The sequence below is a fragment of the Canis lupus genome, chromosome 11 (assembly GCF_003254725.2).
Source record: "Canis lupus dingo isolate Sandy chromosome 11, ASM325472v2, whole genome shotgun sequence".
Classification (NCBI taxonomy): Eukaryota; Metazoa; Chordata; class Mammalia; order Carnivora; family Canidae; genus Canis; species Canis lupus.
Genome location: NC_064253.1, coordinates 25,444,777 through 25,560,360, shown reverse-complemented (window position 1 = coordinate 25,560,360; position 115,584 = coordinate 25,444,777). Strand labels below are relative to the sequence as shown.

At 43.0% G+C, this 115,584-nt stretch overlaps 2 protein-coding genes, 1 long non-coding RNA gene and 2 other non-coding genes across 7 annotated transcripts; 4 read left to right on the top strand and 1 right to left on the bottom strand.

The window, feature by feature from the left end:
* The first annotated feature begins 49,593 nt into the window (after positions 1-49,593).
* HSPA9 (heat shock protein family A (Hsp70) member 9) lies at positions 49,594-71,231 on the top strand. The gene is made up of 17 exons (XM_025432165.3): positions 49,594-49,792; positions 51,225-51,283; positions 51,530-51,617; positions 52,642-52,823; positions 54,203-54,327; positions 54,882-54,955; positions 55,038-55,144; positions 55,868-56,030; positions 56,510-56,602; positions 60,243-60,452; positions 62,412-62,639; positions 63,559-63,663; positions 64,286-64,403; positions 64,839-64,933; positions 65,271-65,363; positions 66,092-66,232; positions 66,556-71,231. Exons 1-17 carry the CDS (start codon positions 49,712-49,714, stop codon positions 66,631-66,633), a joined length of 2,040 nt encoding a protein of 679 aa, XP_025287950.1. The 5' UTR covers positions 49,594-49,711; the 3' UTR covers positions 66,634-71,231.
* LOC112650606 (small nucleolar RNA SNORD63) lies at positions 60,856-60,930 on the top strand. The gene has a single exon (XR_003130313.1). It is a non-coding gene; the product is annotated as a small nucleolar RNA SNORD63 (small nucleolar RNA).
* LOC112650607 (small nucleolar RNA SNORD63) lies at positions 63,162-63,227 on the top strand. The gene has a single exon (XR_003130314.1). It is a non-coding gene; the product is annotated as a small nucleolar RNA SNORD63 (small nucleolar RNA).
* LOC125752156 (uncharacterized) lies at positions 67,252-80,700 on the bottom strand. The gene is made up of 2 exons (XR_007400984.1): positions 80,401-80,700; positions 67,252-74,269 (listed from the first exon to the last, which is right to left on the bottom strand). It is a non-coding gene; the product is annotated as an uncharacterized LOC125752156 (long non-coding RNA).
* A 157-nt stretch (positions 80,701-80,857) lies between these two features.
* ETF1 (eukaryotic translation termination factor 1) lies at positions 80,858-113,348 on the top strand. 3 transcript variants are annotated; one of them, XM_025432042.3, is made up of 12 exons: positions 80,865-81,022; positions 81,183-81,286; positions 90,174-90,242; positions 101,278-101,453; positions 101,972-102,111; positions 105,129-105,267; positions 106,037-106,227; positions 107,351-107,480; positions 108,246-108,401; positions 108,761-108,825; positions 110,403-110,550; positions 111,060-113,348. In XM_025432042.3, the coding sequence occupies exons 2-12, from the start codon at positions 81,201-81,203 to the stop codon at positions 111,140-111,142; spliced, it is 1,383 nt and encodes a 460-aa protein (XP_025287827.1). In that variant the 5' UTR covers positions 80,865-81,022; positions 81,183-81,200; the 3' UTR covers positions 111,143-113,348. The 3 variants fall into 3 exon arrangements, with proteins under 3 accessions (XP_025287829.1, XP_025287827.1, XP_025287830.1); XM_025432044.3 differs by lacking the exon at positions 90,174-90,242 and having other exon boundaries at positions 80,858-81,022; XM_025432045.3 differs by lacking the exons at positions 80,865-81,022; positions 81,183-81,286; positions 90,174-90,242 and adding an exon at positions 94,092-94,113.
* Positions 113,349-115,584: the final 2,236 nt, after the last annotated feature.

The following is a 115,584-nucleotide window of genomic DNA, read 5'->3' as shown; positions in this document are numbered from 1 at the left end:
AATGGGGAGAAACAAATATAAAGTAAGTAAACCTATAGTATTTCAGGTGGTATTAACTACCTTGGGAAAAACAAAGTAGTGTTAGGGGGCTACAGACAGTGAGAATAGGGGTCAAGAGAAGCCACTGTGAGGAGGTGGTATTTGAGCAGAGATACCTGAAGGGAGTGAAGGAACTGGACTGGCAGCTATCTGAGGGAAGAGTGCTCCAGGCAGAGGGAACACCAACTGCAAAGCCCTGAGGTGGGGGCATTTGGCAAGGAGTCAGCATGGCTGGAATGGAGTGAGCAAGGCAGGGAGAGGCAGAAGATGAGATCAGAAAGAAATTGGTGCTCAAGGGGCACCTGGGTGGCTCAGCGGTTGAGCTTCTGCCTTTGGCTCAGGGCATGACCCTGGAGTCCTGGGATTGAGTCCCATTTCAGGCTCCCTGCATAGAACCTGCTTCTCCTCCCTCTGCCTGTGTCTCTGTCTCTCTCTCTGTATCTCTCATGAATAAATAAATTAAAAAAAAAAAAAAAAAAACAGAAAAAAAAACCAAACTTGGGATGCCTGGCTGGCTCAGTGGTTGAGCGTCTGCCTTTGGCACAAGGTGTGATCCCAGGGTCTGGGATTGAGTTCTACATCGGGATCCCTGCATTGAGCCTGCTTCTCCCTCTGCCTGTGTCTCTGCCTCTCTCTGTGTCTCTCTCATGAATAAATAAAATATTTTAAAAATTAAAAAAAATACTTAAAAGAAAAAAATTCATGCTTAAGATACATAGGGCCTTGTAGACCATAAGATTTTAGATTTTTAAAAATTATTTATTTATTCATGAGAGACACAGAGAGGCAGAGACACAGGCAGAGGGAGGAGAAGCAGGCTCTATGAGAGAGCCCGATGTGGGACTCGATCCCAAGACCCTGGGGTCACGCCCTGAGCCAAAGGCAGAAGCTCAACCGCTGAGCCACCCAGGCGTCTCTGAGAGAGAATCCTAAGCAGGCTCCAGGCCCAGTGCAGAGCCCAACACAGGGATTCATCTCACAACCTGGAGGTCATGACCTGACCCTAAATCAAGAGTTGGATACTTTACCAACTGAGCCACCTGGGGCCCCTTGGCTGCCATTTTGAGAACAACCTCCCAGGGGGTAGAGCAGAAACAGGGAAACCACTTAGGAACCTATGGCAGAGTCGATTCATTTTCCCCCCAAATTCATTCACTCTTTCCGCATCTTAGCTGAGCATAAGGCTGCTCAGAAAGAGGACTCCAAAAAAAAAAAAGAAGGAAGGAAGGAAGGAAGGAAGGAAGGAAGGAAGGAAGGAAGGAAGAAGAAAGAAAGAAAGAAAGAAAGAAAGAAGAAAGAAAGAAGAAAGAAAGAAAAGAGAGAAGAGAAGAGAAGAGAAGAGAAGAGAAGAGAAGAGAAGAGAAGAGAAGAGAAGAGAAGAGAAGAGGACTTCATTTCCCAACCCCTCATGAAGCTAAGTGTGGCTACCTTAGGCCATAAGGCAGAAGTCACATGAAGATGACAGAGCCCCAAGCCCTGAGAAGCTAGGGTCCCTGACAATGTGGAATGACTGTTATCAGCCCGACTACTCATGCACAGGTTCACATTCAAGAAGACGCAATCTTCTGTCTTGTATAAAACCCTGTGTTTTGGAGAATCTGATACAGCAGCCTAATCCAGATTGTAACCAATTCAGAGGTAATCGAAATGGCCTAGGCAAATAATGCTGGTGGCTCTGATGAGGGCAGTAGTGGTATAACTAGATATTAGTGACCAGATTTTGGAGATAATTTAAATGTAGAACTTACAGCAACTCCTGAGGAATTGGATAAGGAGGTGCTAAGGAAAGAGAAGAGCCAGGAATGACTGAAGTCTGGGGACTGCTGGAATAGATTTGCATTTATCACAAGAGAGAAGACTGGGGGGTCCAGTGAGTTTGAGAGGCACATCGGTGACATTTATATGGAGAGGTCAAATAGTAGCCAGATATACGTGTGAAGTTCAGGAAAGTTGTAGGGGCTGAGGATGTCCATGTGGGATTCATAAACATGGCGCTAGCTTTAACGGCTGGAGATAGATGTGATTACTTAGGGAAGTGACTAAAGAAGCAGGAGTATGATGACGCCCCAGGCCATCCCAGAGATGAAGACAATGAGGCGGAGCCAGGATCAGAGACTATGGAGGTGGGAGAACACAGAAAGGGGTGTCTTGGAAGCCAAGTGAAAAGGATGTTTTAGCAAAGAACAAGCAACCATCCGTGTGGATGTGGCTCCAGAATGACTAAGACATGTTCATGGCTGCTGAAATCAGCAACGAGGAAGTCATGGGTGGCACAGACAAGAGAATTTTCGGGGAAGCACCAAAGATGAGACAGAAGAAGAGCTGAAGTGAAGACACCTCTGAATACCTGGCAGGCAGAAATCATCCTAGTGACCTAACTTCCACTCTTCTTATGGCAGTTGCAAGGATGCTGAAGGACATGGGGCCCCAGCAACTGAACCTTATCCAGCTCCCCCTCCTCACACATCTCATCTCCCAGAGTCCCCAAGCCCTGGAGCCTATACCTCCCTGCAGCTGTGCCTATGCCCTGCTGCCTCCCAAGGCCATTCTCAAGGACTGCCGGGGCAGGCTAGGCAGCCAGGCCTGACTCTCCTGGATCCTAATTAGTGTTGCTGCTAAAGATGTTTGGCCCCTATGAAATAGCAACCTGGGAAATCCTGATACTTCCAATTTTCCCCCTCAGTGCTTTCCTGGATGCAATTTCCCAGCCAGCACCTGTACTCCAGCCCTGGGCCCTGGATGCCTGCTCACCAGGGAGAATTAAGACAGTGCCCTGGGTACCATTCCAGAGGGCCTACTCAGTTAGCTGAAGTCATCTCCTGGCCATTATGACAGCATCATCATATTAACACAGGCACTGACTTCGGGGCAGGTAGCAGGGGTGCTGTAAGGAAGGGGGGGTGGCAGCCCAGCTCCAGAGAGCACACAATGAACATTGTAGTGATGTGATCAGAAAACTGGTGGCTAGGAGAAAGAAGACCTCCCAGGAGAGCTCTGGAATTTCCCACAGAGATACAACTCAACTATCCACTCTTTCCCGACAAGGAGTCTTCCTGGTGCTCTTCTCTCTCGGGGAGAGAGACTCCACCCACAGGACTCTGGATACTGCCCCATGTACTGGCATCCCCAGACCCTGGGGACCTGGTCAAATCTCAGACCCAGCAACCTCAAGTCCTGGCCTCTTGCCTTGCAAAGTGCCCAGCACATAACGGTCCTATCTCCCAGGCCTGGAGACTTTACTTCATTGCCCTGTGGTTCTCCGGCTCTCTAGAGCAGGGAGCTGTGGTGCCTCAGGGTCTGGAAGGAGAGCCAGGTAGTTGCCTTGAGGTAAGGGCGCTGGGATGAAGACAGAAACCAGCATTTATAGGGCCCTGCTACATGGGAAATCAATGTAAAGTCTTTTTTTTTTCAATGTAAAATATACATAGAATTTACCATTCTTAAGTGTGCAGTTCTATGGCACTAAGTGCATCCGTACAATCATCACTACCATCCCTCTCCAGAACTTTTCCATCTTACCCAACTAAAATTCCAAACCCCCTAGGGGCGCCTGGGTGGATCAGTTGGTTAAGCATCTGCCTTAGGCTCAGCTCATAATCCCAGCATGGGATCAAGCTCCATATTGGGCTCTCTGCTCAGCTGGGAGCCTGCTTCTTCCTCTCCCTCTGCTGCTCCCCCTGCTTGTGCTCTCTCTCTCTCTCAAATAAATAGATAACTAAGGGATGCCTGGGTGACTCAGTGGTTGACCGTCTGCCTTCAACTCAGGGTGTGATCCCAGGATTCCAGATAGAGTCCCACATCAGGTTCCCTGTGTCCTATGTTGCTGCTTCTCTCTGTCTCTCTCATGATTAAATAAATAGAGTCTTAAAAATAAATAAAATCTTAAAAAACAAACAAACAAAAAAACTTGGGGGCAGAGAGGTCCTGTATACATAATAATGGCATGCAGCCAAGTTGTGGCCAGTCTCTTAAAGGGGCTGTCTACAGCATAGGTAAACAGGTCTAATATGGTATGTTAAGTATATAAGTTACTTAAACTCTCTGGGTCTCAGTTATTTTCTCATCTATACAAATGGAACAATAATTCCTACTTCATATTGTTGTTATAAAGGCTAAGTAGGAGGACAAAAGTCAAAGTGCCTGGCACGTGCTGTGCAGGAAGGGTCACTTCCAGTGCTATATTGACCTCCGCTGAAAAAAAAATTCCAAAAGCGGGTTCTGTCTCCTGCGGCTGACTGAATTCTCCCTGAGGACAAACATCATGACTCATTCTCTTTTTGTTTTCCTCTTGACACCTCCACTTGATATATTTTATTCTCTCTTGCTGAAATGGGCCTCCCAGCCAATCACCTAGTGGGAGAGAGAGATGAGGCACCTTCCTTTGTATCCCTGAAGGGCCAGCATTGCTAGCTAACCCTCTCTAAGAACCATTGGGCAGCATGAGTGATGGAGAGCAAAAAGGGCTCCTATGTCAGAAGGAAGATAAATGTGCCCCTGTGATTAGAAGGACATTTTGATGGAAAGCCTGGGACAAGGCAACATTTTTCTTCGAAATGCTATGAAACAATAAAAATAAAAACAGGTCTTCCCCCAATGCAGGGGAAAATACTTGATTTTTCAGTGGTTAATCTATATTCAGAGAAATTGTCCTAGGCCTCATGTGCTCATTGACTCAGAAAATATTCACAAAATGTCTGCTCTCATGGAACTTACAATCTCATCAGGGAGAGACACTAATCAAACAATCCCACATGAATATGTAAGTACAAACCAGGGGCAGCCGGGTGGCTCAGTTGGTTAAGCATCTGTCTTCGGCTCAGTTCATAATACTAGAGTCCTGGGATTGAGCCCCACATCAGGCTCCATGCTCAATAGGGAGTCTGCTTCTCCCTCTGCCTCTGCCCCTCCCCCACCTTATGCTCATGCACACTCTCTAAAATAAATAAATAAAATCTTGAAAAAAAAAATTACAAACCAAACCATAGTGAGCCTTTTGAAAGAAAGGAACATTTTCTAGGAGGGCATACACCAAAGAACCTGATGTAAATTGAGGAGTCAGACATGTGTGAGATGTTAATCTTCAACTGGAGAGCGGTGGGAGGTCACTGAAGGATTTAAGCAGTTTTGCATGGTTAGATTTGTGTTTTAAAAAGATCACTCCACTACAATAAAGGAGACTGCTGTGGTAATTCCAGCAAGAGATAATGATGTCTTTGACTTTGGTAATGGTGGCAATGGTGGAGACAGAGAGAAGTTATGACTAAAAAGATACTTAGAAAAAATAAAAATTAAAAAATAAATAAAAATAAATAAAAAGATACTTAGGAGGTAAAACTAATAGAACCTGATGATTGACTAGATGTGGCGGGGAAAGGGAATATGGTTAGGACAAGGATTCCAGCTTGTATAACTGTGTGGAAGACAACATGGGAGAAGACCACAAGTGCAGTCTTAGAGAGGCTGCCCTGGGGGAACTTTTGAGACATCCAATATCAATGTTGAATTGGCAGCTGGATACGTGGGTCTGGAGCTCCAAGGAGAGGTTAGAGCTAGAAAAACAAGTATATGGGTCATTTGCTCAGAGGTAGTTCAAAGGCACTAGAGCAGTTCACATAAGAAGAGAGTAAAGAGTGAGAAGAAAAGAGGACTAGGGTCAAACACTAAGGAACTCAGTCTTTTAGGGCAGTATTTCTCAAGAGTGTGATCCAAGGACCCTTGGGAGTTTTCCAAGACCCTAGGGGTCCACGAGGTCAAAACTATTTTCATAATACCATTAAGACATTTATTCACCTTTTTCATTGTGTTAACATTTGTACTGATAGTACAAAAGCAATGGGTGGTAAAATAGTTTTGCACCCAAGCAGAAATCAAAGCGTAGAACAAAAATGTGCTAGCAGTCCTTGTATTGTTCACTGTCACACACATGCAGTCAAAAAACAAAATCACTTTCACTTAGGAATGTCCTTGATAAAACAGTAAATATTATTAATTTTTACTAAATATCAACTTTTTTTTTTCTTTTTTTTAAGTAGGCTCCATGGCCAACACGGGGCTTGAACTCATGACCTTGAGATCAAGAGTCATATCTCTACAGACTGAGCCAGCCATGTGCCTCTAAATCTCAACTCTTGGGATCCCTGGGTGGCTGAACAGTTCAGTGCCTGCTTTCAGCTCAGGTCATGATCCTGGAGTTCCGGGATCGAGTCCTGCATCGGGCTCCCTGCATGGAGCCTGCTTCTCCCTCTGCTTGTATCTCTGCTTTTCTCTCTGTGTGTCTCTCATGAATAAATAAAATCTTTAAATCAATCAATCAATCTATCTATCTATCTGAACTCTTGAGTACATCTTTTTTTTTTTTTAATTTTTATTTATTTATGATAGTCACAGAGAGAGAGAGAGAGGCGCAGAGACACAGGCAGAGGGAGAAGCAGGCTCCATGCAGGGAGCCCGACATGGGATTCGATCCCGGGTCTCCAGGATCGCGCCCTGGGCCAAAGGCAGGCGCCAAACCGCTGCGCCACCCAGGGATCCCTTGAGTACATCTTTTTAATATTATGTCTGAGGAAATACAAAATACACGTAAAGCACTTCTGCTATATCCCAAATATAATGGTTGTTCCCAGGGGAAGCACTTCTGCAACTGTTTGAGTTTCAAGCTGAGTTAGCCTCTTTTTCTATGGGACTTTTTTTTTTTTTTTAAGATTTTATTTATTTATTCATGACAGACACAGAGAGAGAGAGGTAGAGACACAGGCAGAGGGAGAAGCAGGCTCCATGCAGGGAGCCTGACGTAGGCCCGGGTCTCCAGGATCATACCCCAGGCTGAAGGTGGCACCAAGCCGCTGGGCCATCAGGGCTGCCCCATGGGACATATTTTCACTTGAAAGAATGATTGAAAGACAAATTAAGATTATTCAGATTTGGTGTTTGGCAGACCACTTCCCCAAAATGAACAAAGTAAGCCTGTCACTCCACGGAAAACAACTGACAGCATTTGTTGCCAATGATAAAATGTAAGCTTTCAAGCAAAAATTAGAATTTTGGAACACTTGTATCTGCCACAATGAGCTTGACAGCTTCCCAATGCTTAAAGATTTTTCTGATGAGATTTGATGGTACTAGAATGAATATGATTTTTAAAATATTATATAATGAAATGTATCAACATTTGGAAGATCTACGTAACTCAAAGGATCTATATTTTCCAAATGACCAATATGTGATGTTAAAAAATCTGCTTAAAGTGCAAGAGAAGCCAATGGATGTAATATAATACAGTAGGAATTATTTGATATGGTCTCAGATTCCACATTGTACTTAACCTTTAAGAAATTACCATATGTTGAGTTTTAGTGTAGTATCAAAGGAAAAGATCTACAGTTATTTAAAAGCTAAAATATTCTTTTTCAACTATATGAGTTTTCAACTCTTCATATACTTCAACCAAAACAACAGATTGAAACTGAACGCGTGCAGCAGCAGAAATAAGAATCTAGGTGTCTTCTACTAAGCCAGATATTAAAGAGATTTGCAAAAACGCAAAACATGCCAATCTATCACCAATGTTCTGTTTTTTTTTTTTAAGATTTTATTTATTTATTCATGAGAGACACACAGAGAGAGGCAGAGACATAGGCAGAGAAAGAAGCAGGCTCCCGGCAGGGATCCCAATGTGGGACTCAATCCCAGGACCCCAGGATCACACCCTGAGCCAAAGGCAGATGCTCAACCACTGAGCAACCCAGGCATCCCACACATATTTTGTTTTAAAAAATATGGTTCTCAGGGCACCTGGGTTGCTCAGTCAGTTGAGTGCCTGCCTCTTGATTTCAGCTGAGGTCATGATCTCAGGGTGAGATTGAGCCCTGCATGGGGCTCCCCACTCACTGCAGGATTGGCTTGAGATCCTCTCCCTCTCTCTGCTTGTGCACTCTCTCAAATAAATAAACAAAATCTTTTCTTAAAAAATATTTTATGTATTTATTCATGAGAGACACACACACAGAGAGAGGCAGAGACACAGGCAGAGGGAGAAGCAGGCTCCATGCAGGGAGCCCGACATGGAACTCGATCCTGGGTCTCCAGGATCACACCCTGGGCTAAAGGCAGCGCTAAACCGCTAATCCACCAGGGCTGCCCACAAACAAACAAAATCTTTAAAAAAATTAAAAATATAGTTCTGTTTTTGTTTGTTTGTTTTTTTATTTATGATAGTCACACAGAGAGAGAGAGAGAGAGAGAGGCAGAGACATAGGCAGAGGGAGAAACAGGCTCCATGCACTGAGAGCCCAACATGGGATTCGATCTCGGGTCTCCAGGATCGTGCCCTGGGCTAAAGGCAGGTGCTAAAACGCTGCGCCACCCAGGGATCTCTATAGTTCTGTTTTCAGAAAGTATATAGCTCCCTTTTCAGCAAAATTTGTTATTTATGTTAACATATAATGGATATTGTTTTTAAATGGATTAATAAATATTATTTTAATTTCTGGGTTTTAATTTTTAATACAGTAAAGTCAATAAATCTAATCTACCTAAAAGCTCTAGGAGACCCTCAATAATTTTTAAGAGTATAAAGGAACATTAAGACCAAAAAGATTGAGACCTGCTAACTTACAAACTGCAATCCCCTCATTTTAAGAGGTCATTCTACACAACTCCATAAACAAACAACTGGGAATAAGGTATCTCTCCTAATTCATAAAGATCTCTAGAGAAGAGGAAACACTACAACTCATATATAGACACGATGTTCTGGAGCTGAAGACATGGGCCCCAGTTCTCAAAAGGGACCAGGAAAAGCCCCCATCAGGAAGCCCCCATCCTGTCCCTGTCCCCTCCCCCAGAAAATAATGGCTGAGGCAGTCAAATCTAACACCTTACTCTGTAAGTTCACCACCTCTCTGGGTCAGCACATCTTACCCTTGATTTTTCAGTCCGAGGTGTGTGGATGTCAGAGGAAGGGAATGTGAAGGGGCAGATCAGGTCAGATGTGTCTCTGAAGTGCCAGCACATTCAATTTGTGGGGTATTTTGTGTGAATTTCCTCTTGAGTTCACAGGCTCCTAACTCAGCAGAATTAAAATGGAATGAAGTAATTAGAGCGGCAGACTGAGAGGATGTTCTGGGCCCGGCACACACAGGAAATGTGGGGCAGAAGAAGATGAAGGAGGGAAGAGGGCCTTATGGCAGGGGGCTAGGCAACAGAACCACCCTGGGAGCTAGCTCCTCAGGAAAGCCTCCCCCATCCTCCCTCTCTCTGGCTCAGCAGCTCTTTCCATAGCTCTGCTCCACAGGATCTACTCCTGGTCTGGCCGGGCTCAATCAGCCTCCAGCCTCCCTTTCTAGCCCACCTTTCAGACATGCCAACCAGATGCACCTTACTTCTTTTTTTTTTTTTTTTTTAATTTTTTTTTTATTTATTTATGATAGTCACACACACAGAGAGAGAGAGAGGCAGAGACACAGGCAGAGGGAGAAGCAGGCTCCATGCACCAGGAGCCTGATGTGGGATTCGATCCCGGGTCTCCAGGATCACGCCCTGGGCCAAAGGCAGGCGCCAAACCGCTGCGCCACCCAGGGATCCCAAGATGCACCTTACTTCTATATCTACTATACTCACCGTTCTCCCCCGACACCATGCTTCTCTGTGCCTTTGGATTTGTATTTACTACCTGTATGGAAATCATTGCTTACATGTCTGACTTTACCATGAGAGCAGCAGCTCCCAACCTCTGGATTTCAAGCACGCATTGCATCCTATTTACTAGACCAACTGCCACTTCATAACAAAACTTTCTCCACTGATTCCTAAATTAGTCTAAACCTACAAGCCTTAAGTCATAAACAGGATGATTGCAGCTTTGCTGCAGGACATGTGAGCTGAGCTTAGGGGCTAATGCTTTATTGCTAGCAGGAGTGTGATTGGCTCGGCGATTTGACTGCAGGGACTGATGTGTGGGTTATTTATGCCTTGGCCATGGAAACCCCGAACGCCCAGCTAATTGTGATAAAAGCTGGTAACCACATTCCACTACACTGTAAGGCAAGGCCAGAGGCTCCTCACTTCGCAGCATCCCATTTCGATTTCAACAGCTTTTCCTGTTGGACCTGTCTGCATAAGTGCTATCCTTTCCCCAGCCAGATTTGATGACTTCAAAGCTCCCGGGCCTGTAAGCTCCTAGAACATCAGCCATCCTCTCTATGCTCTCAGGAAGAGCGACTGCTCTCTAGAGAGGAAATTCCTAAATCCTGACTCTCCAAACCAGGGACTCTCCCCTTCCCCCATATCTGACTCTAAAGAGGGTGGGAAATGCCGTGAGAGCCTGCTTTTTTTTTTACCTCAGTCATGTCTGGTAAATCAATGTTCCCTGCACAGGTCCATTCTTTTGCATGAAAAAGGCCTCCTCTCCCACCATTGTAATGAGGAAATTAAGCTTTAACCAGCAAATTTCTCTCACACGTACAGTTTTTGAGATCTGACAAAATATTGCTGACTTTTCATTTTGTCAAGTAAACATAAAACAAAACACAACAAAGCCTTCCATCTACTATCTCTTTTCAAGGAAATACGCACATACAAATATAACCTCCCATTATAGAAGATTTTGTACAGAATATATTTAGATTTCTTTGAAGACTCACTACATTGTCCTCATTTTTTTCCCCCAATTCACCATGGTAGTGAAATGCGCTAGTGAATACTCTAGTATGGGATTTGGGAAAAACTAAACCAGACTGTGAGCTCGTCTGAGTAAGGAGTGGTTCTTCTTCGTTTGTGTTTCCCCAGGACCTGACTCAGAGCCTGGCTTCTGTTAAGTGCTCACCACACAGATGAGAGGAACAGTGGGAGGAAAAAATTCCCCTGCTGGCACATCCTGACAGGAGATGGCAGTCAGGAGCTATTGCCCATAGGGCCCTGGGGCAAACTGTCTGTACCGGCCTCTACTCTGGGACCTCTTTATAGAGCGAACAGCTGATTATCCTGCTCCCTTAACCGTCTTTGGTGGTTCCCCACTGCTGTGTGATCAAGTCCAAGCCAAGCAGAGTACACGAGTCACTTCCTAATTGGTCGCTGACTTCTCTTTCTAGTCTTCTTTTCAGACACTCCCACAGAACATCCCTTATCTCCACCCAATACTAAACTCCCCATTCTCCCCTGTGTTCCTTTGTGCCTCTGTAATCCCTGTTCCCTCGCCTGGAATCTGCTTTCTCCTTCCTTTCAGTTTAGCCAACTCCTACTTCATTCTTTGAAAAAATGTGGTTTAAGTGCCTCTTTCCCTTCCTCTTTCAAGTTCTCTGTTCCCTCCTCCCAGGTCCTGTGGAATAGCAATTAGCAACCTGGAATATGATTATTTCTATGCTCATCTCCCCCACAAGACTGCCTCTTGGAGGACAAGGACCATGATTTTTCCATTCTTACATCTCCTGTGTTTCACACTCTTTGTGAATAAATGAGTGAATGGGGGGAAAAAAAACAGTGAACTAACCAGCTAACCTTTTTTTGCTGGGCAGTTCAGAGTTCAGGCAACTGTGGATTAGGGGAGTAAATTCAGGTCCCTTTTTCCATAGAGAATGAAAAGCCACTTGAGCCATTCTGAAGCCATTCCCTGACCAAAACCCCAAAGCATCTTTCCCTGAGAAAATGCAGTGCAAGAGAAATTTAGGTATAATTTCCCCATAAAGTCACTTAAGCATACACATTCAACTCTCCCCTGAAGTTACCAGTACCAAGAGCAACCATCATGGGATTTGGTGCTCCGTGATGGAACAAAGTCTGGGTTGAGGGCTTCAAATTTAGGTTTTGTTGAAATTGGAGTTATAGACAGAGAGTGAATAAAGTCTCAGTATGTGATTACTCTCAAATACGCTTGTCAAAAGATAAAATGTGAGAAACATCTCACCCACAACACTATCCTTTCCTATGGTCTTTCTTGCTTGTTCCTAATATAAATTTAATGATTCACACAATAATTCACAATAATTTGCTCCAGGTCTTTTAGCCATTATACTCAAAACATGGGGTCAGGATGTGCTTCTTGACTCATTCTTTTTTTAAAGATTTTATTTATTTATTTGAGAGAAAGAGAATGAGTAGTGGGGAGTCGCACAGGGAAGGGGAGGAGGAGACTCCCCACTGAGCAGGGAGCCCTATGGGGTTCAATCCCAGAACCCTGGGATCATGATGTGAGCTGAAAGGAGATCTTAACTGACTGAGCCACCTAGGAGCCCCTTGACTCGTATATTTAATATAACCTGGGCACAGCTCAGACTCCTCTGGCCCAGGCTCCATCTGCCTCTAACAGATTAGTTCATTCATACAATTTCTAAATTCGGGGAAATCAGGGATACCTGTGCCTGTGCAGGTACAGGTGCAGATACACTTGCAAGATGACAGAATTTTAACCTCCCCTAGAGCCATAGAGTGATCTGAAGCCAACAGAGCGATCTGATTTGCAGCACTCCAGGGCAGGAGGGGAGTGCAGAAGACCAGGAGATGAGCTTAGGGGGTTAGGAATGACCAAGTGGGAGAAGGAGATATTCAGAGAGGAAAATGACCAAAGAGGGCAGGAAAGGGCCAAAAAACAAAGAGAAGGGAGGTTATAGAGGTAGAAGGATCACAAGGGTGAAAATAATGAAGAGGGGAAGGGCTGAAGGAGAAATGGCCATCTGCTCATTTCCTCAAGAGGAGGGGCAGCCTCATCCCCTATATCACCCCCAAAGTGTTCAATAAGTATTTATTGACTCCAGCACTGTGTACAGACAAACCTTTCAATATTAGAATCTAAGGGTCTAGCTGGGCATGATCCTGGGACTGGGGTTCTGGCATTCATGGCACCCTTTAATTTTTTTCCATCCTAGGCTCTCAATCTCGTCTATTAGAGCAGGATTTCAGGCTCTGGTAGATTTTGAGTTAGCAGGATCTACACAGGGGCAAAGCCATTCCCTGTGCTGGGCCCAGTCATCCCAAAGGAGGTCACAGACCATGGTTAACACTCATCAAGTTGTGATATATGCCCACTTCTCCTAACTGAAAATAAATCAAGTGGCTGGATTCAGAAGAGATTCAAATGAAGAATTTTTGATGAGGATGCCTGGTCTTTAGTGCACACTCTGCCCGTCTCCCTTTGCAGGGAATGAGTCTTCCCTAGAACTCATTAATTTCAGCACAAGAGCTATATCCCTTACAGTCCTTGCACCAGCTTCACATCTATCCCCTTTAAGTAGCTATTGGCTTAATGGTCTCTCCCTTCTACTCTGGCATACCTCTTTCTTTCTTTCTTTTTTTTTTTTTTTAAAGATTTGATTTTTTTTTTTTTTTTTTTACTTGAGAGAGAGGGTACATGAGCAGGGGAGAGGGATAAGCAGATTCCCCACTGAGCAGGGAGCCCGATGTGGGGCTCAATCCCAGGACCCCAGGATTATGACCTGACTGAGTGACCCTTGGCCTAGCGTCTTCTAAGGGAAGGCCTGCAGGCAAGGACTGCTCCAAATATTCTCTGCTCTGCTAGGCTTCTCAATGGCTTGGTGAAGTTTCCAATTCTTTCCTTTCTAGATTCTCCCCCCTCCCCAATCTACCCCTAGAGCCATCTTGGTAGAGAACTTGCCATGTTATAACTTCCTTTTTCATAAATTCTTACTTGATCTCTCTTAAGTTTTATAGTTAAATCCAGTGCTAATAGTGAAATAACACATTGAAATAACAACAACAACAAAAAATCCTTTGGAGTCTAAATGACTAGTCCTCTTTTCTCATACTAAAATATTCTAGAGCCTCTGAGTTTTCTTCTTTTTTTTTTTTTTAATTTTTATTTATTTATGATAGTCACACAGAGAGAAAGAGAGAGGCAGAGACACAGGCAGAGGGAGAAGCAGGCTCCATGCACCGGGAGCCCGACGTGGGATTCGATCCTGGGTCTCCAGGATCGCGCCCTGGGCCAAAGGCAGGCGCTAAACCACTGCGCCACCCAGGGATCCCTGAGCCTCTGAGTTTTCAATGTAGTCCCCACTGTAACCTTCTGGAGCTATACCATTTATCTCTGGAAAAGCACTGAATTCAGCATGAGACCCTGGACATGCTGATATCTGGCCATCAGCAAGCCAGAAACGATGGCTTCAATTTCTTTTCTCATTCCATTTATTCCCAGGCTACTCCCACCCCACCTTCACAGGCCAGTTCTTATTCCATATAGTTAGAGTAATACAGCTCTTCTCCATTATTGAAAGGGTTGCAGGCTTCCTCTCTGTCACTCATGCCCTCACGTCCTGCCCTCTCTTCCACTTCTGCCATCACTCTCCCTCTGTATCCTCTCCCTCATCCCTTCCAGAGGGAATTCAGGGCTGTTGGCCTTCCTCAATATTCTACACTCTTCCCAGGGCCTTCTGACAGCCTTCTCAGCTAGGTTGGTGATCACAGTGCTAAATATGTTCTTTATCATATGCTTTGCATTTACCGATTTCCTCATGCCAATGTCTCAGGCCAAAAATCTATGGACACTACAAAACTTGGTCTCCCAGGGAGAATTGAAAAATTCTCCAAGGAGATTCATGGGCTACAACCTAGCTGAGTTTATCCTCCCCTATTCCAACAAAAGGAATTGTTATTTCTGAGCTGGGCTAACCCCAAATGCCAAGGCACTGACCCTACAGACTGGGTCTGGATCAAAAACCAAGAATTCTGTGAGGACAGATCTTGTGTAGGCACCTGTGTAATCACTTCTTTTGCCAGCAATGCTTGACACCCTTGGGCAGTAAATATAAAGAAATACAATTCAGCATGTGGGGTAAGGCATGGTACTTTGGGGCCAAAACCCAAATTTAAGTTCTGCCCTGACATTTATTACATGTATGAACTTGGTTAAGCTACTCAAGTTCTCTATGCCTTGTTATAAAGTGTAATACCACCCTATTTGGTTGTGTACCAAATAGTGCCTGGTACATGATGACCATTCAATAAATGTTAGAAATTATTGTGATCATACATGAATGGACCTAGGTCAGATAAACTGTTCAAACCCATCACAGGCCTTTTTTTTTTTTTTTTTTTTTTTTAAGACTTTCATTTATGCATAAAAGGGAGGGGGGCTGAGACACAGGCAGAGGGAGAAGCAGGCTCCATGCAGGGAGCCTGACGTGGGACTAGATCCTGGGTCTCTAGGATCAGGCCCTGAGCTGAAGGAGGCACTAAACCGCTGAGCCACCGGGCCTACCCTGCATCACAGGCTTTTAAATAAAGAAACAGGGCAAATAAATAAATAAAATTAAAAAAAAAATAATAAGAAAGAAAGAAACAAACAAACACAGCCTTACTTTCTTCTTTAACTATTGTCTCTAGGAGTTGCTTTATTTATTTATTTTTTATTTATTTTTATTTATTTATGATAGTCACACAGAGAGAGAGAGAGAGAGAGGCAGAGAAACAGGCAGAGGGAGAAGCAGGCTCCATGCACCGGGAGCCCGAGGTGGGATTCAATCCCGGGTCTCTAGGAGTTGCTTTAATGAATTGCTGGAAAGAAGTGATTTATAAGTATGGTATTGTTGGAATGCAAATAGATACTTCAAAGAGGCGAAAAGTAACTTGTTTTCTTGAGTGGGACAAACATTCCCCTTGGGATCTTGTTTACAAACTCAAATATATATTTTGTAAAGATTTTATTTATTTATTTATTCATGAGAGACACAGAGAGGGACAGAGAGAGGCAGAGCCACAGGCAGAGGGAGAAGCAGGCTCCATGTGGGGAGCCTGACATGGGACTCGATTCCAGGACTCCAGGATCACGCCCCGGGCTGAAGGTGACACTAAAACACTGAGCCACCCAGGTTGCCCTCAAACTCAAATATTTTGTAAGCAAATAGCACTAAGATGAACTCCAGCTCTTATTTAGGTGAAATGATCACAAAATTATATTCCAAAACTTTTGACTAAATGAGGGTTTTACCCTATAAACAAGGAGCCATTATTGCTCACATGAAATGCCCTGATTTCAAAAGCACAAGGAAAAATATCTAACTTGAGGTTTTTCCTTTTATATATCTTTATTGTAATCTTGCAAAATATTGGATAATGGCCCAACTATTGCACAAATGCAGTAAATTTTCATTTATTCATGTGTAGGTTATCCAAGGTCAACATCTCACCAACCTATATTTGCTTTTGTTTTATCTGCTCTTTATCTTTACTGCCCTGCCCCAACACACACACACACACACACACACACACACACACACTCACACACTTGCATACTGATATACTACTCTCTCACACACACTCATACACACATACATTCACACATACTCACGTACTAATATACTCACACACTCAAATTCTCTTTCCCTCCCTCTCTCTCTCTCTCTCTCTCACACACACACACACACACACACATGCACACAAACCCACTTGGCCTAGAGCAAGCGAAGCACAGAACTGCCTATTCTGATGGTTAGAGAAGATGTTGATCCCAGGGAAAAGCATCTATGTTCCTTTTTTCCCTTCTCTGCAGTTCTCCATTTCCTGAATATGACATGGGAAGGAAGAGAAAGCAAGAGGAAGGAAGGAAAGGAAATCATGGTATATGTACCCCAGCCCAGCAGTGCAGGCTGTGAGAAACAGAAGGCTCCTTCTCCCTGTGTGCTGGCATCTCTCTTGCCATTTTACTGAAACTTTGGGGTGTTTTTCTCTCTGCAGCACCCACGCTGCCTCTCTTTCTGCCAAACCTCCTTGTTGTGACAGAATGAGAGGCTGGTGGGTTGGGGGAAGGGGAACGCAGTAGGTAGCCTGAGGACTGAGTTACAGCTCCCCCTCCAGGAATGGGGGGTGGGATAAGCTACAGACAAATCCTAGAAGCCCCACATAGAACCTCATACATACCCAGAGCATCTGCACATACACAATGCTGTGAGCCAGCCCCCCAAGCCCACTCCCACCCCCCACAGGACTAGAACTCAGCCAGCACGGCCACGCATTCAGTAACACTTGCTCAACCTTCTCCTCCGGAGTCTCCACTCAGGGCACCCATGGGCTCCTTCCCAGGGCTCTAGAAGGACACCCTGGAAACACAGACACACATCCCAGGTGGGGAGGGATGAAGTGTGAGCTACAGCCCACATGCTGGGCCTCCTCACCTTCCCTCAGGTTCAGCTCCAGTCCAGAGCCTGTCTGAGGGAGAGGCCCCTCTATATGAACAAAGGACAGAGGATTTAAGTACCTCTCAAAGCTGCAGAAGAACCAGACAATGAAAGCCAGCGGATACATCTGAACTTGAGGCTGAAACAAAGAGGATCCGACACTACCAGGCTAGATCCTGATCAGGAAAGTCCAAAGGACGTTCTCAACTGTTTGAAATGAGGCTTTATGAGCTCTGCTGCTAGTAGTCAGTCTAAAACGGTCAGTCCTCCTTCCTAGACACTGCTGGGCAAGCACACTGCCTTTCTGCCTCCCTAAAACCTCTTTAATAGGCATCTATGCAATTCCTTGTACTTTATGCTTATTATTCTTTTAAGTAATTTCTATGCCCAATGTGGGGCCTGAACTCATAACCTGAGATCAAGAGCCGGGATGCTCTACTGACTCAGCCAGCCTGGCACCCTATTATTTTATTTTAATTTAAATAACTCTACAAAGTACTATTGTAGAGAAAGGTGAGAAAGCTTATGGCTAAAAAAAAGAAAAGAAAAAAAAAAGAAAAAAAGAAAGCTTATGGCTCAGGGATTTTACACGACTCACTGGAGATTCAATGACTAGCAAGTGAAGGAGCCAGTATTTACCCCCACACCTGGGCAACTCCAAAACCTTCACCCTTTTTTTTTTTTTTAATTTATTTATGATAGTCACAGAGAGAGAGAGAGAGAGGCAGAGACACAGGCAGAGGGAGAAGCAGGCTCCATGCACCGGGAGCCCGACGTGGGATTCGATCCCGGGTCTCCAGGATCGCGTCCTGGGCCAAAGGCAGGCGCCAAAACGCTGCGCCACCCAGGGATCCCCCTTCACCCTTTTTATTGCTTCTCCAGAGTACTCTACTGGGAGCCTTCTCATCTGCCTCTGAGTAAGCATGAAGCCATGTCTGGTGGTGAAGATAGTGTTGGGAGAGGTAAAAGATGAACCTGCCTGTGGACCTTTTTCCAAGGAAGAAAAAAAGTAGTACAGCCTGGATCTACTGCCCCTCTACTTGACCTCTAAGCATTGTAGGATGGGCCCAGCTCCTCTGGATCAGGGTGCTACCCTGGTAGGCAGTAGTATCCTGTGGCATGGGTGATTCATCTAGAGCTATTTCTTCTTCCGGACCCCACACTTTCTTGGCCAGTGTGCTGCATGGCTGCAAAAAGCCCAGCTCCGCACATGCAAGGAATGTGTTGATTCAGAAACATTTAAAAAATTAATCAGCACATGGTGATGCAGGCTGTTTGTTCAGGGCAATGCACCGCCTAAGTTACAATGTGCCAAACTCCCTCCGCCCCTTCCTCTTTCCCCAGCTCCTCCTCCTCCCCAGGTCCTGGCTGTGACCCAGGTTCTGGCAGTGGGAGTCCTGTTCCCTCAACTCCCTCAGGGGCAGAGGTGGAGGGGTGTGTGCATGAGAGAGAGAGAGATTGAGAGAGAGAGAGAGAGACTGAGAGAGAGAGATTGAGAAAGTTTCTTCTTCCTGAACCGTCAAGTGGTGAATCCATTTGTTTCACAAGCTACGGAACAGGTCCTCAGAGGTACTCAGCTTCCATCTGCTTTCAGGAAGCAGGCATGAGCAGCAATCCTTGAGGCAAGAACGACAGATTTGGCTTTGTTGAGGATGACCAAACTAGAGATTATTCCTCCTGGAGATGCAGCCTTATCTATCTTCCTTCCTACCTACCTTCCTACCTTCCTTCCTTCCTTCCTTCCTTCCTTCCTTCCTTCCTTCCTTCCTTCCTCCTCCCTCCCTCCCTCCCTCCCTTCCTTCCTTCCTTCCTTCCTAGTGCCTGGGTGGCTCAGTTGGTTAAGTGTCTGCCTTCAGCACAGGTCATGACCTGGGGTCCTGGGATTGAGCCCTGCAGCAGCAACTGCAGCAGCGACAGGCGACCTGCCCAATGGGGAGTCTGCTTCTCCCTCTCCCTCTGCCTGCTGCTCCCCATGCTTGTGCTTGCACTCTTGCTCTGTCAAATAAATAAAACCCTTAAAAAAAAAAAGGTAATTTCTACACTCAACATGGGGCTTGAACTCACAATCTCAAGATTGAGAGTTATGCACCCCACGGACTAAGCCAGCCAGGTACCCAAAAAGTTTATCTCTCTCTCTTTTTTTTAAGGACGGAGAGGGGCAGAGGGAAAGAAAGAGAGAATCTTAAGCAGGCTTCGTGCCCAGCACAGAGCCCCATACAGGACTGGATCTGAGATCTCATGACTGAGATCATGACCTGAGCAGAAATCAAGAATGGAACGCCTAACCAACTGAGCCATCAGTAAATGGGTTGGCAAGGTCAAGTTACTAAAAGTCATCCCAGGAGGGGTGCTTCTCCCTTCAGCCTGACAAACATAATTCATTAACTACTCAGTTATTTGGCAAGTATTTATTGAGTACCTACTATGAGCCAGAAACCATTCCCAGTGCAGGAATATGCTGGTAAAAGACAGAAAAGCATTGTGCTTTCATTCTAGTGGGAGAAGGCAGATAAGACACAAGCAACCAATAATCAGGCTAGGATGAATATCAAATAAGAAGATATTATAGAGCAGGGATTGGATCAGCAAACTATCGCCCACTTCCAGTTTGGTAAATAAAATTTATAAAGTAAATAAAGAACACTCAGCAGGGGCCTACTTTATTTTCTCTTTGTATTTTTAAATTAATTTTTGAATAGATAATATATTCAATGAGTCTAAATTTAAACGAAAAAATAGAAAAGGATATGCAGAGAAGCCTCCCTACCAGCTCTGGTTCCTAGCTCTCCAGTTTCTTTCCCTATAAACAACAAATGTTAATTTCTTGTGCACCCTTCCAGAGAAATTTATCGTATAAAAAGCAAATACATGTGTATAGTCTATATTTTCACCCCAAGGAAGCGATTTTAAATTGGGAGATCAGGAAAGACTTATAATTTAGGCTAAGACTCAAACGATATAAAGGTGGCAGCCAGGCGAAGATCTCAGAGCAGCAGCTTCCAAGATTTTGGAATAGCTAATACAAAGGCCCCGATGCTGGAATAAACCTGGTGGGTCCAATGCTGAGAAAGGAGGCTAATGTGTTTGGGGCCCACTGGGCAAGAGGGCAGTGACTGGAGAGAAGTTGGAGAGAATTAAGAAGCAGGAAGAGTCTCCTTTTAAGGACTCTTTAGTGTCCTTATATCCCTGCTCCTGAGTTTCCACCATGGGGGGTGAGAGGGAAGTCCATCCTGATATCTCACTCTAGTCTTCTTTGCATCCTCCTGAGTCTTACAAGGGGGCTACTCTTTTATTAATAGAATTCATCTGCATCTGCTGCATACATTTGTATAAGCATGGAGAAAGGTGTGGAGCAGGACCAAAGTATGGAAGGAGATGTGGGGGCTAACATGATTAGTGTCTCTAGAAGCAGTTCATGTATCAGAGTTCTCAGTCTAGGAGTTTGGAAGGCTTTGTAAAGACGATGATTATCAATCTGAATTGAGCAGATGGGTCCTTTCCTGGTGACAAAGACAGAGATGAATAACTTTCCATCCAAAGCTTTGCTTTGCAAAATGTATGGAATTCTCGACTTATGCAATAGTTACATGGCCATAAAGTTTCAATCTCAGGTTTTCTAGAGTACCTGCCATTCGTTTGATATCTTAGGAAAAGCAAATGAGGTAGAGTCTGTAGTACCTATGCTGAAGGAGTTTATAATCCAGCTGGGAAAAGAGAACTTAAACATAAGAAATAATGGGAGGTTAACATAGATGGTGCTTACTAGTTTAAAGAAGCCAGAAACCAACGTGAGCAAGAGCTGACAAGGAAGTTCTCATGGGAGAGTGAAGGACAGAGAGAATATGGGGTGCCTGGCTGGCTCAGTTGGAAGAGCATGTGACTCTTGATCTTGGGGTCATGAGTTTTGAGCCCCACATTGGGTATGGAGACCAAGGGGTCCTGGATCGAGTCCCACATAGGGCTCCCTGCATGGAGCCTGCTTCTCCCTCTGCCTGTGTCTCTGCCTCTCTCTCTCTCATGAATAAATAAATAAAATCTTAAATAAAATCTTAAAAGAGAGAGAAGATATGAATAAAAATAATGGTATCTTGATTAAAAGGAGATAAAGGGGCACCTGTATAGCTCAGTCAGTTAAGCATCTGCCTTCAGCTCAGGTCATGATCTCGGGATCCTAGGATGGAGCCCCACATGGGGCTCTCTGCTCAAAGCCTGCTTCTCCCTCTCCCTCTGCCTGCTGATCTGCCTACTTGTGCTCTCTTTTTCCCTCTCCCTGTCTCTGAGAAAGAAAGAAAAAGAAAAAGAAAAAGAAAAAAAAAGAAAAAGGAAGGAAAAGAAAAGTCTTTTAAAAAATAAAAGGAGATAATTTGAATAAAGAGCCAGCAATTAGTACAGTAATGCTCAATAACTAGCAGGTGCTGCCTTCTCTTCCTCTTCTTATTCTTACCATTGCTATTTACAGTTTACAAAACACTTTCTAATAAGTCACTTCATTGAACATAAGAACCCTGTGACTGGGTAGGGCAGGTGTTACCATTTCCGTTTTACAGGTGAAGAAACTGAGGCTCAGGATGATTACCCAAGTCACAGAACAGAATCTGAAACCCAGGTGCTTTGAGTTTAGTAGTCCCAGCTTGCTTTACTGTGGAGAAATTCAAGCAGGAAGGACACCAGGATGCAGGGAAAGCAGCCAGGCCGAGCTACACTGAATCACTGTTGGTTGCACCAGGCCTCTCACTCTCTGTCTTCAGAGGAGCCTCTGTGCTCTGCCTTCTCCCCTAGATTGGCCATGTATTTCCGGGTCGCCAGTCCTAGCTCAGGAACAGGAGAGACTTGTGGGAGCAGAGGAGGAACACCAAGCAAGAGAAATCCACCCCTCCCACAATCTCAGCGCTGTATGCAGGCGCATCAGAACTGCGGGTTGGCAAGGTCAAGTTACTAAGCCCGAGGCCCCAAATAAATTAGGCCATGTCTCAGAAAAACAGGTTATGTTACTCATATTAAGTATCTGTGGGGATTAAATGCCACGTATGGTTTTGTGAGTCTTCTCTCAGGATCCTGAAGAGGGGCTGCGAGGGCTACCTTCCCCGCCCTTCCCTCCCCCCCCCCCCACCTGAGTGTATTAGCCTATTCCCGCCACTCCCAGAGGGCAATGGCTGAGAGGAGCTACCCACCTGCTGTCTATCAGAGTCAGCCTATGAGGCCTGGGGCAGGGGCTTCAGTGACTGCCAGTGGGATGAGGCTGCCTTCGGGGCTGTCCCTGGCAACCCAACTGCTCCAGTGGCATTCGTGTCTTAGAGGAGACTCGGGAGCTGGAGGAGGTCACTAACCCACAGGGCGCAGAGAACCTTCTTTGTCCTCTTTTCCTCCTTCCAGGCCCAGATCCCACTCTCACATGAGTACAAGTGCTTCCCATCACCTGTCTTCCCCAGGTCAACAGGATCAGCCTGAGATTCTCCCTGAGGGTAGGGAGGTTCAGGAGAACATGTCTAGTTTGCCCTGGAACAGAGAGCCCAGTACCCAACACATTCTTGGCCAGTTCTTGCCACCCACATGTCCTCACATGACCAACGCCTTTTCATTGCTTCACCTTTTCTCCAGAAAGCCTACTTTGACTTGCCTCAGGTGCCCCAGGCAGGAATAGGTGGGCCTGCCCATGAAAGCCAGAGCATCACCCTACCACAGCACATATCACCCTGCATGTATTTACCTGTTTGTATTAGCTGAGATCAAGGACTGTGTCTTACACTAGCATAGGGGCTGGCATAAAGGAGGCACAAAATAAATGCTTTTTGAATGGAAAAATGAATGAATGAGAACACAAGATTCTGACAGAAGGGAACAGAGGAGGTGGGCAAATGCTTTTTTAAGGTTTAAAAATTATTTATTATTATTTTTAAAGATTTTATTTATCTGAGAGACCACAAGCCAGGGGGGTGGGCAGAGGGAGAAAAAGGAGTAGGATCCCAACTGAGCACAGAGCCCGATGGGGGACTTGATCCCAGGATCCTAGGATCATGACCTGTGCTGAAGGCAGACGCTTAATCAACTGAGCCACCCAGGTGTCCTAAGATTTTATTTATTTATTTGAGAGAGAGAGAAAGAGATAGAGATAGATAGAGAGGGATCCCTGGGTGGCGCAGAGGTTTGGTGCCTGCCTTTGGCCCAGGGCGCGATCCTGGAGACCCGGGATCGAATCCCACGTCAGGCTCCCGGTGCATGGAGCCTGCTTCTCCCTCTGCCTGTGTCTCTGCCTCTCTCTCTCTCTCTCTCACTGCGTGCCTATCATAAAAAAAAAAAAAAAAAGAGATAGATAGAGATAGAGATAGAATAAATGAAGGGAGGAGCAGAAGGAGAAGCAGACTCTAGGGAGCAGGGATCCTGAGTCAGGACTCAACCCTAGGACCCTGGGATCATGACCCAAGCCCAAGGCAGACACTTAACCGACTGAGCTACCGAGGCGCCAGGTGGATGCTTCTTAAGCACTGGCTGGAGGAAGCAGCACATACAGAGCACAGAGGGGCTCCAGACTGATTCAGCTTCATTTAGAATGTAGGGCATAAGGAAAGAATAAGGAAGGTAGGCTGGGGCCATGCAGGACAGTCTTGAAAACTGAATTAAACATTTGGGAAAGGGACACTTGGGTGGTTCAGCAGTTGAGCGTCTGCCTTCAGCTCAGGGCATGATCCCCGAATCTGGGATCGAGTCCCACATCGGGCTCCCTGAGAGGAGCCTGCTCTCTCTCTGCCTCTCTCTCTCTGTGTCTCTCATGAATAAATAAATAAAATATTTTTTAAAAAAATAAATAAAATAAAAAATAAACATTTGGTAAAGGAGAGTGGCAAACTCAAAGCAGCTAGTTTTAGGAAGACACATGTGGCCAGTTGTACAGGATGGACCTTAGGGGAGAGCCAGCTGGCCAGGAGGCCAGCCAGGAGGCTGTTTTGACAGTCCAGACTTCACATGTAAAGAGTCTAGACCAGGGCCATGACAGGGGACATGAAACCAAGAAATAAAACACCTAGCCCTGTTGGATGGCTTCCTCGTGTGGCCTAGGAACATCAGCAGCTGCCTGGCCTTGGTTCGGTAGCATCGTGTGGTTGCCGTCTGAACAGACTGGCCATGGAGTACTTCATTCTCTGCAGAAATCCTAGCCCCCATCCTAAGTGCTACTGTTACTTCCAGGAGGCTCAGTGGTTGGGGGGAGAGAGAAAGTCTAGGAGAGCATTTTGTAAACTAGCAGCCCTAGAACAGTGGTCCACTGTTTGTTACAGGCATCTTGCAAAGAAAACAACTGAGTTCTCTGCTCAGATAATGTCGGGAGACTCCAGATTCAACAAGGACAGAGCTGTTCCTTTACTGTAGTATCTCAAGGGGGCCACATGCCTCTCCTCCCACCCGTGTTTGTCAACTTAATTAGCAGTAGACCCTTTTCATGTCATAGCCATTTGCAGCTCCTAATGGAGCACTCACAAAATAGCTAGAAGACGCTACAGTCAAATTTGTTTGCCTTGCCTCCAGCGTGATGTTTCTGGAATGCATGTGTGGAGCACACTGCCTGCCTGCCCACCACCCTTGCTTAGAGAAGTAACTTCACCTGCCCCACCCCAGAAGCAGCATAGAAGCTGCTTATAAACTGTGGCTCTGAAGCCAGTAGGCCTGGATTCAAATACTAGCACTTAATAGTTATCCAATCTCTCTGTGCTTCAGTTTCCTTATCTACACAATGGGGAAAATAGAACCGACTTCAGTGGGGTTGTTTGGAAGACTATATTAGTGAGATAAGCCCTGAAGAGCATATAGCACTGTGGCTAGTGCATGGTAATCCCTCAGTGTGCAGTGCCTTTTTTTTTTTTTTTTAATCTAACGCAACCAAGTATTCTATGATGAGAGCCCAAGCCCTTCAACCATAGCTCTGAAGTGAGGCAACCTCGCAAGGCCTGGTACACAGAAGTAAGGAGGGCCAATTCTCTCTCTGGGAAAGTAGGAATGGAACGTGGGGCTATATAATTAACAGGGGAATGAAGGCTGACAGGACAGTAGACAGAAGAACCAGGATGGATAGCTGGGCCTGAAGGGTCACAGCAAGGACCCAGTCTACAATCGGCCCCTCCCTCTGCGGGCCAAGATTCTCATCTTCTTGGGTCCCTATCTGTGACCTTCCTTTATCAGAGAAGCATTAGGCCCTCAGGTATTTCAAGCCAGTGGCTTCCTGGCTGGAGTACTATTACTAAGATCTGTTTCTACCTATGGAACATTCCAAACATCAAATGGGCAGCGTTTTTCCTTACACCAACAACCAATTCTCCAACTCTCTGGACCCCAGAGGGGTGTCCTACAACATCATTCAATTTTGACACTACCTGGAGTTAGCCTCAGGTCTCACAGGCTAAGGGCCCAGTCTCATAAGACTGCCTCCACTTCAAACGCCAATCACAAATCCCTGGCCACCTCTACTTCTGACCAACCAGTTATAAATTAGAGGCTATTACAACTCCCCCCTCCAGATGCAGGAATTTGCTGGAATAGCTCACAGAACTGAAGGAAACACTTTATTTACATTCACTAGTTTATTTATAAAGAACATTATAAAGGGTCAAAAAGGGTCCCAAGCACAGGAGCTTCTGGCCCCCTGGATTTCGGGTACCTCACCCTCCTGGCACAAGGATGTATTTACCAAACTGGAAGCTCTCCGAACATTGTCATTTAGGAGATTTTATGGAGGTTTCAGCACAGAGGCACAATCAATCGTTTACTCAATCTCCAGTGGAGTGGGTATGAAAGTTCTAGGCCCCTAGTGAAAGTTTAGTTGTTCTGGTGACCAGCCCCATTCTGAAGCTATCTAAAATCCCACCAAGAGTTGTCTCATTAGAACAAAAGAGGCCCCTGTCCCCCTGAAAATTCAAAGGATTCAGGAGCTGTGTGTCAGAAACAAAAGATGCTGCTATATCCCCTACCAGTCAGGAAATTACAGGGGTTTTAGGAGCTTTTGTCAGAAACCAGGGACAATGATCAAATATGTATTTCTTATTATACCACAGGTACTAACTCAATAGGTGTTTCTAAACTCTTACTGTATGGGTAAGAAGCTCATGTCACATCCTCCACAACTCAGGGGACACCATTTCACTGCACCCTTTCCTCTCCCCATTCTTCTCCTTGCCCCCAGGACACATATACCTCTCCAGTGCTTACCCTGAACCCAATAGCTATCTCACATTCCAAGGAGAGGCCATTGGATTTGGAAGGCAAGATGAAGGGATGGGGAAACAGTCCAGAATTTTACAAGCTGCTTTTAAAATGCATATTACCTGATTCTGATAATAGCCTTTTGAGGAAGGTATTCTCATTTTTTAGAGATCAAAAAACCCTAAAGTCTAAAGAACTGAAATAGGGGCACCTGGGTGGCTCAGTCAGTTAAACATCTTCAGCTCAGGTTGTGATCAGGGTCCTGGGATCAAGATCCCCATTGGGCTCTGTGCTCAGCAGGGAGCCTGCTTCTCCCTCTCCCTCAGCCTGCTGCTTCCCCTCCTTGTGCTCTCTTTCTCTCTCAAATACATAAATAAAATCTTCAAAAAATAATGAAGAACTAAAATAACAGCCCATGCTCACACAGCTACATAGCATTAGGCCCTGACCCTAGCACTTCTGACCTCTGAGCTAGCGGCCTGTTCATTACACCCTCCAGTCTGGCCTCCATCCCAGTCTAGCACTCTGGGTCAGGCTCATATACTTGAGAAGCAGGGCCTCTATCTGACCAAGAAGTCGTCTCTGAGGGTCACACTCAGTTCTGTGAGTCTGTGGGTAGGCAGAACCCTGAAATACCTAGCTCTGGCCCTGGAAATGACTTCTGAGATGAGGTAAGCGGGTGAAGGCACTCGGGTGCCAGAAGCAGAGTGTTGGATCAGAGCTGTTCTGCTCCCTCTTATTGCATGCTCTCCTCTGGGGAGATCTCCAGCAGCGGTGATCTGGTTGGTTTCAATACTCTGCCCTGATGTGGTCTGACAGCAGCTAAAAGGCTGGAGTGGGAAGATATCAAGGCTGAAAATCCCTCCGTGGAAAAGTGGTTTCTTATTACGCATCTCCGTGTTCTGTGTGCCAGGGACTCAGGAAGTCTCAGACACCTCGATACCTAACAGGTTCTGAGTCTCACTCCTCAGCCATGGTCAAAGGCATTTCTAGTGTTCTCTAGCTTCTGGAGGCCAGCCTAGGCACCCTCAGGGAGAAGATGGCTGTCTGCCTCCTTGATCTTCCCTTCTAGATCCTCTCCTCCTACAGTAAGAACCACTTTCTTCTCACTCAGGTACCAGCTTCTGAATCCTGGGACTCACTTCATCTTTGCCCTCATCTTTGCCCTCATCCTTGCCCTCACCTCATCTACCAGCTTTATCACAGGATCTTTCAGAAGGCACCCCTACATCCCTCATGTTTTTTTAAGTGTTTTTTTTTTTTAATTTTATTTATTTATTTGACAGAGAGAGAAAGAACTAGCACAAGCAGGGAGAGCGGCAAGGCAGATGCTTAACTAACTGAGCCACCTAGGCACTCCCCTCATGCTTTTCACCTCTGAATTCCAGGACTTACAAAGTCTTCACTGTAGTGGAGGCAGGTGGGCAGGATAGATTCCTTCTCATCCTCCCTGTGCTGTGAGGACATGAAGGCAAGTGGTGTGAGCCCTCATCCTACCCGACCCAAATGACTACCCTTGCCAGCTCCACCCCAGCTGTCAAAGCCTGTGATGGCATACAGACTAAGGGGACCACACAAAGTTCCCCCAAGGACTCGGAGGAAAGCCCCAAGCTTCTTCTATTTCTCCCAAAACACATACACACTCAAGTCTCTCTCATTCCCTCCCTTTCCTTCCCTCCATACTAGGAGGTGTTAATGGAGTCGTCTATTAAATGCAGCAGCTGCCAGAATGTTAGGCTGACTTAGCAGAGGGCCTGAACCAATTTATTCCAAACTATAGCCCCCATCACATATCTCAGGTTTTTATCTTTTAATTTCCACATTGTGCCTCAGCCAGGTCACTGAATGCCAACTCTCGGTCTGAGAGCCCACATGTTTCCCTGGGCTACACACAGATGCCTGCCTGTCTACCAGCCACAAAAATAGTGCATGGAGATGCGGGAGGGAAGACAGAAGGAAGGGTAAGTCAGCACACATCTCCCAAAGTCCACTGATATCCAAGAAAATGTTGCTTATAAGGCCCCCATTATGGAATCTTTCTTTGGTATTTGTCTATAATTGTGACAACTTCTGACAATGTCAAAAAGCCTAAAAGCCACTCTTAAGAAAACACTGCCTGTTTCTGAAGACTTTGGACCTGAGACCAGCATCCACCTATCATTGCTACCTGGTACCTGCCTTGTCCATCAACTTGAGTTAAGTCATACACTTTGCCAGTTGTTTAGAATAAAGACAACAAAACAACTTTAATCATAGTAGGGGAAAATCCTAGAATATCCACTATAAACAATCCAGCAAATTATGGGAACACAACACGGTCAAGGGTGGAACTCTGGTTTACCACAGGAGTCTGTTTCAGCTCTCGGTTCTCCCAGGTTTTTCTTTGACCTACAATTCTCAGAGCATCCATTCCACAAGTATTAACTCAGTGCCACCATGTGCCAGGCTGCTCCTCCTGGCATAGCCCTTGGATTCATGCCAAGACTGCCTCTTCCTGGTGGTTCTCGGACATCGCCACCTGATTCCCTAGACACTGTAACCAGAGGCTCCTCCAAGGAGCTAGACTGATTTGAGCCTTTCTTGAGCTGAGCTTGCCTTTCTTCACACCTGAGTGTAGAAAGTGCCATTCACAATTAGCTGCTGAACCTATCATCTGTTTTGTAAGAAATTTCATTTGTATGAGCTACATGTACTCTACAGTTAAAGAGGAGAATAGACAACACAATATAAGGGACACAGGTTCCTCCTCAAACATCACTTCCTTAGGGAATCAATTTCTCCCATTCCCTAGTTATTCTAAGACCACATGGTTCTGGAGGCACAAGATGCTTCCTACAATCTCAGGAGTAAGGACACGACCCAAGCTTAGTTCATTAGATTACTCTGCAGCAACTGGTTCAGAGGACACAGGACTCAAACCATACCAGTCACAGTCTTCTCTGTGTTTTTGTAGGAGCTGTGGGAAAAGATACATGCTTTCTCCCTCCAGAATGGTGAGTTCTAAGCATAGTACTGTTTTGGGGCTTCTGGGGGTCATCTGGTTGCCACATGTAGAGAGCCTACCTAAGAATAAAGCAATGCAGCAGCAAGCAAAGCTAAATGATGGAAGTAGTCTACACCTTGACGAATCATTTGATCTCATGGACTTACTCTTCCTGAAGCAAGTCTACTCTTCACTGGAGATGTCTGGAAATAAAACAGCTGCCTTTCACTGGTCTGATATAAGGTCCTTAAACTAACTCAGTTTTATTACCTCCCACAAAATATATTGGGAGAAAATTCCCCTTTCACCTCCAGACCTAAAAGATCCCAGATCTCTTGAGAACAAGAATCAGGAACCACTCTCATTCTAAAAATAGTGAGTCAACATTGAGGCAGGGAATATTGGAAAAGAAATTACTGTGTTCTCATGTTTTCCTGCATCCACTATCAAAATAGATGGGCTAAGACATGGCAGTGGCATGCCAGGACCCAGTGACATTTGACAGAGAGTTCTCTGCTCTTTTGCCTACTCCATCCCTCCCTACCCTCACTGTTAATGTAAAGGAAATTAAGCTCCAAGAGGTAACTGGAAACAGTTAAGGAATTGTCTTTTAGAAGTTTCTTTGCAAGAATGTAAGAATCCACCCTCATCCTCCCAAGATGGAGCCAGTTCCAAATCTCATAGGTTCTAATGATGAAGCCTGATCTCAGAGAAGAAAGCAGGGAGTAGAAAAGGAAGAAAGAGGGAAACCAAGGGGAACTATTACAAAATGAGTGAAAAATAATCTCCCAAGCACAAAATAGCAACATGAAGAAGGCAACAGACTGAGCAAAACATACCAGGACCTGAGCATCTGAAGCCCCCCATTACAGCTGGCAGTTCCCTGGGCAGGTGCTGACTTTCTCCTTTCAGACAACTTTGGATGCAGCCCAGGGGAGGTGGAGCCTGGCTAACTCCCAAAAAGAGCACAGACCTGCCCAATTCACTATGCTGTCTATTCATGGCTCAAGGGTTCCTGTAGTCAAGATGCTTTCATAATTGGTTAAACCCATGGAACCTCAGCCTGTGGTTCTATGCTAACAAGGCTATTTAAACCCTGTTGGCAAGGAGAACAATGCTGTCTGCCAGATGCCTGTTGAAGAAGCCATCTATTGATTGCTAGAACACATCCTCATCTTCTCTCGGTAGACCTTTATTCATCTATACTTTTTGGACACAGGAATATGGGGTGTTGTTCCCAGTTTCCATAATCATGGGGCATTAATCATCATCACTATACTCACAAACCCATTTGTATACTCAATACTCTACCACTTGGGAGAGGTGCTGTCTTAAGTTGGAAGCAGAGTCTGAGACAGGATTCAGGTCATATTAATTATTGAGGTGTGCCTTCAGGAGAAAGAGAATGAAGAAAACAGGAGATGGCAGGAAAGAAGAATGTGGTTGCAGCTTTGTGTTTGGCCTCAGCCTGACCCCATGGGGGAGCTCAGGAGCATGAAGAGCACCAAGGAATTGGTCCTTCTTTGGGGTAAAAGGGGCTGGACTTCATAATCCCTTGGCTGAAAGATAGAGTGGGTTGCAAGAGGGGGTCTCCCATCCACCAAGAGCAATTTTCTGTGACCTACTGGAACCCAATGCAGCAGCCGGAGACATGGACACACTGATGTGGTAAAGAGAATTTGGGCTACTGTATTAATCAGCTCTGCCTGATATAACAAATTACCATGGACTGGGGGGCTTAAGTTTATTTTCTCACTGTTTTGGAGGCTGGAGATCAGGGTACAAGAGTAGCTGAGTTCTTATAAAGGCTCTCTTCCTGTCTTGCAGATGGCCACCTTCTTGCTGTGTGCTCACAAGGCTCACAAGGTAAGTCTTCTGATGTCTCGTCTTATAAGGGCACTAATTCCATCATGAGGGGCCTTCCCTCTAACCTCATCTAAACCTAAATACCTCCCACAGGCCCTCTTCCAAATACCATCACATTGGGGTTAGGGCTTTGATCATCTGAATTTGACAGGACACAATTCAGTCCATAGCACAACCATTTTGTAAACAGGGAAAAGAGACAACTGTAAGCCAGATTTGTTCTAGAAGGGCCATTTCACTTGCACCTTAGATCTTCCAGAAATCCATCTATGGACTGATGCAGAAGAAAAAAGTTATACCTTGATGGGCTGAGCCAGGCCTGGGATCTCCCAACAGCTTCTTTTCCAGGTCTCAACAGGCACTGCTTCCTGCCCTGGGAAAGTCAGTCTGTGATTGCTTGCAAGCCTCAGTCCTTGGTTAAGTATTTTGTAGGTGACAGCAGAGGCATCTGTGTGCCACACTATCCAGCTAAGGCTTTGAAGTTCCCAAGCAGAGCCATTTACATTCTCTTCAGTCACAGAACGTTCTCTTCAGCCCTTGTTAGTCTCATTTTCTTCCCTTCTGACTTCCTCATCAAGAGCAGCAGTTTTCTTGTTCCTAGAACCTTTTCTTCTCTTTAAAGAGCTCTGGGCTCCAGGGAAGCATGTGGCCAAGACACTTGCCAGACACCTCTGGATTCCCAATGAAGAACAGACTGCCACCTGCTCTGTGGCCAAGAACCCAAGCACCTCTGACTCTGGTCACTTTAAGACTGAGCAAAAAACCAGCTAGGAAGTCGATTTCCTTTTGGGCAGTCTGCAAGGATTAAGCCTTGGGTTATGGAGGCTATTCTGCTTAGTTCCCCCAATCCACCCCTACTTCCAAATTTGGATTATTTTATAGAGATAGTCAGCAGGGAGGGTCACAGGCCCTGCCCCTGAGAGTAGGCATCCACCCTCGCCCCATCCTCCATTCTGGAGCCCCGTGGCAGGAGGTGGGGAGGACTCTCCATTTCACAGAAGGGGCCCTAGGGCACAGAAAAGAGTTCCCAATGAAAGCACCATTCATGCCTCCATTATTTATTAAGTGCAGCCATACATACAGCTGTGGGGTGGATTCTTAGAAAAATATAAAGAACTAATCTCAGGGAAACTCAAATTCCACTACTGGCCCCAAAGTAAAAACCTGTAGCAATTTCCAGGTTTCAGTAAGAGGGACCTCAGTGCTCACAGTTCAGCCAGAAGAGTTTGGCAGATAATAACTCAGCTTCATTGTTTAAATTCTCCTTTGAAGGCTGCCCTTTCCCACCAAGAATCACTGGTTGTATTCCTGGATTCTCCCCAAGGTGTCCCAGAATGAGAGGACTGTGCCATATTCCCCCACTGCCCAGAACTTCATTCTGATATCTACATCTTCCCTTCCCTTATGCCCTACAGTTGTCTCGGGCACACAAGCACTCACTCCTGACAACTGCTTCTGCAGCAGCTCCAGAGACACACATGAAAACAACTTTCCCAGGATCATATGTTACCAAACTCCTCTGCAGACAAACAGTTATGGCAATAGGGTGCCATCATTTGTATTTATTTCCCTGTCCCCCCTGGCCACAGAGCGGGGTCCAGTATCACTGAGCTCACCAGCCCGTGTAGGCCCAGAGATAAACAGAAAAGGATTGCAACTCCATCTGCTGGCTTGACAGCAGCTCTGGGGTGCAGCCTTTGAATTTCCTGCAAGGCAGGCTCTGGCTCTAAACCAGGAGACCAAGATGTCTTTTCATCATGATAGAGTAAAGATATTCAGCCATTTTGTCAAAAGTGATGACATCTACCCTTCCAAACTTAAACCCACAGACAGAGACACAAATACAGCTGGAAAACACAGAGTCAAGGATTATTGATCTAACAGGAGCTGGCCCTGCTGTGAGCAAGCATTGCTTTGGGGCTGTAACAGGGACCTGCATATAGCAAGAAGACAGCTCTGAACGGAGGCAGGAGGGGAGGAGTTAGAATGGAGTTTAGTAAAATGCTGATGAAAATGGGCATTTTCTTTTCTTCTTTCTATCAAACTGTTCATCTCTACTTGCCTTGTGTATGAACAATGCTGCTTCTACAGATTATTTAACTATTCCCTGAAGCCTGTGGTCCCTCTAGAGTTCCTGCTCAGTGGGGAGTCTGCCTCTCCCTCTCCCTTTGCTGCCCCCCCCTTATATTCTCTCTCTCTGTGTATGTCAAATAAATAAATGAATAAAATCTTTTTTTTTTTTTTAAAGGAGGGGATCCCTCAGAGGACAGGATATGTGTCTTCTGCAGTTAGAAGGACAAAGTGGACCAATTTCTGACTCCAGCCCAAGAAAAAACACTGTATAGGCTGGCAGCTGCTTGGCAGTGTTGGGATCTGCCCGTAGTCTTAGGGCTTCTGTGAGCAAAGAACTTATTTCTCATGGAGAAACTGGAAATGGACTGTTGAATTACCTGGGGCTCTAGAGGAAGGAAGCAGCTGACAAAGAAGAATGTATTCGCCCAGGTCAAGTATGGGTGCATGTGTGTGGAGAGTTTACATCTCTGAAGAATCCACAAGAGTGCCCCAGGAAAAAGCCAGATTTAAATATTGGCCTCTCCTAGTTTCAAAAAAAGGCCAGCTTTGGGGCCCCTGGTGGCTCAGTTGGTTAAACATCTACCTTCAGCTTAGGCCAGGGTTCCCTGCTCAGAGAGGAGCATGCTTCTCACTCTGCTGTTCCCCCTGCTTGTGCTCTCTAATAAATAAATAAAATCTTTTTTTAAAAATTGAAAATCTAAAAAGGCCTGGTTCAACAACATGAGACAAGTACAGTATTTCCTACCACCTCTTACTTCCTTGCTTTAGTCCTGGTGGGTCAGAAACTTCAGGAAAGAAACAAGGACCACACTCCCTCCCTTCACTTGCTGTAAGCCCAAGATCAGGGAAGACAAATAGCTAATCTTCAAGAAATTGGGAAACACTGATAATACCTGGGCTGAACATGTTAAGTACCTAATTGAGATCATGTTTTACTATATAGTCACTGTGGGGCTTCCTGGTTAACCTGCAAGAAAAGCATTTGTCCAGGAGCAGTTAGAACCATCACTACTGAACAGAGGTTTTTTTTTTTGTTTTGTTTTGTTTTTTTTAGGATTTTATTTATTTATTCATGAGACACATAGAGAGACACAAGCAGAGGGAGAAGCAGGCTTCATGCAGGGAGCCCAATGTGGGACTCAATCCCAGGACCCAGGATCATGACCTAAGCCGAAGCAGATGCTCAGCCACTGAGCCACCCAGGCGCCCCACTACTGAGCCAATTTAAAGTAATAGTGGGAGCCAAAAACAAAGTTTCTTTTATGGTTACACATCATGAGTCCTGCTTGTCATTGTTCCAGTCACAACTGTAAAAGTTATTCTTCAATCTCTATTTTTAAAGGTAATAAAAATACCACCAAGGGGATCATAACAAGAGGAGCTATTCTCAGGCCTAATAGTTCTCCTTGGCTTAACAGCACACTAATGTCCTTGTGGAAAATGAGGCCTGTGGATTCAAGCTCTGCCGACTTGTCCATTTCCTCTTGATTTCCCAAAGCATCCCTTACTCCCTCCTGTCACCCTGCGCTATATACCACGGTTCTGAGGGAAGCTACTTTCCTTTGTTTTTTGTTTTTATTTTTTATTTTTTTAAAGGTTTTATTTATTTATTCATGAGAGACAGAGAGAGAGAGAGAGAGAGAGAGAGAGGCAGAGAACCAGGCAGAGGGAGAAACAGGCTCCATGCAGGGAGCCCGACATGGGACACGATCCCAGGTCTCCAAGATCAGGCCCTGGGCCGAAGGCAGGCGCTAAACCGCTGAGCCACCGGGCTGCCCTGTTTTTTGTTTTTAACTGAGATCTTGAACTCACAACCCTTAGATAAAGAGCCACATGCCCTACCGACTGAGCTAGCCATGCACTCCTGAGAGAAAATACTTTTAACAGTGTCCTAAAATTCCCTGTGCTGTTGCAGTCCGTCCCATAGCCTGCTTATCCTCGGGGACAACACGGGGTTAGAAGCCATCTCGACAGTTTCACAGTCTCTTCCATGGTAACATTTATCTTCTCAATCTCCCCCTGCAGTCTGGGGTGGACGAGATGCATACTCATACACCCACATACAAAGAGAATGTATACATGGATTCTCTGCCCTCCAGGAAAGTACAACTTGAGACAGATAACATTCAACAGACAAGCATAAATATGTAAATAACAGAAATGAATCCATGAATGAACAGCAGGGGAGATGCATGATTGAGATGGGAAGCAAAAACAGGCAGTCAGTGTGTGATTACTGAAGAGCTACTAGATGTCAGGCATTGGGCTAGGTTCTGGTAACAAAATTTTTAACAAAAGACACGTGGCTTGCACACACACGCAGCTTTCAAAATGCCAGAGAAAATAAATGCTAAACAAATACTTACTAAAAAGTAGGTTAATGAATATAAATGTGAGAGATGCAGTAGAAGATAATACACAGGACTGCTCTGGGGAACTTAATCTAGTGGGGGTTTGAGAGGCTTGCCTATACCAGTAACATGTCAAGTGGGGGCCTGAAAGCTAAGTAGCATTAGAGAGATGGCTGGTGGGGAGAAAAGGGAACTAGTGAGAAGAAAGGGCAAATGGGAAGGCAGAAACAACACATCCAGGGAACTGAAAGAAGGCCTGTGTGGCTAGAAGGACTCCATCTACGAAGCAGCAGGAATGGGGCCAGGGTGAGGAGGTTGGAGGAATCAGCACCAAGCTCGGAATTTTAAATGTTGATTCAGAACAAAGCAAGTGAGAATTATAGGATCAAAGATCTGGAGGATTGGAAGGAAATTTAAAGGTTATCTAGTGCAACCAAACAGATGAGGCTAGAATCCTGTCTGCCCATTCCCTCCTCCTGGATCAGTATCAATGGAGGCCAGAAAGGGCTTACCACGGGGTTGCAGGCGACTGGTATAAGGGAGCAAGTGAAACACCCATGGAGCCCTGAGGGCTGAGGTAAGAAAGTTCTTGGCTCCATTTCTCTGTATGCAGGCTGCCAGGTTCATCAGCCTGCCTGTTTTTGTGCAGACACCCTCACAGCATCAGCCAAGGTGAAGCGGAAAGCCGCAATTCACGTTTATTAACCACAGCTTGGTGGGTGGAGAATTACTTTGAGCAGGTTCAGGAATGCAGTTTGTTCAAGAGAGTTTGGCTAGTTTACATTCAGGACAGAGAAATCCATTGAGGAGGGCCAGGCAAAGCAACCTGGAGAGAAGCCAGAGAACAGCAAAGCCAGAGTGCCCACCACCTGGGCAGACTGCCCATCACTCTAATTCTGGACTTTGTTCATCACTGTTAGGGCAAATGATTCTTCTTGTACCAGACACAGGACATGGAGGCTACTCCTGGGTGCTACAAAGCAACAGAACCTTCATGTTTCTATGGCAGAAGGGAAACCTGGCCCCCCTTTCTCCTTCATTTTCCTGCTTCTCATTATATGGCATGGCTTGGTGTGCTCAGGAAGGGTCCCAAGTCCTTGCCATCATCATCACTAATCAGCAATTAGTAAGCACTCCACACTATGAAGACCTCCATAGTGGCTCAGAGTATAGGAAAGCAGAGGTCTCTATACATGAGAGGCTCATAAACCTAGAGGAGGAAGGTAGAAATATGCACCAGAAGATAAACCATAACCTCTACATAGTACTACATAGGTACATAAGGAAAAACCCAGGCATTATGGAAAACTAGATCACTGTAGGGTCACTGTGGAACCAGATCACTAGAGAGCCCCAAGCTCTCTGAAGGAGCTGGTACTGATCTGGGTGTCGCATCAAAGTCAGGTGTGGTGAGGAGATGGGAAAGGTGTGTATGTTGAGGGAGGGAAGGGAGGCATGGGGGTAGAAGGACAGGGTTAGACCAGGGACTTCTGACAAAGGAGTAATGGGAAGTCAGATTTGAAAGGTGAAGAAAATCATGAAAAGCCCTAATGGTAGAATAAAGAGCTTAAAGCTTTGATTTTATTCTGCAGATAGTGAGAAGCCACTGAGTTTTTAGGCAAGAGTTTTAGAATAACTCTTGTGATTGGAATGTGCAAAATAATTTGAATGGAGAAGAGGAAAAAAGGCAAGGAAGCCAGTTTCAGATCAGCATATGGCAGGATTTGATAACTTTTAGCTTCTCTTCTTTTTTTTTTTTCCCTAAGAGAACTGGATTACAGACATTTCCCTTAACCTCCCATTGAAATTTAAAGAAAAAGATAAAAGTTTTGATTGTAGGGTGCCTGGGTGGCTCAGTCAGCTAAGCATCTGCCTTTGGTCATGATCTCAGGATCCTGGAGTCGGGGGCCCCACATCAGGCTCCCTGCTCAGTGGGGAGTCTGCTTCTCAGACTCGCTGCCCCCTCCGCAACCCCTCATGCTCCCTCTCTCTTGAATAAATAAAAATCTTGTTTTTACTTATTTATTTATTAGATTTTACTTATTTATTTATGAGAGACACAGAGAGAGAGGCAGAGACACAGGCAGAGGGAAAAGCAGGCTCCCTGCAGGGAGCCCGATGTTTGACTCCATCCAGGAACTCCAGGATCATGCCCTGAGCTGAAGGCAGACGCTCAACCGCTGAGCCACCCAGGCGTCGCAACAAATAAAATCTTAAAAAAAAAAAAAAAAAAAAAGTTTTGGTTGCAGTGATAGGGATTTGGGATTTATAAGACCATTGAGATTTCTGTAAATGAGTAAGTTAGAAGCTAGAGCTTGAAGAAACTGGCCTCAAAGCAGCATGATGCAGGGAAGCGCTCCAAGCAGACTAGAATTAGAGTCCCCTGGGTTGCAGATGAAGATGGGTTTGTAGGACCTGGAAAAGGGGGGCCTAAGCCTTGCTCCCTGCAAGCACCTGAGGTGGGAATATGATCCTAAAGAAGACTGGCCAACGTAACACAACTAGGAGACAGGACCCTAGGCTGCAGGATTCAGAGCCTCACAAGAATCTTGTGAGTCAAGCATGAAGAGTGGACACTCAGTACCTGGACCGGAAGGGACTGTCCAAATGACTGGACAGTGGGTGTCTAGAGATAACCAGTAACTCAAAGTTCTCTCTAATCTCATGGCAAAATATAAGACCCTGGAACTACAATTCAAACGTGAAGATGAGAAATAGGTGAGGTTAAACTTCCCACCAGTCAGATAGGATAGAAGCATATAATTGGAGTGTATTTTTATTTAAGATTATAAATAAATGTGATACTTCCCCACACACATGAATTTATCAACTAAGAGTCATACCTGTTTAAGCGTAATAGCTCAAGTGTGAAGGGATGACACCTAGATTAGAATGACTGCAATGAAAAGGCAGACATAAAAGTCCTAGAGATATTATATGCAGGAATAAAGAACAGGACTTGATCTGCCCAGAATCTCCAGAAAATCCCAGGGCACATTGAGAATGCAGGAAGTTTCTCTTTGCCCCTGTCACTCTCTACCCTTAGGCATTCCTATAGGGGACTCAAGCAAATGCTTTACGAGTTAGTCTTAGCATCCGTAAGTTATGATGAAATGCAACTTAAAAAAAGCTTTGTGCTCTCCCAAGGCTGTATGTTAGTGCTTGGGTAATAAAAATAATATGAGATTTAGTCACTGAGTTTCCACTTCATGTCAAATGGTAGATATGGTAGGTACCAGCAATATGATCTAGCAGAAAGGATGGGCATACTGCCCCTTGTGCATGTCATAGCAGAACTGGATAAATGCTGTAGAGGAATCGAGTAACAAGCTCTGTTTCAGGAAGCCAGAGAAGGTTTTACAAAGGTGAGATTTAAGTGGGTTTTACAGGATGAGTAGGAGTTCAACATTTTTTTTTTAAGATTTTATTTATTTATTCATGATAGACAGAGAGAGAGAGAGAGAGAGAGAGAGAGAGAGGCAGAGACACAGGCAGAGGGAGAAGCAGGCTCCATACATGGGACTCGATCCCAGGACTTCAGGATCACACCCTGGGCCAAAGGCAGGCGCTTAAACTGCTGAGCCACCCGGGCTGCCCGGGAGTTCAACATTTTGATTAGGAAAAGAAAAGCACTCCAGGTAAGCCGAAAAGTATACACAAGGCATGGAGGCGTAAAGAAATAGGGAGCTTGCAGTAGGGGCAGATGAGAAGGGATGAAAAAGAACTCCTAAGAATGAGCCCCCCAGTATTCTCACAAGATTAATTCAATTACAAAGATCACATAAATGATTCGGCAAATTCATTAGGAGATTAGGACCTATTTCTAAGCCTCAGAGTGGAGACTCACAGAGTTAGTGGGGTTATCACATCAAAGAAGAAAATTCAATTGTATTCTGTGAAAAAGTTGTTCTGCCTAGAACCAGACCCTATGATCTTTAACCAAGGGCAGGCTACTCACATGATGAACTCAGGAGGGGTAGTCATTAACATATTCATCCCAAAAGGACTTCTGAAATATACCAAAGAGAATTACATGTCATCTGGTGTATGGCCTCATGTGGATACTAGGGGATACAGACACTTAACTACCTGTAGAGAACCTAATACCCTGAGACCAAACTCCATTTTTGTCTCTGAAGGCTGTTTTTTTTTGTTTGTTTGTTTTGTTTTGTTTTTTGTTTTTAAGAGTCCATTTATTTATTTGACAGAGAGATAGCACAAGCAGGGGGAGCAGCACAGGGAGAGGGAGAAGCAGGCTTCCCACTTAGCAGGAATCCCGATGTGGAACTCCATCCCAGGAGCCTGGGATCATGACTGGAGCCAAAGGCAGATGCTTAACCAACTGAGCCACTCAGGTGCCCCTCTCTGAAGACTTCTCCCCAAAATTGCTAGCATGTTTTCCTTCCTCAATAATACCCAACCTCATAGCCTTCTTCATCTATCACATGAACAACTTATAAAGAAAACAGTTTAATACCCATATTCCAAGAGTCTGGATAAAGCCTGAGAACTTAGAGGGGCACACCCCACCACATAGCTTCAAGCTTCTGTATTGAGGGTCAGTTCGCTTTAGGCCCCACTCTTTCCCCATCTTTGGCCCTGAAGACAAAGCCAGTGTGAAAGAGGGCTATGCTTCCCTCCTATCCACAGTAACTTCATGTGAAACATGGCACAAGAACACCCCCCACCCCTGCCAAGGAACTTCAGAGAGTTTTTTCTTAAATGCGTCTGAAGATTTATTGAAACATCTGAATCTCATTTTCAGCACATTAAAGATCTGGATTGCAAAGGAACAGGTAATATATTGCGATGTATTTCTGATAGATTTCAGGAATCCCGGAAGACAGGGTATTATTATTGACAGATTTTTTTTTCTTTTTTTTTTTTTAGAGTAAAGGTAGGATTTTAGAAAACTGACTTCTACAAAAAAAGAAAGGTAATCTGGTTTTACCCTTCAAATAAAAAGTGCATTTGATTTTGAAGAACAATCACCGATCCTCACATTTTTGTGTTTAACAACCACCTTGAAATTAGTCTCCCTCAGAGGACAGCACGATTCTGGGCTACCTTAGCATGAATGATTTATGACATTCATGAACTTGGCAACTACATCAGTTTTTCTAAACCTGGCACCCAACACCACCTGCATGTTAAGTGAAGATTTATGATTTATAAAACTTACTTCATTATGCAGAGGTACATGAATTGTCTTATGTGTGCCGTCTATAACTCCTGACACAGATAAGGAGGCAGCTATGTCACAGAATTTATGGCTCCTTCCTGCTAAAGCTGAAGTTTTGAAGAAAAACTAAAAAAAAATAACCGGCCCTTTGGAGAAAAATAGCTTTAGCTAACCATTACACCCTCATATGATGAACCGGCCATAGCTCACCACTTTGTCGTACAGGAACAAAGAGGCTAACGGTGAAAGTCACTTTTTTTTATTTTTTTATTTATTTATGATAGTCAGAGAGAGAGAGAGAGAGAGAGAGAGAGAGAGGCAGAGACACAGGCAGAGGGAGAAGCAGGCTCCATGCACCGGGAGCCCGACGTGGGACTCGATCCGGGGTCTCCAGGATCGCGCCCTGGGCCAAAGGCAGGCGCCAAACCGCTGCGCCACCCAGGGATCCCAAAAGTCACTTTAATCACAGCACTGAACTATGTCTACATTGTGAACACTGTAGTAATAGACGGAGCCTAAATGACTCTTCGGAAATATCTGGTAGTCTGTTAGCTTAATTCTTCCCCGGTTTGGTGTCTGAGATCTCTTCCTAGATTTCTTATCAAGTAGCCTAGCCAGACCTACAGACATGGACTTCAGAGAAGGCAGTTCAACACCCCGGTGTGCCCAGTGGCTTCCTGCCAACACCCTCAAAGGGAAGAAAAGCCAATGTTGGTGCAGGTTCTGAAACGCAGCCTGTTTTCAGAGATATTTTAGAAATGTAGGGATCCCTGGGTGGCGCAGCGGTTTAGCGCCTGCCTTTGGCCCAGGGCGCGATCCTGGAGACCCGGGATCAAATCCCACGTCAGGCTCCCGGTGCATGGAGCCTGCTTCTCCCTCTGCCTGTGTCTCTGCCTCTCTCTCTCTCACTGTGTGCCTATCATAAATAAATAAAAAAAAAAAAATTAAAAAAAAAAAAAAAAAGAAATGTAGCAGATCTCTCCCCAAACTCTGCAAAAAAAGTGGGAGCAGAGAGGATTCAGTGGAATAAACTTATGAATCTCAAGAAAGAATCAGATTATATAGACAGCCATTAAAGATGACAGGTATATGGGACCAGGTTGACAAGCAAACATCTTTAGACAAGATAAGCATAAAAAAAAAAAAAAACAGAATACAAAAATGGTAAGCATACCTGCTGACAGGAAAAAGGCAAAGCGACAGGGAAAACAGTGTTTCCAGCCTAGAGATTTTCAATAGTATAAAGTGAAATGAAAAATAATGAAATTCTAAATAGCGTATTTTCAAATAACCCCATCAATCAGGAAATGGAGACATATACATGCTGCTAACTGCCCTGAATGCAAGAAGTACTCCATCCCTCTTCTCTCCGTAGAGCTCTAAACAGTTCCACACTTCCAGGCCTCTGAGAGTATAAAACACCCAGCAATCAAATACTTAAGGCAACAGAAGAAAGCTGAAAATGTGAAGAGTCTCCAAGGAGGTGTAAGAAAATTACTTGGAAAAAAAGGAATGTGGGGAACCCATTTCCAACTTTAATAGTTAAGTCACTTAATTTTTGAGATGCATCTGGGATTTGTCCAGTTCTTTTTTTTTTTAAGATTTATTTATTTATTTATGATAGACATAGAGAGAGAGAGGCAGAGACACAGGAGGAGGGAGAAGCAGGCTCCATTCCAGGAGCCCAACATGGGACTTGATCCCAGGACTCCAGGATCGTGTCCTGGGCCAAATGCAGGTACTAAACCGCTGAGCCACTCAGGGATCCTGGATTTGTCCAGTTCTAATCACAACTTATGTCTGCTTGTCCCAATGCAGCTGCTCTAACTCAGGGAAATGATGCTCTTCACACAAAATGGTGCCCTAGGATGAGAGACCAGTATCAAAGAACCACAAATGCATCAGGTGAAGTGAAGCCTCTTTGGCTATTGGGAGTGTATCCAAGAGCAGAGTAGATGCACACCAAAATACGGCATTGGAGCTCAGAGACTCAGTTAACACTTCTCATTAAGCTGCCTGTAGGGATCCCTGGGTGGCTCAGTGGTTTGGCACCTGCCTTTGGCCCAGGGCGTGATCCTGGAGTCCCGGGATCGAGTCCCACATTGGGCTCCCGTCATGGAGCTTCTCCCTCCTCCTGTGTCTGCCTCTCTCTCTCTATCATCAATCAATCAATCAATCAATCAATCAATCTTTTTAAAAAAAAATAAGCTGCCTGTAGACATGCAACCACTCAGACACAGGTGCTGTTCTCCAGGGTTCGGGGCACTGGGCTTCCACTGACTACCTCTAATCCTGAGGGCTGCCTCCCAAGCTCAAGCCAGGGAGTCATGCAATAAATGGAATAAGAGAGAAGTGGGCAAGCACCACACACACACGGTGGCCTCATCCACAGCTGAGAGTTAGCTTTGTACTTTGCCAGGCTCAGAAAGAGTTCCTCACTCCATGGTGGAAGACAGGTGTTCATGGGACCCACAGAAGCTACCATGCTCACAGATTCCCCCTTGCCCCTAAAGAAACAGTCTCAGGGCTCCTCTCAGGTAAACCTGCTTGTTTCCCACCGTGTCACATGCACAGTCACCATCTCCACCCCACTTCAACTGCTGGTTAAATAAAACAAGGTATTGACAGCTAAACCAAAGGTCTACAAACTCATCCAGTGCCCCTTGAGACAGTTTGGCACTTTTCTGTGCCTCTGCACAATAAAGATCCTCCCTATGAATGGTGTAGTTCCAGCCACATGGAAAGGTAGCCAGGGTAGTACAAGCAGCCCCAGGGATACATTGGGGCACAGAAAGAAAATATTCAAATGTATTTTTTTCTTTTCCACTTTTATTTTCTATTCAATATATGTTCAATAATAGTATCATATCTATGTACTGATACAGGTTATAAAGACATAAATACATAATGGAGGTGTGTGCTCAAATATTTTTTTAAGATTTATGTATGTATTTACTCATGAGAGACAGAGAGAGCAAGGCAGAGACACAGGCAGAGGGAGAAGCAGGTTCCATGCAGGGAGCCCGATGTGGGACTCGAACTCAGGATCCTGAGATCTCACCCCGAGCTGAAGGCAGACTTTCAGCCACTGAGTAACCCAGGTACCCCCCAAATATTCTTTTAATAGGGATGTGTGACAAAAAAGTTTGTAGACCAGAGGACACCATGGTGCTTGGGGTGTGGTCCTTAAACTCCCCCCTACCCCTATCAGAATTCCCTGTGGAACCTGAACACACAGATTCCCAGAGCCACCCCAGACCTACAGGACCTGAATCTCTAGGAGTGGAATGCTTAAAGTTTCCCAGTTTGATGCCTACTGAAGTTTGGGAACTAGCACAATAGAAAAATTAGGGAGGGGCATTTGGGTGGCTCAGTCATTTGGGCGTCTACCTTCGGCTTGGGTCATGACCCCAAGGATTGAGTCTCATGCAGGGAGCCTGCTTCTCTCTCTCCCTCTGCCTCCTGCTCCCTGTGCTTGTGCTCACATGCCTGCTCTCTCTGTCAAATAAAATCAAGAAAAGAAAGAAAAGAAAGAAAAGAAAGAAAAGAAAGAAAAGAAAGAAAAGAAAGAAAGAAAGAAAGAAAGAAAGAAAAGTTAGAGAAGCAGGGATAAAGAAGCCAAGCTGCGGAAAGGGCAGAATCAGTGCAGATGGGAACATCAGAAGCCTATTCCTGAAGGAAAGACCAATAAATGGTCGTCACTATAGGTCAGGTCCTACTGGGGCCTGACCAAGGAAGAGAGTCATCCTCCCTGTTCTTTCAGAACCCTGGCTCTGCGAATGCTGAAACAATGCCTGTACTTCCCCCAACTAGGCTTCAGTGAAACCTTCATCACCTAAGGAAATCTAAGCACTTCCTCTCGTGATGGCTGTTGAGCAGGGGTTGGAAACCTTAGAAACCAACAGCCCCTCACGTAGCTTGTCAATCCAGGCGAAACAAAAAGATAGGGAAGATAATTTCACTAATTACGTACTTCAAGGAATAGGATGAGATAGGAGAATGTACAAGTAAGAGTTACCTGTGAGCATTTGAAAGGGGGCTTGTATTGATTGAACATTTAATTTGAAATCATGTGGGTAACTGGCGTGGGACGGGGAGCAGAGGGAGAGAGAGAATTTTAAGCAGACTCCATGCCCAGCACAGAGCCTGATCTCACCACCTTGAGATCATGACCTGAGTGGAAATCAAGAGCTGGATGTTTAACCTACTGAGCCATCCAGGGGCCCCTTATGTGGGTGATTTTTAAAAAGTAAAAATGGAGGCCCTAGAGCAGAAGCTAACATTGTCCCTGTGACCTCAGACAACTCATTTATTCTTTCTATTCTTTGTCTATTAAATGAAAGGTTAGATTTTAAATGGCATCTTAAGGTCTTTTCTGTGTTTCTAGAACCCAAGTTCAGATTCAACCTCTAGCTCAGGGTTCCCTCCACTATACCATGCTGATTAAGAATAAACTAAAATTCTGGCCCTTTCAACTAGAAAATTCAGAAAATGCTCCTATATCCTTAAAAATTAACTATTAAATTGATCTTCACGAAGAGCAAATCTCTGCTTTTGTCATCTCTCCTCCCTCTCCAAATAGGGAACTTCAAACATTGGTCCTTGATCTATCTAAAGCCAATTGTCTCCCAAACCTGAATGAAAATCCAGAGTGAAGGTGACTGATTTTTACCCTGTGCAATGAGACCTCAGTATCAATGGAATGTAAATGTCCTATTTAATCTTTTTTTTTTTTATTTATTGCTGCCTTACTTCACTTTCAGGGTCATCCTCTATTTCTCTTTTCTCTTTTTGGAAGGTGGGCAGGTGGGTGGCTACCCAGGTATTTGAAATAAAGTAAAACCTGTGAATCGTCACCACCCATGGGGACAGAGACATTACCTGACATAACACTTCCTACGCTTCAGTGGGGCAATCTCTGTTGAATCAAACTTAAGTGGAGTGACACCGCGCAGTATACTGCAATACAGCGTAGCTAATGCCAACATGGAGAAATGGGAACTGGCTCCTGAAATCTGCTGCAGGCACATGAAAAATTCCAAGGAGAACAAAAGTGAACAAAAAATTCCCAGAACAAAAGTGACAAGAAGAACAAAAGTGACAAAAGTATGTCACATTTTTATTTCATGAAGATGGAAGGTGCCACAGCAAGATATTCATCTATGGGAAAAGTGAATAAAACGTCATCTGAGTCACCAGGTTAAAGACACTTTGTTTTAAAAATAGAAACTTGGGGGAGTTGGATGGGGTGACTGGGTGACAGGCATTAAGGAAGGCTCATTATGTTGGCAAATTGAGTTAAAATAACAAATAAAAATATAAACTTAATTCTATGAGTGTTATTACAGATTGAATTTTATAGTTGTTCTGCAACCTAAACTACATAAAAATTTCTTTAAGTATTTCTAACTCTGTTATTCCACTGCCTAAAATAACTGCTGTTAATAATAGATTAGGCCAGTATTATGAAACTCAACTTCTCTACCTAAGTGGAGATAAAAGATGAGACCCATTTTGTCAGCTGGGCCTAGTGGTTCACAGCATAGGTTCTGGAGTCAGACAATGTGGTTCCAAATTCTGGCTTTACCAGAAATTTTATCTGAGTCATATAACACATCAATGACTCTAAAACTCAATTTCGGGATCTCTGGGTACCTCAACGATTTAGCTCCACCTTCAACCCGGGGTCGATCCCTGGAGGCCTGGGATCGAGTCCCACGTCGGGCTCCCTACATGGAGCCTGCTTCTCCCTCTGCCTGTGTCTCTGCCTCTCTTTCTCTCTGTGTCTCTCTCATGAATAAATAAAATCTTAAAATAAAATAAAACTCAGTTTTGCCATCTGCAAAATGGCAATAGTGATAGAATTTTACTTGAAACCACTGTGGTAAGGGCTCATTACACAATGTATATCAAGCGTTAGGACAGTAGTGCAGCATTTAAGTGAACATTTAACAAGTATTAATGATTACTCTCTAGTAACAATTCCTATTAATTGCTGGGAGTCAAACACTTAAAAATTGTAACTAGTTTCCAGTCTTCAAATATTCTAAAATAACATACCAATTAGAACATAATTTGAAATATAGTACACACAGGTATTGGACAGCTGCCTATTCTGTCTGGTAAACATTCACCCACATGCAAGTTATATTCTGGCTCCTTTCACTTTCCAGTGTGACACTGAGATGACAACAGAGAAATGAAATACAGTGTTGCGCCGTATGGTGAAGAATTACACCACCTGGCTGTGGATCTAACTGTCCATTCTTATTCATTTGCACCCTATTTCCTTCTAGACTCAGGCTCATTTCTTCAAGCCTTCAGGCTGTAGGCCATGTTAATTTGCAAAGCAGTCCAGAAACCTGTCCTTCACACTGGCAAAGACTACACAGTCCCTTTCTCAAGCTGTAGCTTTGAATCATCTAGAGCTCACCACATCCCCCTGGTGGTCATGGAGAGTATTCGCCAGGCTCTTAGCGAAAACCAGGAACCTCTAGTACCCACAGAATCAATCATCTCAGACACTCCACAGCCGACATCATTTGATTCCAGGACTCTTTTAATTAATACTTTGTGGATTTCAGGTATACGGAACAGGGGGGAAAAATAACTCTTAAGTGAACCGGTTGAAAAAAAGAAGGAACTGAGAATTTGGTACTCCAATTATTCCACTTGAACTCCTCCCTCCCTGTCATAAACAACACAAGGTTGTAAAGTTACCCATTTCTATTTTTCTTCAATGTTTAATACTATATGTCGGCCCACTCTATATTTTTTTTTAAAGATTTTATTTATTCATTCATGAGGGACAGGGAGTGGGGCAGAGGGAGAAGCAGGCTCCATGCAGGGAGCCCGACGCCGGACTCGATTTCGGATCTCCAGGATCAGGCCCTGGGCTGAAGGTGGTGCTAAAACACTGAGCAACCCGGGCTGCCCTCTTCTCTACATTATTTTCCAACAGAATATTGTCTTACTTTAATTAAAGAAAATTAAAAATTTTTTTAAGATTGCTTTCACTTGGCAGGGAGAGAGTGTACAAGCAGGGGAAGCAGCAGGCAGAGGGAGGGGGAGAAGCAGGTTTCGCCAGGAGCAGGGAGCCCCACGCGGGGCTCTATCCCAGGACCTGGAGATCAAGACCCCAGCCAAAGGCAGATGCTTAAAGGGCTGAGCCACCCAGACACCCCTGGTATATTGTAGACATATAAATGTCTACAAATAGGGGTCATTAGCTTGTAAGTTTGAAGGCCCCATAAATGCCTACCTCCGAGGGAATTAAAATATAAGAGAAATAAAAAGATATTAAGCAGGCTAGTAAGAATAATAACATAATAGATAAGACTTAAGTAAGAATGTGGGGTAACTTTTTTCTATTTAAGACGGTTTCACCTACAATGTTGTGTTTGGCTTTTCTGTTTCTTATTCCCATCCCCTTACAATGAAAAGTCTTTGGGTACTTACTTTCCCTCCCAAATTTGCCTTGACAGTCCCTACAGAATTCCTCACACAGTCGTGATCACTTAAGGGGGGAGCATCCTTCTCTTTCGAAATAGGACTTAACGGACAAGTTGCTTCACCTTTAAAATCAAGCACAATCTCACTGTCACCTTATCAGTGAATTCACGTTTTGCTTCCACTGTATTCCCACCACTTAAAATCATGTCCGACACATGGTAGACACTCCAGTACATATTTTTTCAATCAGCAAATCACATCTCTTTAAAAAACCAGGGGCACCTGGATGGCTCAGTGGTTGAGTACCTGCCTGCCTTCAGTTCAGGTCCTGACCTGCGGGGGGTCCTGGGATCCAGTCCTGCATCATGCTCCCCGCAGAGCCTGCCTGCTTCTCCCTCTGCCTATGTCTCTGCCTCTGTGTTTCTCATGAATAAATAAAATCTTAAAAACAAACAAACAAACAGAAGTGGTCACAGTTCAGTGGGCCACTACCATCTCTTTGTAGAGCCTCCCCCCCCCCCCCCCCCCAGCTCTGCCCCTGGGAACCAGCACACGGTTTGAGATGCAGGGGAGGAGCTTGGATGCCTAAGAGCCTCAAGTATTTTCTTCTCTCGAGAGTCTGCACGATAATTAGCCTAACTCAACCTAACACTCCGCAGGAACGAAAGGCGTCTTTCATAGTTCGAAACCAGAGAGCCCTGCGGTAAACAGGCGCAATTCAAACCCCCGCAACAGGCCACCAGAAGACGAGCACACACCAGGCAACCAACGTTCTGAGCCAGAGATTTTCATTGGACGAAGGCCCAGGACTCGACCGCGCCCTCCTCCAAAAACCCGGGCGAGGAGAACGCCAAGGCGAGCGGGTGACGCACGGGCTAGGGCTCCCCGGGGCTACGCGCGGGCCAGCTCACGTGCGCTGGAACGGCCAATGAGCGATGCGATTAGGCTCCATCCCGGTTTCCGCCGCTCCCTGCGCACATGCGCCTTAGGCACGCAGCAGGATGCCAGCTGCGCAGGCGCAGCATGCTCCTCCTTTCACGCAACTGACGCAAGGACACTGTAATCGGGGCCGTAATTTAGTCGTGTGACCTTGAGTCTTTCCTGCCGCCGAGGCCCGGGGCTGTCCAGCGTACTGCCTGTACACCTCTCTTAGCCCCCTCGCCACTCCCCGAGCCCAGGCTTGTGGTAGCCGGAACGAAAAGATACGCTTTTTCCAGCCGTCATGCCGCGATGTGTATCAGCCATGTACCCTAACTCCGGGAGTGGCTGTCAGGTAGTCTCCGGTCAGGCAGCGCGGGCGGCGTCTCAGCGGAAGAGCGGTCCTCCGGGCCTCAGCGACTAGCCCCCGCCCCCCACCCCACGTGGTTGGAGGTTTCCAGAAGCGCTACCGCCGTCTCGCTGCGCAGCTCCTGTCCGTCCGGTCGCGTGTTGCCCTCGATACTTCCACCGTCCAGCCGCCATGATAAGTGCCAGCCGAGCCGCGGCAGCTCGTCTTGTCGGCGCGGCAGCCTCCCGGGGCCCCACAGCCGCCCGCCACAAGGTAAGGAACTGTCGGGCCTTCTCCGAGGAGCTCCCGGCCTTGACCTCCCGCGGCAGGTCTCGCCCTTCAGAGACAGAATTAGCCGGCAGTGGTGGGATGTGGAAGGAGATACGCAGCCTCCAGTAACTAGTGCTACCGTTGCAGGGCCTACCTCAGGGTTCGGCTTCCGTGTCTCGGGCTCTGCTGAGTCACACCCCTTACGAGCATGTAGTTTTACTTTGGGGAGTAGCGGATAGCGGACGTTCAGCGGCTGATTGTACGGTTTGGGCCGTGCGGGCGAGGGACGCGATTTTAGTTGGGAGGGAACCGATATTGTAGGTTTCGTTTACGTCTACAAGACGAAGGGTGACTGCTACTTTTCTCTAAAATACTGTGCAAAGATCCCGTTATTGTGGAAAGAAAGAAGAAAAGCATCTTAGTAAAGTGAAAGTCAAGCACAGATTTTCTTACTTAGGAACATTTGCCTGTAGTTCTAAAAGAATCTTTGGTGTAAGATTTTTTTTTTTTTAAAGAAAAAATAAGATCGGGAAATGGCCAAGTAGTAGTTTTCGTCATTATCGTGTAAGACCGAACATATCTTTGGAGAACGGGAACTGTCTCTTCGCACTCAACGTGGGGTTAAAAAAAGAAGGGATCTTTGGGTGGCTCAGCGGTTTAGCGCCTGCCTTCGACCCAGGGCGTGATCCTGGAGACCCGGGATCGAGTCCCGCATCGGGCTCCCTGCATGGAGCCTGCTTCTCTCTCTCTCTCTCTCTCTCTCTCGTGAATAAATAAGATATTAAAAAAAAAAGAAGGCTTGAAAGTTTTCTGAAATTAGGTTTGATCCTGCTTTGAAGCCATTCATAAAGTGTTTTTATAAAGTGACTCCCCTCTGTTGCCGATCCTAGTTCCCTTGCGGTGTTAGCTTGACTAGATCGGGAAATACATTTGGATGATTGAGATCTGCAGCTGGAACACACCTAGTCGGGTTTAGATAACTGTACCCTGCTGCTGATTATGAAATTGAGAAGTATCTGAATAGTATTTTGTAAGCAGTGATTTTCGAGGGAGAACAGCTCTGCCTTCCAAGGGGATATCTGGAGATAACTTGTAAAAACTTGGGGGGCCTACTGGCTTCTAGCAGTAGAGGCCGGGGATGCTGTTAAACATCCTACAATGCACAGAGCAGCCCCCCACAACGAAGATTTGGTTAAAAAAATCTGTAGTGCTAAGGTTGAGAAGCTCTGTAATAATGTAATTCGACACAATTTTATATTTTTATCCCTCATTATTTGGGGAATTCTATTCAAATAAGTTTGTCTCCACAATAACTCATATATAAGATTTTCTTTTCAATATGTGGTTACCAGAATGAAAGTTAACACTTTTTTGTTCTTCAGGGAAAATAATGAGAAGCAGCTCAAATTTTCATGTCTTTGTTGATGTTTTTTAGGATGGATGGAATGGCCTTAGTCATGAGGCTTTTAGAATTGTTTCAAGGCGGGACTATGCGTAAGTGTAACTTACTTTCTTTGAGAAATAATAAAATACTAAACTCTAGAGTAGTGGTCTCTAAACTTGTGATTAACTCTTCCACCAAGGAAAAAGTGACATATTGGTTTTAATTTGTACATTATTTAAGGCACAACTATTTCCATGATATCAAGTAGTCTTTTTTTGTGTGTGTGTATTCTTGCAACCATTCTGGAGACCACTTAAGATAACAATAACCATAGTATTTTTTTAAATGTCTTACAGATCAGAAGCAATCAAGGGAGCAGTTGTCGGTATTGATTTGGGTACTACCAACTCCTGTGTGGCAGTTATGGAAGGTAAACAAGCAAAGGTGAGCATGTTTGGAAGCTCTGGATCTCAAATAGGAGTTAGTATCCAATCTGGGATTCTGTGCCTTTTGGCTTAGATAAGGGACATTCTAAAAGCTGATTCTAAGTTCCTAAGTTTCTTTTGAGGCTAACCTATGTACTTAATTGCAAGATGCTGTAAAGTGCATGGATTTGACACCAGGATTTAAGGGTGTCCTAGCATAGAGATAGGACTGTTCCCATTTAGGACCAATTGGGATGACTTGCTCTGTGGATTATTTCTATCATCAGAATCATGCATTTTATAAGTCAGATGAACCATGGCTGAAGGTGCAAGAAGAGTCTAGAAGCAAGTGAATCTCCACATAACATGTAGGCTGCATCTTAGGAGCTTTTACTGTGATAGAGGCTGTTCCTTCTGAAGGACCTCCTTGGTTTGTTCATAAAACCTTTATTCCCACTGGTTTCTTTATAAGATGCAGAGCACCTGGTATTCCTGAATTGTTATTTGGCAATTTCTTTTTTAAATGCCTGAAACTTGTAGCAGCATGAAAAAAAATTGAAGTAGATTTAATTTTCCCTACAAAAGGAAAGAGTACCTTGTTCCATTATCTTAGTGTGAAAGATTTGATATTTATTCGTGTTTTTGTTTTTAGTTATAAAAAGTAAAGAATTAAAAATACTTTTAGGGGCACCTGGGTAACTCTGTTGGTTAGGTGTCCCAAATATTGATTTCAGCTCAGGTCATGGTGTCAGGGATGTGAAATGGAGCCCATCAGGCTCTGTACTCAGCTGTGTGTGCATGTGTATGTCTCTCTCTTAAATACATTAAATGAATAAAGTCTGTTTTTAAAAAGTAAAGAAAAGTACTTAAAACATGTACCTCAAAGAGGAGGTATTTAGGAGCTTTCACAGCATAAAAGCATGCCCATTAGTACTATTGTTGAACATTTGTTTTGTGATTTGACAGATGTTTTGTGTCTTAAAACAATAGCAAGACTAGTGGTGACTGGAACCTCATTTTCTGTCTGTCTCTGGGAGTTTTAGGTGCTAGAGAATGCTGAAGGTGCAAGAACCACCCCTTCAGTTGTGGCCTTTACATCAGATGGTGAGCGACTTGTTGGCATGCCAGCCAAGAGACAGGCTGTCACCAACCCAAACAACACATTCTATGCCACCAAGCGTCTCATTGGCCGGCGATATGATGACCCTGAAGTACAGAAAGACATGTGAGTAATAGGAAAAGCATAGTTACTTCTAGAGGCTATGAGGAGAATCTTTTCACCAAGATTCTTGGAGCATCTAAGAATTTTGGAGTTTTACATACTGTCCATGCGGGCATGTCCTGCCCCTACCAAAAGGGTGTCTCCTTCAAAAACGTTTTTCCTGCCTTCAGATAATAGGTCTTCACTATGTATTGGCATGACGTGAAGATTTGGCTAGTCATTTAGGGACCACATAAATTGATGGCATATAAGGCCTAGGCCCCATCATGTGCTGTTCAGCGATGTTTTCAGCATTTGTCTGTGCTGTAATATGTATCAGTACTTCGTATCTTTTTTATGGCCAGATTACATTTACATCGTATGCATATACATTTGACCCTTAAACACACAGGGCATTGTGGGGCTGACCATTCATGCATTTGAACACCTGTGTATAATTTTTTGACTACCCAAAAAGTACTGATAGCCTACTGTTGAACAGAAACCTTGCTGATAACATAGGCAGTTGATACCACATTTCGAATGTTTATTGTGTATTGTTTATCATGTTTTAGTAAACTACCTTAGGATTTAAAAAAAAATGTTAAGCCATGAGGAGGAGGAAATCTTTTTACAGTATTGTATTTACCCAAAAATATTCACATATAAGTGGACCAGTGCATTTAGAACCCATGGTGTAAGGGTTAGCTGTATACTACATTTTATTTATTGGTTTGTAAGTTAATGGGCATCTGGGAGCTATTAAGAATACTGCTACAGAGGTGCCTGGCAGTCTCAGTCAAAAGAACTTGTGACTCTTGATCTCTCAGGGTTGTGGGTGTTCAAACTCCATTTTGGGTGTAAAGATTACTAAAAATAAACTCGAGGGACGCCTAGGGTGGCTCAGCAGTTGAGCACCTGCCTTCATGGCTGGGGTAGTGATCCTGGAGTCCCAGGATCGATTCCCGCATCAGGCTCCTCACATGGAGCCTGTTTCTCTGTGTCTCTGCCCCCCCCCCCCCCCAATGAATAAGTAAAATCTTAAATAAATTCGAAAGCATACTGCATAAACATTTATGTAGTTTTTGTAAGGATCTCTGTTTCTCTCTGCTAGATATCTAGTAATGGACTTGCTGGGTCCATTGGTAATTCTCTAATCACTTCCAGAGCAGGGGCACAAATCTTGTGTTTGGCAGGAAGTAAAGAATGTTCAGGTTTCATCAGGGTGTTTCTACGTGTTAATGACTGCTTTCTAAAGGTTTTCATTAAATGGATTCTTGAAATTTTCATTTGTTGGCCATGAATCTCTTGGGATAGAGGATGGACGTTCATGGTGTATGGTCACCTTGTCATGGTAGGTTGTGCGGGCACATTTTTTCAAATACAATTTTTATATCTTTCAGTAAAAATGTGCCCTTTAAAATTGTCCGTGCCTCCAATGGAGATGCCTGGGTTGAAGCTCATGGAAAACTCTATTCTCCAAGTCAGATTGGAGCATTTGTGTTGATGAAGATGAAAGAGACTGCAGGTGAGAAGGTTTAGATCCCATCTGGGAAAGTTTAAAGAACTGGATGGTTCCTCAAATACCCTATGTCCCTTTGATGACTATGGTGGGTGTTGTACAGAAAACCTAGAAATGGGGAAACTATTATTGCTTACACATTACCGTACATATTGAGTTTATCTTCAGAGTTTCCTGATGGTGATTTGTCTATCTTTTCCACTATAGAGGGGTGGTATTCTGTATTGAAGGCTGAAAGACTACATAATAGTCTTTGGGCTCTGTTAGATAAAACTTCTCATTTGGAGAAACCAGTGGCTGTTTTAAGTCTTAAGAGTAGGTCATTGTAGCTGGTGAACCTTCACTTAATGTTAAAGGTGAGATCTTGGGTCTTCAACTACTATCTAATTTGAGTGTTTTCCTAAAAGGTCTCTCTGTATTAGGTCACATACAAAGAAACTCATGAGTATTGTCTGTGGCTCCAAGAGGATGACAGATTGTTAGCTTGCATTAGTAATTGTATTAGCTGTTTCATCTGACAGAGTCTCATGATTGTATTTCATTTTTTAATTCTTTTCCAGAAAATTACCTTGGGCATACAGCAAAAAATGCTGTGATCACTGTTCCAGCTTATTTCAATGACTCTCAGAGACAGGTGAGTTCAGTTGGTGTTCTTATTCAGGAAGGTAATGGTACTTAGGACACAGGGTGGAAAATGCTTTTTTCTTTACCTTTAGGCCACTAAGGATGCTGGCCAGATATCTGGACTAAATGTGCTTCGAGTAATTAATGAACCCACAGCTGCTGCGCTGGCCTATGGTCTAGATAAATCAGAAGACAAGATGTAAGTTTGTGTAGTAAACTCCACCTAGGTTTGTGAGACTCCGTCAATGGAACTTGTCTGGCCCATTCGGTACAGTATGTGACTTTTTTTTTTTTTTTTTTTTTAGTTTATTTATTAGGCAGAGGGAGAAGCAGGCTCCATGTAGGGAGCCTGATTTAGGTCTCGATTCCAGGTCTCCAGGATCACGCCCTGGGCGGAAGGCAGCGCTAAACCGCCAAGCCACCAGGGCTGCCCTGAGTATGTGACTCTTACTCTTAATTCAGGATGGTGAGATCAAACCTAAGTTGGGCGTGGAGACTGCTTAAAAAAAAAAAAAAAAGTACTGTCAATTTTGCTTTTAAAAAAATATTTTAAAAGCTTTTTTTTTTTTTTTTTTAATTTTATTTATTCATGGGGGCGGGGCAGAGACACAGGCAGAGGGAGAAGCAGGCTCCATGCAGGGAGCCTGATGCGGGACTCGATCCCAGGACTCCTGGACCACGCCCTGGGCCAAAGGCAGGCGCTAAACCGCTGAGCCACCCAGGGATTCCCTTAAAAATGTATTTTAACTGTGTATTTACCAATAGCTCTTAGGCCCACATTTTAACATACTTGTTACTGCCTAAGAAAACTTGGATTTCATTATTATACTTCAGGGAAACCATCAAGTTTATGTTCATTTGGTTATTAAAATTTATACCCTTGCAGCAGGTGTTAATTCCTTTCGGTCTTTTTTCTTTCTAGCATTGCTGTATATGATTTAGGTGGTGGGACTTTTGATATTTCTATTCTGGAGATTCAGAAAGGAGTGTTTGAGGTGAAGTCCACCAATGGAGATACATTCTTAGGTGGTGAGGACTTTGACCAGGCCTTGCTACGACACATTGTGAAGGAGTTCAAAAGAGAGGTTAGTTACCAGTATAGTTAATATGTAGACATTGGGATGTTGAGAATTTCTTTATTCAGATGGATCTTTGCTTTATGTTTTGCTCTTAATAGAACATTGACTAGAATGCTGAAATAATTGCTTTTCACTTTCATGGGTGTACTGAAACATGTGGTTGTTGTAGTTTCAGTTTGGGAATAAACAAATTAAAAAGGATATGGTACTCTGTATAATGTTCGCAAAGGAATTCTGGGAACTCCTCTTTTGAGCCAGAACCCGGTGGTTGGGAAGAAATATGATTAGTTCAGCCTTCTGACTCCAGGCACAGATAGGCTTTGCAAAATAAGATTTCTTTTCCTTACTGATTTTTAAGGGTAGTAAATGATTCATGCTTGTTTATAAAGGTACAGTTCTGTTTTATGTTGTTATATGTTATCACTATACTTGAAATAGTATTTATCACCTTGCTAATATTAGTATTGTGTGTTTTTATTTTGTAGACAGGGGTTGATTTAACCAAAGACAACATGGCACTTCAGAGGGTTCGAGAAGCTGCTGAGAAGGCTAAGTGTGAACTCTCCTCATCTGTGCAGGTGGGATGTGGACAAATCCTAATAGTCTTGATGTTTTTAGCCTTAGTTTATTTGAAAAGCATGTTCTGATTAGTGTAATGTCCATCTAATCTTTTTAGACTTTTCTGGTAAAAGTATAAAAACCTTCATAAAGTAGTAAAAGGCTTTCCAGAAACAAAGTAGTATTTCTTTAAGGATGAGCTAGAATTTGTTAACCACCCAAGTAAGATTCTATATACCAGAGCCAAAAAATAATTAGGATTTGAATGACACTGAATATGTTTTATTTGCCTTAAATTAACATACTGATTTTTAAGATCTATACTGGTGTTGTGCAAAATTAGAATCATTAGCCTAGAAATAATAGGAGCTTCTAGGAACTGCTACTGTCTTAAGATCCCTCTTTGTGGGAGTCTCTAATTGTCTCATGATTATTTGGATCACCAATCCAGAAAGTGGGCTATGAAACCTGGCTGAAGGCTGGGGTGTATACACTTACATACATTTCTCTCTGTTGGCATCTGTTGAAGGTATCAGCCTGTGTTGTTCCAGTCTGAGAGGTGAAGCTTCACTTTGCCTTAACCACTAGGAATAGAACTGTATAAAGCTTGCTGGGTCTGGGTCAGAGATGCAACAAGATGGAAGGTAGATTTGTTTCTTGGTTCTTAGGCCACAGCAGCAGGAAAGCAGAACCTGTGACTTCTTTAGTTCTTACTTTGACCATGGATTATCCAGTGTGGGGAGACTTGGATTTAAAAAAGTTTTTTAAAGTAGCTGTGAGGAGTAACAAAGTCATATAGTCCTCCAGGATGATGGTGTTACTTTATCCCTGCTGTCACACAGAGTGGCAGAACTGCAACATGTGATGGTTAGGGTTAGAGGTGAACTATGTGACGTAGTTCATAGTTCATAGTGCTGCAAGAGCGCTTAAAATTCTTCCCACGAGTTTGACACTTTGGAAGGGAGAGGTTGGTGGTTTTTAGCGTGATTCTTATTAATGGGCATTTGAATTGTTTCCTGCCATTTTGCTGTTGAAGCAAAATATGTTGAGCATTCTTGAATATTAATGTTTGTGCATGTGTGATTATAAATCTATAGAATAAATTCCTAGAAGTGTTCACCTTCGTGGGGTTTACAGAGTGGTTTGGAAAGATAGATTTTTTTTTTTTTTTTAAGATTTATTTACTTTAGAGAGGATGTGGGGGAGGAGAGAGGGGAAGAGAGAATCTCAAACAGACTCCCTGCTGAGTGCAGAGCCCAATGTGGAAGTCCACCACAATTGTGAGATTGTGAGCTGAAATCAAGAGTTGAATGTTCAATCAACTGAGCCACTCAGGCACCCCAAAGAGGTAGATACTAATTAGGACATTATATTAATAACTGTCAAGCCAAAGGTAATGCAGTAAGTTAAGATCCCCTGTAGGGATCCCTGGGTGGCGCAGCGGTTTGGCGCCTGCCTTTGGCCTGGGGCGCGATCCTGGAGACCCGGGATCGAGTCCCACGTCGGGCTCCCGGTGCATGGAGCCTGCTTCTCCCTCTGCCTGTGTCTCTGCCTCTCTCTCTCTCTCTCTCTGACTATCATAAATAAATAAAAAATTAAAAAAAAAAAAAGAGTGGCCCTGTAGACAGAGTGCTGGGATTAAAGTCATATTTTATCACTTAATAGCTGTGTGGCCTGTGATAAATTATTTAGCATTTGTTTTTTCTTATTTTTAAAATGAGGATAATGGTGCTGCTTTCTCTCTTAGAGTTGTAAGGATTCCTGAATTGATATGTGGTTAAGACGTATCTTAACTAGTAGTGTAAAGTGTCATTAATATGGTAAAAGAGCAAAGTTAGATTTGTAATTGACAGATGCTGAGAGATGAGTTGATCAGAAAAAGATAAAAAAAGGGTCAAGGAAGTATGAGGCCCTGCAGTGACCTGAGAAAGGGCTAGTGTGTGAAGAGCAGAAGGGCAGGGAAAATGGAACATCATGAGACTAGATGCTTTATAGATGGGATTTAGGTCTATCCTGAGAAGAATGAGTATAAACCAGCGGGGAAAAATTTTTTTTAGTAATCCCTACACCCCACATGGGGCTCAAACTCCTGACCCCAAGTTCAAGACTCATAGCCACCTAGCCAGCCAGGCACCCTGGTGAAAACTTAATTTAGGGGCAGTAATATGGTCAGATAAGAGATTATGAGCAGTGCTCTGTTAGAAGTGGAATAGAGGTTTGTTCTGGGAGGGGTCCTGTGGCACAGGCAGCCTTGGTGGAGGTGGTACAAGGTTGAGACGCTGTTGTGGTACATGATCAGCTGGTGGTGAGAGGAAGGACTGGGACTAGAGTGTGATAGAATGTGTTGAATTTGAGAGGGGGGGACAAAAGTTCGTGACAAACTGGTTTTAAAGAGGTGAAAGTCCTGGAGTTCAGGTTGTCATTAATGTACAGCGTTTGAACTGTCATTAATAGTGTCCATGTGAGGGTTTTAAAATTAAGTTTTAGAATGCTGTTTGTCATTTGTACAGGCTATATTTTAAGTGCTGAGCTATATGTGGCTAGTGGTTACTGAATTGAACAGCACAAATTACCATTGTAGAAAGTTGTATTAGGTTGCATTGTGGGGTTTTTTGATTTTTTAAGATTTTATTTATTCATAAGAGACACAGGCAGAGGGAAAAGTAGGCTCCATTCAGGGATGTCGGACTTGATCCCGGGACTCTGGGGCAAGCCCTGAGCCAAAAGGCATACGCTCAACCACTGAGCCACCCAGGAGTCCCAGATTGCATTGGTTTAGATCATTAAATTGTTTATTTGGTTTATTAACATTTTGCAAGAGAAAGAAGGAAATTGTCCGTGGTGTTCTTTAAAGCAGTACTCAGTACCAGTGTTCTACAGAAGGTTGTGTTTTAAGTCTTGCTATTTATTAAGCATTTAAATAGCTAGGGTAGTTCACCTGATGAGAGATGGTTAAGGATTTGTTCCTCTCTCTTTCTCCCTGGCCATGCTTTGATGTGAAATTGGAGGGGAGGTAGAAAGTAATTTTGTTTGAGGGTCTACCTTGAGACAGGTTTTGGCATGTTTAGTGATGAGTTTTATTTAGTCTAAATATTCTGAATCCAGGCCTTTTTAGGATTTGGGTTTTATTAAATAATGGCTGTTACCTGGTATGGTTGTAGCAAGGTATACTGCTTACCATGAATGCGATGGTGGTAAAGTCAGTCCTTGGAGTTACCTTTAGCATTTCAGTTACAGCTTTCTTCCCATATTCTTGAAACTAAAAAGCCTTGGCGTGGGGAGAATATTTGGTTCAAAGTATGCCTTTGACTTTATTGTGTGCGTGTACAGAGTTTTTGAAAACATGGTTACAGAAAACAGTGGTATGACTCTTAAAGTATGTTTAGTGGAACTGTTCTTTGTGTCCTGAAGGGGGATTTTCCTTGCTATCAAAATCTTCATTGTTGGTAACAGATTCTAGAATTTTTGCCTTTGGGAATAGAAGACCTCGAATCTTAATGACTCTTAAAGAGTCATTGTCTTTGGTGGCCATTCATGCAAAATGGGTATCACTCTCCCAGTAACTTTGAAAGTCTTCCTAATGTGGGACTGTGGTCTTGCTTTATTTGAAGTAATATAGAAACGTCACCACTACGCATGCTCTCTCTGCTTCCTTTGCAGACCGACATTAATTTGCCATATCTAACTATGGATGCTTCTGGACCCAAGCATTTGAATATGAAGCTGACACGGGCTCAGTTTGAAGGCATTGTCACTGATCTAATCAGGAGAACCATTGCTCCATGCCAAAAAGCCATGCAAGATGCAGAAGTCAGCAAGAGTGACATTGGAGAAGTGATTCTTGTTGGTGGCATGACTAGGATGCCCAAGGTATGGACCCATAAAATCCTTGGCATGGAAAAGCAGAGAGGGCAAGCACATGTTTTTTCTAGACAAATGGTTTGTGTAGGGACATGAGTATGTGGTGTTCCTGCCACAGTGAGCTGAAAGGATGAATTTGTGCCCTCACTACAGTTCTTTTTTAGCCTTTTTTTCTTTTTCTCTTTAATTAAAAGGTGTCAGAAAAAGGATTGGGAAGGGCAAGGATGTCTTTGAGGTGGTAGCATGGAGGATCCTGGCCTTCATTCTTGGAGTATTTTTAGGAATGAAACAAAGTTTGAGATCAGACATAGCTTAAAACTGGTAGTTATCTAGCCTGTAGAGGCGATTATGGGCATGAGTGTCTTTGCACTATGGTGTTTGGGGTTTCTAACTATCTCTTCAACAGAAACTTGTGCAATGATGGATTTTATTTATCAACACATCATTCTGATAAGATAGGTGTGTGGAAAACTAATGACTGAGCACAGAACCTGTTGAAGATGTAATTCTTGTATAGCTTGAATAGAATTATCTTGGGCCTTGGTAGTAGTTTTTCTCTTGGGGTTTCTGGGCTTAGGAAAATATGCAAAGAATAAACACTAAGAATAAGAGGCTTTGGACCAGTAAGATATCTTTGGGTTAACAAATTATCCCAGAAGCTATTTAAATAGCACTTTTTTCTAGCATTAGTAAAATAAGCAGGAGGGAAGAACAAACCTCACATTAGCACCAGTGTTGAATTATTAAATTAATCACTGGTGCTTTTTCTTTTTTTTTTTTTTTTTTTTTTTAATTTTATTTATTTAGGGCAGCCTGGATGGCTCAGCGGTTTAAGCGCCTGCCTTCGGCCCAGGGCGTGATCCTGGAGTCCCGGGATTGAGTCTCCCGATGGGCTCCCTGCATGGAGCCTACTTCTCCCTCTGCCTGTCTCTGTGCGTGTGTGTCTGTCTCTCTCAAATAAATAAATAAATTTAAAAAATTATTTTATTTATTCATGTGAGACAGAGAGAGGCAGAGACACACAGGCAGAGGGAGAAGCAGGCTCCACGCAGGGAGCCTGAGGCAGGACTCCATCCTAGGACTCCAGGATCCCACCCCAAGCCGAAGGTGGCACTAAACCACTGAGCCACCTGGGCTGCCCCAACCACTGGTGTTTTTTGTTTTTTGTATTTTGTTTTTTGTTTTTTATTTATGATAGGCACACAGTGAGAGAGAGAGAGGCAGAGACACAGGCAGAGGGAGAAGCAGGCTCCATGCACCGGGAGCCCGATGTGGGATTCGATCCCGGGTCTCCAGGATCGCGCCCTGGGCCAAAGGCAGGCGCCAAACCGCTGCGCCACCCAGGGATCCCCGCTGGTGCTTTTAAGTTAGTTTTTAGTTGAACTGTACAAAGAGGAGTTGGAGTATATCTGAATTCTAGTGTCTTGTATCCTGTTTCTTTTTTCTTGGTGTTTGTTAAGTAGACTCCCTGTCCAGAGTGAAGCTCAAGACCTGAGTGAGCTGAGATCAGGAGTTGGTTTTAAGATTTTATTTGAGAGAGTGAGCACATGAGCTGGGGGAAGAGCGGAGGGAGAGGGACAGTCAGACTCCATGGCCTATCCCAGGACCCTGAGGTCATGACCTGACCTGAAATCAACAGTCCAGCATTTGGTGTACTATGCCACCGAGGCATCCCTTCACCTCTGTTTCTAATTTAATGTGTTCTGTGGGAAACCTAGTAACAAAAATTCTTTTCAAATCTTAAAAGGGCTATGAATGATAGTCAAATATTTGAGTGTTACCCACTTGGCACATTTAGGTCATTTAAGAAAAACTAAAATATGAAATAGTAACTTGAGTGAATATTCTTGGATCTGTAGCAGCTTGTCCTGAGATTTTGCTGTGATTTTTGGGACACGTGTACTCTTCCTTTCTTGAGTAGTTGCCACTTAGTAATGAATGACAGGTTCTTTTTTCTTGATGGCTCAGGTTCAGCAGACTGTACAGGATCTCTTTGGCCGAGCCCCAAGCAAAGCTGTCAATCCTGATGAGGCTGTGGCCATCGGAGCTGCCATTCAGGGAGGTGTGTTAGCTGGTGATGTCACAGATGTGCTGCTCCTGGATGTCACTCCTCTGTCTCTGGGTATTGAGACTCTGGGAGGTGTTTTTACCAAACTTATCAACAGAAACACCACTATTCCAACCAAGAAAAGCCAGGTAAGAGTCACCTACTCCTACATTGTCATGGAGATACTAGGGTCTCTGATAGATGTGATTGCACCCCCTCTTGTGGAGCTTTTCCTAGAATACTTTGCTTTCTGTATTGAGAGCCCATAATAGTTGAGTGGGTGCTAAGAATCTTGTTTTTTGGGAGGTTTTTTTTTTTGTTCCTGAAAAAGTTATTACCTGTCAATAGTGATGATTGTAGGGAGGGTATCAGTAGTCTCCTTCACCAGATTAAAATAACTTTACAGAAGGAACTTCATCATTTGGGACTAAATTCCCTGTGTTCTTCTGTACTGTTCTGAAAGGCAGTAAAGAGAAGGAACTGGCCAAGATTAGGGGAGTGTACTTGTTTTATGGGTGAGTGATGGCGGGGGTTCCTTAGATACCAAGCAGGGCTAGTTGGACAGTGGCTCACTTTTTTTTTTTCTGTCTTAGATTAAGAACTATTTCTTGCCTTTCCCAATTTTGAAGTTTTTCTGAAAAGCTGTTAATATCTAACGGATATTGCTATTTGTTCAGTGATATATTGCCAACACATCATTCTGAAGAAAACTGTGGTGACTTCTGTGACTGAGTATAAAATAAATGACATGGTCTCTGATCTATCTCTTCAGATGAGCATGTTTCAACATTTCATCTTTTTAGCTCCTCCTCTTGAAGCCTTTTTTGTGAATGCTCCTGCTTTGTATAGTGCATTTACTTAGTTGAAACAGTAGCTATTGTATACCCTTTGACTATGCTAATTAATCCTACTCCTGTTCCCTGCAAAGATTTAATAAGCCTTTGTTCGGAACATCCTGCGCCTTGGACTCTAAAGTGTTGAGATGTGAATTTCTTTCTTTGGCTTGCACTTTATATAAGGGAATTAGCCTGATCAGACTGCCAATCCAGAGAATTTCTTTCTCCCTAGGTGTTTTCTACAGCTGCTGATGGTCAAACTCAAGTGGAGATTAAAGTGTGTCAGGGTGAAAGAGAGATGGCTGGAGACAACAAACTTCTTGGACAATTTACTTTGGTGGGTATGAGGAATCATGGATAATATATTGCTCATTCCTTTTACTATACAATTAAACTATATTTTAACCCTTAATGATAACCAAAACACTAAAACACAAGGACCTAGTCTGTTACCTTAGTTCAATGTACAGATGAATTCTGCAGCTGGATACCCATGGCTTCAATTTTTACCTGAAAGTCTTGTTTGTTCTCTGTGTCTTAGGAACTTCATCAAGAAGATGATAAATACAAGAGCCAGGAAAATATTCATAAACAATATTAATCAGGAAAAATTCCTGATTGCTAATTTAAGATATATGCTATTGGCTTTTGTCAGCATTGTTTATTAGTTCTTGGGAGATGAAAAGTCTAGGAGACTTTTCCTTTCATTCACTAGGTCCTTGGGTACATAAAGCCATTATGGTTACTTGCTGTGGTGAATCTTTTACTGAGCCCTGTTTATTTCAGGTAGCAATGAAACTTCTACCCTTATTAGAAACTTGTGGTTTTGTACATTTTATTTTAACTGTTGTTTGTTCCTCCCAGGAACAAGTTACTTGTTTACCCAGAAAACTGTACAGATATGGAAAAGAACACGGGACCTCTTAGGGGGGAAACTTAATACTGTGTATTTATTTTAGATTGGAATTCCCCCAGCCCCTCGTGGAGTCCCTCAGATTGAAGTTACATTTGACATTGATGCCAATGGGATTGTACATGTTTCAGCCAAAGATAAGGGTACAGGACGCGAGCAGCAGAGTAAGTACTCTTATTTATCAGAGTGTTAGAGTGAGGCGAGGGACCTTGGAGTTCCTCTGGTTGAGAACTACACCTAATAGGTTGTACATATCTTTACCCCCAGCCTTAGGGGAGAGGAGTCAGTCCTTTTTGCCTCTTTTCTCTTGGATTGGCAGGTTCAAATTAACAAGTGTGATGTTTATTACCCCAGATAAGCAAACACTGGGCTTCTGGATTATTGAAGTTTTGGTAAGCAGGCAGGTCAGTTTGGTCTGTGTATTTCAGACCCTTCGTTTTCTTTTTATTGTAGGAGTACAAAGTTTTCCTGTCTTTTATAATACACCTCAAAATCGGCTACTCTGAACAGAAATACTCATTTTTCTTAATACGATAGAGTAAGAAGCAGAAGATTTTACTTGGAAAATAACAGGATGCCTTTTTTTTCCCTCACTGTAGTTGTGATTCAGTCTTCCGGTGGGTTAAGCAAAGATGATATTGAAAATATGGTTAAAAATGCAGAAAAGTATGCTGAGGAAGACCGGCGAAAGAAGGTAACTACTTTCTGCCTCTGCAGCTGGGAGGTGAAAGTGGGAGTTTGGAGATGTATCCTTGATCATCTTTGTAATCTTTCTTGGAATCTATCCTCCTTCCCTCTTTGCTGGAAGCTTTTGTGTGGAATGCTTCTCTCAGTCTTTCCGTATCAGAATTCTTATGTTCTACTATCTCAGCTAAAATCCCTTATCGACATCCTAGACTACTTCAGACCACAGTAATTTGTTTTTATTCTGTAACTGTATGCATCATTTAGCATGTGGTCTTGCTCAATGGGGACATTCAGCCAACTGGTTGTTTGGGAAGTCTTTATACTAAATTTCTAATTTCTCTTAGGAACGGGTTGAAGCAGTTAATATGGCTGAAGGAATCATTCATGACACAGAAACAAAAATGGAAGAATTCAAGGACCAATTGCCTGCTGAGGAAGTGAGTCTTCTTTTAAAATAGTAAATGAAGTTAAGAGGTAGTGTCACCAGTGTCAATGAAGTTTGTTTTTCTGTGTGGGTCTTGATAGGCATTTGGCAGTAGTTTTTGTTTCTGAGAGGCTTTATATTTCTTTTTCATATTTTCACATTTCATGAATGTTTATTCATTTGGGGCCATTTCACAAATAAATGGAGGGGCGCTGGGGTGGCTTAGTTGGGTAAGTGTCTGTATTCAGCTCAGGTCATGATCCCAGGGTCCTGGGATTGAGCTCCACATCAGGATCTCTGCTCAGCGGAGAGTCTGCTTCTCCCTATGCTCCTCCCCCCTGTTCATGCATGGACGTGGGCGCATACGTGCATGCCTGCTCTCACTCCCAAATCTTTTTTTAAAAATAAGAAAATGTAGATAGAATTCTAAGGACAAGTTCTGTCAGTGATAGGAATTTGGGGTTTTTTTTGGTTTTTTTGGTTTTGTTTTTTAGATTTTATTTATTCATGAAAGACACAGAGCATGAGAGAGAGAGGCAGAGGGAGAAGCAGCTCCATGCAGGGAGCCAGACATGGGACTCCATCCCGGGTTTCCAGGATCACAACCTGGGCTGAAGGCGGCGCTAAACCGCTGAGGCACCTGGGCTGCCCTAGGAATTTGTTTTTTAATGTTTCTGAGTATTACTGCTACATAAAATGGGATAAGAAACCCAGGGAAAAAAATTTTTTTTTTTTTTTAAGTGCAACAAGCTGAAAGAAGAGATTTCCAAAATGAGGGAACTTTTGGCTCGAAAAGACAGTGAAACAGGAGAAAACATAAGGCAGGCAGCATCTTCCCTTCAGCAAGCATCACTGAAGCTCTTTGAAATGGCATACAAAAAGGTATGTGGGCTGAAGGGCATTTTGCGCAATGAATTTGCCCCTAACTTGATTTCAACAGAACTGCTGTTGATTATTATCATTGATGGCACTGTATATGGCCATTTATGAAACAGTATTGGAGTTGGAAATACTTTTCCTGCCTTCTTGACTCTGCTTTGGAAGGGAGGGTAATAGCAGCCAAAGGGAAGGACACACAGAAGCCAAAAGTAGTGTACAAGGAGGGAGGGAGTGGAAGAGGCAGGATATGCCTCCATTTTTTAGTTTATCAAAGTGCAAACTGTCAGCCTTAACATTAAATGAGTTGCTCTCAAATATTTTAACAGATGGCATCTGAGCGAGAAGGCTCTGGAAGTTCTGGCAGTGGGGAACAAAAGGAAGATCAAAAGGAGGAAAAACAGTAATGCCAAACTTTGGAGTCGAAATATGATGCTTGGGAGTGAAGGGACTTCTGAGCAGAAATGGGCAAACTTCAATCTTTTACTGTGTTTTTGCAGTATTCTATATATAATTTCCTTAATATGTAAATTTAGTGACCATAAGCTAATGATCATTTAATGAGAATTTCAACCGTACAAAATTCAGAGTACTCTGTAGTCATTTATCATTTGCATGTAAAGGGAGGGGAAGATTTGTTGATCATTATAAAAACAATGTTTTGTGCTTTAGTAGCTGTATTTTCAAGAGGTGAAACCATACCATTTCTGAGAACGATGAAGGTAGTCGGCCACACACCAGGAATGAGACCATATGGGGATGAGATCTTCTAGTGAATTAAGAACTACTACACCAGCCTATGTGTACATGGGATTCTTCATGAAACAGGCCTTACAAGGCAAGCCAGCAGTGCCATGTTGGAGGGTAGGGCAGGAGTAGCTAGATCAACAGAAAAATAGCTGTTACGTACAGCTTTGTATTTTTAAAGGTAATAGGGCTCCCTGACTTTCCTAAGGCATATTTTTCTAGCTGCCTTCTGGCCTGTGTCTGGCTTCCTTGTTGATGGCTTTTTTTGATCATTTTGGTTTTTTGTTTTTTTGTTTTTTTTTTTTTTAATAAATCTGAAAAAGTATCTTGATCTCTTGTTTGTGAGAAGTGAGGCTCTGAGATTTAGCTTCAGGAATAGGACATGAATACTTCCCCAAGTTCTCTGACCTAAAGCCATTCGAGTGGAATACAGGATTTTCTAACATCAGCTGAAAATACAAATTCAGGATTTGGAAGGGCTGGTTGATGAAATAATATGCATTAATTACCAAGAACAAGTCCATCAGGAACTGATGCTTCCAACATTTCTCCTGTTTAATCTTGAGTGAGTTGCCTTGTCCCATATCCTGTCATGTAGTTGCAATTACATGCGGACACCTTCAGAAGAAGGGTGAATATCTTTCCTATTTATTTAAATGTGAAGAATTCTTTCCAAAAGTTTTCCAGCAGATCCCCCCCCCCCCTTTTCATGGATTACTGCCATATACTGTGCTCAAAGGAATCTACTGTTCAAGAACATGGGCTTAGATCCTGTTAGATGTAATGCCTCCTTTTATTTTGTGATATCTAGAAATTGCTGTACAATTAAGTCAGTATAGTTAGTGCTTTAATGTGAAGGAGATTGTTTACACAGTAATTACATTCCTGGAAACTTTAAGTGTTCCTTAACACCCATGTAAACACTTGTGGAGATTCCTATGAAAAATAAATCCTAGGCTCAAATTTTCAGCTACATGAATACTTGGGAACCTTGTGGGATGCACAGTAACTCTTTGTAAAAGATTATTTTTTGACATATTGTAGCATCTTTTGTCAGCCTTTCCCCAAATGCCTCTAGAGTATCCTAATCATTGTGATAATAAGCACCCCCGCCTCCAAGGACTTCTAAAGCACCCCAGTTATAAACCAGTGCCTTTTTATTACAGATTCATCCTTGCTATCAGGTAAAACTGCTGCTTGGAAAGGTACTCAGATAACATCTCAAGCTACCCCATGTGTAGTGAACACATGGGACAGTATTTCAGTTACCTACCAGTAAAAATGATAGTGGTGCAGACAACCTTGAAAGACAAAGTTTTTTTATTTTTCAGATCCATTGTCCCTTCTGTAGTGACAACTGCTTGCTTGGGCACCAAAGGACTTCTTTACCTTGCTAAGAGGTCTTCCCAGTTAAATAAGCTGCTTATAGATGCCTAAACAAAGTCGTCAAATCTTAGTCATTGCCCCAAGTACACCCAGAACCATCCTCCTACCACTGAGTGTAATTTACTGGTTAGTAGTTTTCCCCATTTAAAATCACACCCTTGGGGCAGCCTGGGTGGCTCAGTTTAGCACCGCCTTTGGCCCATGGCATGATCCTGGAGACCCGGGATCTGGTCCCATGTCAGGCTCCCTGCATGGAGCCTGCTTCTGCCTCTCTGTCTCTCATGAATAAATAAAGTCTTTTTAAAAAATAAAGTCACACCCTTGCCACTGGTGATTTCCCACTGTAGTCCTCAAATCAAAAGTAATACGTGGCATTTCCAGGTGCCTGCGTGTCACTTAAGGCTCAGGTCATGATTTCAGGGTTGTAGGATCAAACCCTAAGCCCAGTAGGCTCTGCTCAGTGGGAAGTCTGCATGAGATCCCCTACCTCTGCCTACCATCTCCCCTTACACACATGCACACCCTGTCAAATATTTTATTTTTTTTTAAATTTTATTCATTTATCCATGAGAGACACAGAGAGAGAGAGACAGGCAGATGGAGAAGCAGGCTCCATGCAAGGAGCCTGATGTGGGACTCGATTCAGGGTCTCCAGGATCACACCCTGGGCTGCAGGCGGCGCTAAACCGCTGTGCCACCGGGGCCGCCCCCTGTCAAATCTTTTAAAAACCATGTGGCATCTGTCCTTTTAGGTAATAATAGTTTCTTTACTTTTTTAGGACACTGATTTTTGAGTATAGGCCATTTCATTTATAGAATGGCCCTTTGTATTCACCTGATGATTTCCTTGAGTTCGGAGTCCTGTACGTAGTATTGGTAGAAATACCACATAGGTGTTAGGTGTATCGATATATTCATTACCAGGGAGGATAAACTGCTATGCTCCACGCCTGTTCGTTATGAAACTACTTTTAATAAGTTTTTACGGTGGCTTGATTTTCAGTATAACATTTACACTAGAGATTCCATAGCAAGAAGGAACTTTAAGAATAAAAGTGAATTCTTATAGATGGCACATGAGATAGAATGAAGGGACGAGCCAGATTTTGGAAACTCAGATACCACCGTGACTGCTTTGTAAGAGCTATGTCTCCTCTAGTATCAGAACAACGAAACGGGTGAAAGCTTTAGATAGAGGAACTATAGGGTGACCTACATTAATCTGTACAGCATGGAGGTAATTTAGCAATTACAGAACCACTGAAACAGCCATTTCCATAGGTTAAAAAACACTGAATATCAACAATTTGATATGGTTAAGCCTAATACAATGTACCATCCTCAAACCCATTTCTGCTGCAGCACAGTCAGGAAGCTGAAATTTGGGGGGAAGGGTGGAGAAGAGTCTTAAGCAGGCTCAAACACAGAACCCAATGCTGGCCTTGAGCTCATGACCCTGGGATCTTAGCTGAAATCAGAGTTGGATGCTTGACTGATGGCCACCCAGGTGCTCCAAGAAGCAGAAATTTTGACTCTAAAGAGAACTGGCAGCTGAATCAGCCTTTAATAATTATGAGCTTCAAGTTTGAGATCAGGCAACAGGAAAGGAACATTGCTACCTAGGACAAATGGGCTGGCTCAGTGGCAAAGCATACAACCATGATCTAGGGGTCATGAGTTTGAGCCCCACACTGGGTGTGGAGCCTAGTTAAAAATGAGAAAAAGTTCAACCTAAATCACAGGTTCTTTTTTTTTTTTTTAAATCACAGGTTCTTAAACAGGTTCGTTCTTGTACTCCTGACCCAACAGGTGGAGGTTTGAAGTAATAGGGAAACAGGGAGTCCACATGAGTGACTTCCGGGAGTCCATAAAACACTAATTCTAGAATTCAATATATTTCTGAAGAAATGGTCTGTTGCTTTTACTGATTTCTTGGGAACCTGACCAAAATGGGTTAAGACCATTGCTTTCCTCGATGGGAACTCATTCCACCTTTACTGGTCTAGCTTAATAAATTCAAGACCTACTCCTCTGGTCCATGTCCCCCTTGCATTTGCCAGTTCATCAATTTTGCTTTTGTATTTCTTAAGCATCCTTATCCATCTTCATTAAGCCTTAACCACACTGGCTGTGTACTCATAATTTTACTCTAATATTTCTAAAAGGATTATTATAAAAAAAATCATGATCACATAAAAAAACGTGAGCAACTCTTTAATAGCAACCAAATGTCCAAATTTACCCATTTCACAACTTTAAGAGCTTATTTTAAGTAATTTCTACACCCAATGTGGGGCTCAAACCCTGAGATCAAGATTCACATGCTGTACCTACTAAACCAGCTGGACGCCTGGTTCACAGCTTTTTGAAATGTTAAACCAGAAACCAAATAAAGGCTACATCCTATATTGGTTGATAGGTTCCTGAAGACTTTCAGACTATACGTTTCCTTGCTTCCTTTCCCCCCGCAACTTTGCTATTTATTTATAAAAATTTATTGTTTTAAAATAATATTCTAAAGAGGGAGGGATTACTCTATAATATTCTAGAGACGGAGAGCATCTCAAACAGCCTCCCCATTGAGCAAAGAGCCAGACACAGGGCTCAATCTCATGACCCGCAATTTATTTAAGAAACTGGCCCACCTGTCCTATAATATCCCACATAGTACATTTTACTGATTGCATCCCTGTGATGACATTTAACATGTTCTTCCATCCCCAACTGTGAACTGATTCAAGCTTCCTGACAAGAATAGGTGCTGCATATTTCCATCAGAGGGTACATAATTCTGGTTGGTTCTTACGTGATGTTAGCCACTGATGACTATTAACCTAGATCTCTAATTTCATTAAAAGTAATGTAGCCTGGAGGACAAGAGTGTCTCAGTTGTTTAATTGTCTGACTCTTCGTTTTGCCTCAGGTTATGATCTTGATCTCTCCCTTTCCCTCTCTCCCAGCTCTCGTGGGCGTGCTCTCTAAATAAAATCTTAAAAAGTAGGACTATCCTATCTTCACTTTTTAGTTGGGATACGTCTGTAGTGAGAAACTTGCCCTCATAAGAAGTACTTAGTTACCCTGAGGTACAGTTCATACAGGATTCTTTATGTATTGGTTTTAAGAATGAGTTGGTTTTGTATTATTCAAAGGTGAGACCAATGAGGTTTCTTAGGTGTCAGTGTGAGCTCACAGATTTTATGTGTTTCAATTCACTGTAGTTCATAATGATGCTGAAATTGTTCTATTTTTGGCCTGTGGAAGCTCTTCATGTTGACTCTTAAGTTCTTTTGATAGGACCTCAGTAGTCAAGAACAAGTCTCTTCAATAAATGATGTTGGGAGGGCAGCCCCAGTGGCGCAGCTGTTTAGCACCGCCTGCAACCCAGGGTGTGATCCTGGAGTCCCAGAATCGAGTCCCACGTCAGGCTCCCTGCATGGAGCCTACTTCTCCCTGTGTCTCTGCCTCTCTCTCTCTCTCTCTCTGAATAAATCTTAAAAAAAAAAAAAAAAAAACATGGTGTTGGGAAAATTGGATAGCCACATGCAAAAGAATGAAGAAACTGGGCAGCCTGGGTGGCTCAGCAGTTTAGCGCCGCCTTCAGCCCAGGGGTGATCCTGGAGCCCCAGGATCGAGTCCCAGGATTGAGTCCCAGGTTGGGCTCCCTGCATGGAGCCTGCTTCTCCCTCTGCCTGTGTCTCTGCCTCTCTCTCTCTCCTCTCTGTGTATTCTCATAAATACGTAAATAAAATCTTTAAGAAAAAAAAAATGAAACTGTACCACTATCTTACACCATACACAAAACGGATTAAAAACTTCTAAGAGCTGAAACCATAAAACTCCCAAAAGAAAATAAAGGCCTTAAGCTCCTTGACATCTGTCTTGGTGATTTTTGGATTTAACAACAAAAATACAACAGGAAAAAAGTGGGACCACATTAAACTGAAAAGCTTATGCACAGCAAAGAAAATAAAAAGGCAATCTAATGAATATAAAATAAGTAAAATATCTGAAAAGGGTTTTTCTTTTTTTAAAAGATTTTATATATTTACTCACGAGAGACACAGAGAAAGAGAGGCAGAGACATAGGCAGAGGGAGAAGCAGATTCCATGCAGGAAGCCTGATGTGGGACTCGATCCCAGGACCCCTGGGATCATGCCCTGAGCTGAAGGCAGATGCTCAACCACTGAGCCACCCAGGTGTCCCGAATAATAAAATCTTAAAAAAAAAAAAAAAGATTCTCTCCCCTTCTTGGAAAAAAAAAAAAAAGGACAAGATATATCAAGTGTTGGCAAGGATATGGAGAAATGGGAACATTGTGCACTGCTGATGGGAATGTAAATTGGTGCAGCCACCATGGAAAAGTGTGGAGGTTCCTCAACAAGTTAAAAACAAAAATACCATATAATCCATGGAATTCCACTTTGGGTTATTTACCCAAAGAAAATGAAAACACTAATTCAAAAAACTTGCAGGAGCACCTGGGTGGCTCAATTAAGTGTCCAACTCTGATTTTGCTCAGATTATGATTGCAGGGTCATGAGATGGAGCCGAGTCAACGCCGCACTGGGGTCAGGCTCTGCACTGGCACGGAACCTGCTTAAGATTCTCTCTCGCCGGGCAGCCCGGGTGGCTTAGCGGTTTAGGACCTGCCTTTGGCCCAGGGCGTGATCCTGGAGAACCAGGATCGAGTCCAGCATCGGGCTCCCTGCATGGGGCCTGCTTCTCCCTCTGCCTGTGTCTCTGTCTCTCTCTGTGCCCCTCATGAATGAATAAATAAAACCTTAAAAAAAAAAAAAAAAGATTCTCTCTCGCCCTCTGCCCCTCTCCACCCTGCCTGGCATATGTGCCACATGTGCACTCTTGAAAAAAGGCGGTGGGGGGGGGGGGGGGGGTGCATCCCATGTTCACTGCAGCATTACTGACAACAGCCAAAATATGAAAAAAAGTCTAGGCATCCACTGGTGGTGAATATAGAAGATCTGTGATGCATGAGCAAGAACACACCTATACTATATATATAAATAATAAAACACTCTATGGTCATAAAAGAATGAAATCTTCCCATTTGTAATAATAAGGATAGACCTCGAAGGCATTAGGCTAAATGAAATAAGAGAAAGTCAAATATATGATCTCACTTACATGTGGAATCTTTAAAAAAAAAAAAAAAATCACAAGCTCATACATACAGAGGACAGATTGCTGGTTGCCAGAGGCAGGGGTGGAAAAGGGGGGCATGGTGGGGGTGGATGAAAAAGGTTACAAGCTTCCTATTATAAAATAACTACATATTAGGGATGAAAAGCATGGTGACTATAGTTAAAATAATTTTTGTGTATTTGCAAGTTGCTGAGGGGCACCTGGATGGCTCAGAGTCTGCCTTTGGCTCAGTTCATGATCCCAGGGTCTTGGGATTGAGCTCCACATCTGGCTCCCTACTCCATAAGAAGCCTGCTTCTCCCTCTCCCTCTGTCTGCCTGCCATCCCCCTGCTTATGCTCTCTGTCAAATAAATAAAATCTTTTAGAAAATAAAAAATAAACTTGCTGAGAGTAAATCTTAAAGTTCTCACCACAAGAAAAAAAAATGGAAACAATGTACAGTGATATATGTTAACTAGACTTACTATGGTGATCATCTTCACAATATATATATTCAATCTTTATATTGTACATCTTAAAATAATACAATGTTTTATGTCAATTATATGTCAAAGTCTATTAAGATGTTACAAATACTTACATAGAAGGAAAAAAAAAAGGGGGGCAGCCAGGGTGGCTCAGTGGTTTAGCGCCGCCTTCAGCCCAGGGCCTGATCCTGGAGACCCGGGATCGAGTCCCACGTCAGGCTCCCCGCAGAGTCTGCTTCTTCCTCTGCCTGTGTCTGTGTCTTTCATGAATAAATAAAAATCTAAAAAAAAAAGAAGAAAAAATAAAAAGGCCCCAGTAGTCTTTGATAATTTCTTTTCTTAAACATATAAAAAGGTATTTCGGGCTCATCTTGATCATTTCTGCCTCAGTCTTGTAAACAGCTACTTCTCTTTTCATACAGTTACCTATTTAATATTCCTTTGTTCTTTTTCCCCTTAAAAGAGACCATAAGGACTGCACTACATCTAGTTTTTCACCACATTATAGAGAAAACTGGTATCCACTAAGTATTTATGGAATTGAACTAAAGGATTATCATTTGGGGACACCTGGGGGGCTCAGTGGTTGAGTATGTCTGCCTTCGGCTCAAGGTCCCAGGATTGAGTTCCATATTGGGCTCCCTGCATAGGGAGCCTGTGCTTCTCTTGTCTCTGCCTTTCTCTGTCTCTCATGAACAAGTAAATAAAATATTTTTAAAAATTATCATCTGTCTCACTATTCTACCAATGTCTACTGAGTCAAGAAAGGCACCACTGGAAACATTAAACACTTACTTATCTCCTCCCCAGATGATCCAAAGGGCAGGACTCAATCTCACCTTGCTAATTTTTCTTTGATGCTATAGGAAGATAGTGTATCAGCTAGTGAGTGCTCCTTTCAACAGGACTCTTTTAAGATTTTATTTATTCACAAGAGACACACAGAGACAGAGGCAGAGACACAATCAGAGGGAGAAGCAGGCTTCCCTGCGGGGAGCCCGAGGTGGAACTCAATCCCAGGACCCCAGGATCAGGACCCGAGCCAAAGGCGGATGCTCAACCACTGAGCCACCCAGGCGCCCCTCAACAGGAACTCAAAAAAATTCCAGAACAGAAAGAATGAGTGTTTTCTATGTGCATTTTTTCCCTAGAGTTGGGGTGTGATCCTGGAGACCCGGGATCGAGTCCCGCATTGGGCTCCCTGCGTGGAGCCTGCTTCTCCCTCTGTCTGTGTCTCTGCCTCTCTCTCTGTGTCTATGAATAAATAAATAAATAAAATCTTTAAAAAAAAAGAAAAAACAAAAACAAGATTACAAATTCACATACAGATGTTTGATCATTTAGAAAAGAAACTACTGTTCTTCCTTAGTTGTAGCACCCATCCCACTAAAGGGTTATATTATACCTCCTGTGTTCAAGTATAAATGGTACTTTATACTTGACCATTTCAAGTCACTTTCACACACTGTAATCCAGTTAAGCAACTGGATCTTACGCCAATTTACACAAACCTTTGAGCTTTAAATTACACCAGTATGTCTTCTTCATTGGCTTTTACTTACTGTAAGATTTCATTTATTTAAGGATGGAATCTATGGGATGGAACTGCATTCTTCAAATTCATCATTCTTAAGTACATCCAAGAACTTGAGGGCAGATTTTTTTTTTTAATTTTATTTATTTATTTATGATAGTCACAGAGAGAGAGAGAGAGGCAGAGACACAGGCAGAGGGAGAAGCAGGCTCCATGCACCGGGAGCCTGACGTGGGATTCGATCCAGGGTCTCCAGGATCGCGCCCTGGGCCAAAGGCAGGCGCCAAACCGCTGCGCCACCCAGGGATCCCTTGAGGGCAGATTAGACATGTTCTTTATTGATCTTCACCTACTTCATGAAGTGGTAAGCACTTACACACTTTTTTTTTTTTTTTTAAGATTTACTTATTTGAGAGAGTGCACGCACAAGACGAGGTGGGGGAGGGCAGAGGGAGAGAGGGACAAGCAGACCCTCCACTAATTGAGGAGCCCCACTCAACCTCACAACTCTGAGATCATGACCTGAGCCAAAATCAAGAGTCAGACGTTTAATCCCAACTGAGCCATCCAGACATCCCACTTCACAGATAGCCTAACTCAGAAATTATTTTTAACTATTTTTAGGCAATTTTTTTTCTTTTGAAATAAAATCCTTTTTAAAAAAAAAAGATATTTATTTAAGTATTTGACAGAGAGAGTGCAAGAGAGCACAAGTAGGGGGAACAGCAGAGGGAGAAGCAGGCTCCCCACTGAGCAGGGAGCCTGACATGCAGCTGGATCCCAGGACTCCAGGATCACAACCTGAACTGAAGCAGATACTTAACTGACTGAGGCACCCAGGAGCCCCTAAATAAATCTTACATGGAACTCTGATCGATCAAAGACAGGGAAAACACATAACTAAGAAGATACCCAGGAAAAAATAATTCATTATACTATAAATAGTTATCAGGATGTTTATTAGTTAGGGTAAATAAAAAGCCATGAACATAGAACTTGAGATCTCCAAATTTTAATATTGTACCCATCACAGTAGTTAGAAGCCAATAAACATTAAGGATATTCCAAGGGGAATCTTCCCTAAGTCCCAACCTTACCTGGGTTGGATGATACTTGTGCCCTCCTCAGACTACTCACCTAGGCAATAGCAAAAAAAAAAGACCTTCTCTCCTTAAGTTATTAAATATTTTTTTAAAGATTTTATTTATTTATTGAGAGACACAGAGTCACAGACAGAGTTGGAGAAGCAGGCTCCATGCAGGGAGCCCAACATGGGACTCGATCCCGGGTCTCCAGGATCACGCCCCGGACTGAAGGCGGTGCCAAACCGCCAAGCCACCGGGGCTGCCCTAAGCTATTAAATATTAAACATCATCAGGAAATTCCTGCTTTTCTATCTATAACCATGGGACCCTTGTATATAACAGACAACTCCAAGCTGGGCAAATTGACAATGTTTAACAGTAACAGAGAAGGAACAAACAGGGACAAGTATATCTAGTTAGAGACCCTTGTGATAGCTAAGACAAACACAATGTTGAGGCTTCAAAAAGTTTGCTGCAGCCCAAGAATAGTTTCCAAACCACATAAAAATCCTGCCACAAAGCAACAAGACACTTGTGATTGATATCATGGCCACAGTAAGTATAAAGGAGGCATTATCCAAGAACTATCAGATGCTGACCAGCCTAAGGCCCAATTTCTAGGCCCTAAACCACCACAATTGTTCCTTGGCACCCACACAACCCTCCCCACATAAATCCCCAATATTTTACCCTCTAGCTGTGAAAAGTTCCAAATTTCTAACACTTATTAACACACCAGCCACTGAAACAGGGAAAAAGATCCCACAGACCATTTTATTGGGTTCCTCTTTTCACCAGGAGAAAAAAATCCCTAGGAATTGTAATTTGGACCTGCTCTACCTTTAGGCTCTCAACTTCAATTTTTGCTAGAAGTAGTGTAACAGGTCAACAGATGGATACTGAAAACAGTGGAACAGGACAGAACATATTAGGAGAAACTAAAAAGAGAACTAACATCCACTATTGACATAGGTACTGCACACAACAGACAGCATCCCCATCTTTAAAAACACAGATTCTGCAAGATTTAAGTGACTTGCCCAACGTAAGGAGCAAAGTCAGGGTTCAATCCTAAGGCTTCCTAGCTCCAGAGATCTTTCCTTTAACAACCCCACTGACTTCCAGAAGAGTCAAAGGGTACAGCCTTTAGTAAGTCTTTCCACAACCATTCCTCCTCTGCTTTCTTCACCTTGGCTACTCTTAAAACTGGTCTGCACACTGGCAACCAATTATCTCATTCTGTACTTAATGGCATTGTGTTCTCAAGCTGCTATTGATATTTTCAACATCATCAAAACAATCCATTTCTCCTTCCCTCCCTGACCTGCACCACTAACTAGGAATATTATCTATATCTCAATATTTAACTTTATTATCTAACATTAAACCTGGAGAAGAAGTTCTGAGGTCAAGTACAAATCCTTCACTTTTCAGAAAAGGACCACCTTTGTCTAGAGAGGTTATATACTCTATTCTCATCATATGACATTTTGATAAAATCTGTATCACTCTTATGTCACAGGAGGTTCTTCCTGAACACAGATGGTCATGGTTGCATTTTCAAACCCTCTTCTTTGATGAAGGAAACAGCATCCCTATTCTATTATCCTCCAAACCCTTCTGCTAGAGCTCAATGCCAGGATTTGCCTCTAAGACACTGGTTTCCAATTCTAAATGCAGAGATGGTGAATTTACAGCAACTAGGCAAGTAAGCTTCCAGAGCTACAGTTAAACTACCTGGGACTAAAGTTTCTAAGAAACAAGCTACATATCTCAGTGATTACCAAGTTTGAAGGATTTAAAGGCTGACCAACAGCAATTCTGAGATGTCACCATCTTACTTCAGGGTGAATCACATATAAAAGCAAGCCTGTGAGTTGGTCTAGAAAGCCTATAAAGCATGAGACATGGACCTGAAGAAATCCTATAAACATAAAAACGAAGAGAGGTAGATCAAGGCAACCAACTGAAGAAAGTAGGAATTCGGGCAAGGGAAACAAAGCAGGGAAAAGCTTGGGACATAGTACACACCCAGTCAGTAACAGTGTTTATGATGATTTACCTTAAGAAAGTCCACTACTAAGCACAGAAAATGGCACACAGAAGTACAGTAACTATTACGTAATAAATGAACATATGCCATGAATTACAAAATGGTTCCTAAAGAAAAGATTCCACCCTGGGAATTAATTTGCTGGGGAAGAGACTTACCCATGTAGAAAATGCATCCTCACCTTATGGCAAAAGAAGTAATGGGGCTGCTGCATGATAAAATGCACTGGACAATGAACGTGGAGTCTAGAAGCCATAAACTAGCTGTGTGACTCTGAGTAAATCCCTTTCACCTTTCTTTGCCTCAGTTTCCCAATCGATTAAATGGGGATACCCCCATCTCCAAGGTGTGAGCAAAGTAGAGGTAAGATGGAAAAAGGAGTCAAAGTCCACACAAATCCAACTGCCTGACATCACCAATCTCAAACTTGACAGGCCCAAGAAAAAACTTTCGACCATCCCCCAAAACCTGCTCTTCATCTTTCCCCTCTCAGTAAATGTAACCATTTCATACTCTGGAAACAGTCTTGCTTTCTCTCTTTTTTTTTTTTTAATTTTTTTAAAGATGGTTTATTTATTTATTCATGAAAGACAGAGAGAGAGAGAGAGAGAGGCAGAGACACAGGCAGAAGGAGAAGCAGGCTCCATGCAGGGAGCCTGACGTGGGACTCGATCCCGCGTCTCCAGGATCACATCCTGGGCTGAAGGCAGCGCTAAACCGCTGAGCCACCCGGGCTGCCCCCAGTCTTGCTTTCTCCACACCCAATCCATCATCCAGTCCTATCCATTCTAACCCTCTGTGTATCACTGACCTCTGTCTGCACTATCCTCACCCTAGTCTAAGCTACAATTATCTCACATGAATGACTGCAGCCGCCAAAATGATCCCTAGGCTTCCACTTTTGCTCTTTCCAATCCAAACGGAACCATCTCCTTAAAAACATAACCATATCTTCATGTCATCTCCCTACTTCTTAAATCCTTTAAGCTGTCCAAGGTCAAGAGTAAGAGGCCAAACTCCTAAACCTGGCTTTCAAGGCCCTAAATGACTGTCCTCTGCTCCTCAAGCCACTTTACCCATTCCTGCTCTTGTTCAACACACTGGCTTTTTATGCACACTTTTTTTTTTTTTTTTAAAAACGTGTTATGCTCCTTCCTGATAAACCCCTACTCATTCTTTGGGTCTCATTCCAAAATTAGGCCCTCTTTTACTACAGTAATTACGCTTTTATGCAGCTAATTTATTATACAAAAGTATACAATCACAAGTGCCGTCGCAACGAAACTGAAAGTTCCACGGAGGTAAGCACCGTTATAGACAGTTCACCTCAGCATCCTCAGAGAAACCGGGTCTGCCATACAGTTTGGGCCCAAATATTTGAACAAATTCACACAGTCAACTAAAAACCCTAACTCAAAAAGATAAAGTTCTAATTTATACAGCTGCCCATATTGCTTCAACACCGTCCCACCTTCACTCTCAAAAGCTCAGACTAAACCTAAACCCTTGGTGACCTATTCAGGTACCTCAAGGTTTCCAACCTCCCGCAGCCCCCACTCTCCCCTCCCGCCCCCACAAGGTTCCAGGTCCAAACTGAACAATCCTAGCCCTGAGGAGAGACGAAACGCGCCTCCTTTGCCCCTGCGGGTGGCGGGGTCCCAGACCACCCGGGGAAAGTTTCCTGACCCAGACACCCATGCTGGGAGCCTGGCACAAGTCCGCGAACACTGACTGACGCACGTCGGCCGGAGCACGTCGTCAGCTATCAACCCACGAAGCTTGAGGCGTTTCTTCGAGACTTCGTAGGCGCAACTCAAACCGTGCGTCCCGGCCCGAGCGCCTCGCCGTGCGTCGTAGACTTCCAGATGCCCATTCCATTCACCAAAAACAGACCGAAAAGACGACGACGCCGGCGCCTCGCCCTTTAAAAAAACACCCCCATTGGAGGCTGGCGGGTAGCTGAATGAATCCTCGCGAGAGCCACCGGCTTCCGCCCGCTGCCTCCGCTCGGCTCGCCGGACCGGAAGGAAGGCGGTACTTCCCCGCCCCGGGCCCTACCTCACAAGGCAGCGCGGCCCCACTGAGGCCAATCAGAGAGCTTATTGTAGGCCGCGGCGCAGAGAGCCAATGGCAAGTCGCGGCGCGCTCAGAGCTTCCTCTCTTCCGCACCGGCCCCCTCCCTTCCGCCCGCTGACTTCCACTCAGCCTCTGGCGGAGGAAGTGATGTCACAGGCCCCATGTGAGCGGATTGCAACACATGCAGCTGCCTGGAGAGAGGGAGCCGGTGTCCTACGTCAGAGCCGCCGCCGCGGAGCCGCCGCCGGGGAGGAGCAGCCGCTGCCGCCCAGGACTGGGCCCTTAGGTAAGCCGAGGGAGGGAAAGGCCAGCGACCGCCGCGGCGGACCGCGCAGGGCGGGAAGAAGAGGGCCTCTTGGGGGTGGCAAGGAAGGGGGCCGCTCTGCCCCAGCGGCGGCGCTAACTCTGTGGTCTTGGTGTCTCCGGGCCCCGCCGGGCCGCTCTAGGGAGGAGGAGGCGAGAAGATGGCGGACGACCCCAGTGCTGCCGACAGGAACGTGGAGATCTGGAAGATCAAGAAGCTCATCAAGAGCTTGGAGGCGGCCCGCGGGTGAGCGCCGCGTCCGGCCCCCCCGTGCCCTCTTGGTTCCCGGACCCCTCAGGATGGCCGCCCCCGCGCCGCATGGCCGGATGAGAACCAGGCACTAGTCAACTCCCGCCTTCTGGATCTCTGGGTAGTAGCCCCCAACCCAGGGGCGAGGGTCTGCGCGGTTGGCGGGAGAAGGGGGTCCTTCCCCTGCTTCGGGGTAAGGGGCCCCGCTCCCGGGGCTCGGACCACTTGACCCCCTCGTGGAAGGCCATTGATACTTTTGAATCTCTCCCAGACCCTTGAATCCAGCACCTCTCTCTTCTAGCTCCAGGTGCTGCCACCCTGCCCGGGTGCTGTTGGGGAAAAGGGCTCGGCCTTCCTTTCCGAACGCCCTTCCCTGATTTCCTCCTCTCTTCCTTCACGTTTCTTAGCCAGGTCTCATTAAAATGGCCTCCCCCTCCCGGTCTTCTAATACCGGTATGGGTGAAGTTTGGATGGGACAGGAAGGAGAGGTGGTGAGGGACAACCTCTTTATGACTCTTCCTGATATCTCTGGGTCTTCCAACACTCCCAAGATGACTTCCCCCAAATCCTCTAATTATCCCGGAGTTTCCTGGTGTTAGCTGTTACAGTATCCACCTATGAAATGAAAATGCCAACGTGTGCGGGGGGAAGGGGGGGATAGAGAGAAGATTTTGGTTGACGAATGCGTATCTGTATACTCAGGAGAAATTGGATTGTGAGGCCGTTGAAGTGAACTGTTAACTGCAGGGTCCTCTTCGGCCTTTCTCTGGAACTTCCAGGGATAGAGGTGCCTGATGTACTAATGCTTGTTGAAATTTAGAACTGAATTAGGTGGGCTTTTGGTCTCCTTTTGTAAGTTTTCTGGGTGGGCCCAGGGGAAGATTACATTGAAACTGGCTGTATGTGCTTTTTTTTTTTTTTAGATTAAAAAAGAATTACTTGTTTTGGGAATGTATGTCAGAGGTATTCCCATTTTTTTAGTTTACTTATTTTGTTCCTTTCCTGGTTATAGGAACTTTTTGCTTACAGGAAGTGGCCCAAAAAAAAAAAAAAAAGGCGTTTGGAACATTACATATTTGTATGTCTGAGCATTCTTAGAATAGCAGAGTGCCTTGCTCCAGGCTATGTTGAAAGTTTGTTTTCAAGGCAGGAATTGGACATTCTGGTTTCCATCCCAGGGCTGTTCTTGATTGGTTGGTTTGCAGTGATAGAATTAATCAAGCTTTTAATTGTTACTATATGAAATAAGGTGTACTTAGTTACATGGACGGCCCTGAGCTAATAGATTGGTTTTGCCTTGTGTTTTGTACTTACTAAATTAGTGACAGTCCTGCTTGAGATGAAGCTCCTGAAAGCTTGGCTCTCAGTTTAGCGACTTGGGCTTTTGCTAACCCTTTCCCTAGTACAAATTGAAAGTAGCAGCTTATTTTTTACTTCTTAAGTTTGTTTCTTTGAATTTAATAAAATACTCAGACCTATTTAATAATCTTACAGGAACTTGAACACAAGTGGTTCTCTGCCATATATGTTAGATTGAATAATTAGTCCCCAAGTGTGAGCATATTTTACAAGGGGGGGTAGGTAGTACAGGTCATGACCCATTATGTATGATGCACTACCAAGAATTAGATTCTTTTATTTCACTAGGATCTTCTGTTGTGTTACTTTCAATTGAGTATGGCTTTTATGGATTGTTGTTGCAGTGTTTAAAGTTGGATATGACCTGTATATTTGTTCTCTTATTACTTTACTTTGGGGGCATTAGAATCTGCATACCTGATATTCTCTGCAGAAGTCTAAAGTGTACATTTACGACGGTAGTTTCCCGGTTGTCTGAGTGTAGTGACGTTAAAAAATAACACTGTGTAGTAACAGTATTCCCTTCTGCTTAAGGAAGCTCATTCTCATATTTGTCCCTAGCCATGTTACCTAGCTACCTGAAACTTTTAAGCTCCTCTTCAAGGCTTTTAGAGGCTTTATCCCTTTGATTAGTAAAGTTTTAAGCACACTTAAAATGAAATTCTTATGCATAACTTTTCTTCTAAGTGATGGAGTTAGTTTGAACATTTTAGATAAGGATTAAGCTGTCTAAACTATCTGGGAGTAGTCTTCATTTAAACAAATAATGTGGTTGATAATCATGTCCTGCTTTGCCTTTATTCAGGGTTTGATTGCATTTTGATCCCATGAAAATTTTAAATCTTTGCCATCTCTGGGTATCAGTAAGGAGCCACAACTGTATTCAGTTTGGCTCTGAAGTTTCCCAGTACATATCAGTTTCTTTTCAGAAATAGGAAGATTGCATGTTCATGGCTATATTGTATTAAAATCAGACTCAGATCATCATACTGTATGATGAGAAATGTTTTCTTTACCTAATGCTAAAATATTTTAAGGAGAAATGTCATGACCTTTAAAAAACTGGATGACAATCTGTGTGCTGGTGTTTGCAGGTAGCCTTTGGGCTGAAGGAGAAAACTGAGGTCTTCAAGCATGGTTATTAGCACTAGTAAAACTTAGTGTTGGATTTATAGAATTGTTTTTGAAATAAAGTTTTGTGGGGTTTTTGTTTGTTGTTTTCTTTTTTAACTCTCCCAGCAGTATAGAATTCTGGGCACGAAAACCAGATTGGTTTGTTTTTAACAGTAACTATAAGAAATGCTGGGATAAGAGTAATTTTGAAATTCAGAGTCGGTTTATGACTATCTCTTGATAATATCACCCAAATGTAGCTTTGAAAGGGAACCACTGCAAAATGGACCCAGTAATTAAGTACATCTGAACAGAATGAAGTTGCTAAGCACAATAATTATTAAGTGTGTAGTATATTATAGACACTGCTAAGACACTATTTCATTTAATCCTCACAAGAAGTATTGCCACCTTTTGATAGCCAAGGCAACTGAGGCTGAGAGGGAAATAACTTGGTGTCTGAAGTGTAGCAGAGCTCAGGACTTGAAGCATTGTGTTACACAATGCATTGAATATATTTTTTTTTTTCCAAAAACACAAGGCTGGGTTCACTGAAATTGTAATCTAAGCTATAATAGACTATTTTATTTTAAAGATTGTATTTATTTAGAAAGAGAGCATGGGTTGGGGGAGGAGGTGGCAGAGAGAGAGAGAAGCAAACTCCCCACTGAGCAGAGTCCACAATGGGCTCAGCTAGATCTCAACCCTGAGATCAGGACCTGAGCAGAAACCACAAGTCTGGTGCTCAGCCAACTGAGCCACCCAGGCGCGTATAACAGACTATCGTAATGTTGTCATGTCTTTGGAAGAGCATTCGTAAGAGCCAAAATGGCTAAAATAGGGAACTTGGTGGAGGCTTTTGTAGCCCTCGTCATACTTAATTTTCTGAGTTGAAAGAAGTATTACACGTATAACTTAAATTTCAGTTTGTGGAACATACCTATTTAGTCTCATGTGAGTCTAATAGAATGTTAGGTTGTATGTTAATAAAATAACCTGCCACTACTTTTGGTATACATAAATCCCACTTAAGGTTTAGTGGAAGTTCTTCCTGGTGTGTGATTGCTCCTGGTACATTCTTCACCGTTGGCTGAATGAGGACAAATGTGTACATAAGCCAGAACTGGAACTAGAGCCACGTGAATGGAACTGTGGTTGTGGATATTTTGGATAAGGAACTAAAGCAGGTGAATATATCTTAAAAGAAAGATGGGTGGGAAATTTTGGTGTTTTTTTTCCTGCTAATGTTTTCTGAACCAGCAAGAAGTAGCTCCAAATATAAGGCTGGGAGATTTATAATTTTCATGTAATAAAATCATTGCCAGAGCCTGTTCTAGTTAAGAGCAGTGGTAAATGTGACAGACAAGGATAATTTGGGCTAAGTTGCATCTGTGAGTGTTCGAATGTTTTTTTACTTAACTTGACCAAGGAACCTTGTATATTTCAGAAATAATCTTAGTCAGATAACCCATGTTTTAAGATCTGCCCAGTTTGTAGACTTTATTTGGGTCTTCTGTGGTGGTCTTGGGCATTTTAAAATCTTACTGTTTAGTTAGAAGCAATTTGTAGGTACTTTGACTTTGAAGGAAATAGAAACAACCTAGCTTACTGACTGCTTTTCCTCTCCTGAAATACATAGCTTCTTTTCTCCTCTAAGTAGTTCTGATAACAGATGGGGCAAAGGGGGTTCCCCCACATTAAGCATTTTTCCAGTTCTTAGCGGATAACAGCTGGGTGTCCTCCAGTTTAATTCTGGCACTACATAAAGTTAGCATCTGTCCCGTTAAGTGCTCAGTCCCACAAGACTGCCCCCTTTTATGGTAAGTCTGGGCCTCCCCTATTTCTGACCTATGGGCATTAAATTGGGGATTTAATAATTTGCTAGAGTGGCTCACAGAACTTAGGGAAACACTTTATTACGTTGACTGGGGGGAGGGTTGTTTGTTTTGTTTTAAGATTTTATTTATTCATGAGAGACAGAGACATAAGCAGAGGGAGAAGCAGGCTCCCTGTGGGGAGTCTGGTGCAGGACTCAATCCCAGGACCCTGGGATCACGACTTGAGCCAAAGGCAGAGGCTCAATCACTGACCCATCCAGGTGCCCCCACATTGACTGGTTTTATAAAGAATACAAATGAAGATTATATAGGGTGAGGGTCAGAAGCATCTGAGTACAAGAACTTCTGTTGCTGTGGAACTGGGGCATACTGCCTGGGTTTACCAACCTAGAAGTTCACTAAATCTTACTTACGAGTTTGTAAAACTTAATCTGCAGACTCTCCTTCCACACCAGACCTTTCTCAGAGATCTGTGGATGGAGCTGAAAGTTCCAGCCCTCAGTTAGGTGGTCTTCCTGGTGATCCCAGTGGCCCCACCCTTAAGTCACTTTGTTATCATAAACTCAGGTGTACTCCATAGATATTCCTTATGAATAGCAAAACCCATCACCCAGAACATTTTAAGGGCTTTAGAAGCTTTGTCAAAAGCTATGGACAGGGGATCCCTGGGTGGCTCAACGGTTTGGCGCCTGCCTTCAGTCCAGGACATGGTCCTGGGACCCGTGATCAAGTCCCACATCAGGCTCCCTGCATGGGGCCTGCTTCCCCCTCTGCCTGTCTCTTCCTCTCTCTGTGTGTGTCTCTCATGAATAAATAAATAAAACCTTAAAAAAAAAAAAAGCTGTGGACAAAGACCAAATACATTTCTTATAGCACATAGCCATTTTTTAAAATCTATACAGAATTTTTCACATTGTGTTGGATTAAAAGTAATTTTGTGAGAGGCTCCTGGGTGGCTCAGTTGGTTAAGCATCCAACTCTTAATCTAAGGGTCATGAGTTCAAGCCCTTTTATAAGGCTCCATGCCCTGGTGTTGAGTCTAATTTTTAAAAAAGTAATTTTGTGAGATGAATGGGCTTATTTTAACCATAGAGACAAATAAGATGGACAGGCTATTAATATGGTTTTATATTAAATGTGTTTGAATACCTACTCCAAGTGAAAATTATTGTTGATTTTTTTTTTTTTTAAGATTTTTTTATTTATTCATTAGAGAGAGAGAGAGAGAGGCAGAGACACAGGCAGAGGAAGAAGCAGGCTCCATGCAGGGAGCCCAACACGGGACTCAATCCAGAGACTCCAGGATCACACCCCAGGCCAAAGGCAGGCGCTGAGCCACCCAGGGATCCCAAAATTATTGTTTAATAGAACATTCACCTGGGCAGCCCAGGTGGCTCAGTGGTTTTGCGCCACTTTCAGCCCAGGGCGTGATCCTGGAAACCCGGGATCGAGTCCCATGTCGGGCTCCCTGCGTGAAGCCTGCTTCTCCCTCTACCTGTCTCTGCCTCTGTTGTGAGAAAACTTAAATAAGTTTGGCAGCAGGGCTGAATGGCCTTAAATCGTATTTGAAGATTCAGGAGAAATGTGCCTCTTTTCCTTAGACCCACTGCTGGAACTGTCTAACTGAGAAGGTGAAGAGCAGAAATTTCTTCAGAGTCCAATGAATTCTCTAGCAATCTCAGAATAAAACCTTCTCATAGGCTACATTCTATAGATGTCTCTTATCTTAATGAGGAGGAGAAGTGATTATAGGGGTTCAAGGCTCTCCTCTCCTTTCCAACAGGTTGGAAATTAGGTTTCTTGGGCAGCCCGGGTGGCTCCGTGGTTTAGCCCCGCCTTCAGCCTGGGGTGTGATCCTGGAGACAGAGGATCCAGTCCCACGTCAGGTTCCCTCCATGGAGCCTGCTTCTCCCTCTGCCTGTGTGTGTGTGTGTGTGTGTGTGTGTGTGTGTGTGTGTGTGTGATGAATAAATAAAATCTTTAAAAAAAAAAGGTTTCTTGTGGGTACTTTCCTCAAAGAACATGAAGGTTCCCTTTGATAGCAGCTTTATCTTATACCACTGGACACACTTTAAACCCTGTCTGCTGTCTGTTAAGATGGAAACATCCATTTTTTCATATTTTTGTCACTTTCTGAACAGACAGGTTTTGTTTTGTTTTGTTTGTTTTTGAGAACACAAGTGGGGAGGAGGGGCAGAGGGGGAGGAAGAAGCAGGACCCCCCGCCCCCCCGCCACTGAGCAGGAAGCATGAGGGGCTCTATTGCAGGACCTCAGGACCACAACCCCAGCCAAAGGCAGACACTTAACCAACTGAGCCACCCAGGCACCTAGAGGATGTTATCTGTTAACTTTTATTTTATTTTTAAGATTTTATTTATTATCATTCTCATAGATGCAAAGATGAAAACAGATTTCATTCTTATACATTATACACTGATCACATTTTCTGTGATCCAGCCCTTTCTCTTTTATCTACTTAATTTGTATGTTAATGGATGCTTTATAAGTTTGCATTGTTCTTTTTTTTTTTAAACCCTCCAAGTTCTGTATCTTTTTTTTTTTTTTTAAGATTTTATTTATTCATTCATGGTAGACACAGAGAGAGAGGCAGAGACACAGGCAGAGGGAGGAGCAGGCTCCATGCAGGGAGCCTGATGTGGGACTCAATCCCAGGACTCCAGGATCACGCCCTGGGTGGAAGGCAGGCGCTTAAACCGCTGACCTACCCAGGCTGCCCTGTTCTGTATCTCTTAACAGTAATTTTCAGACATGAAGTTTTCATCCAGTTTATGCTTTGTCTTTTGTCACTATCTTTCCATTTTCAGATGCCTGATAACTTCTTGTCATGCAGATAACTCAGGAATATTGGGCATATGCTCCTTTGTTTTCTCATTTTATTTGATATCCTCTAAGGTCCCCTTTAGGAGAATGATCCCAGTCAAAACAAAAGATTGTCTTTTCCCTGCTGTATTTGGGGCCTTTAAATTAGATTTTTCCTCAAACTCACATCTAAGTATATGAAAAAGAAGCCCATAAATGCATTTTAACTACTAACCAGTCAGCTTAGAAGCTTCATCAAATATCTTCCATAAGTTGGACACAGGACATTTGGAAGAAACGTGTGATACAATGAGAACATGGTCTCACACAACCCTGGATTGATATGAATCATTTCCAGATCCATGTTAGTAAATACAGAACAACACAGTAAATGTTGAAGTGGGACATGGTGTAAGCAGATGAATAGGGTCTTGAGCAAGGTATTGGACATTGTCAAAAAAACAAGACATTGTATAACTATTCAGGCAGATTTCCTAGGGGTGGCAAGTAGCGTTTTAGAATGTTACCTAGGGAAGTGTTATTTGGCTGATACAGTATCTTTGATACAGTGGTGGAGTGGAGCTGTAACTGATCTGCAGCTTTGAAATTGAAATTGAAATTCATTCTTGATTGAAAGCCAGTTAGCCTAAAATTAGATCCAAGAGCTTTGTGTTGGTTGATGGTTGGTGAGCTGTCGGGGTATTGAAATAGCGCAGAGCATTTGTGCATGTGTGCCTTGTTCATAAAGTTGGCATGACATAGCTGAAGACAATCCCAACAGTTTGCCTTTCAACCTAAATAAACTTTAGTTTGCAAGTAATGAAAATGTGCTGATTCCCAAACATGAATTCCTTAATACCTCTGGATTTTTTTTTTTTTTAACTTCAGTTTGCCAACATGCAGTATAACACCCATGCTCATCACATCATGATGTGATTAAGGGCCTTCCTTAATGCCCATCACCCAATTACCCTCTGGATATCTTTAGCTTTTTACTGAAAAAGCGTTTTCTTCCCTTTTTGGCTACCCCATTCTCTGGCATCTTCTGGCCTTGATGACTTCACTTAAGCAAGGAGCAGCCTCAGGAAAGACAAGGTTAGAGGTTCAGGACTGGGATATGTTTTAATGAAGTTATAAAACTAGTTTTCTGAAGATGAGTTGAATAGCATACATTTTGACTCATAACAGCTTTTTGAGGAAACTATGACCATTTCATGGATGAAGAAATTGAAATATAGAGATTAAGTAGCTTTCATGATATCATAACCTTACATAAGGGGCAATGTTAGATTTTCTGTTCCTACTTTTCTGATTTCAGAGCCTGTAATCCTGTTATACCATACTGCCTTGCTCTTTGATTAGTGTTTTTTCTGCTAAGTAAAAACATCTCCCATTCCCTTCTGAAAGGACTCTTATCCAAGGAGATTTGCATTTACTAGAGGGAGCAGGTGTGCTGAGACCCAGAAACAAAGATAAAAGGAAAACAGGCATGCTTTTTGCAAATCTACCCAAGGAAGAACGTGGGTACCAAACATACTCTTAATGAGCATCACTGGTGAGGGAAATAACTTGCTTTGAAATCCTTCTCCAGAAGCTCATTTTGTGTATTAGAAAGAACAGTAACAGGAAGGCAGTGGCTTTTGTTTTATTTGAAAAGTACTTGCATTGTGATAAATATCAGGTAAATTGTCTCATTTATAAGGTCCCATGTAGAACGCTGATCACTAATGCTGGTTGTGATTGATATCTCTAGGCTTTGCCTTGATGAAAGAATGCTAGAGAAAGTTTCCAGCTGCTGCTTCCTGGTGGAACATTCCACTAGGTGAGCTTTGTGAAGTTGTTATAATTTTTTTATATGTATTTTTAAAAATTTTTTGGAGCAAAGGGCAGAGGGAGAAAAAGAATCTTAGGCAGGCTGTACACCCAGTTCAGATGTGGAGCTTGATCTCACAACCCTTAGATCATGACTTGAGCTGAAATCAAGAGTTGGATGCTTAACTGACTGAGCCACCCAGGTGCCCCTATAGTTTTTCTGAGACCAAGTAAATGCCTATAAATTGTAGAAAAAGTAATACACCAGATATATACATTTTTGTTTTGGATGACTAATCCTAATGTTGAAGGTAAAGTATGAAAATGAACCTTTGTAAACTTTGTGCTGGAAATTTTTGCTGGGACATGTGAGTTACTCTTTATGACAGAGGCTGCTTTAATGTCTCAGTATGTTCAGATCTTGGACCTTGTCCCATCTGGTAATGGCATCTGACCCCTAAGGTCAATTGCATAAATCAATTTCAGGTAACTGTCTAGCCTTTTGAACAGTAACAGAATCCTCCCTCCTAGTTTGATATTCTGCAAGCTCTTCATAAAAGACGGCCCCATCCACCTCCAACCAGCATAAGAGATGATGGGGCAGGGCATCAAGTTGAGGGTGAACAAAAGAAGACACTTTGGAAGTATTAGTTTTGTTATATTAAGGACTAACAATGGTTTGAGGGGTTTGGCAAAGGTAAAGCTGAGACAGTCATTTCTTGGGGAGTGTTAGTTCCTCTCCAAAGACTAGCAAAATTTTAATTGGTATTTTGTATGGTAGTTTAGAATAAATCTCTGGTGTTTGCTTAGAAGAGACTATGTAGAGAAGATCTTATTTCTGATGTTAGGAATTAACTGTATTCATCAAATTCATGTTCTAAAATTTTTGTGCCCTTAAGGTTATGTAGACCTAGTGTAAGCAACATGTTATTTCACTTTTTGATACTTGGTGGAAGAGAAAATGGGTTCAGATCTTTGAAGTGACTGATAACCAGACAAGTGGTGACTGACTCTGGATTATGTCACAATAATGAAAACCCATGCCACAGCTGTACGATAAAGTTACTTAAAGTTTCAGAGGGAAATGGATTTCTGTATTTCTTATGATAAGTTACAAAACCATTTTGTAACTAGTGTTCTTGCCATATTATCTTGAACTGCATTTTTGGTTTGGTTATTTGTTCTATTGGAAGATTTGGTAAGACCTGTAATCCAAGAAAGGTAATTACCACCTACTACCAAGTCCCCTTTTATCTCTGGACTTACTCAGACTCTAGTAAGACTTACCACACCATCTAACGTGCTTCCCCCCTCCCTCTGCTGTGATGTTAATTCTTTCTGACTATACTATTAAAGAACAGAGGGATAGGGTACAAGGAGCTAGAATTCCATGTAGTTACCTTTTAGTGAGCCCTTAATATTTGTTATCCACGCTAAGCACTTGACATATATTACAGAATCCTCATGACCTTGTGAAGAAAGTAGAAACTCAGGCCCAAAGAGATTTATGTAAGTTGCTGTAGGTTATGTAGATAATACATGACATGAACCCAAATCTGATTTTATAAATCTGTGCTCCTGGGGTGCCTGGCTGGCTCAGTCAGAAGAGCATGTGACTCTTGATGTCATGATCATGGGTTCGAACTCCATGTTGGGTGTAGAGATTACTTAAAATTTTTTAAATCTTATTTAAAAAAACAAAAATCCAGGCAGCCTGGATGGTTCAGCGGTTTAGCGTGATCCTGGAGTCCCGGGATTGAGTCCCATGTCGGCTCCCTGCATGGAGCCTGCTTCTGCCTCTACCTGTGTCTCTGCCTCTCTCTATCTCTGTATCTCTCATGAATAAATAAATAAAATCTAAAAAAAATAAAACACGGGATCCCTGAGTGGCGCAGCGGTTTAGCCCCTGCCTTTGGCCCAGGGCGCGATCCTGGAGACCCGGGATCGAATCCCACGTTGGGCTCCCGGTGCATGGAGCCTGCTCCTCCCTCTGCCTGTCTCTGCCTCTCTCTCTCTCTCTCTGTGACTATCATAAATAAAAATTTTTTAAAAATAAAAAATAAAAATAAAAAAATAAAACAAAAATCCATACTCCTAACCAACCTCCCACATTGTTTCTGTATTAGGCCCATATCAAAAAGATATCTACAGTTTCAAAGTTAAACTTAGTTTTGCGGGCAGCCCCAGTAGTTCAGCGGTTTAGCGCCACCTTCAGCCAGGGGCGTGATCCTGGAGTCCTGGGATCGAGTCCCACATCAGGCTCCCTGCATGGAGCCTGCTTCTACCTCTTTCTCTCTCTGTGTGTCTCTCATCAATCAATAAATAAAATCTTAAAAAAATAAATAATAAACTTAGTTTTGCATGTTTGGTAAAAGAAAAATAGAAATCCCATGGTGAATAAAGAATATGGACAGGGGGGATCCCTGGGTGGCGCAGCGGTTTGGCGCCTGCCTTTGGCCCAGGGCATGATCCTGGAGACCCGGGATCGAATCCCACGTCGGGCTCCCGGTGCATGGAGCCTGCTTCTCCCTCTGCCTGTGTCTCTGCCTCTCTCTCTCTCTCTGTGACTATCATAAATAAATAAAAAAAAATAAAAAAAAAAAAAAAGAATATGGACAGGCGATGCCTAGGTGACTTAGTCGGTCAGGCATCTAACTTTGGCTCCTGACCTGCGGTCTCTGCACTCAGTAAGGAGTCTGCTCCTCTCCCTCTCCTCCTCCCCCTGCTCATGCTTGCTCTAGCTCTCTCTCATATAAATAAATAAAATCTTAAAAAAACAACATATGGACAAAGGCAGTAGAAATTAGAGAGGAACTCGTTGCTTTATACCCGATGATCCATATAATGTGGCTAGCTTAGCGATTCCCAAAAATGATTTGAATAAGATTTAAGTTGAGCTTTTTTGAGCTTAAAAAAGGATGGTGGGAAGCTTTGGCTACTCATCTCCTAGGCACAATCCCAGTCATCAAACATTGATATGATAGCTCCTTGGGGAACACACACTCTAAATCCCAACTACAGAGTATACTAGGCAGTCTACTACCTGGTCCTAAACTGAAAGTAATTCTGTTAAGTTGGGGTGATGAGATGGGTGGGCAGGGCATTTGGGGGTAGTGGGTGTTCTGTCAGGGAAAAGTTGGACAGTTCATTGTGGTTGTACTGCTGCTAGGCCAAATGACATCTGCTTACCTCCAGCTGGTGGCTTTCTGAGTTTCTCTTCTCTAGTTGGGGACAGAGTCCTAGAATCCCTGGCTTCAGCTGGCCAAGAAATTCTGCTTCAAGTTGCAGAAAGCAAGCCAGACCCAGTGATTCTCAGCCCTATTACACATCAGAATTGATATGATTGTATTTGAATCAGTCTTTTTTTTTTTTTTAAGATTTTATTTATTTATTCATAGAGACACAGAGAGAGAGAGAGGCAGAGACACAGGCAGAGGGAGAAGCAGGCTCCACGCAGAGAGCCCGACGTGGGACTTGATCCAGGGTCTCCAGGATCACGCCCTGGGCTGCAGGCGGCACTAAACCGCTGCGCCACTGGGGCTGCCCAGGAAGGGGAGATCTTTTTGTGTATGAGAATTATTTTTTTGTTTTGCTCTTTTAGAAAGTTTTCCCAAGGAAAACTTGCACTGAAGTGCAAATAGTTCAGTAGACAGCCTTGCATGAACCACAGTTTTTTTTTTTTTTCCAGCTACCTTTCTAAAGTGTTGAGCATCATTGATGAACTTGATAAAACTTATACAAGTCAGAGTGCCTAGATTGTCTTTGCCTGTCTTGTCAGAAGGTACCTTGAATCCAAAGTCTGCAACTCTGTGATACCTGAAGTTCTACACACCCCGGAGTACAGGCTCTGCTCTGCTCACCTTGCTTTTTCTACCTTACAGGTATTTCAGACCTGGCCCATAGAGTGACTTTATCAATGCTGCCCTGTCCATATTGCTCAGGGTTCAGGAAACCTTGGATGAATAACTGGTGGCACTATCGTAACTTCCCACATCAGGAAGGGAAACTTTTCCTTCAGCGGTGTGAGACTGAAGGAAGGAAGAGCTGTCAGCTCTTTATTTAAATTCTCTTCCTTCCGGAGTTCTGTCTGGCTTTATTTACTGTCTGCATTTAGTCTATTTACAACTACTTCTTCCTAAAAAAAAAAAAAAAAAAAAAAACAAAAAAAAAAAACAACTACTTCTTCCTTCTGTCTCCCAGCTATTTTGTTGCTCAGAAGTTAGTCCTCTGGAAGCATTGATAAACCCTTCTTTGATAAGGGAAAGTGCCCCAAATATGGTGAGAACAAGAAGGAATCGAAGAGCAGAGGCCCCAGAAAGCCTTATGTACCACATTGTTAAATGCTTTGTCTTGCTTTGCCCAGTCTTTACAACCTGCATGTGAATCATTGCTGTGCTGCATAATTCACTGACTCTTGAATGAGAGCCTTTTGATTTTTGGTAAAGGATATAGTGACAAAGCAGAACAGTAGATGAAAACCTATTAAAATTTTAAAAGGATATGTTGCAGATGTGTCCAGCAACTCCTTGGTGAAAGGTTTACTTCTCCTTCTTCCCTGTGGGTTGCTTGGGTTGCTTTAAAATAAAATATTCAACTTCCTTGATTTTATTTTGGTGTTTACACAAACTGGTCTAACAGCTTTGATTGGCTTGCCTTGGGGGTAAATGAGTGCTTATTTTGTTTGGAAGCTTTACTGGAAAAACTTTATTTCTCTTAAAGCCAATATACAAAAAAAACAACAACAAAAAACCAGGTATTATAAAGTAGCCTTTAAATAAAGAGGAACTTTAAAAGGTGGGGTCACCTGGGTGCCCCAGTGGTTGAACGTCTGCCTCTGCCTTCGGCTCAGGCCTGTGTCTCTGCGCCCCCCTCTCTCTCTCTCTCTCTCTCTCTCTCTCTCTCTCAGTGTGTGTGTGTCTCTCATGAATAAATAAAATTTTTAAAAAAATTAATAAAATAAAAACTTTAGGTGTTTGTTTCCACCACCACCATCCCACATAGGATAGTTTCACGGAAACTAGTGAAAGGTACTTTTTTGAGTGTTAATCAAAATCCAAAGGAGTAAGAAGCCAAAACTAACTTTCAGGTGGTGCTTGAGATTGAGCAACTTGGCAGAAATACGACGATTTTTTTTTTGCAAGCTACATTTCTGAATTAGTTAAGTAGAAACCTATTCCTCAGGAATCTTCACTACTTTGTACTCTCTAGAATGTTACGTGGATGTAAGTGTAAAGTTGGTTGTCCAGCTCTGGTGCTATACAGTGAAGTTGCTTAATGAATGCTTATCTGCTTAACCTATCTGCAGTGGAAAGTAAATAGCTGCTTATCTTAAGGTCATTGCTTTGTCCTCTGCATGATTATCTTGCTTTAAGGATTTCCTTCAGGCATTTTGAGTTCACTCAGTGAATTTGTCCCAACATCCTCTTTAGCGTCAAACTTTTCATCCTTTGGGGTTTGGTGCCTGTTTGCTTCCTGAGCTGAGTGAGCTTCACCCCTGCTATCCTTGGAGCCCCTTCTCATTCCATTCCCTACTGATTGCCTCTTTGCTAGTTCCATCTCCTAGGAAACTACTCTGTAAATCAGAGCACGTAAGCTTTTAAAAACTGAGCCCTTTTGAGAAATAACTCTTAGTCTGTAAAGATTTCCAAGAGCTTATAGGGTAGAGAAATATGCTCTCTTGAGAATTATTAATCTAAAAACTAGCACAAGCTAGTAAAAGTCGGTATTAAAATATATGTCTTTTTTCCCCATCTTCTATATTTTCATATTGTGCATGTGCATAAATTGACAGGCTCCTGTGTAGAGACAGGTAGGTGGTAGCTACGATAAGAGGCCATATTTGAAGTTAAATTTACCTGCCTAATGTTTCCACGTCCTCCCAGAGGAAACACCTCGTCTCCTCCTTGATCTGTAGAGTTTGACATAACGTCATAAGAAATTATCAGAAAGGCTCTTTGGAAATTTCCTTCTTAGAAACCTAGCCAGAGGGCAGCCCAGGTGGCTCAGCGGTTTAGCGCCACCTCCAGCCCAGAGTGTGATCCTGGAGACCCGGGATTGAGTCCCGCATCAACCTGTTTCTCCCTCTGCCTGTGTCTCTGCCTCTCTCTCTCTCTCTCTCTCTGTGTGTGTTTCTCATGAATAAATAAATAAAATCTTGAAAGAAAGAAAGGAAAGGAAAGGGAAGGAAACCTAGCAAGATAAATATTGGAAGAATAGCAGTTTGTTACAGTTGGTTGCTTTAAAAATAAAAATAGGATCCAACAGATTCACTGTAAAAGCTTTTTTTTTTCTTTTTTTTTAATACAAGATACCAATTTTGTTTCATTTGGGAATTCTTTTTCCATCTAGTTCAGAAACTGGAACATGGCCACAGGTAGATCAGTACGTAGAAATTTTTATTTCTAGACACTTTGTCCTCCTTTAGAAAAAGTTTCTTGAGACACCTGGATGGCTCAGTGGTTTAGTGCCTGCCTTTGGCCCAGGGCCTGATCCTGGAGTCCTGGGATCGAGTCCCGTATCAGGCTCCCATGCCTGTGTCTCTGCCTCTCTCTCTCTCTCTCTGTCTCTCATGAATAAATAAAGACCCAGGCAGAGGGAGAAGCAGGCTCCATGCAGGAAGTCCAATGTGAGACTCAGTCCCCGGACCCCAGGATCAGGCCCTGAATCGAAGGCAGGCACTAAACCACTGAGCCACCCAGGTGTCCCTAAATAAATAAAATATTTTTTAAAAGTTTCTTTTTGTAGTTGTACTGAGAAAATTGATATGAAAAACATTTAAGAGAGTGATAAACCTGACTTAATGTGTGTTTGCACATGAGCAAAGGATTGTTTTGGTTTGGTTTCTTAAGATATTTATTTATTTATTTATTTATTTATTTATTTATTTATTTGAGAGTGGGAAGCACAAGCGGGGGGGGGAGGGATGACTGAGAAGCAAGCCCCCCGCCCCTCCCCACAAGCAGGGAGCCCAATGTGGGGCTCCATCCCAGGACCTTGGGATCATAACCTGAGCCAGATGCAGATGCTTAAGCAATTGGGCCACCCAGGAGCCCACAAAGGGTTGTTTTGAAGCATCTTTGCTTTGTGGTCATTTTGATTATGTTTGTAATGCCAAGTGAAGCTGCTCTTCTGTAAGACGGCTTGATTGTCTGGTTTGGCTAGAATATTTGCTCCCCTACCCGAGGGGTGGCAGCAGTGCACATAGCATACTTTACTGTGTACTGTCATTGATCAACTTGTAGTTCATTGAGGAAAGTATTGCGGAAGTTATGAACATGCCTTCTGGGTTTTGAATAGAAACCTCAGCAGAAACAGTGCCAGTTTCAGAGATAGAAAAAAAGCTGATAATCTGAGAGTAACTATTTGATAGTTGGAAAGGCTAGATAGGCAGCCTGTCTGCTTATAGAGAAAACCTGTCAAGAGAACCTGTGGTATTTACCACTAGGAGGAAACTTTGAAAGGGCAGGGTCTTCTGTAAATGAGGTCCCTTTCTATCACTAATACTGAGGAAAAATAAATTTGTGAAATTCGTTTTACTGTATATAATACAGTTATGTATATTATATAATATAAATTGGTTCAGTTTATAGGTAGCTATTGTAAGAAAGCCAGCTATTAGATATGGGGCTCATAACTTCCTATATATATGTATTACAGAGTTGATTCTGTTCATATTGCCACTCTTCCTAATAATACTGATGACCTAGTTTTTTTAACAAAAATAACAATTTATTGTTAATTTAGTAAACACAAATTAACATTTCTCAGAGAAACCTTGGCTTTTCTAGTAAGCTGTCAGGTTAAAAGTCCAAGAGATTTTAAAAGGAGTAACCTGTTCTGAGTCTTTCCTATAGATTTTTTTTTTTTTAAGATTTTATTTATTTATTCATGAGAGAGAGAGAGGCAGAGACACAGGCAGAAGGAGAAGCAGGCTCCATGCAGGGAGCCAGACATGGGACTGGATCCCGGGTCTCCAGGATCACACCCCCGCTGAGCCACTGGGGCTGCCGATTTTTTTTTTTATAAACTGCCTTATTCATACACGGTTTTACATACTGTAAAAATTATTCCCTTTTTAAATATCTATTTTTTTTTTTTTTTTTTTTTTTTTTTTTTTTTTTAATTTTTATTTATTTATGATAGTCACAGAGAGAGAGAGAGGCAGAGACACAGGCAGAGGGAGAAGCAGGCTCCATGCACCGGGAGCCCGACGTGGGATTCGATCCCGGGTCTCCAGGATCGCGCCCTGGGCCAAAGGCAGGCGCCAAACCGCTGCGCCACCCAGGGATCCCTAAATATCTATTTTTAAAGTAAATAAGCTCTGTGCCCAACATGGGGCCCAAACTCACAACTCTGAGATCAAGAGTCCCATGCTTCACCAGCTGAGCCAGCCAGGCACCTCTAATTACTCCCCTCATCATTTAGGGGCAGGATGGGGTTTTCCTGCTTTTGTTGTTTTAAAGATTTATTTATTTGAGTAATCTCTGTACCCAGCAGGGCTCAAACCCACAACCCCAAAATCAAGAGTTGCACTCTCTTCTGACTGAGCCAGCTGGTCAACCTCTTAATTAGGCCCCTTTTAAAGGACACAGCATACTGGTTTCTTAAGAGTTATGCAACAATCACCGCTATCTAATTTGAGAACATTTTTATCAACCCAGAAAGAAGGTTCCCCATACCCATATTTGTTTTCATTTCTCTTGAGCATATACCTCAGATGGTATGGATGGATTGGTTGTATCATGTGGTTAACTGTTGAACCTTAAATGATTAGCAAGTATTGTCTCCCATTCTGAGTTGGCTTTTTACTTTCTTGATGGTGTCCTTTATCTTTTTTTTTTTTTTTTTTTAAGATTTTATTTATTTGCAAGAGATTGAGATAGTGAGAGCTCGAGCAAGGGAGAGAAGGAGAAAGCAGGCTCAGCCTGGGAGCTTGATCCCAGGACCCTGGGTTCACAACCTAAGCCAAAGACAGATGCTTAACCACTGAGCCACCCAGGCACTCCTGATGGTGTCCTTTAAAGCATAAAAGTTTTTAATTTTAGTAAAATCTTTAAAAAAAAATAAAGTGGAACTAAAAAAGGGACGTCTCGGTGGCTCAGTGGTTGAGCGTCTGCCTTTGGCTCGGTGCGTGATCCTGGGGTCCTGGGATTGAGTCTCCCATCTGGCTCCCTGCATGGAGCCTGCTTCTCCCTCTGCTTATGTCTCTGCCTCCCTCTCTGTCTCACGTGAATTAATAAAAAATAAAAAAAAACTTTTTTAATGTACCTTCAGATAACGTAGCTAAAAAAGATGTCATTGGCATCAGCATCAGTTAGAAGTGGGTGGCTACTCCTAAGGGTCCGTCCATGTGGCAAGGCCTTGGTAATAGTGTTTGTCCTCCATAGTTCAGAGTTTGGTCCTCATTTTTCATTCTGGAAGCTTAAAAAGCTTGAATTTGTTTAAGCACCCAGAATTGACCAGCTTCTTAGTGTATGGTGTGTGTGTGTGCACGCGCGCGCGTGTATCTTCTCAAAATCAAAAGTGATTAATACGGGGATCCCTAGGTGGCTCAGCGGTTTAGCACTTGCCTTTGGCCCAGGGCGTGATCCTGGGGTCCCAGGATCGAGTCCCACATCGGGCTTCCTATGTGTGGCCTGCTTCTCCCTCTGCCTGTGTCTCTGTCTCTCCCATGAATAAGTAAATAAAATATTTTTTAAGTGATTAATATGTAAAGCACATTTAGAGATACACATAGATGTGTGTGATTTCTTAATTGGGAATATGTGTGAATTCCAAGACACTCCCATTATCAGATTACTTAGGGTGCTAAATTAGTGATTATAAATTCATAGTGAGCCTGGAATTTAAAGGGGGTAAGGGCAGACAGGATAATATTCATTTGTTATTTCATCTGGGCTTGGTAAAAACTGGTTACATCATCCTGTGACAGCTTCTCCCACTGAAGAACCACAAGATTCTAGGCCTCTGCCATGGACTCTGTCAAATTCCAGCCTGTTGTCACCCCCTAATGAATGTTTCTCTCTTGACCCTTGAAGAATGAGGTGTTTCCCAAGCATCTCTTAGAGGGCTGTCTTTTTCTTTACATAGCTAAAATTCATTCATATACTTGAGTACGGGGGCATCTGGGGAGCTCAGTTGGTTAAGCGACTGACTTCAGTTCAGGTCATGGTCTCAGGGTCCTAGGATTGAGCCCAGCATGAGGCTCCCGGTTCAACAGGGAGTCTGCCTGTCTTTCTCCTCTGCCCCTCCCCCCTGCTTGTCCGCACACATGTATACACACACACTCTCTCTCTAGCAAATAAAATATTTATTTAAAAATAAACAGGGGGCAGCCCTGGTGGCTCAGCGGTTTAGCGCCGCCTTCAGCCCAGGGTGTGATCCTGGAGACCCGGGATCGAGTCCTGCGTCGGGCTCCCTGCATGGAGCCTGCTTCTCCCTCTGCCTGTGTCTCTGCCTCTCTCTCTCTCTCTCTCTCTGTGTCTCTCATGAATAAATAAATAAAATCTTTAAAAAATAAAAATAAAAAAAAAAAATAAAATAAAAATAAACGGCGACAGCCTGGGTGGCTCAGCGGTTTAACACCAGCTGCAGCCCAGGGCCTGATCCTGGAGATCCAGGATCTAGTCCCACTTCGGGCTCCCTGCATGGAGCCTGCTTCTCTCTCTGCTTGTCTCTGCCTGCCTCTCTCTCTCTCTCTCTCTCTCTCTCTCAAATAAATTAAAAATCTTTAAAAGTAAATAAATAAAAATAAACAAACATGGGACACCTGGGTGGCTCAGTGGTTGGGCATCTGGCTTTGACTTAGGGCATGATCCTGGAGTCTTTGGGATCAAGTCCCACATCGGACTTCCTGCATGGAGCCCGCTTCTCCCTCTGCCTTTCTGCCTCTCTCTGCGTGTCTCTCATGAATAAATAAATAAAATCTTTAAATAAAATAAAACAAATAATTGAGTGCCTACCATATTCTGAACAATGATAAACATGAATTTAAACTCTTCACTAATGTGGTACTTGAACCTCTAATGTTATTCTTTCTTCCACAGCAATGGCACAAGCATGATATCATTGATCATTCCTCCCAAAGACCAGATTTCACGAGTGGCAAAAATGTTAGCAGATGAGTTTGGAACTGCATCTAACATTAAGTCACGAGTAAACCGCCTTTCAGTCCTGGGAGCCATTACATCTGTACAACAAAGACTCAAACTTTATAACAAAGGTAATCTAGAGCTTAATCATTTTCCTCCTCTACTTTATCTTGGTTATATTTTCCACTGTGATCCTGCCATGATGCCTTTGGTTACTAATGTTTTTGTTTTTTTCAGACATCTATCAGCAATGTCCCTTCGGCCTTGGAATTTAACCTTTTTTTTAAGTTACTTTTCTTTAGTAGTTAATTAAAGACATAAATCCTCCTTTTTAAAACATTTCAGAATTTTTCAAAATTAGGGAAAGGATTCTGCAGGAAAGATGACAAATATTTCTGCCTTATATAAATTAAGCTTTAAAGGAGCCAGGGACATAGGGCATCTGGCTGGCTCAGTCAGTAGAGCATGCAGTTCTTCATCTCCAGGTTGTAAGTTTGAGCCTCGCATTGAGTGTAGAGATTACTAAAAATAAATTTTTTAAAAAATATTTGAAAATAAAGGACCAGGGACAGTAGACTGTTGGAATATTTTCTGTTAATTGAGGAAAATTAGCTGCAGGTTTAAGTAGAGAAATTGTGTTTTTTTGCAGTACCTCCAAATGGCCTGGTTGTTTACTGTGGTACAATTGTAACAGAAGAAGGAAAGGAAAAGAAAGTCAACATTGACTTTGAACCTTTTAAACCAATTAATACGTCATTGTATTTGTGTGACAACAAATTCCATACAGAGGTAAGAAGTTCAAACAAAATTTTCATCATTCTAGAAAGAAACCACATACCCATTAGAAGTCATTACCAATCCTCACTTCTTTCCCACCCTCTCAAGACCTCTCACCTCTAGGCTATGACTGATCTTTACTGTCTCTAGATTCGCTTATGTTGGGCATTTCATACAGTGGGTAGCTTTTTGTGACTGGTTTCTTTAACTTAGCATCAGTACTTCATCTCTTTTTGTTATGAAATGATATTTGTTGCATTTTATGTATCTGTTCATGATTTGATGGGCATTTGTGTCATTTCCACTGTTTGGCTATTAGGAATAATGCTGCTCTGAACATGTACACATTTTTGCATGACAGTGTGTTTTCATGGAGGAGGGGCAGGTGTATGCTTAGGAATGGAATTTCTGGGCGGCCCTGGTGGCTCAGCAGTTTAGCGCCGCCTTCAGCCCCGGGCGTGATCCTGGAGACCTGGGATCCAGTCCCACAGCAGGCTCCCCGCATGGAGCCTGTTCTCCCTCTGTCTGTGTCTCTGCCTCTCTCTCTTTCTCTCCTCTCTGTGTGTGTCTCATGAATAAATAAATAAAATCTTTTTTTTTTTTTTTTTTAAATAAAATCTTTAAAGAAAAAAAAAGGAATGGAGTTTCTGGGTAATGTAATTGTTTAAGCTTTTGGAGAATCGTCAGACTGATTCCAAGTCATTGTACCACAAGGCTGGCTATTAGCAAAAAATAAAAATACTTTGTGACACACTTAATGACCTAAGCATTTAGCATGTTTGAGGAAAGTGCTAAATTGGGTTTGGAGAACTAGTTAGAGGTAAAGATGTAACTGCCCACCTGATCTCCATCTCTCTCTCTCTCTCTCTCTTTCTCTCTATATATATATATGTATATATATATTTATATTTATATATATGTATGTATGTATACATACACACATGAACTTGGTTGTATTTCTAGCACCCTTAGTTATCAGCTCACAAATGATAAAATCTTTAGGACTATAAGAGCTTCCCCCCCACCCCAATAAAACTTTTGAGTGACAGAGCTGCCATAAGATAAAATTTTAAGGGTGGAAAGGAAGCCTCATTAGAGTGACCTAAATCAGTCAACAGTAGAACAATCAGGAATTCACAGCTGGCTCCTAGTTCAGTCTTTTGCTTTTCATCGACCTAGGGAAAAACCTCTACAGTGGAATTAGAACTGACATTTGTCGACACAGTTTACAATGGATGATTTCTGCTAACTTGACAGGAAGTCCAGTTCCAGTTGAATCTTGGTTTGTTGCATAGATGGTTGAGATTGTTCTCTTGGCTATCTTGTCAGTCTCCTTCTGGGAAAAGCTTCATTGGGAAGGCTCTTATCTAGTCCCATTTACCTGTATCTAGTTTCATGAAAGCAGATTTTAAGTCTTGTTAATTTAAATGCTACCTGGTATGCATATTATTTAGCTTTAACTTATTAAGCTAGCTTCATTAGTATTTCTAAACCTTAACTCTTACAAGGTACTGTTTAATCTTGTTAGCTCTGTTTATTTTGGCTTTTAATTGATATATTGATAAGTACATATGAATGTGACCTACTGCACAACACAATTTATGTTCCGTGTAATCAGGATGATTATACAATTTTTTTTTTTTAAGATTTTATTTATTCACAAGAGACACAGGCAGAGGGAGAAGCAGGCTTCATGCAGGGAGCCCGATGTAGGATTCAATCCTGGGTCTCCAGGTGCACGCCCTAGGCTGAAAAGTGGCGCTAAACCACTGAGCCATCCGGGCTGCCCTGATTATACATTCTTATGAGGGATAAGTATTCCCCAATGAGAATTCCTGAAAACCTAAATTAAGCTACCAAACACTGTGACATAATGTGTATAACATTCATGTCTTAATGCTAATGATCAGACATGGTTTGGTTAAAGATTGACCCTTATCCCTGGGTGGCGCAGCGGTTTAGCGCCTGCCTTTGGCCCAGGGCGTGATCCTGGAGACCCAGGATCGAATCCCACGTCAGGCTCCCAGTGCATGGAGCCTGCTTCTCCCTCTGCCTGTGTCTCTGCCTCTCTCTCTCTCTCACTGTGTGCCTATCATAAATAAAATTAAAAAAAAATAAAATTAAATTTAAAAAAATAATAAAATTAAATTTAAAAAAATAAAGATTGACCCTTAATGATTAATCTGCTTTCTGGTCAATTCTTAAAAGAAATTTTCTTCCTTAGTTAAAATGGAATGGATATTTCTTAGCTCCAGAAAAGCCTGGCATCTAGCATTTAGTCATCTATCAGGTGTAGACTCCCATCATGAAAACTCTTGCCCAGGACTATTTAAATATTTGCTCTTTCAGGAGGCAGAACCATGGGGATACAGTTATATGTTAACCCAGAAGGAGGGTTTTCCCCCATAAAACCCAAATCATTTAGCTATATAATACCTTTAAAAGAAGATTGAGTTTTATATCCTGATACCATTAAGGAGGCTCAAGACATAGGAGTTAAATGAAAAATTTCCAAACTAGATCTTTTTATAGACTTTGTTTCCGGGTTTTTTACTCATATACTCCTACTCTAGAGTTGATTTACAAGATACTCTTTGCTATGATGAATACTGCCTGTTGATGCTGGGCTTTTACAGAAAGTCAGCTTTTGGAGGTTAGACTTATTTTGTTAGGTTAGACTTCTAACTGTTATGTTTCATGAATTGCCATCACTCTAAATTAAATCAAAGACTAGAATGAACCTGAATCCTCCATCTCTTTTGGGTTTGTATTCATGTGTCCAGGTCAGGTTTGTTGAAAGGCTTCACGTCAATATTGTTGGGTTTTTTTCCCCTGCAGCTGGTTCAGAATTGTACATATGGGTTACATATTTATAGCTGAATTCCAGATTATTCCATAAAATGGCTTTTCTCTAAGTATTCATACCATTCTGGGTGGGGTAAAAGGGCTAGTATACCTGCTTTTGGGTTTTGTCTTTACCCTAGCAAAGCTTAGGTATTTATTGTGTGGTACTTATGTTTGCTTTTCAGGCTCTTACAGCACTACTTTCAGATGACAGCAAGTTTGGCTTCATTGTAATAGATGGTAGTGGTGCACTTTTTGGCACACTCCAAGGAAACACAAGAGAAGTCTTGCACAAGTTCACTGTGGATCTCCCAAAGAAACATGGTAACACAAGAAGAGAACACAAGCCCATTTTATCTGTGTCTAGCAATAAAGAAACAAATAGTACTGTTGACCCTTGAACAACATGGGAGTGAGGGGCACTGACCCCACACACACATAGCTTTTGTTGAAAATCGGCATGTAACTTTTGGCTACCCAAAAACTTTACTAATAAACTATTACTGGGAAGCCTTAGCATTAACATAAACCATCAATTAACACATTATAAATGTTATATTATACTATTTTTTTTTTACTATATTTTTAAAGTAGGAAAAAATATTTTAAAAATCATATGGAAGAGAAAATATATTTACAGAACTAGATTGTATTTATTGAAAAAATCCACATATAAGTGAACCCACACAGTTTAATTCAAACCTTTATTATTTAAGGGTCAGCCTGTAGGGGCACCTGACTGGCTCATTTGGTTGAGTTTGCAACTCTTGATCTCCAAGTTTTGAGTTCAAGCCCCACATTGGGGGTAGAGATTACTTTAATATATATTTTTTTAATAAATCCAGGTGATAGGATAAACATCATGAAAGGACTCATGACTCCTTGGTGCCTCTGGCTCCTTCTTTTGATAAGATAATTAAACGTTTTAAGCGGGTAACTATTACCAGTTTATGCCAAACATTTAGTTAAGGAAATAGTAATTTTTCTCTTTGTACTTTTGTTGGGTAATAGCATGATTGCTTAGTTTTTATTTAGCAAGTTATTTTATGCTTTTTAATGATTGCCCTTTCTCCCCCCACTTTTTGTGTCAAAGGTAGAGGAGGTCAATCAGCCTTGCGTTTTGCTCGTTTAAGAATGGAAAAGCGACATAACTATGTTCGGAAAGTAGCTGAGACTGCTGTACAGCTGTTTATTTCTGGGGACAAAGTGAATGTGGCTGGTCTTGTTTTAGCTGGATCAGCGGACTTTAAAACTGAACTAAGTCAATCTGATATGTTTGATCAGGTAAGTGAGAAGTAGATGCTTTAATTGCTAGGCGGTAGTAAGTGCGTCTTTTGAGTACTGGAACACGTGCATCTCTTTGGGTTTTCAAATGATATATTTCGTGTTTAAAAACCTAGCTCTAAAAAACAAAGAAAAAAGAACCTAGCTCTAATTGGCAGAATTAAGGTGTTTATTAAGAAACACCCCCCGTCCCTCCCCGCCCCCCTGAACGCCTGAGTGTCTCTCAGTAGTTAAGCGTATGCCTCCGGCGCAGGTCGTGATTCCAGGGTCATAGGATTGAGTCCCACATTGGGCTCCCCACTGGGAGCCTGCTTCTCCCTCTGCCTGTGTCTCTGCCTCTCTCTGTCTCTCATGAAAAAATAAATAATAAAATATTTTTTAAAAGAAAAAAAAAAAACATTCCCCCAGGGGTATCTGGGTGGCTTAGTCGGTTAAGCATCTGCCGTTAGCTCAGGTCATGATCCTGAGGTCCTGGGATCGAGCCCCACATCATGTTCCTGAGCAGGGAGTGAAGAAACATTCTCCTGTACTTTTCTCGGTATTTTTTCTCTTTTAAAACCAGCCATTTTAGATAGAATCATTCTGGTCCTATGGCAGCTCCTAGTATAGTGGATAATTGGCCTCCAAATGAAGTATGATTTCAAAGAAACTAAGGGCTGATTTTTCTGATTTATTTGTTGAGGTAAATAAAGCATTAAAACTCTTAGCAATATGACAGAGCTGATTAGCTGACTTGATCCAGAAATATCTTTGGTTTATGACATGGGCTGGGACATAATCACATTTCCAAGTTGCTCTACTGGAGAGGGAGCAGCATTATGATAGAAGTCTCAACCAAAATGGTGGTGTACGCTACCAACTTAGATGGCAGGAACAGTCTCCTTTTTCCTTACCAAGAAACTTAGTCTTCAGCCCAGGGTGTAATCCTAGAGACCTGGGATCGAGTCCCCACATCAGGCTCCCTGCATGGAGCCTGCTTCTCCCTCTGCCTATGTTTCTGCCTCTCTCTCTCTCATGAATAAGTAAATAAAATCTTTAAAAAAAAAATGGTGGATCTTGGTAAAAGAGTTTTGAAGTACTAATGATGCTGTTTTTTTTTTTTTTTAATGTATATCTTTGTCAGAGGTTGCAATCAAAAGTTTTAAAATTAGTTGATATTTCCTATGGTGGCGAAAATGGATTCAACCAAGCTATTGAGTTATCTACTGAAGTCCTTTCCAACGTGAAATTCATTCAAGAGAAGAAATTAATAGGTATCAGTGAAATACAATTTATTTACTTCCTCTTTGAAATGTTTTTATCTGTATATTTGTGTGTACGTGATTTTATGTATGTAACAAGATGGTGAAAAGGGAAAAGTTAGATTTAGCATTTGTATTAAAAAGTTCTTCAGGGCAGCCCCGGTGGCTCAGTGGTTTAGTGCCTCCTTCAGCCTGGGGTGTGATCCTGGAGACCCGGGATCGAGTCCCATATCAGTCTCCCTGCATGGAGCCTGCTTCTCCATCTGCCTTTGTCTTTGTCTTTGTCTTTGCCTCTCTCTCTCTCATGAATAAATAAAATCTTTAAAAAAAAAAAATTCTTCAGTGGAACCCATCTTTTTTAGTCATGGGTTCTAATAAATGGGTTCACATTTCTACTATTTCTACCCTTTGGCAACAGGAACCAAACTTCAGTCTTATTTTGCAGATTATCCCTTGTAAGAGAGTGGTAAATAGAGGCCCTTAATTAGAGATTAATCTGGCCATTATTTGGCCTCGTTTCTGATTTAACAGCACACATATTTTTACAAACAGTTGTGTTTTTGGTCCAGCTCTTAACCTCTTGAGTCAAATTCTAGAGTCTTGACTAGAGTAGTAATAATTTTTCACTGACTTTTGGCACATAACTCATTTTTTAAGGTTTTTTTTTTTTTTTTTTTTTTTTTTTCCCCTCTCTCTCTCTCTCTTGGATTTTGAGCAAGAAAGTCTGTATCTACAAAGGAAACCTTAACATATGTACTTACCTCTCCCTAATCACAGGACGATACTTTGATGAAATCAGCCAGGACACGGGCAAGTACTGTTTTGGAGTTGAAGATACACTAAAGGCTTTAGAAATGGGAGCTGTAGAGATTCTAATAGTCTATGAAAATCTGGATATAATGAGATATGTTCTTCATTGCCAAGGCACAGAAGGTATGTGAATTAAAAAATAAAATAAGACTGCTATTTCTTAGTGACCTCTGTGTTCTGGAAACCTTGGGTGGCGATTTGGAAGAGGTGGCTTCATTTTTCATAAATTGTTTTGCTTGAAGTGATAAATGTCTGCTTAAGACTTAGGTTTCCTGAGAACAAGAATCTTGAATGTCTTTGGTGTTTACTTATAGTAGGAGCAGCGTACCTGTTAGCCATTCAGTGCATGTGGACTAATGTTTATGAAAAGAAGGTTTATGGGAGTTCAGAATCCCTTTCACCTAACCTGACTTTTCTCATGAGACTTAGATCTGTTACTATATGAGAACCAGGTTAACACCTTTTTTTCCCCAATACTACAGAAGAGAAAATTCTCTATCTAACTCCAGAACAAGAGAAGGATAAATCTCATTTCACAGACAAAGAGGTATGTGGTTGTTTTCCTAGTTTGGTGATACATGCATGGAAACATAAATCCATGTTAGAGGGGCATCTGGGTGACTCAGTGGTTGAGCATCTGCCTTTGGCTCAGGTCATGATCCTAGGGTCCTGGGATCGAGTCCCACATCGGGCTTCTCGTGGAGAGCCTGCTTCTCTCCCTCTGCCTATGTCTCTGCCTCTCTCTCTCTCTGTCTTTCATGAATAAATAAATAAAATCTTTAAAAAAAAATCCATGTTAGAGCACTGACAGTGTAGAGTATCTGCCTTAGGAAACTGAACTTCATACTGTTGGCACTTGGGAAGTGGTGGGCAACAGGACGTGGTCACCTTTTTTCTCCAACATGCCAGTCTGATTCTAAGAAAGGAGGCTATGCCATAGTTACTGTTGCTTGGGATTTTTAAAGTAGTTAAGCATTTTTTTTTTTAAGATTTTATTTATTTATTCTTGAGAGACACAAAGACAGGCAGAGGGAGAAGCAGGCTTCCTGCAAAGGAGCCCAATGTGGGACTCAATCCCAGAACCCCAGGATCACGCCCTGAACTGAATGCAGACTCCCAACTGCTGAGCCACCCAGGCATCCCTAGTTAAGCATTCTCGTTCTTGAAGTAGTAGAGAGGAAGATTTGACTGACTAGTCAAATCTCTTTTGCACTGTGAATCTGCTGCTTGCTTCACTGACTTTATCAGCTCTTACACTGAAACAGCTTCTATAGGTTTGGTCTAAATGCCATCACCATAGCTTAAAGTGTCGTCTGCCCAGCACAGATCCCTTAGGGGTAGTAGCTTCCTCAAATTGTGTCTTGAAGGACTTTATTTTTTACAAGGCTATTCCCAAAGCAGTTCTGTTGTGTCTCTTCTGGGTTGTTAAACGAGTACTGCCTAGAGACACTTTACAGTCTGACTCTGAAACAACAGGAACTAGAAGCTGAAAAACTAAGTGTGTGTTGACATTTCATCACTAAACCAGAGACTTAGGAGGAATGTTATTGGAAATAGAACTGTCCTGGGCAGCCCCAGTGGCGCAGCGGTTTGGAGCCGCCTGCAGCCTGGGGTGTGATCCTGGAGACCCGAGATTGAGTCCCACATCGGGCTCCCTGCATGGAGCCTGCTTCTCCCTCTGTCTGTGTCTGTGCCCCTCTCTCTTTGTGTCTATGAATAAAAAAATAAAATCTTTAAAAAAAAAAAAAAGAAAGGGGATCCCTGGGTGGCGCAGCGGTTTGGCGCCTGCCTTTGGCCCAGGGCACGATCCTGGAGACCCAGGATCGAGTCCCACGTCGGGCTCCCGGTGCATGGAGCCTGCTTCCCCCTCTGCCTGCGTCTCTGCCTCTCTCTCTCTCTCTGTGACTATCATAAATAAATAAAAAATTTAAAAAAAAAAAAAAAAGAAAGAAAAAGAACTGTCCTATCAGAATTATGTCACTAGAAACCAGAACTCATATAGAAAGTTGTATACCCACTCAATGAGAGGGAGAATGAGAATGATGGCGGATGGGGAAGCTAGGATCGCTAAGTCTTGATACATCTTGATCCCATTTTTTCTGTATCTCATGGTCACCCTTGTAGACAGGACAAGAACATGAGCTGATTGAGAGTATGCCCCTGCTGGAGTGGTTTGCTAACAATTATAAAAAATTTGGAGCTACATTGGAAATTGTCACAGATAAGTCACAAGAAGGATCCCAGTTTGTGAAAGGATTTGGTGGAATTGGAGGTGAGTAGCAAGGAAGGAAGTTAAAGTCCAGGGTCTCAGGTCAAAGCTTTACTGTCTATCCCAAAATCAAGTTACTTCAGGCAAGGTGTCCTTATCACCCACCAAGGCAGGTGGGTGGAGGCAACACTTGGCATGGTCGTGGGTTCCTTGGTTGGGACCCTTTTCTTAAGATTGATTTATTTTAGAGAGGAGGGGGAGTCTGCATGCATGGTGGGTGCGGAGGGGCAGATGGAGAGACAAACTCAAGCCTTCTCTGTGCTGAGTGTGTGGAGCCTGACATGGGGCGCAATCCACCATCCTGAGATTACTACCCAACCTAAGCCGAAACCAAGGGTCAGGCATCCAACCGACTGTGCCATGCAGGTGCCTTATGGTTGGGACTATTTTTTATCACCATCTCTTTGTTTCCTGTAATTCTACAAGGGAATTGGGCTTTCCTTATCGAAGCAAACCCTCCCCATCGCAAGAACACAGACACAGATGATTGACTCTTTGATTTGCTTCCCCAGGTATCTTGCGGTACCGAGTAGATTTCCAGGGAATGGAATACCAAGGAGGAGATGATGAATTTTTTGACCTTGATGACTACTAGGTAGTCGACATGGGTCCGGCAAAATGTGCCTCACCCTCCAGCATCCAACCCAAGGAGCATACCCGTGGTGGAATCCAAACAGATCCCTGCCTTACAATTGGAACATTTCCAGAACTTAATCCATGAGCATTGGATATTGAAAAGAAAACCGAAACAAAACGAGACCCAACCCTACACTTTGGTTTGTCATGGTGTCAGCGCAGCAGCCTACAACTAAGTTCCTAAAATCCCACTTTGGACTAATTTAAAAAAGAATCCCAGTTTTTACTTTTACTCGATGGTGAAATTGGTTGCTCTTGTATTTTATGAAAAAAAATGATTTTTTTAACCTTCATACATAGAATCAAAAATACTTTAACTGCTGTAAACCTTCAAAAGTTAATAGAAATGAGATCATACTGGTTTGTTTCTTATTTTGATTGGAGAAAAATTAAATTGCTGCATTTCGCAGTGACCCATTTACATGGCATTCTCAGCTTAGACTGCATAAGAAGAAATACACGCGGTGAAATGTCGGAACCGTTTCTCTCTTGGTCTGTTTAATGTTGAAAGGGTGAGCTAATAGGAGGCAATTTCAACTTCACTCCCTCACACTACTCCTCCCCCTCCAGACTGTCAGTTTCAAGGATGCAAACTGCATTGCAAAGTCAAAACTGACACATGAAGCATTTGGGCCAAGTGCACTGTTTGCTTCCATCTGTTTTGCAGTTGCATTGACAAGGGTTCCCATAATCTTAGCCTACTAGAAACCAGTTTGGGATGGATATGATGGGGCTTCTGTGCTATTGCTGGGATTGGGAGAAATAAAACATGCAATTTAAGTGGACGCAAAGAAATTTAAAGAATATTTTATTTTGCTTGGGTCTGTCCTTGGTAAAAGGGAGGTGGTCGTGTTTTCCTTGTGTTGGATGGCATGAGATTATGTGAATGTTTTGATTTTTTTTTTTTAAATGAACTGCAAGGTTTTTCACAGGAACGACTGACAAGACATGTATGACTGTGCATGTAATTATAAACCCCTGGCCTCCTGGTGGGGTTGGAGCATCTGTTTCAAATATGGGACTTACAAGCACCTCTCATATGAGAAATTATGGGAGGGGGGTGGTGGGGAGGGCAGGGGTGGGAAGGGATGGGACACAGCTTCTGGCACCAAGGACTTAACTATATGGTGGATCCAAAAGTGGGCCTGAAAACCTGAAGCTTATGCTTCACAGCTGGGCTCTAAGTGGGACTTGACCCCAGCTGGCATGCAAGGTCATGGCATGCCCAAGGTGGTGACAGTGAATAAAGTGTATAGGATGTGCCCAGTGGTAGCAATGGAAAAAAAGTATACCAAATGGACTTTGAAGGACCAAAGGTTTTAAAAGTCAATTGGTATCATTCCCACACTGATAGGGTAGTGGGGTGCATTTGGTTTTCAAATTGGGTACTTTTAACACTTTAGTGCCTGACTGCTGTTCTTCACTGACTTGACTCAGTCACTCGTAGCTTTATTGGTCTGAACCAGCTCCTTGTTCCCAGGTTGCAGACCTGCCTATCGTTCCAATAATCCTGTTTCACTTGAATGAAGGGAGTATGTCTTAAATGTAAAGCTTCTGGTTCTCACACTGTACTCTGAGGTCCAAATGACTGTCTTTCAATGTATAACCTGATGTCTCAACCCCCAGTGAGAAGAGTCAATTCTTTGGTATTCACCAACGTGGGAGGCTTCACCGGAACAGGCTTTTGCTTTGGGCTCTGCTGTTTGTTTGCAGAACACCCAAGAGCGAGCAAACATGCTCTCTTCACAGCAGTACCTTAGGGTTTTGCCATTGTAAATGGGTCTAATGTGATATGACAAGACCAGAGAAATTGGATGTAAATTTACATTTTTGAATATGCTTGTTGTTTCACATGATACATTTAGGGTATGCAGCTCCTTTTGTAGTTTTTATTTTTACTATTTAAGTTTGGAAATGATGCCAAATTTTTGTATTTCTTTAATCAATGTGTTCTCTTTGGTGATATATATTGCATTATATATTGATGTGTGTATCAATATATACTGATATGTATTACACTTACACATACAAACACATAAATAAGAGGGGGTGAAAACCGTAGCCTTTGCATTCTCTATAGCCTCTACAGAGAGATCCTAAGCAGCGAAATCTTGGTGTTGTGATGTACAGAAATGGAGAAGAGTATTAAACCATATTTAAGAATATACTTTGTGTGCTTGAGATTCTTTAGGATTGTTCCCTGGCGAGGTCTGAACCACAGAGTATGAGTGAGCTCTCCAAGGTGTGATTCTAGTTGTCTTCGTTGCATTTGCCTTTGGAAGGATATATGCAAAAGATGCCTGAGGTCATGATCCCAAAGTTAACATCAGAAGGTGAAGGTTCACGTTGCTGGGGTGAAACTAGTCTGTAGTTTCCTTGATTCCACATGTCCACCAAAGGGAAACCTGTCCCTTTTTTAAAAAGCTGTTTCAATTTACATTATCCCTGTAACTCAAGATTTCATGGAGGTAGATGGTGTGCCCATTTTATAAGTGATGAAAAAGGCCAAAAAAGTTTAAGTAGCAGCCCTGCAGTAGTGAAGCAAAATTTACCCCAGGCCTAATTCCACAGTCGATCTTTTTCTACATCTGGTTACCTGTGGATGGTCCAGATGGAAGAGCAGAAATTAAGCCTCCTTGTTCTCCCTTACTTGGTATACTGGGTAGGAGAGTAATGACTTCATCCAAGAGCCAAGCCTTCCAGATTGGGTCAAGAGAAGAGAATTCATTTGCTTTTCCTAAAGAAAGGTGCTTAGAGCTATCTGGTGTTTTAGGGGGCCTGGTTTAAAAGGGCAAGGTGTGATGCATGCTTTGCTCTCCATATTTAAGGAAATGTATTTCACAAAATTGACCAGTAATGCTGCTTCAGCATATTTTTGCCCATTTCCTCACCCAATTTAGATGAGAGCTTGATGAAACACAGTCACCCTCTGAGAAGGGGAAGACATGCCAGTGCCTGGTGGAGGTATATAATTTTTCCTAATACATCCCTAGGTGCTGTTTGAAGTCAAAAGTTGGAAGGCAGCACAATGGTGCTGGCTATGTGGGCTGTTGTGTTTGCCTGTCTGGGCCCGTAGCGCTTGCCATCTTTTGTTCTCTGGCTCCAGTTCTCATGTGGTGACGCTCTCAGACAGGCACACTGGATTCAGGGCTGAGTGCCAAGGTGGAATTTAAGTCTCATGCCAGCTTCTCCCTTGTTGCCAATTTGAGTGAGCGCCTGCTGGGACTCCCACCTGCCAAGTCCCACCCTGGTTGGGACTCTGCCTCCAGGGACATAGGAAATGACCAGCCAAGGAGTACAGAAGCACAGGATGCCAGAGTTTCCGAGGACATGGCTGAACAACAGGAACCAGAGGTGCATGTGTAAATACTTCACCTCCAGGGTTCTCTGATAATCGACACTGAGCCCTGTCTGGGAATGCTGTTTCAGGTATAATCTGAAATTGCCTGGCAGGCTCATTCTGGGGCTAAGAGCCAGGTCAAAGAGTTCAGCTGTTAGGACAAACACCCTTGGTTCTGGCTCCATATGAGTTGGCCTTGTGATTTCAGATAAGTTTCTATCCCTCAATTTCCACGTCAGGGTAAGGAAGTCTGAACCTAAGAGCTTTTCCAGCCTTAATGCTATCAGGGTAGCATCATGGCGAGCAAGTCTGATGTCTGGGGTAGAAATCTTGGCTCTGTTAGTAATACTTTGGCAACTTATTTTAATGCCTCTGAACAGCAATTTCCCTACCTGTAATAATGCCTACTCCATAAGGATTGTGAAGGATGAAATGCAGTGAGGTACGTGAAATGCATAGTTACAGTGCCTGGCATTTTGCAAGCAGTCAGATAAGAGCTGCTCTGATGGTTCTGCCACTACCAACCTCGGTCCTCTGGACGTAGCCAGGGTGTTTGCACTGGCAACCACGAGGTGGTGCTAGAGGTAAGGATACTGGCTGTGGAAGAACTTGTTTCTGGTGGGGAGATTTTTGTCAAACAGTAAGAGGTGCCTGGGACAGCTTGCTTACCCTTAAAGTTTTGAGAAACAGAGGGGGCAAACTACTAAAGGATGGAGTGAACAAGGAGAATGCAGGAGTCTCAATCTGGACTTTGAGCTACCCATCTGTAAAGTAACTACAATCACCAACATTGGTTGAATAGTTGCCAGACACTAGAGCTCTTGTCACATGCATCAATCTCATTGATCCTTAGAAAAAGGGATCCCTGGGTGGCTCAGTGGTTGAGCCCCTGCCTTCTGCCCAGGGCGTGTTCCTAAAGTCCTGAGATCAAATCCCACATCAGGCTCTCTGCATGGAGCCTGCTTCTCCCTCTACCTGTGTCTCTCATGAATAAATAAAATCTTTTTAAAAAAATCCTTAGAAAAACAATAAGATATTGTTTTATACCTGCCCAACCAACT

What these genes read in the sequence shown, in the direction of transcription:
- HSPA9 (XM_025432165.3), top strand. Translation starts at nt 49,712, where the DNA reads ATGATAAGTGCCAGCCGAGCCGCGGCAGCTCGTCTTGTCGGCGCGGCA. An exon ending in TGGAAGGTAAACAAGCAAAG is followed by an intron (nt 51,618 to 52,641) that starts GTGAGCATGTTT and finishes TGGGAGTTTTAG; the next exon opens with GTGCTAGAGAATGCTGAAGG. An exon ending in TGAAGGAGTTCAAAAGAGAG is followed by an intron (nt 56,031 to 56,509) that starts GTTAGTTACCAG and finishes TTTATTTTGTAG; the next exon opens with ACAGGGGTTGATTTAACCAA.
- ETF1 (XM_025432042.3), top strand. Translation starts at nt 81,201, where the DNA reads ATGGCGGACGACCCCAGTGCTGCCGACAGGAACGTGGAGATCTGGAAG. An exon ending in CTGGTGGAACATTCCACTAG is followed by an intron (nt 90,243 to 101,277) that starts GTGAGCTTTGTG and finishes TTTCTTCCACAG; the next exon opens with CAATGGCACAAGCATGATAT. An exon ending in ACTCAAACTTTATAACAAAG is followed by an intron (nt 101,454 to 101,971) that starts GTAATCTAGAGC and finishes GTTTTTTTGCAG; the next exon opens with TACCTCCAAATGGCCTGGTT.